General features: G+C 39.3%; 2 protein-coding genes across 4 annotated transcripts; one reads left to right on the top strand and one right to left on the bottom strand.

Annotated features, from left to right (window-relative positions):
• Positions 1-33,029: 33,029 nt before the first annotated feature.
• On the top strand, positions 33,030-101,090 carry STX18 (syntaxin 18). 2 transcript variants are annotated; one of them, XM_082050497.1, is made up of 11 exons: positions 33,030-33,233; positions 68,998-69,065; positions 79,876-79,991; positions 80,921-80,998; positions 81,100-81,166; positions 84,904-85,019; positions 89,360-89,448; positions 96,244-96,302; positions 97,109-97,178; positions 97,736-97,816; positions 99,124-101,090. In XM_082050497.1, the coding sequence occupies exons 1-11, from the start codon at positions 33,072-33,074 to the stop codon at positions 99,217-99,219; spliced, it is 1,002 nt and encodes a 333-aa protein (XP_081906623.1). In that variant the 5' UTR covers positions 33,030-33,071; the 3' UTR covers positions 99,220-101,090. The 2 variants fall into 2 exon arrangements, with proteins under 2 accessions (XP_081906623.1, XP_081906622.1); XM_082050496.1 differs by lacking the exon at positions 33,030-33,233 and adding an exon at positions 54,614-54,731.
• Positions 101,091-101,435: 345 nt separating this feature from the next.
• On the bottom strand, positions 101,436-123,624 carry NSG1 (neuronal vesicle trafficking associated 1). Of its 2 annotated transcripts, XM_082050498.1 has the most exons (5): positions 123,377-123,624; positions 122,632-122,782; positions 119,022-119,138; positions 107,521-107,631; positions 101,436-102,267 (listed from the first exon to the last, which is right to left on the bottom strand). In XM_082050498.1, the coding sequence occupies exons 2-5, from the start codon at positions 122,758-122,760 to the stop codon at positions 102,067-102,069; spliced, it is 558 nt and encodes a 185-aa protein (XP_081906624.1). In that variant the 5' UTR covers positions 122,761-122,782; positions 123,377-123,624; the 3' UTR covers positions 101,436-102,066. The 2 variants fall into 2 exon arrangements, with proteins under 2 accessions (XP_081906624.1, XP_081906625.1); XM_082050499.1 differs by lacking the exon at positions 107,521-107,631.
• Positions 123,625-144,179: the final 20,555 nt, after the last annotated feature.

Here is a 144,179-nt window from a genome sequence, read left to right as displayed (position 1 = left end):
TATAGTTGCATTGGTGCAGCCCTTTTCTAATATAATCTTAGTTTTCATAAACAAGTTGGGAGAGCATGTCTGACATTTCTCAGGCCAGTACAGCTTTTTGCACAGTAAGGGTCTGAATTAGCTGAAGTGTGTGGGCCAGTCTCAGTGTAAACTTGTAATAACTGATGACATCATGGATTTTCAAATGCACGGGTAGCTCTGGATTGCTTAGTTTCCATCAAAAGTCAACAGCAGTCGGATGACTAGTTTCCATGGTGATCCCTTCCTGTGCATTTTATTTTTCCATCGTCATTAGATGTCTAACTCACAAATGTATTTTAAAGCAAAATAAAAGTCATTCTTCTCTCACACACTGCTCATAAACTTACAGCTTGGTTTCTCTCATGGCGAAAGGTGGTCTATGGGGAAAGATAGGGCCTGTGACCAGTGTGCAGTCACTATAGAATTAAGAGTCTTTTCAAATCTAAGTATTTGATAATAACTGAAATATGACAAGTTATGCAGTGCCTTTACACGAAATGCTGCTGGGACAGTATTCTGACACCTAGGAGATATCTTCTAGCCTTACATTTCGTTTTGGGATCCATTTGATGTCAGCATGCCACAGCGCTTCACTAGAGTTAAAAAAAAAAAATTCAGAGATCCTATTCTCCTCTGAATTCAGGGTTCCCTGATGCAGCAAGGTCACCTCTCCCTGCTGGCATCCTGGACAAGGCATTGTAGGAAGTGTCTGACACAGGGCATTCAAGGACATTTATTGGGAATTCAGCCAGTGAAGGAGAATCAGGCTCAATTCATTCATGCCACAATTTCCATGAGGCAACATGGCAGCTGAAAGACACCCTTGGTTGCAGGCCGAGGCCAGGCATTTGGGCACTTATCTGTGAAAATATCCATGCATTAATTTCTTGGCATTAGTGACACTGCATTCCAAAGGAAGGCCTATTTTTTCGGATGTCTGTCCTAAGAAATTAGTTACTTGAAAATAAAATTTCCAATACAATGCTATAGAGAGAACTCCTTAATGTACTATTGAGCCACTCATTTGCTTTGCTTCTTTAACCAGAATGACAGAAAAAGTATCTGTCAGCATTTTCTTAGACACACATTCAGCTTTTCCAAGTGACGTGGTTATCTCATTGCAATATTTGAACTCTGCTAAGAACAGCAGTTTCTTCTAAGAATGGGAGTGAACTTTCCAAACTGTTTTTCCTTTTCTTTGTTTTTCTCCCAAAATATATAGTTTTAGTGAGGGTCCAGTGGGCCGTTAAGGACTGTCTTTATTTTGGTTTTCCTTTTGACTGAGCCCTTTATAAGAAACGATGTGTGGTTTCCCTTTAGAAGAAGAGGAGTTTTGTGAGTAGTTAAGGGCAAAAAATTGAATTTGTTAGTGGTGCATTCCACACTTTTATGACTAAGCCTGTAGCACATGTCTATGTAACCGGTACATAACATGATACTAAATCAGCCCACATAGCTAAACTGCAACATACCATTTATTTTAGTCACTAATAAAACACATACACGTGTTTCAAGTGGTTTTAATTATCTGTTCATTATTAAAGCATGTTTGCTGCATTTCTATAAAGTTTTGATGCACAAAAGAATTTTGCTTCCAAATTTAAGCTTAGCTGTATTACTTGAAACATTTTTGGGCTGGGCAAAGAGCAACAAATGGCCGTTAACCAAATTATTGTTCTTTGACCACTTAGAGGTGCTACAGAAATCATGCGTGAGAGCTGGTATTCAGGGAAAAATAATTAAAGATCTGACTGGTTGCATGCTGGGTCTATGTGGTTAGCTTCGCCGAAATGAACCACTTCTTAAGCTGAGGCCCGAACAGTCTGTAAGCCTGACTAACAATCCCTCAGGAAACCAGCGCTCTGCCTCACGCTCTGTTCCCCTCTTGCTGACCCAATAATTCCTGCCTCTGTGATTCCCTGTCCTCCGCTCTTTGTTTTGTTTTTCTCCCTTCCCTGACAGCAGAACTCTAACTCCAATTGCTCCTTTCCTCTCTCCCTGATCTTGCACAGCACAGTATGACTTGGTGGCTTAGATGCCTTCCTGCACCATAAATGTGTTTTCCTCTACAGTTTTGTCCTTCAGAGTGAATCTACTTAATCTCAGTAACTTTTTCCACATCCCTGACTCACTCCTTAAGCTTTCCACCCTCCTCTATCCACTTCTCTCTCTCCTCAAATGCCATCTCGCCAACACCTTTGGAGGGGAAACCAGCAAAGGCTTCTGCTTTGTCTTGCTTTCTCTTGTCGTCCCCACCTTTCTCCTTTTCTCTTGAGGCAGAGATGCCACAGTTGGTCTCTACCTCTCAGGGGGCTGCTTTCTCTAGCAGCCCCATCCCATCACTTGATAACCCTCTTCCATTTCATCCATTACTCTTCCTATAGGTTTTGCCACTTTCCCCTTTCTATACAATCCTGCCTCAGTCTGTCCCACAGTCATCTCCCCACCCTTGTCTCTCCAGTAATTGCCCTATTTACTTTTTACTTTACAAATTCACTGAACGAAAAATTTGGTTTCTCTCCCCTGGTTCCATTATAGAGTATCTTCCAGACAGCACTTTTTGTATTCTACCAAAGCAATGATTGCCAAAGTCTTTTCAGACCTTTAGACCACGTATTTTCATCCTGCTCAGTATCTTTAATTCCTTTAAAATATTGGCTCACATATTACCAGGAACATAATGATGTTCTCAGCACTTTATACTCATCTAATAAATTTTAAAACAAGCGCTTTAATTCCTTTGCCCACTTTGTCCATTATGGTTGGGAGGAACTATCACAAATATTGATGGAACATGGCTTCTTCACAGTCTTCTCTTTCCTTGATGTCTGAGGATAATCAGACAATTGCTAGATTACTGGCCTGCAGAGACCTTTACTTATCACTACTTTTACTAAATCAATCCAATATCGCCTACTTTCCTCTTACTCATTTGCCTGAACCTGTTCCTTTGTCTTATCCTTAGATGATTTTTCACGCAAAACTGGTTTTTGTCTGCTCTTCATAGAACTCTTCCCACAATGAGGTCGCAGTCAATGACTAAGGCACCACTTCATTTCAAAAATAACAGCCATACCTTAAAGGCTTAACTGAATTTCAACAGTATTTAAATGTACAAAATCGTTAATAAACCAGACTCTTATTTTTATTTAAATTGTTTAAATTTAAGGCCTTTTTTCAGTAATTTACTCTTCTTTGTAATTAACAACAGTGAGAAACATATGGTTATTCTTTCTGATCTGAGCAACTAGCCATATTTTGAGATCTCATAGGTTATTCCCATTGCACGGAGAAATTGATGGGGTAAATTTTCTTTGGTGTTTATTTGTTTATTTCTGAGAAGGTTTATTTCCAAGAAAGAAGTTCCTGCTTTCTTGAAACCATTAGGATTCAAGCTACCAGAAAGAGTATGTCCTCCAGTCAGTATCCAACCAAGAGCGTACTCCTGGGGTATATAACAGCATTGGTCTTTTTTGTCTTCAATCTATTTCTGAGCTTTGCTTCACTTCTCAATTTGAAGAATTCTCCTCTACACACACATAGGTACACATGCATGTACCTGTGCAAACCAAGCTGAACTGCTTCACTGCTTTTATTTCAATTTGTGTTTTGAGTCTAGAGACTGCTGCTTGCCTCCATGGAGGGGTTGAATGACCTCTTATGACTATTATAAACAAACAGCAAATTCATCCTTGTCCCATTAATGCATTTACTAAAGGGAGGTTTCTTTTTAGAACTGTATGCAGATGCATTTGCTATTAATTTTGCAAAATGATCTACAAAATCCCAACATAGTAAACCTACTGTCATGTTTTGGCTTTGTAAACCTCTGGAAAAACTGTTTCCCTTGAAAACATAAAGGATTTTTCACAGAACACTGGAAATGCAAAATTTACATTGAGACATCTCAATTTTGAAGCTGGAAGAAAAATATTTTTTTCACACAATAAGATAGAGAATTTTGTAGGAAGTCCTTTACTAACACTCACTATGGTCTGTTTCAGAACCTGTCAGAAACCCAACCAGAACCTTTGCATGTACTTGTAGGCTTTGCTCTTTATATGCATTTGGAAGACTCAGTTATGGCTGTATGGTTACTTCATGTGATTTTGTGGTGAAATGAACAAAAAGCACATCCCAGACTTTATTACAAACTATAAATAATGCAGTACAGGCCTTGTTAAACCATATGTAAAGAGCCGTGTTAGTTTTACCCACACATTCCATAGCCAGTATTTTGCTGTCACTTTTTATTAGCATATTATAACTACCAGCTATTTTACAAGTGTAATATGTGATGATACATTAAAGAATGCATAATGTATTTTTGTCAGGAAAAATACTTTTCACTTGCCTTATTTTATTCTTTTGCACTGCCAACTGTAAATTTGTTTGTCTATTCCGCTGTACATGTCCTGTATGCAATAACCTGTCTTCCAGAGGCAGCCTTGCTACTGTGGGGGAAAAAACTGATTTGGGATTTTACACTAATACTTAGGGCGCTTTTCCTTGGATCTTAGTTGATGTTGAGATGCCCTTTGCTGCTTTAGTAATCCTGTTGTAGCATTATAATTCTGGCTTTTTTATTCTCCCATAAGTTTTCCAGTTCTGGCAAATTAGAGTCAGTTCTACCAATGCTCAGATTCATTAAGTGAAAGAACATATGAATATACCTTCACAGACACAACAGACATGAGGGTGGCCTACCCTTCTTCTGAGATGGTTGCTTCTGAGCCTGCTCTAGCCAGAAATCTGGGTAGGAGTGTCAGTGGGACATGGTGTCTCAACTAGTCAAATTTGCTGACAGGCAAGTATAGTGTTTTGGGAACAGTGTTCCCTAACGCAGTTGTATGGCTCCTGGATTGCTCATGACTCGAGTCTACCAAGCTCATGACTGTCTGTCTATGCATGATCAAGGTTAACATTTTGTGTTTTTAATACTGTGTTCTTCACTTGACCATGTTCAGATCACTGGTGCATTGTCTTCATTCAGTGTTAGATCAGGGCAGATACAGAAAACTGAGTGTAAGACACCTGCTACAGCTGTATATATGCATCTTCAAATGATACGTGCAAATTTCTGTAGCTCCATGAAAACAAAAGTTCTTTTTCAGTCTCATAATATAGCAAAGTAGTTGCTATAAACTGTAACCTTTCAACACTGACCTTGATGAATATGCAACAAAAAGATAAGGTTTTTGAGAAGAGCAATTGCAATGAACTAACTATAATAATACCTAGCTCTTGTACAGTCCTTTTCATCAACTGATCTCAGAGCACTATAGAAAGGAGATCAGTATCATTACCCCCATTTTGTTCACTGGCTTCGTTTTCTTACAGTGCATTGTCCCGATTTGCAAAATGTATACAAAACTCTTTATATTCCTCTTTCAGATCTAATGTGAAGTGGGAGTTATACTCTCTCTGGCATGAGAGGGTGCTTTTTGCCTTTCACATCCTCCAACCCCTACGCACACAGACCTCTCTATTTTTTTTCTGACTGAGTGGTTTTGCAGAGCAGAGATCAAAAGGAAATTTATCAGTATCTGTCTCCCTTCAGACCATTGAAGCCAGACTTCTGACAACTGTGTAGCAGCCTTAAAGCTGAAAGAGGCATCAAGAACAGGGAAAGAAAAGAGAGAAAAAGTCCCATGGCTACACTGTCATTGTCAGATTACGGAGGAGGAAATTGCAGTGTGAGAGTACCCACAGATGCTTTGAAGGTAGGGTGGCAGAGGCTGCGGACTGTGGCCTCACTCAATTGTTGGTTTGCCCAACCCAAAAGACACCACAAAGAGTCCCCAGTCACTGAAGACCCTTGAGCTCTGAAGTTGAAACAGCATCCTTATGCGTTACACAGTTGTGGTTAAAGGTGACCTAAAATGCTCTAAACACATAAAGCTCCTTACAAAGTTGAATCACTAGAAGAACATACATGTACAACCAGAAATTACAAATATTTCACTGAAAATGCAATTTAAGGTGTGCCATTTAAACACACTCCTTCCTTCATCTAACTGCTAAAATTGGGTCAACAGTGTTCAGAATTTCCTCTGTTACAAAAGCTCTTGTGTATAAATGCTGAAACCTGAAGTAAAAACTTATGAGTTACTGGTCTGAACTTACCCAGACTCTAAGGAATTTGGGCTAGGGATTGTCTGAAGTCCCTTGCTTAAACACTCAGCCAAGACTGCCGAAGTGATATTAGACAGCACAGACTCCGTTCAGCTACACCAGAGGAAAAGAGTCAGTGGATCCTTTCATGTCAGATGATTGCTCAGTGTTCCTTCAACAGTATCCTCTACTTACTGAATTGCAAGTGACTTTACTAAAAGCGCTGGGGAGACCTCTGCTTCTGCATTGCTTTAAATAATCACGTTAGTAATGTGATTCACTGATGAAAGAGGAGTAGATAAGTCCCTGAGCTCTGAACTTGGAAAGCAGAAAGAAATGATGGATGAACCTTCTGCATTGGCAATTCAATTGGGTTCAGATAATGAATCAAATGTTTAGCTCCTTATCCAGACCCTATCCCCCAAAAACTCTCCAAACAGTTATATGTTATACCGGGACGGCATCCAGCTCCCTTTGAAATCAATTAACAGCCTCTCACTGACTTCAACAGGGAGGAGATCAGGCTCTAGGGCTCAGACAGGTTTGGTCTCGAGGTCTCTGTGACTTACAGATTTTTTTTGCATTTTTGCTGAAATGGGAACAAGACTGACATAACACTAGTCTGAAGATAAATCTCCAGTCAGGGAGAAATGGGACAAATGAAAATGCCAAAGACTTTTAAAATCCTCTAAGAAAACCTCTGGTGGCACACCATTATTGTGTATTTATTTTCTTAAGAAAACAGCTGATTCAGTTTGAACTTTGTGGAAGAAGTCAGATTTATTCTTATTTTGACCATTCTGGTTCACCCACGACAGTAAAATCCATTACATTTCATTGTCAGTAGAAAATTATTTTGAATCTGATGACTGAAAGATGCATTTTTTTAACTACTAGGTGCTGAAAGCACCTTTTTGAAAAACATTCATATTTATCTTTGAGTTAAATTATGGCAGCATACATGGCAAATTCTCCACCCATGGTCAGGAAAGAGTTTAGAGATTCCATATGGCAACTGGCACCAAAGAAAAGGAAGATGGTCAAAGAGGTCAATTGACTGGGACACATCCTCTCAAAGTTTTGCACAATGTCATTGCTGCCCAGAGAAATTCAACAGGATGTGGCTATATTTTGTCTTTTTGGCATTTCTGAAATGTATCTGAGACTGCGTTATTGAGCCCTTTTCAGATTTAAGAGCTGTCAGTCCCAATACTTTTCTGTGACAGTGTAAATAAGAAAAGGATTTTGTTTATAGGGAGGTTGTCAACATAGCATTCTTGTATTTATGATGGGGGAAAATCTCTACATCTCTAGTAACTAGAAATAATTTTTGTTCAGGGAACATTAGGTTTGAATTTTTTTTCTGACAGAAAATGTAAACCAATTCTAATTGAAATGTAAAAACCAGATTTTGTGCTGGAATTAAATATATTTTCCTTGTATTTTTCATGTAAACATTTTTGTCTCATTAAAAAAAAACCTGACTGATAAAAAAAAATTACACTTTCGGCTAGGAAGAAAGTTTGTGGTAAGAAAACGAGCCAATTCTATTAATAACTCCTTGGATCTTCATAACTACTTGGGATATATTTCTAGACTCCATGGTTTTCCGTCCAAATTAACCTTGTTAATGTGAAGGGGAGAAAAGAACACAGATGATTCAGTCTCTGTGTAGTAGCTGGGTCACAGTTGCAGACACTTTTTGTTAATCTGTTGGTCCCTAGACACCCAAATAAGAGTAAAAAAAGCTCTGAGGACATGAAGCCACTGCTCTCACTGTGGTGGTGCTATTTTTGGCCATCCCTATCAGAGTACTGGGTTCATCAGGCAGAGCTGACAAGAGCAGCTGTAGGTACAACCATCTACCTACCTGGTGTGGCCATGCACAGGCTCCTTCCCCAAGAGCACAAGTCACTCTAATACAAACAGACTACACAGACCTGTGGCAAATAAGACCATACACACCCTAAAATGTGCATTTCTGATGAAAACTGTTTCATGAGCTTCTGTAGGGTGACTGTGGTCTCCCTGAAGATTCTGGGGAAGGTACAATTTAGCATACGCCCATACAAGAAGGCACAAATGCCAGACAGAATTGAGTCCAAAATGGTTTTTAATCCAGTTTTCTTATTATTACCTTCCACTTGAGTTAAATGCAAATGGAAAACAGAGTAGTCCATGTTATTTCTTTTTATGGATGTTTTCTGGCTAGGTTCAGAGTCTGGTTCTCAGGCCCTCCTAGAGTGTTAGCAGGACTCACAATACTGGAGGGGAATGTTCAAATGCAAAACATTTCCCTTCATAATGAGCACAGATCATCATAACAGTTCCATTCCTACTGTCTTTCAAAAAATGACTTCATGAAACTTAATTTGAGGCCCTAAACCACATGGCACATCCCTTGTAATGGTAAAAAACCCCTCTGAAACAAAATGTTCTTCTACCTACTCAGTTACTATTTCTGAAAGGTGTCACATATTTTTAATTTCCACTCAGCTGAGGGTGGTTGTGGTGAAAGTTGTTTTCTTGAGGAAAAAGGCAGACCTTATATTGTTTCTGCTAAGAACTAATGCATTCACTACATCTGAGGCAAAGAAAAAAAATCAGAACTTGAAGTATGTTTTCTTCTGTAGCCTTTCTTTTGTCTTCTCTGAAAGTAATCTAATATTGGTCTTATCAGTAGCAGGTTACCTCTCATGTCTGGATCTGTTACTTGTGGTACAATGTACATGGTGCTTGAGAAGATAAAGCATGCCTGGCGTGCCACATCAAAACCACAGGAATGTCATAAGGCTTTTTCCTTAGTCTACAATTGTCTGAAGGAATTGGCCATAAATCCCAGTGTATTGAGCGTACCGATCCAAACACCATCCCTGTGAGGTGCAGTTTGGCAGATACTGCATCACACTGGTGGCTGAGGGCTGTTCTGGACACATCTCCCAAAAGTGAGCATAGAGATTAGATGGTTTCTTCAGAGAGCTGGACAATAGGGACTTCAGGTAAAGGAACCATAATCCACAGGAATGACTAATGGAGTTGTTTGTACAAGTCATTAGAACATAAGGCACAGATGATAATCCTGATCGGAACAGTGTATTATCAAAGTCCAAATTCTACAAAAATGACAAAAATTTCCCCATTCCCGGGTGGTGTTTGTCACAACATAGTGAAGCTCTCTGAATTTCAGACTGTTTTGGACAACAGATGCTTGTAGAAAACCACTTTGTATTGTGGGTAAGCTCACAGGAGAATGTATTCTTCTATTTAATTTAAAAAGTATTGGAAACAGTAGCTTTGAATTCACATCAGCATATTGGAGATCAGATACAGCTCATGGGTGGAAAATCTTGCCTGTTTGTGGAGATTATTTGGAAGACTGTGCTGACATTGCAGTTTCAAGCCTGACGTCACCATTCATCAGAAACATCAACTCTTTTTGCCTAATGTGTGAATATGAATCAAAGCCAGTGCAATTTTGCTGATGGAAGATACTGCTTCTGAACAGTTCACACGTACATTTCGGAAGTCAAAATCCAGCACAGAAAATATAAGTTCTCTACAGTAATTAATTAATTTGTTAAAAAACATGTCGTTTCTTAAGATTGTACCTACAACCACTGGGACATTTCTTTGTAATTAAGTGTCTCAGATGATATCATTCTTAATAGTCAGGTCAAACTATACATTTGCAAGCCTAACTGTTCCCTGGAAAGGCATCCTAGAGCACAACCACGACTGAATAACAATTACATTCAAAACTGGAAAGACAAAATCAGCATACTGGATATAAGAATGGCAAAATTCTACACGAGGCCCCTTCATACACTGTCTTCAGCAGGCTGTATCCTGGAGCTGTTATTCAATTCTTACTACCCTTTCAGAGCAAAACCATCATTAGAGTTTAAAAGTAATAATTAAATTATAAATCAACATAGGAGGCAGATTTGAGGATGGGCAGATAAATTATGCTAAGGTTGAAATTTTCAGTATTGGCTACATGAGAATAGCTGTATTTTGCAAGTGCCTAACAAAGCAATTCCATTTTCAGGGAAGTAGAATCTACACAGAGAATGCTCTTTTCTCACATGGAAAATTCCTTTTTTTTTTTGCTTATTCTCTCCAGAAATCCCTCCTCCTTTCTTCTTTTAGCCTTCTTTCCTTATAACTATACTCATCGTAACTGCAATGTGTTTGGAGAAAAAGAATGTGTTGATAAACCTTCTCACTTGGTTATGGACCCAAAATACAATTACAGCAATTACATATAATAGTGGCAATATATTTCTAAAAGCCTCCCTGAGACAGCTGTTTTGAAACAATAATGAACATCCATGGTTTAAATCACTTATGGCTGAGATTAGCTCTTTTGCCTTATTTATGTTCCCCTATTTCCAAGAAACATTTCTGGAAAATCTCTAAAGCAGAACAGCAAAGACTTACCATTGAAGTTTTGTGCCAAAACATGCAAGAAGCAGACTTACAAACAGAGATTACAGTCACCTACTGAATTGCTCGAATTTCTTAATTACTTATTCCCACATGCAGAATTTAGGTCCTTTAGGAAGTATTTTAGGAAGACATGAACTATTTTTCTGCCAAAATAATTGGTTAACCTTCAAGACTTCAGCATCACTTGACAGAAGAAAATCCCTCCCCATAAGCTCTAACCTGAGCTCTGCTGTGTGCCAACCAGTTTTGAAATGTAAATCTCACCTGTCTAGGTGAGTGTTGAGATTTTCTGAAACTCTGGTCCTCTGGTATTCCAGTGATGAATGATCTAGAAAATTGAAAGAGTTACAAATGTCTGTTTCTTGTGGCTTAGACTGCAAAATACTTTCAGGAAAAGATCCAGGTGTTTATCCCCTAAAAATACATTTGTTTATTACTTGAGTTAAAGAACTATATACTGGCTCCTTATAAATGTCTATCAATCAAGTCTGTTTTCTTCATTCTACATCAATTGATGGACAATTTTATCAGACATAGTTTTCTGTGGAGAGGGAACATACAGTCAGCATGTAGCCACAGAGTATCCGCCTTTTCTCTGGTCCCACTATATTTTTATACATCATCATCTCATATTTTTAGACATTTCATAATTAGCACTTTACAGTGACTGGAGACTTCTGGAAAACTTGGATGATACTGACAAACTTTGCAAATCCTTTATTCTGCATAACCAGATGTCACTGCAGTAGGCATGTGCATTAGGTACGTATTTATTTGAGCACGTTTACAATGAGTCCAATATGTGCTGATGGTGTTGTTTTCCCATAAATAGGGACTTAGGCTACTAAAGTGGCACTTAGGTAGAGTCAGAGACTTTCTGTCTCACACATCCTTAACCTGTAATCACCAGTTAATAAACAGCATCTTTCTTCACCTCTCATCGCATTTGTTCTTTTAAACTCCATCAAAATAATATAACTTTTGAATTGTGTGGAAAGTTTTGCAATCTTAAGTTATTCAGCTCATTTCAGAGGACAGATGACAAAATGTCACCTATTTAGCATTATAACTACACAACTTCTGAGATGCAGCTCCTAAAGTATTGTAGATGAAGCCTTCAGAGGAAGAGCAGGTGAAGAAAGAGATAATAAAAACAACAAAAGTGGACAGTAATGTTTAAATAGCAGTAATCACTTCTAGCTCTTTTCTTTCTTAGTCACTTTATTTGTTTCAAGGGGACTCATAGGCCTCTTAAGGCAGTCCCATAATGATACTAATTAATTAATAATTGGTAGCAATCTGGGTGTGTTGAAGAGCTGACCTTGGATAATTCATGCATTGTGACACGATGTACTTTACAGTGCCAGGAGCAGAAACGGCAGGAGTGCCATCCTCCAGCTGCCAGAACTAATTATCAGCAGTTTGTCTTTTCCCTCAATGGCAGATTCTGTTTGTTTCACAACAGCCCATTTAAAAGTCACTTCTAATATCATCATCAACCAAGGAATACCTGGAAAATGTGCGGTCACTTTTGACCAAGAAACTCCAGAATGAGTTGGATTTCCATGGTCACTTTTGTTATTTCAAACAGTGAACAGAAAGCAAAAAGCAGATGGAAACTCTCTCACAGGAAAATATAAAAACCAGTATTGCTTTTGCACAACCAATGTGGTGCTGATGGGTTCATTAATACAGCAATTTAAAATATAAAGTCTCTTCCTGAGGCTCTCATATTCTATGATCAAGCTCATGACAAGTATCACAGGATACATTGTCAATGAAGTATTAGTGGGCTCAAGGCACTGAGAAAGTCATGTAGTCTTATAGAACCATCCCAGTGTTCACTGAAGCAGAAGGTAACTCACTGTTATGAATTCTCATCCTTCCTATTACTCAAAACACTCACACCATTAAAATCCCTTCTTAAAATTTCATTCTTCCTTTATATTAAGGTGAAAAGGTTAATTCCCAAGAGACTAATCCTGTGAGGTGCTGGGCTCTCTCAGCTCTCACTGACTTCAAAGTTAAATATTTGGTTCACATGAAAGCCTCTTTAATTCCCCATTACTGTAAGGTATACTTGTATACAACAGTGGGAGCAGTTGTCATTATAAATCAGACAGTTTATCAGGGGAGCTGTTCTCCAGGACAGAGCAGATTCTAACACACCACGACATACTTTATTTGTTAGCCTCAGTTCCACAGGAATTTTATTCAGGCAGACACCTCGAGGCATGCATCTTTTCAAAGTGTTTAGGCAGGAAGTAAAATTCAAATTAGATACACTTACGATGCAAATGCATTATTATTTAGCTAAAAACGACTGAGGCTCAGGGGTTGTAAATCCTGCCATAAAGAGATCTTTCAATTACCTTCTGTTCAGTGAATCAGAGAAGAGGAACCCTTTCCCTGGCTTTTTCATGCAGAACAAATTTGACTCCCAAACAAATATCAATCACCATAATTCTCTATATTTTGGCCTCTATATAGACCTAACTCCAAGCTGTTTTATATGGGGTTTTCTTTTAAGATGGTGTCAAACCAAAACCTCACATTCAGTGTGACTGAAATCTGAACCCAGTCCTGAATGGCTCCTCCCTTTGTGAGCTGAGCCAAAACTCCAGACTAGAGGATGTTTGAAACCTGGAGCCAGATCTGGATCTGATTTAAGATTTTTTTCTTTCCATTGAAATTTCATTTCTTCCTCAGTTCACCCCCGTCCTTCATTCCAAACATCCAAATTACAGCTAAACTTTATAACTGCTTTCTCCCTAACACTCCTCAGCAAGACTGTTTCCAGTGGCTCACATTCCATTCTTGATGTTTGAGTTTTCTAGCACTCTCCCAGCTGCTTCTCCTTCTTCTCCTTTCCTGACCCCAGCTGTGCCAATCTGTTCTACAAACCATCCACCCATTCAAAACACTCCTGCTGTGGTTGTTTTCCACCATATTGACTACGGTATCAATCACAGGCACCTTGGATCCTTTGATTAGTTACTCTCATTCCACTGCATCAAATGCACACCTTATCCCCCTCAGGATGCCTTGAACTTCTCCTTTCCCTTGCTTCTTTGTTTTTGTGTTATATTGATCAGTTACACCAATCTGCTCCCCAGCAGCCAAATTTTGCATTACCATCCTGGAATACTGTTGCACAAGACATTGGGAAATCTCTGTGTCTGCTTCTGCTCTGATCTTCTGAACAGGTATAAGAACAGAGAAGCACAACATCTCATAGCTCCTTAAAAACTGTCCCAGCAGTTGTGAAGTGTTGGCAGCACAAAGATTCAATCAGTGCAGCTCTTGCCATGTACATCCACACTTTAGATTGCCTGTAGGAAATTTCAGTTTTCTCATCGCACAGTGCTGATTGTATAAGTGGTGGTTTAAAGCTTCTGTATGACACAAATTAAAGGAAAGAAACATCTCCTCAGATACACAAAGCCATCCCAACAAAAATTCACAAAAATCCTGTTTCCCTGACATGGAGAAACTCTACATTCCCGTTCTAATTCGAGTTCTAAGCTCCTTATATTTAAAAAAATTCAAATTTAAATATCATTTGAGTCTGTACTTATAACAATACCGATATTCCAGCAACATTTTATGCAAATATATATTGTATATATGTTCAGCAGAACAACACCTAAATACATCTCCTCAGCAAAACACCTAAATACATCTCCTCAGCAAAACTTGCTAGTAAAATCCACATTCATCAAATCATATATTTGGTTCATTCATCAAGTAAAGTACTTGGTTGTAATTGTACACATGTATTTTCTCACAGAATAAATTAATTGCCATAGTTTTCAGTGTATTCTAAATAGGAGCGTGCTTTTAAAAATGAATGGTGTGACTGCAGTGCTCATGAAGGGTGCCAAGAAAATATCTTAAGAAAATGCAATTTTCTCTGGGTTCCATCTAGGGACCCTTAGAGAAGCAGTGTAGGTTCTGTGGTCAGGGAGCAGAAACGTGTCAAGAGGCCAAGGCGAACGTTCCCCACCCAGCAGACCTGCTGCTTCACCCCAGGCCAGCCACCTGATCACTTTGTAGCTCAGTTTGCCCATCCGTGAGGAGAGTTTAATCTTTCCTACCTGCTCTGCAGGAAAGCTACGAGGCTTATTTTGCTCATGTTCAAAAAGCGCTTTGAAATATCTGGCTTGAAAGCAAAGCGTATCTCCTGTGGTGCTGGTTTTACCCATAGAACTGGTACCACATTTATAGTCATGGTACCCGCTCTCCAACACCACTAATAAAACTAAGCCGTATCGAGAAAGATTGCTCCCATATCATAACTTTCCAATTTTTTTCTTTTACTTTTCCTCTTTTCCTGTTAGTTCAGGTGACTCTTTTCTTTGTTTTTTCCAGACTAAAACCATAAAGGTTCAAAGCAAATAATATACTTTTCAGACTTCCTCCTTCAATTTCAATCAAAAGGAGCGGAAAAAACAACAAAACCAACAACAACAACCACCACCACCACCATTTGATTTGTGTACATTTAAAATTATTTGTAAATAAGGCTTTATAAGTCTGTAAAGCAAATAAATACAATGGAAGCAACCACAGTGTCATGGTTGAAAAGATAGTATCACTGGTCCTTGAGTCTGTGCAGGCCTGCTTAGGTCTTTATCTGTGATTCCACTATCTAAACAAAAGCTTATCTTTCTTTTGCTGTCCTTATCTTGTTCGTCAGTTGATTGTTTGCTAAGTATCTCAGTGAACAAGACCCAAATGAAAATGACTGTTCATGTATAATTTGTTTGGATCAGATTAAATTGGAAAGAAGGTAAAAGTGGGAGACAGAGAAAGTAGAATGGACCTTACAAATGAGTAGTGGAGGTCAAAATGAATTAGCAAACATTATTCTTGAAGACTTGCCTTCCTCTTGTCAGACTTTCCTGTGTACTTTCTTGAAGAGGGTAACTATAACAGCATGTCCAAAGGAAATTCTTTAGATCATGTGAATTGGAAATGTCTCTTATTATTCTAACGTAAGAAAATGTCTTGGGAAGAATAAAAGGATCTAACACAATTGAAGTTAACATAGTTACCTCCCTTTGTCACACTGTTGCCTGCTGACAATTCTTCCCCTGGCTGCTATTACTTTCTGTTCTAACTGTGAATTTCTCATACTGATTCATTTTAACTGTTGTATCAGTGCAAGTCTTTGAAACTGATCCTACATTTCTCACTAGAAGATTCAGAGGCCTGATGGGGATGTGATTTGGAAGAGAGAGGCTAACCATATTAAAGTCCTTTGTTGTTCTGTTTTTGCATTGCAGTAATACCTGTATCTGAGATTTGCACTCCGTTTTGTTCAGAAGCAGCCCTATCTTATGACTTTATTTCAAGTCGATAAGGTAATCAAAGGATGCCTAGGGAATTAAAAACCTTGCAGGACATCATTACTTGCCAAAGGCACAGCAGGCCAGCAGCAGCAGGGCCAGGATTCTGGAGATCTGTTGTGCTTCAGCAGCATCCGCAAGCTGCTAGTATAGGCATCTTTCCCGCTTCTCATTCTCTCTTCAGTTTCTCTTTACTTCACCCTCTTGTAGATATAAATCTAGAGGGAAAAAATACAGTTATCTAGTCAATGTCCCTTCATTCTACAAGCTGGATAATCTTGTTATGGTGTTCTTCTGTTCTTTCTGGCCTGCTTTTTAATTAAGACAGACTTGTTGATTTAAAAACAGAAAGAAAACCACAACACCCCTGTGTAACCTCACGCCCTTGTGTAACCTCTTCCAACAGTTAATGGCTCTCATTTTCTAAAATGTATGATTCATTTTTATTTTGAATTTGTCGAGTTTCAATTTCCAGATGTTGAGCCCTGTTACATATATGTCTGATAGATTAAAATCTCCCAACTAAATGGATGGTTTTGAATGGCCTTAAGCTTCTTTTACATAAACAACATAGAATTTTTTCGTCTCTCACATAGATCTTTATAGCTCTTTTCTCTACTTTTTCTACCTTGTCAGTATTTTCTTTTGGAGAATGAGTATCCAAACTTGGTATAATATTCTGCTTTTGCAACAGTTTCAGAAAGACCACGTAGAGTTGTAATATTTTCCTTGTGTTTGTCTAGTCCTCTGCTGACACATCAGAGATCTTCTAGCTATACCAGATTCAGTTCATTATTTACCAGAATGACTAAAAATACATAACTTGTATGTGCCTCAGACCTCTGTCTACACAGTCTTGCTGGTCTCCCACTGCCACAAGATACAGGTATTTTTTGATCATGCAACCACCCCATTTAACTGAATCTGCTCCTACAACGCCTAACCTCACAGCTCCCTAAGCCACCCTAATTCTTTCCTTCCTTGGGCCTTCACTGAACCCCACAAACTCCAGAGATCATTTTTCATCCCTGTTGTGAGCACATGCAGCAGGATGTGATCAGTTCTAGAAGCAGGGAAATTACTTATGTCAGAGACAGCTCAAAATGAAGAAAAGTCCTAGCTATCATTTCTGTGTGTTCCTGAAGTCCTTCTGTGTTGTATGGAAAAGGTCAATGGGAAGTCAACAGAAGAGGAAAGGAAAACACATAGCAGTATTCTTTCAACAAGCTACCTAGTCTACGTTTATTTGCTGTATATGCATATACTTTTTTAAAATTTGTAGGACTGATATGTTTCCCTTTCTTCACCCATCTCATGGAGACATTCTCAGGCTTATTTAGTCTGCCACATGCTTTGAGCTCCTCCATTCACAAACTTAAAGCATTACTTACTCACTGACAATTCATACAAAATTAAAAAAGAAGACCCAACACTCCCAGGGTGACAAGATCGCAAGTAATATTAAACAGCCCTCAGTCCACAAAATGCCACCCTAAAGACTGTGAAAGGACCTCCTCTGAAACACCACGATAGTTAGCAGCCTGACATTTCCGACAGCACGACCTGATCATCTCTTTCAGACGTCAGTACCTACCAGAAGGCTCATTCCAGTAATAATACTCGTTCTTTGTGAACTTTAAAAGTCAGTAGCTCTCTCCTTAGTGCATTCCAGAAGATGACATAAGTATATCCTTTTCCAAAATAGTATAGTTCACATTTGAACACGAATTTAACTTTTTCTTCCTTGTTTACTGTGATCCTCATGCAGAGGATTTTGAACCGCTGCCCAACAGGCTGTTCCTACAGGGAATATTTCATCGTGGGAGAGTATGTATGGGGAAAGCAGCTTATCGTGTTGTGGTGCAGGACCAGTAAGTGTTGATCGACTTGTTCTGGCAAAAAGCTTGTGTCACTACATAAAAAGAAGTATTTATAACAGTGCTGGAAAAGTGAAGGGTTTGTTAGTGGAACAACATCATACGTAAAAGCTAGTTAGGGTGGATCGAGTTTTGCCAACACATTTCTTCGTGCAGACCAGGCTGGAGACCCTTTATGCAAGTCTGGCTTTCTCAACGGCAGCTTAGTTAATCTAATTTAGGGTCTGTAGCCCCAGCCATGCAGGACCCAGTCCCTGGCCAGCCCCGCTGCCTTGGCCCAGGCAGGCCGGGGAGCTGTGACACCCGCACTGCAAGGCTTCCTCTGGCCCTGAAACCAGCCATTATTCACTTGAAAGCCAGACTTGCACAAACAAATATTTTGTGTAGCTGTTATGATTATTGTCAGTAACTGTCCCCATTGTTCAGGCACAGGAATTCCTTTGGTCTCATAAATACTAAACCAAGTCCTCCCCTCCTCCCTTTAACTGTCAGATAATTACACAGTTGGCTTTAGAGTTTAACTTGTCAAAGGAGTTTCATTACTTTGTTCCTTTTGGGCAGCTTCCACTATTGTGCTTTCTGAACACTAAACAGAACCTATATTAACTGTCAGTTAATTACACACCGTTTTTCTTCAGTATTTACCAGTCAAAGGGGCAGGTAGGCTGCAATCCTATCATCTCAATCACTGTCTCTGCTCACAAAAGAATCAATAAAGATGAGTCACTTAGTGTCACCCAGTGTCTGATACTCAAAGCCACCCATTCCTAATTGCCTTTAGAGATGGATGATAATACAAACTTTGAAGTGATAATCAGCCTAATGAGTGGCCTTGCTGAGAGGGTAGATCATGTGTCAGAACAGTTTGCAGATGCTTACAGGCAAACAAAGCCAGCTTTCCTTTTAGAGCTGAGAGGACCATGGCAAGTCTGGTACCCAGAGCCCAGCACAATGGCAGAGACTGGAGCACAGCAGGACGCTGCAGCCTGCTGATCACAACTGACTCCATCCATCTTGCTCTTTGCCTTTAATCAGCACAGTCAGAACAAGTCTTCCAGATCTCTGCATGTTTATGCTGGATGTTTAGGCAATAACTGCGTAAAAGATAAATTCTCTTGATTCTGAGTTGTTGGACTTAAATAATAGTGATTGGACTTGATAGGTAATGGCCAGAGATCCCAGCTAAAACTACTGAATAAATGTAATTAAATACAATCGGGTGCAGTCAGCCAGGCAAAGGCAGAGACCATAAAAGGCTCATTCAGACAGCAATGAAAACAAACAACGTCAGCAACAAAAACAAAACCAGTGTTTGGATTGCTAATAAGAGCATGATCTGAGGCCTGATCTACACTCAATTTTTGTACCCAACAATTTGACCAAATCAATAATTTGAAAAAAACAGCAACAAACAAACAAACAAAAAGACAAATTAAATTGTTATAAACCCTTAGTTTGGATGCAGTTATATTACCATAAAGACATGTTCTTTTCAAAATAGTTAAGCTGTCATAAATTTAATCAGGTGTGAACAAATAAACTACAACTATGTTTGTGTTAATATGACTGTCTCAATATAAGAGTTGTTTTGATTTTACAATCCTTTACTAATTTAGCTAGATTTTGACAAGAACTGACTGTGGACATGACTTAAAAATCATCTGACACAAAGACTTAAAATCTGTAAGATTACACCAGTTCGATTTCAAAGTATAAATGAAATACATGAATACGTATAAATGGACTGCTTAACACGTTCAGCAATTTGGACATAACAATGTAAAACTATTTTGGGGACAAATGCTAAAACCCGTATTCACTTTCTTAGCACTAGTTTTCAGTGATTCACTGTGAGTCAGGGACACAAATGTGGTGAAAGAGCTGAACAAGTGGGTTCAGGATTTGACACTTTTAATAAGAAGCTATCAGAGGTTTTAATATTTTGTAGTCAACTATTTTGCTTGTAAAACCTTTCATGCAAATAAGGAATTATTGTGATAATCCAACTGAGAAGCAGAAATTGTCATAAAGGCAAACTAACCCTTTGAAAAGATTATTGCTGCCTTAAAAAAACTATGGAGTGAGACCTCTTTCAGATAAAACCAATCACATTTACATATTTTTACCAGCTTTACATGTGCCTCGCTTCCTATCTTCAAGTCAGTGAGAAAAGTGCAATCTTTAGGGTATGAACGGACATAAAAGATAGCTTTTTATCTTTTGTAGTTCATGCATGAATGTAACAGCAGCACCAGAGGAAGGGTTTTAGAGCTGTCTGTATTGAAGTGTCCTCTAATAAGCAATGTCTAGTAACACTTGCTTTGTGTTCATGTGGAAAGCTATATCTTCAAGCTCTCTGTTATAATTAAGATCAATAATTAGCTCAAATTAACACTATCTGAAAACGATTTCAGAGTAAGGATTTAGTTTAGTTCTTTTGGTAAAGAACATAAGAAAGAAGATACCCTACTGAAGTCATAAGTGGGCTCCAGTACACGTGTCCACCAGTAGTCAGAGGCTGCCAGTGGTCACACAGGATACCTCAGGTTCCCTAAATCACAACGCTGAAAACACGTGTGTTCGTCTGCCAGTGCTGTGCACTTGTGGTAACCGAGCTGGCCCAGCTCTGCTGCATTCCCTCAGAGGCAGCTCTGAATGACACCAGAGTTCTTGCTCCCTACAGACCGACTGCCCCTTCGTCTCTGCCCATGAACACCACAGAGTGCTTCTAACTTCTACTCCTTTAGTACTTCTCTAACAGTGCTGCCACAGAACTTTTGGGAAGGTGCTTTGCCTTCCTTCTTACCCGGGGAATCATCTGGGAAAGACCACCTCAGCCATACTGAAGTAATATTCTTCTCCAAGGCAAATTATAACCCACAGTTACATTTCTTCTACAGATAAGATTCCTTTAAAATCTTTGTACACATTTAGAGATCATATGATTCTAGTGAATTTTTAAGTAATAAAGCTAATAAACGTTTTTTTTTAAATCACCAAATAACGCCACATGCAAAAGTATTGGACTATATGCACACCACAGGTTCATGCTAATTTAGTTAAACACAAATATATTCGCAAGCATGCAAGTCTAAAAATGCCCTTTCAAGCATAAAATACTGCTCTCATTATACATCTTATCACTTAGAATCACATTTAAAGTCTCCATCTGAGCTCTAAAGAGTGTTGGAGAAAGGGAAAGCTTACCTGGGGTCAGGCCTATAGAACTGAAGTTGATAATTTGTGATTAGTTAATGGAAATGTGTTGACATATGAATTACCGTTACAAGTTTAAGCATGTGTGTTGCAAGAAACTATGGGTGGAAAATGAAAAGGGACAATGAATTGAATAAATGGGTTTGGTGATGCATGATAGCTGATACCCACTCAAGTTACCTTGATTCAAAATTTGGATTGTAGGTGGAGATGTTAACATCCATGTGATATGATACACTGCAAAGAATGTAGTAACTTTTTAAAAAACAAAATAAATAGGACTTTCAATGTATCTTTGAAATCTACTCAGTTAATACTAACCGTAGGATATGAATTTACTATTATTTGGGTAGCTCCTATTTATATTACTGTACCTCACAGTCATAAAGAAGGGGTTCCTGATTCTTGGTTCTGTACAGATAGCAACCAAATAATCTGTCTGAACTATTTCCCTAGATATAAACCCTAATAAAGGAAATTATAACTATGATATTTGGAAACTATTTTTTGGATGAGCTCAATCTGAGCACCTGGTTATCAATGGATTTTGAATTTCACACATTCTAAAAGTATCTTAAATTAGATATCCGGAAATAGAGGCAGCCATAATCACTAGCGATCTTTAGAAATCACAGGTGTGGTTTCTCCATCCATTTATGCCATTCTTACACCGGGTCATTGCTGGAAAAGGGATTCCTTACCTCCCAGTTGCCCCTGGTTATACACTCTCACTGCATTAAATATGCTGGTACTCATGCTCACGACCAAGCCAATCTGATAGAAATATAAGCCTACAAAAGTGCAAGGTAATCTGGTTGAGTGAGCAGCCACACAAGCGGTACCGACAGCACACGGGCACAGGCTGCCAGGGCTGGCAAAGGCAGGATGGCTCTTTCAGCACCAGCCTGAACCCACATTACCTTAAGAGATGATGTAACTGCACTCTGAGCTTGTGTGGATTTGTTTCTTCTAGTATGTAAGCGATTTGCTGGTGCTTTGCCAATAAGCAGACAAAGAAATAAAAACAATACAATATTAACCCTTAACAAAATAAATCAACTTCATGTTAGAGAGAAGAGCAGAAGATAAAAGGACTGGAAAGATTATAAAAGAGTGTAAACTAAGCATGCCCTTGCTTTAAGCTTTTGATTTACATATTGAGATTTACAGCGATAGCGAGTTTAAATCAGCATCTCTAAGCTATTTCACAAATAAGTAGCTACAAGTTTTTCACAAATACCTATAGAATTCCATAAAACTTTCCATGAGGCAGCAGAAGTATATCAGGAGCTAGTCACATGCCAATGGAGGGCGAGCACATCTTGAGGAAAACACAGCAGGGGCACTAAAATCTGACACTATTCATAATGGAAACCATGGGAAGAAATTAAGGCAGTTAAAAACTGTTCCTGGAGAGGAAATCTGGCCAAGACATGATGGTGTACAGTCCTTTTCCCAATCTCAATCCTATTTAAAAGTGCCATGAAACTAATGACAAACAGGAACTGGAATATCCTTTTGTCTCACATGAGATGTATCTCCAGAGCAAGTAAGAAGCTTGGTTTTTAAATGGTTAGCCCTGTATCTATTCCCACTGAGCCAGTGTAAACTTTACCATGGTTTTAATTGGACCTGATCCTTGGTGTGTTACTGAATAAATTACCAAACCCACTTCCTACTTTTCTTGGAAACGTCTCCATTTCCCACGTTCATCCAGTCCAGCTCTTCTCTGAGCTGCAACTCTCTCAAGTCTTGCAAGCTACTAGGGCAGTGGAGAACTGTAACTGTGGAACTCTGCAGCAAATTTTGAACATTTTCTTTAATGCATGCCACATGGTATTATAATTTTAAGCAGATAAACTATATAGCAAAAGTCACACTCACAAAATTAAATGTGGCTTTTACAAAGTCTCTTCATTTTTTTAAAGAAAACACAGTATACGATCACTGATATGTTAAAATGCAGCCTGATTCAGTACTGGGCTGTATTGCCTTCCCTCCCATTGACTTCAAAATGAATAAACTCAGCCTGGGTATTTGAGAATTCATCGCTGCTAAAACATATTCTGGCAGGTCAACACAAGCATTATTCATAGGCCTCAATTCAGTCTGTCATCTGAAATGAAAGAGGGTCTTTCTGCAAAAAGCTAAAATCCATCTTTAATTTGTTATCCTAGTAACTGTATAAAAACTTTCAAAATAAATATTAAAAATGAGAGCAAGCTGATGAGCAATTGAAACACAGTAAAATAGATCTGGAAGGGAGCGCAGGGCCACCAAGTCCATGCTCCAGCCATTGCAGGAAACCAGATCATATAATCCTTTTCATAAATTTATCAAGCTCTATCTTAAAAGCAACTAGATTTATTTCTTCAGTTACTTCTATTGTGTAGTTATTTGTATTTTTTCCAGTTTCAGTTACAGATTCATAGATTATACGCCAGAGGGGACCACTGTGATCATCAAGTTTGACCTCCTGTATAACATAATCTGTAGGATTGCACTGAATTCATTTAAGAAGTCAGTGATTTTGCATCCATGAGGTTACTGGAGAAAGGGCACAAGACCCATGGTATCAGTGTTAGACTGATGGGATTAATCAGCTCATGTTAACACACTGATTATCATATAGTAAAGGGAAATATTTCAAAAGAATACTCCAGTCTGAAATGTAAAGTGAAATCATTTGGACTTCCAGAGAGGTCATGGTTGAAATATCACAAAACTCTTTTTACTCAAAGCAGATGCTTATTAAGATTAATTTAGTGTGAAAAGTGAACCAGAACACATATAAAAGACAATGCCTCCTCAATTATGTAATAGGACACCTCCTCATTATATTCTGTTCACTGACGATGGTGGTATTTTCCTAGGGGATGTATAACTACAGTTTGCCAAAGTCCCTCTCCCTCATTTTAGATTAAATATCAGACTACGGAGCATGAAGCCAAGTGAACAGAAACAAGAGAACTCAAATAAACATCAATTTAAATGTAAAAGAAAAGGCCTGTTGTGTTTGTTTTCTAAATATTCATGTGCAAAATAGAAAGCTACAATGAGGCCAGGGTACAAATACAAATAAAAATTACTAACATTTGACATAAACAAAAATACTTCTTTATTACATTTATACATGGATTGAAATGGGAGGCAACTACAGGTGTAAATATTAGCATACATTTTCACATAACTGGAATAAGTTCTCTTTCTTGACACCTTTTGTCTTTTCTTCCTGTCTCTTTCTGTGAGCTCCCTCCAGTGTCCTCATGGAAGCATTGAATAATTTCATTTTGGTATATTCCATTTTTATCACATGAAATGCCATCATAAGAAAGACTGCATTCATCTAACCTAAAATCATCTGCCTCAAAACTAGATGCCTAGTCTAAGCTGAAAGTCTAGTCTAAACCAGGTTATGAAAAAAGGTATTGCAAGAAGCTGCATCTCACCCACCACAGATGTCCCTTAAAATGAACAGCACACTTTGCCCAAAGGACTGCTGGCTGTAGAGGTGGCTAGAGAATGAGATGAGATTGTGTGCCAACACTGAGATTATTTGGAGTTAAGGCATGTCAATTCTTTCCTTCTTTTCCCCTCAAGGGCAAACAAGAAGAATTTCTGCTCTAAACTGGAGGTTCATCAGTTGGAAAAGACAGAGGACCAGAAAAGACCAGACACCGACTCTCAGTCATCAACATGAAAAGAACAAGTTGGCTCTAAGACCCCGTCAGGTAAGGTACATTCTGTAGAGCAATAATAATGCCTTTGTACAAATCGAAGCTGAAAGGCTCAGGGGATACGATTACACCCTGGCAGAAAAAATTCCGGGCACTGAATCCCATAGGCTGTGGACATGCCAGCCTGCTTGGAGCCAGCTCAGGGATCTCTATACAGTGCTGCTATATGCAGGCTGCAAGCATGCTCTGACACCCATTAACTCCTGCTTCTACCAAGATCAGCAACAACAGAGTCAGACGCTCTGTTTCCTGTGTCTCTTCCACTGGCTTTGTGGAGTTAGTAAATTGAGCTGATACAAATGAGAAAAAAAATCATTCTCTGTAAGGCTAGTCTGCCTGGTGTATTTCTGCTGGTTTGTTTTTGTTTGTTCACTGACAGAATAAACCAATATAAGCTAAGGCTGTTGCCCTTTTTTCCCCACATAGTTTGTTCCCATCCTTTCCTTTGTACCCACACTAGTGCTTTGTGCAACTGGGCCATGAAAAAGTTCAGGGACCTTAGCTGTAATGAAAATAGGCAAATATTGTGAGAACATATATAAGCTTAATGTCATAAGCAATAGAACTAAAGATAATTTGATTTTGAGTACTGCAATGTCAATTAATTTGGTGTCTTTACTGGTGCTTTATTTATTGTGAAAGCCACTATGACAAGCCACTGTACTGCTAATCTGCATGATATTCAGCAGATAGTGAACCATTGCCTAACCTCAGAAATGTCAGAATGGAGCTATGGATTTACTCCAGTCCTTTGTGGGTTTGGCAAAGACTTTGTAGGATCTCTAGTGACGTATGCTGGGCCTGATTCAAGTCCCAACAATGGAAATGTCTTTGATCTGGTTTATTGTTATTTCTGACCCTATAAATGTGGGGAGCACTCAGGCATTAAGAAAGATATTGTTTCTCTGACATATCAGTTGGTCATTGCAGTCAACATCAAATGAAACAGAATGAAAATCCCAGTTTGATTTCTCCTCATTTACTTTTGAAGCACTCATAATAGCATAAATTCAATGCCTGCCCAGTCATCACTATTTGTTACGTACACACCAGGATTTGAGTTTCTTATGAGAAAATGGAATAAAAATGGTCCATAGTTCACAACTCCCTTTCTTATACCATTGTCTGTAAATAACTTCAGAGCAGTTCTTTCCTTTTACACTCCTTTTCTCCTTTAAAATAATTCTTTAAATAGGTTCCTTTACATTTTATTTTTTCTACCCTTTTTGTATTTTTGTTCTATCCATCTTCTTCCATCACTGCTGAGTGTTGTTAATGTGGAATCAATGGAAGATCACATTTAAATACAGTTGCTCTTTAACACAAGTCATTAACATACTCTGTGCTGTGTTCCATGTCTGAAGTTCATCTTAATATTTTATAACAGATTTTTCCTCTCAATTTTTATTAAGGAGTTGGAATTTTGGAGAGTAACCAAAATCCATCCAACTCCTAAATCCATTAATTTTCAGAAACAAATTGAATGTGGACTATGCTGGGGGAACTGCCAGCTTTGCACTATTTTCAAGTCTTCATAGTAGGATGGTTCCTGAAAAGTGTTTGTTTTCAACTCCTCTCCTAGCCTTTTCACAGTGGGCATATCAACACTATTTTTCTTAGGGAACTTCTAGAGGATCTCTTGCATATATGCTTTCAGCTCTGCTCACTGCCAGTAACTGCCTGTGAGACAATGGGAGCATCCCACATATACAATATTTGTTGCATATATATTTTCAAGCCAAATCCTCTTGCGTCCAACATGGTAGGCAGTTGTGTGCACAATGCAGGCCTGTCTGGTTTGTGCTCATTGTATCCCTTTTCTAAGGCCCCATAGGCTGACAGCCACATATGTAATTGTTGGGGATATTCATTCTCTTCATTACCTATATTAAATTATACTTGTAAGAACTCTGCATTGAAATTCCTTTGTGTCGGCTGCTGCTCAATTTATAAGGGTTCAGCTACCTGGGGAAGCTTGTGAGCAGCAAAATAGGTTGTGAATGGACTTAGGCACAAACTAAGCTCTACTTAAAACATCTGGACACTCCTGTGCTTAACCAAAGCTGCCTCTCAACATTCATCAGTGCCATTTAGAGAGTGTTCAAAGGGCTCACTGTCTCAAGTGGGTTATTGACATATATATTTTCACAATTCTTAAAATTCAGCTACATGAGGTTTCCTGTGCCCTGCTCCAGGACATTCCAGTCCCATGTTCGTTTTACAAGCTCTTAATGTTTTTTGCATTACATTTTGCCTCCCAGCTGGAATTTATTGTAAGATTTGAATTGATATAGACCTTATCTGCATCTCCTACTTTTCATCTTTCCTCTCAGCTCATTATATTTCTTTTCTTTCTTAAATCTTAAATTCTCATTCTTCTAACTGCCATCATTTTTCCAATGAAGAAGTTCTTCAGGTAGCAGTATGTTAAACTATAGAATATGCAAGTCTGCAAACATTTCAGGTCTAGCAGCAAAGATACGTGTAGGATTCTTGTATATACAACATGGAATTTGTTTGATTATATGTTTGCTTATATTTTTCAGGATTTCCAAAATCAGTGGTTTTGAATACATTTTTGATTCATGAAATTTTTTTTCTTAAAAATACATGTAACGTGCATGCTACCCCTAGAGATCAAAATATAATGTTTTCAAGGCACATGAAAAATGACAGCTTGCAGTGGTGAGAATGCAAGCTTTTCTGTACTATCTTGCTAAAATTTTACTGGCTGCTCTCAAAAATTACTTCACTGATGAAAATTATAAGGTAATACAGTTGTTCCATCAACTATCTACTAAGATTATCCAAGCACATGGGAAACAATGCCTGCTGTTATTGTGTGTATATTTTTTTTTGTTGAAAAAATATCTCCATTTTTATTTCTCTTTTTTCCTGGTAGACAATGCATGGCCTTGTTCATATATATATAGGCCAAACTTCTTTTTCAACTTCTCAGACAAATGTTGACTGATGTCGTTGAAGAACTGAAGAACAGAGTTTGACTTTGTGACTCTCTGCGGCTGTGTCACTATAGAATTCAGTAGACTGAACTTCTTTGTGTAACTGCGTGCCAGCTGTGTTCTTTTCCTGCAGAGCTTCAGAGAAGAAATCATCCAGTGTGCAATGGTCTGGGAAGGTATAGGAAGTTCTCAAAGGAGAGAGACTTTGAACGAGCTGAAATCACTTCAGCAAAATTTAAGACAAAGTACACTGGCTGCCATAGGTATTCCTGGCCATATTTGTTCTAATTATGACAGTCATAATGGCAATATTTGTATGCCTAATATCAGGGCAGAGCGAGGACCAGATTGGTCATGGATGGGGAGCTGATTGCACCACCACAGCCAGCAGCACAGGGAGCTGGAGCTTGTCCTGCTGCCCCAGCGTGAGGGGAGCGGGGCAGGCAGGGGCACCCCCAGCCCAGGGCACCGGGCACCTCCCTGGCACCAGCCCACAGGGGCGTCATGAGGGAGGGCCCAGAGGAGGCTGGTCAGGGCCAGTCAGGGCTGTTGGTGAGCCCTGACACCCAAAACTCACTGAAATTGAGTTATATATAAATACTTCAAATGGGATTCTGGTCTCCTTAAGAGTTAGGCTCCTAGCTACCTTTGATTCCAGGCTTTCTCTTAGCTACCATTGCTTTGGATCCACTAGTCAGGTGACATCCAGATTAGATCATAATCTGTTTAAAACACTAGCAGCAGAGTTATTAGTCACACAAATATATTTTCTCTAACTAGTGCTGCTGTTGGATCAGTCAAGAAGCAGTAGTGATAAGGCCAAAAAACCCTAATATACACTGTATCATAAGATTCAAAGCTTAGTAGGATAAGCACAGATATGTAGGTTTACACTTTGAGTTGTGAGCAAAGAACCGAAGATTTTACCCTCTGAAGCCTGATGCTTTGGAAAATAACATTTATTTTGGTGCATAGGTTAGGTGTAAAACCCAAGTAATTCTTTTTTATAAAACCTTGTCTATAAGGTAATTTTTTTTCTGATGAAGACCTACAATTTTCTTCCTCACTTGGAATTTCACATGCTTTTTGGATATAATGTTCAAAGGTAGGGACAGTGTTTCCATTTATGTGAGGAAGAATCAGCAATCCTGAGAATGATTCTTGAACGTTGAAGCTGGATCTTCAACATTTCTATAGCTCAAGCTTCATTGCACGGAACATACACACACACGCACTTCTTTGGTGACATAGTCTGGATAGCATATAGCAGTTAGGAGTTACAAGTAAAGAATGGTTTTATACATAATGTCTCTAAGAATCAAATATGCTTCTGAACAATCAGAATCTAAAGTTATTTTTTTCCCTGAATTTCTAATGTTAGATATCATATCTAAAGATATATATTAAGGCAAAAAATACATTTTACATGAGTAGTTTCTATTTTTTTATTGTTTTGTGGTGTAAATTTTGGTGTGATGATCTAGTTTAAAGAGGAATAACAGAATCTTGATGTTACTTCCAATTGTACTGGTTTCTAGTGGTCAATATTTGTTGCCACAGACAACACAAGTTGCTTAAAGCTATGCAGTTCACATCCATTCTTTCCACAAAACTCTGTTTCATTGTAGACAGTGCCTGAACTTCCTTTGTACAGGTTGTACTGTCTTACAATCCTACTTTTAAACACCAAATATTTATTCACACATCCACAAAGTTGTATTTACTTTCAGTTTAAGTCAACAAGATTGCATGCTATTGGCTTAAAAGCTTAAACAGTCATCAATTACAGCTTCTCCCCTTTTGATTTGCCTTGATTACAAATGTGCACTGTAAGCAAATTGCCTTCACATAAAGAAAGTTACTGGTTTTATGCCAGAAAAACTATTAAATGTATGAAATGGACCACAGATAGTTTTATGTTGTCCATGCCAAATTAGGACCTTTGTATCTGGAGTGCATTGGAAGGGAAGAAGTTCAGGACCTTTATCTCTTTTGATTACCTCTCCCGTGAAAGTAATTTAAAACGTGAGGATCTACCTGTCTGTGAGTCGACATGAACCTCACTGGCTCCTCTTTAATGGGCATATTGGTTGATAATCACAGGAAACACTGACTCCTTTTCACTGGCAGCTTTGCCCAGGATATTTTGCTGGACACATCTGTTAAGCAGGTACACCGAGACCTAATCATCAGCATCCTGACCTCACTCCGCACACAAAACTGGCTTAGTTTGCAAACTCCCAATTCCTCCTCTTCGAGACATACTTCTGCTGAGGCACAACTGAGTGCATAGTGCATGTGTTCTTACAGATTTACCTGCATTGCTTGTGGTGGGACTGTAGTCCTTTGTGTGTGATGTGGAATTTTACCCCAACTTTAAAATCTTAAATTTCAAGGTTAGTCTTTTCAGCAATTACAGGAAGCTCCAGCATGTACTATTGAAACCTATCTGCTCCAAAGTAAGCTTTAAACTTTCAAAACAAGGTGGCTGTGGAAGTGCAAAAAACCTATGGAGCAGATGCAGTTACTGTATACAGGAAGTCAGGATCAAGTTCAAATAAAAGCTCTGGGCACCAGTTCTTAGCAATTGATTTTAAAGCAGTTGTAATCTTCAAAGCTATCTATTTATCTCTACAGCAGAGGCCCTGGGTATTATATACCTAATGAGTTAGACCATTTGAGCAACCTTCTTTCACATTAAAAAGATACTTTAACTTTTCCCTTTGCCAGATTAACTGTCCAGTCCATTTCTGACAGATGAGATCAGTCATGTGGAATTTTAATACTGTGTTTCTTTTAAAATGTGTTTCTGCTTATTTCCTTGTGCCTGAATGGAAGTTTTAAGACTGTTGAGGGTCAAAATGGGTTGTGCAATATTACTATTACTGTTTTGGGGTGTTTTTCAGTAACTACCGGTCACATACACAAAGCACAAATAAATAAGTAAAAGGAGAAATAAAGACACAATCATGTTCCCATTGAATTTCCAGCTAAGTTCCTGATCTGGTAAAAGGGCTCTATGCACAACTGTATGTGCCACATGTGGTTCTGTTGACCTCAATGGGAGTATTCACAGTATTCAAAGTGGTTTAGTCTGCATATAAATCTTTGCAAAATTAGGAGGCAAACTATAGCATGTCTGTTAAAATTTACTTTGCTGTAAGAAACTGTAGTGTGTTTTTTTTAAATCCCCCAAATGTATAGAGTATTCCAGTTATCTTAAAGTACTTTAATTTCATTAGAAAATGAGTAAACTATGACATGGCATAGGCACCAATTAGTTGCTTTTTCTAAAAGCAGGAAGGGAAGGTGAAGTTCAAAATTTCTAAATAACTCTCATATTCCTACTAAATGTGAAAAAGCAGCACTCTAATAGAAAACAAAAGAAAACAAAAGAAACAAACAAACCCACAAAAAAACTATAATTATTATCCAATGTCTACTTAAATGGGAATACTTGAAGGGAGTATAAATGTTAGCTTCGTTAAATGTTGGAACAAGCTATATAGATGAATATGCACAAAACCAGAGGTTAATCCTGTCATCTACATCTTCAGGAGCATTCTACTGTGGGCCAAGCTGTGAATTTCTTATTTCTATAGGCAAGAAGTTACCTGTACAGGTGCCTGCAAAGTGATGTGTTTGTGGAGTGATGAATTAGTTACTGTAAGGTGGGCAGAACCAAAGCATTTGAGAACTATGCTCACATATAGCATTGACAAACATGTCTCAGAATTGTCTTCAGGGAGTTTCAGTCTGAGGGTGTCAGCATGATCAAAACATTCCTGAAATTTTATTAAGTTTGCTTACTTCACTTTTGGTAATGTAAAGAAAATGAAAACAACCCATTTTAGGAAACATACCTTACTATGTGTAAGTTCCACACAGCTTTATTAAATACATCCTTTGCGAAAGTATCTTTATACTGAATTTCTTAATCTTGAAAGAGCAAAGACATTTAGCTCAAGGGTGAATCAAATACTGCTGGCATTCCTGGAACGAAAGGTTTAACCTCCTTCATTGTCTACTTTTTGTCACACCTTACACACATTTCCATGGTAAATCCAGCACTGAGGACAGGGACTTAAAACTGTCTCTTCCTTTAATTATAAGTGCATGTCTGTATCACAATAAAAACACAATTTAAGATAATAACAAAGTATGAATGAGTACTAATCACAATATAACTACAAGGGAACCCCTAATCTACAGCTAAGGCTGAACTGATGAGAATGGAACTGAAAGCAGAGTAGTTTCACAGTAATCAGTGGAAGAAAGCCTGATATTCCAGAGCAGACAGGAAAAGTAGTTGTGGTTGATTTAAGTTCCAGCCCGCTGCAGAGAGGAAGGATTTTGAAATACTGTTCTTTGGAGACTGTCTCAGGGAACGTGCTTCTGGTCAGTGAGACAGCGAGAGCACAGTTAAAAACTACATGGTATCTGCTGGATCCCTGAGCATTATATGGCACATTCTATATATGTATATATATGTACGTAACACCATCACTTATACTGTCAAGTTTTCCCATCTGTGACATGTAATTTCACGTAGCTAGCCTACGGCACAAAACGTGGTAAAAAAGCTGCCTCAATAACGAAGGTTTTTCAAGGACCAGTTACTATTACAAACAGCACTGTAGTGTAGGTGTCTGTGGTACATCTCCCAGGTACCAGCGTCACACTGTCCCGGGGCGGGATGGCAGATCAGAGGAGTTCACAGGCCACTGGAGGACCTGTTGCTGCACGTTACGGGTGTGACGAGGTCGCTCCAACCGTACAGCTCAGGGATAAGTAACCCCGGGACATACACGAGTGACCATTTCCTGGGGGGATCTCACGCCAGCGCTAATCCCAGATGTCGGTGCAGATCTGCTGACGTGTATTAATCAAACCTAATTAACCTGTCTTTCCATTACTAAGTTGCCCAGCTAAAAACTTGGGTGACTGCGCATAACAGCACCACCTGGCGACACCTGCCACGCCGTCATACCGGGGTGCTCCAGACGTCAAAGTTTTATCGGAACGTAACCTTCATTCCGCCGGCGGGCGCAGGGACCCGCGCACGGCCCCGTCCCGGCGCTCCCGCTCGCTGACACGAGCTGAGCGGCGGCGGTAGGAGCCAAGACGCTTCTCCCGTACTCGAGCACCGGCTGCCCGGGCTCGGAGTCGCGCTCCCCGCCGCGGGCTCAGCGGAGGCTGACGAGGAGCGCGGCCCCGCCGCCGCTCGGAGCGCGGAGAACGTGCGGGCGCAGGGCGGAACGCGCCGCGCGGGGCCGCGTTGCGCGGGGAAGGGTGCGCGGCGGCACCGGCCGGCGGCGGAGGGGGCGGGCCGGGCCGGGCGCCATGGCGGTGGACATCACCCTGCTGTTCAAGGCCAGCGTGAAGACGGTGAAGACCCGCAACAAGGCGCTGGGGGTGGCGGCGGGGGACAGCGCCAGGGATGAGCTGCTCAAGCGGAGCGCCGCCCGCTCCAAGAGCGACTTCACCAGCCGGGCCCGGGAGGTGGTGAGTGCGGCACCCAGGGGGGAGGACGAGCGGCAGCCGGGCCCGCCGGCGCTCTGCGCTTGACGGCGCCCCGACAGCTCCGCCCGGGCGCCGCCGCGGGCAGCCCGCCCCCTCACCCCGCCTCGGAGCCGGCCGCCGTGTCCAGCGCTCCCCGGGGGCCCGGGGCGGGCGAGCGGGCCCCGGCGTCGCCCGCAAACAAGCCCGGGGCAGCTCTTTCCCACACGGGTGTGGGCTGGGGGAGTGGGAGCGCAGCGTGAGAGCCGGGACGCGGCGGCTGGGGAAAGCTCCGAGCCCGCCTGTCGCCCGCGTTCCCCCTCCGGGCCGTCCCGTCCCGTCCCGTCCCTGGGGCTCTGCTGGCTGCGGCCCTTCCTGCCAGGGCTGCGGCTTCTGATCGTGCAGACCCGACTTGCCGTCAATCTGTGCCGTGGTCTTGCGTGCGTTCACACGGTGTCGCCTCACGCCACTTGCCACGTCAGAGATCGCTTCCGTGACAGACATGGGCACAAGCGTTTCTAATATTGCACCGTATATGCTGCCTTTAGTATTTTTTTTTTTTTCTGTCACACAGTATGGCAGTAAAGTTCCAGTTCTATACAAATTGCATGTAAAAAAGCAATCAGAACAATTGAAAAGGCAAGCACAGAGGAGTTAAGGAATTACAGAGCTGAAGGCAGACCAGCATTGTTAATAGTTCTCAGTCCACAGTTGTACTGTAAAAACAAATTTGTTGCAGGTTATTTTGCTCCATACTGAGTAAAAGGCAGGGGAAAAAGTCTGATACTGAAGCAGGGTTTGAATAACGTGTTTAATAAGGCACTGGACCGTATTTTGAAAAACTAAAGAACTTCTCAGTACACTCTCTGAGGAGACACTCTTACAGAACGCACATGCAAGTTTAGGACTAAACAAACAATACACAAGTAACCTTGTTCTATCATTTTCTAACTTATGAACAACTTAGTTTTCAAGCACAGTTACTAATGTCACATTTTGGTGCTCATTGTACTCCTTCCCAGTTCAGAAAGCAAGTACTTAAAAACTAATGTTGTTTCTAACACTGACATTCAGTAGCTCAGTGATTGCTTGGAGACCGAAGCAAAGGGTGTCAAGTTGGACACCTGTTAAATGAACATATAATTATTAACCATTACAAAAAGTTGATTTAAGTGACTTGTCAACTGTTAGTTCTATGGTAAGGATCTACCTGCAGTGATCAGACTAGTCCATAAAACTACATTCAGGTTCTTTGCACGAGATCTACCTTTTTTCCCTCTACTGCATCTCCTGATTTTAACTAAAGGTGTTTGATTTTTGCAGTATTAGAGAGAATAGTCTCCTTCAGTCATACCCCAGAACAGGGCAGCCTTTTTAATTTTTAACACTATTTGTGTGCTAAATTCCTAGAATTCTGAAAATGAGTGAAATTTTGTCACAGGGCATCGTGTTGACATTTATCTGTGTCATAAACATGGCTGCAACTTTTAAATATGCCATTCAGAACTCTGGCCTTTGGTCTGATGCTGAGGGCAGGTTGTTACCCTGCAAGGGTTTAGCGTGGGTGTTGTGGTTTAATGCGAGCTAGCAATATAACCACGATAGCTGCTTGCTCACTCCCCCCATCTCCCACCCTGGAAAAGGAGAGAGAATCAAAAGGAAAGGGAGAAACTCATAGACTGAGATAAACACAGTTTGATAATATAACAAAATGGCATGCATACAACTCATATATATAAAACATGGAACTTGAATATAAAATAAAAGATACTCAATGCAATTCCTCACAAACTCCATCTGCAACGAGCAGCCAGTTCCAGGAAGCAGCACCTGTTCCTGAACAGCCGATCCTGGAGAGAGAAGAAAGAAAAAGGCAGAAAGGCCCACAGGCCTCTGCTAATGGCAGGATGGCAAAAGGCCAAACTAAAGAAACTTCCCAATGGAACTCACCCAAACAGGTTTCTGTCCTGGCTCTGAACAAACCTAGCTGGAAGATCCTGAGTCTACTTAAATATGAAGCGTGATGCTAATGGGATGAAATGCTCTTATTAATCAGTCTGAATGTCAGTCAGGCTCTGCCCCATCTATGCTGCCCTTTCCAGCTGCCTCACAGCTGTGGGCAGAGAGCTCAGAACATCCTTGGCTCTCAGACTACAGCAGTCAAAAACATCAACTCTGTCGTGGAATGTTATCTTCTTGTTCTCAAACTAAATTCAAACAATGAAAGGTTTCCCTCTGCATGAAGGAAAATTTAACTCATTTTCAGTCAAACCAGTACAACAAGGTGGTGTTTGGATGCTTTACCAAAGTGTTTCACAGTTATTTGCAGTAGCAGAGGAAGCAAGAAGAAATCTGAGGGTTTAATGTTCCATTGCAGATACTCTTACAGCCACAGACTTCTGTTAATTCCCTCAGAAGCTTTTTACCTTCTGCCCCATTTCCTCCAGTACTGTCTCTGCACTTCGATTCATCCTTCTCAGCTCCAGTATCTGTTTTCCAAATAATTTATAGCCTGGGACTAGGCTCACTCTCACTTTTTCCTTCCTAGTATTTTCTCTCTCTTCCCTTTTTATTATCAATGCTCTCTTGCTTTTGCTGCCTCCTAGTTTTGGTTTTCTTTTGTAAGTTCTATTCATACTCAGGCCTAGCCTCACCTTCATCTTACTGTCATTGCCCAGCCATGGTCCTGTGCAGCAATGGTGTGTTATAGCTGTGTCCTTTTCCTCCTACCTTAGTCCTTTTTGTCCCCCTGTTCACAGCTGTCATTTCCTGCTGGCCCCATTCTTCTCTCTGAGCTCCTTGTCCTTGCTGAGTTTCCTCAAGGCACCGTCCAGGCAACAGAAAGAAGGACAAAGATGTGGATAAAAGTATCTTGTTTAATTACAAGAGCTTCAAGTTAAGTAAATAGCTAATGCCACAGTGGATGAACTGAATGGTCTGAGGGGGAGAGTGTGTTTAATGAATGGTACTTGCATAAATAATGACTTTGGAGGAGAAGCCAAAGCTAAAAATGTGTTGCTGAAGCATGTCTGAACATGATTTCTGTCAACATGCTGATCGATGAGTAGGAATGAGGTGGATTGGCCTTGCTCTGCTGCTGTAACTCAGGTTTGTGACAGTGAGACAACCTGCCAGACCGGAGTCCACCATTTTAATGTAAGGATAAAACACTGCAACTGCAGCTACAAGAATAAGCTCTCTAGTAAAATAATTATTACTTTAATTGCTTGTTTCAGCCAAATACGGTTTGGTTATGTATGTGTCAAACCCTCCTTTAAATACTTTGTTGTAGTCTCACAATTGAAAATTTAGCTGCTTCTGCCAAGACTTTGCAACTTAGCTTGCAAATATAATTTTTGATGGATGCATTAGTTTCTTAACATATGTCTTCTTTAAAAAGCTCCCCAAAAGCTGATGAATTCTTCCATGTCAATGGACAGGGGTTTTGTTTATTGTTTAATCTGAGGAACATATGAAATGGTTAACTAGTGTCATCTTTAAAAATATTTATGAAAAACACTGGTCAGAATCCATATAGGATAACAGTGAAGACCCCGAATAACCTACACTTAGTCACCACTTTCCTTATGCCTTATTTATTTTCAGGATAGAATATTTTCAGTTGGAAGGGAAGGACCTTCAACGACCATCCAGTCCAACTGTCTGAGCATTTCAGGTCTGAGCAAATGTTAAAGAAGTGTTGTGAAGGGCGTTGTCCAAATGCCTCTGAAACACTGACAGGCTCGGGGCATAAACCACCTCTCTAGGAAGCCTGTTCCAGAGTCTGACCACCCTCTTAGTAAAGAAACGCTTCCTAATGTCCAGCCTGAACCTCTCATGGTGCAGCTTTGAACCGTTTCCATTCAACGCCTCCCTCTCCACGTCCTCTCCTCAGGAAGCTGTAGAGAGCAATGAGGTCGCACATCAACCTTGTTTACTTCAAACTAGACAAGCCCAGAGTCCTTAGTTGAAGATCTCCATTTGTCATGCAAATGTGAATATGATGAAGTATGTATGTAGACTCTGTACACAGACCTGCTCCTTTCCATGTTACATTCTGGGTGGGTTTCCCTCACTTGTGGCAGGTAGAACTGTGCCGACTCTGCTTTGTCTGCAGGAGCAGCAGCCAGCCCTAGTCCAGATGTGCAGCAGAGAGGGTCCTCAGCCCCAGCCTGGGGTGGCTGCACAGCTGTAGGGACAGGGTTCTCCTTTCTAACCCATCACAGGGACATTCTGTGTTGCATTATTAATGTGTTTGAGCACTTGGTGGAACTGTGTTAACTGATGTAACTGTTGTACATAGTTAATTTCTTCCTGCTTTTTCCCCCAAAGGACAATGAGTTTTGCTGTAGGATCTGAGGGCTGTCAGAATGTTTACTTTTTTTTCTGGTCTATTTCATAGACAGACTCTAAGTGGTGTTTAAGAGGGAAAACCGAAGATGCTTAGTATCTGGAGAAGTTGGCAAAGTTGTTCCTTATTTTCTTTTGAATTTCATTTTTCTTTCCTAAGAAAGTTAAGTATCTGCACAGTGGGCTTCTGTATTTATTGTAAGGTGTCATTGCACCAGGGGGACATAGTTACAAAGTCCTGTTTTACATTTTCAAACATAACAGGATTTTTTAGGTGGACCGAAGTAGGCACAGAGAATGTGCAGTATTAGAGCTTTGACTTGTACCAATATTGTGTGGGGAAACCAGTGTAGAGATGGGAGGATACTTTTTGTATTCTCTTGGTATTGTTAGTCACAAAAAATACTTCAGCATTCTGTGCTAATTTGTATTTTTTGAAAACTGACTGGTTTATGCTCAGGTATGCTGTCTGTGGGGAGCTGCTGAAGGTTTTTGTGTTTGAGACTAAGTGGGTAACACAAGGATATTCCGAGGTTATCTAAAACCAGCGTAATGTTAGTTGCAGAGGCTGCTGTTCTTGGTGATATTGTTAAACTGTGACAAAACTGATCCATTTGCCTATGGATGCTCTTCTAAATCAAAGGTGACTGTTATGGCCATGAACTTTTGAAAGGGTTTTCTTTGCCCCAGCATTGATCCATTGTTTATTTGGTTTGGTTGTGGGTTTTTTTGTTTGTTTGTTTCATTTGTTCGTTTTGGTTTGGGATTTTTTTGTTTGTTTTGTTTTGATTTTTGTTTGTATGGTTTTTTTAATCTGTCAGCTGTATTGTACAACCATTGGATTGCCTGATATGTAATGAAAGGTAACTAATGCTAATGGTGAATGTTTCTTGTGTCTCTCCACATTTTCACCAGTTACATATTGACTAGAAACAGGTAAGAAATGATTGCTGAGGGATTCCTTACAAGAAAGCTACGATAACAGTGACAGATTTTCCCATTGCTTTCAATTTATAGGAGACTAAGAATTCATTATGTGTATATTAGTGCTTTTTGGTGAACTAAAAACAAAAGCAGCAGTTTGGGTTTGTTTGTTTGTTCAATTTTTTTTTTTTTTGTCCTCATACTTTTACAGTGATGGGCTATTTAAAATTTAATATGCTAGGATATTAAAAGTTTGCATTTAATCATACTTTTACAGGCTTATGTAGTTCCTTGGTATGGTATCAGATTTGAGGTTAAGCTGAGTTAATGTGCTAAGTGATGGGAGAATTTTAAGGATTACAGCAAAAGCATTGAAATTTAAAGAATGGGTTTGAATGAAGTGCTAAGAAACAAACCTAAGCAGTTAAGATATAGCACAGGCCAACTTTATGTGACACTTATTCACAGCTTTAGCATGGCCTTAAGCCTGCAGTTTGGAAAGTTTTGAAAGATTGTCAATTTTGGAAGGTGTTTGGCACTTCTGTTTCAGGACACTCTTAGGAAATGTCACTATTTAAGCCTTTTGTGTTACTTTTGTTCATGGCAAATATGAGCTCTTGGAAATATCTATCAGATAAGCTTTTTTCTTAGTTGTTTGAAAATATGGACAGAATGAGAACTTTTTGACTGTTTGATATGTGTTGGAGAAATGGAATCAGAGCTGATACAGTGTATTAACAGAAATAAAAATAAATTAATGGTCAGGCAGAATTTCATGGTGGGCTTGATTGCAGCCACGAATGAAATTTTGTGTTTTGCTAGGGAGATTCTCTTCTTTAAGGTTTTTGCAGAAAGCTAAAAATAAATGCTGGACCATGAATTCTTCAAAAGCTATACCAGACATATCTGAAAACATATCCTTGAGAATGGAAAATTTGAAAGATTAAATGTTTCTAAGTCTTTAAATGCAAAATTTCAGAATTATCAAATGTCTGTTTGAAGCTGTTGAACGCATAAGGATGCCAGATTCGTGAGGCTACAACATCTGTCACTCATATAACTTCTGTGTATGGATTCTGCAGGATGATTAACTGATTCTTCAAAAAAATTCGTGCGATAGATCAGTATTCACATCAAGAGTATGTTCGGCTGCTCTGTACAAATATGTAATGAGGAGGAAAAAATCCCCACATAAAAGTTGCCTCCAAAGCTAGTTCTTGTGAAAGCCAGAGCAAATGGCATTGAATATAAATTTTGAGATAACCTTTTAGTTACAAGACCACCTGACTTTCATAGTGTACTGCTCTGGCTACACATAGATTAGTGGTGGCTTGTTTAGTTTGTGGTGGGTTTCGTTGGGTTGGTTGGTTTTGGTTTGGGTTGGGTTCTTTTTTTGTGTTTTCTTTTGTTTGTTTTGGTTTTGGCTGTTCGTTAATTTTTTATACTCTGAGTGAAACAGCCTTTTCATGGATACTTGCGTAAGTCTAACATGTCTCATTGTTTGAATGCAGCATTGCTATTAGAAGAGATGGGAAGCTGATGTTTTATCCTTGGTCCCAAACATGGGATCTTCCTGTGCATCTTTGCACACTTTGGTATTCAGAGTGTTCTCATAGAAGAAAAAAGGGGTGGGGTATTTCTATATGGTGCTTACAATGGCTTAATCTTTGCCACTGTCACTGCATTAATAAAGCCTAAAAAAGCACGGGAATGCCCAAACGAGCAGCTGGTTGCCCAGATTGACCATATAGGACCACCTTGAATAGCGGAAGTGTTGACATAGCACAATTAAAAGTGAGTGTTCTTAAACATACAGACTTTCTGATCCCATTCAGACTGTTCAGGATTGTTTGAAGAGGTACCAAGAATAAAATTCAGCGACTGAAATTGTGTCATGGATCTGGTTACAGTACATAATCAGTAGCCAGTACATAGTACTAATAGTGAAAGACAAATCTGCACCCTCAGTGGGTTAGGGGATAAATAGATCTAGATTTCAAACAAAGTTTCCTTGTGCTTAATTGCATTTTAGTATCATAAGAAAAAATATTTGGCTTGCAGACTGGGTGGTCCACAGGCTTTTCCTGCCTGCTTTTGGATGTATAATAGCTTCCGTGGTCAGCAGGTACCAATCTGCTGATGTAGGGAGTAACACCATCTCTGTCCTAAAAGTAAAAAGTATATGAAAATAAAAATGCCACGTATTAAACATTTTAATGAAATATGACAATTATTATGCTGCTAGTTCTGAGTCAAGTTCAGGTTGGTGTCTGCAGTATGTATCAAATTACATCTAAGCCTTTTAAAAGGCTGAGAAGTATCAAAAATAATGAAATAACCAGCTTTCTATATTAACTTTTTGTAGGGTGGGACATGTATTTGCCAGATTTAGAGTAGAACTGAATGGGTCTTAATCCTGAAAACTTCCATATCTGAGAGTGGTCCCATTAAAGTCCCTGGCAGAGCACGGATAGTGCATCACAGACTGCATGGTCACGTAGTGAACGGCTTCTCTGAGGCTGAATGGCTGATACTGACCAGTGCTATGAGGAAGAGGGCCAAAAATGCTTAAAATGCCGTGCTTTAATTGTTTTGGTTTTATACTCAAAAAAATTTCTAACCTGATTTACTAAGGTTAGTTTATGTGATCATGTTGACTCTAATTATTCCATGAGAATGACTCCCATGAGAGAGTATTTGGATACAAAGGAAATATATACTGCTTATGGTATAGCCAATTATGGGCTTTATTAGAAATTAATGACTGTGCCAAATTTTGGACAGCAAGTGATATTTCAGTTCACTTCTTAACTTTTAATGAGAGGTAAATTCTAATAAATTGGACCCATAGCTGAGGTCATTAGAATTAATTCTGACTTCTCCCTTGCACAGTTATGAACAGTCACTTTTTTCCTCAGAGTTCACTGATCATGCTGCATTTTATACTCATTTACGCACACATGGGTTTTCCTCTCCCTTTTTTTAGGCAGGAAAGTATGATTCTGAATTACACTTTTTCAAATGGAGAGTTACAGTGTACTGCTTTCTAATATTTCAGATTTATATCTTCCCATTTGCAAATTATGGTTAATGTTAGGTTTTTATTATGAGCATTTATTGGTTTTACCTCTCATTTCCTTCATCCTTGTTAGAGAAGAAATTTAGCCTGGGAGATGGAAGGGGAAGAAGCTGATAGTTTTAATTAGTAGAGGAGAAACACATAAAAAGCTGGTTAAGGAAATAGCAGAGGAAAGGTTTTTTTAAAAAATTTTAAAAATATTTTTTGGATGAAATGCTGACATTGTTTGATGCAATAGGATTAAATGCCAAATCACTAATGTTCCCCATGTGATGATTCTGGTTTTAGCAAAAGTCAGTTTAGTAACGGTGGTGAGGGTGTAGGTTGGCCTTGGGAAAGAATTATAAACTCTTATATTTTGGGAAATGCGTGTGCAGATGTCTGTCACTGTCCCCCCCTGCTTTGTTTGTTTGTTTCTGAGTACATTCTGAACTTCATGGGAATTTTTTTTTGATATAACTGAACAGTGGGATTGGAAGTTGGCATGGGAGGCAACTTTCCTTAGTTGCATGTTAGTTTTGTTTTGACTAACTGGACCTCACTGGACCTCATATGGTGCTGAGGAGTCCAAAAGTATCTCCGGCTGCAGCTGAGGACATTGTCTTCACCTTCACCTCACCTCCTCCCATGTTGGTTGTGGGAGGTTCTTTCCTGACTTACTGTTGTTGGAGGAATCATTACACCATGCGGCTGGTCACTACAAACCTTTTTCCGCCCGCGGTTGTCCATTTAACTGATACCTCCTCTGAGTTCTTGATTTGTCATCTTGCCACAAATAAGGGTAAAATTTATGGAAGTAGTGCCTATGGAAGTAGTGCCTATGGAAGTAAGCTGAGATTTATCATATGTAGCCTCCTTCTTTTCTCAAACATAGGTAACATTAGCAAGAGGTCTGAAGGAGAAAGGCTGGCCAGGGGCAGGGCAGTGTGTCCTGGGGCATCTGAAAAGCTGGAAAGACACAATGGAAGAAAAAGGCAACAGAAGGCAATCCAGCTTAGCTGAAAGAAAATAGAATGGTGTAGGCTGGAGAACAGACGGCCTAACATGAGGTGCAAATATGGGTACAAAAGAAAAGAAAAGAATGAATACCAGGAAATTATGTGGAGGTTATGGTGGAATACATCTTGATTGGGCTGAAAGGAACGGAAATGGCAGAAGGAAGAGCAAGAATGAAACTTAATACTTACACGTTAGTGAATGTAATTGATGCAGTTATGTTTTTTGCTGTTTCTCTGAGTTTTTTATCAAAGATTTTGGAGCAAGAACAGCTCATTATTTTGAGTATTTTTATACACTGTCATAACTAGAAGCTTTGGGCTCTGTATTTTTATTTTTTAGCTATAATATCTTGTTTGGGACAGAAATGAACTTATAAATAGGCAGGCCCAAAAGAATATTGGTGTGATTCATGAGAAATTTAACTGTTGGGATTTATTTTTCCAGATATTAGCAGTGAGTCTAAAATAAAGCTAATGGCTCTGGAAGTCAGTAACTTCAAGATTCTGATTCCCTTCATCCTCTGTTCAAAAAATGGGATGAATTTTGTGGATAGTAGCCCACAGAAGAACTTACCCATGACTCTTCCTGGCTTCCCGCCGTTCTCATTTTCAGTCTGCAGAAATGCTTGTTGAGTTAGGTAGAGAGAGGTGTTCCTTCTATCTCGGACATTTGAAAAGTACTGCTTTTGTTAAGAGTCTGTTGAATCTAGACTTCTACTAAGGAATTTTCTTCTCTGTGACAATTACAGTGCTAATTGCTTCGAACTCTGAGGTGTATTGAAATATTAACAAAATGGGGAGGTACTGTACTTTAGGATGCTAACTATGCTTCACATGTGTGATCAGCAAAGAAAAAGTTTGAACTCTCTTAATCTCAGCTATTTCAAAACAAAGATTTTGCAACTTCTTACAAAAACCAGTAACAAATCATTACTTCCAAGGAGTAGTAGTGATGCTTGTTTTGCTAGTTTATGCTGGCTTTGGTCATCAATTAGTTATTGCTGTAATGCTGAGCCAATTCCTTATGATTTTTTGGTAATGAGTGCATTACATTTTTGTGTATTCTACCATAGACAAGAGGGTATAAATTTTCGGCGAAAGATTATGTAATTATATGCCCTGTCTTTGAAACTTCCGACCACTATGCTTGAAAATGTTTTTCAGACTGGCAAATATTAAAATCTGGTATGATAGCTTCAGCAGTGAAAGCAATTACAGGGTGAAAATTGGAGGTATGAATAATTTCCAGCAATTTTGGGAAAATGTTCTTTAATGTTGAAAATATTACAGTGTGATGTAATTGCATTGAATTTTAAACGATGGAAACTGCATTGGAAATGTAAGTTTCCTGACTTCAGGGTGGTGTGTTAAAGCTTTCTGTCTGCCAAAAAATGACGTTTTATAGTGATCAGGTATCAGCCTCAAGGTGTTTGTTGTCCCTTTTTACACTTTCATTCTGATGCTGCCTTCCCTTTTAGAGGGAAGGGTGGGAGCAGTAAAAAAGCAGATGTACTGCATCTGCTCAAATTTAAATCTATTTCCATAGGTATTGTCCAGTGTTAGAAAAACAAACAAACAAGACAAAAGCCAGATACAGTCAAATATAATCCAGCTTCCTTTCAGTGTTGCTTTTCCACTATTAATAGATTGCTTGGTGTTTCCCATTGGGTATTTCCTTTTTTGTTTGACTTTTAAATGGTTTTGAATGTGGATGGAATGAAATATCAGTGATTTAAAATGAGTATTTTATTTCTGTGGTACAAGATGCAACTGACTGGTGTTTCCCACCTCTCCTCGTCTCAGCCGAACAGCAAGTGTGAAGTGGGTTTGGAGTGAGTGTCAGCAGGGGTTCTCTGGGACATCCAGCAGCTGTTCAATGTTATGGTTGCAGTTGAGAAGGAGTCTTGGTGACTCATTAAAAAATGAATTTCCAGTAAGTGTACTAGAATATTCTAATTACAATTCTGATATGGTTGTTCACAGATTTTGGTTTGGTTTGTTTATTTGTTTTTAATGGAGAAGAAACTAAGTCCTCACATGTTCAGTACAGGTGAGATGCATAGATATTTTTCTTTAGAAGACCAGAAATGATCCTGCTGCAGGACTTTGGGGGGTTTCTGGGACAAAACATACACCCAAGGCCTGGCAGGTTGGTGAGAAGGGAGCGGGGGTCTGTGGGGGGACTCCTGGCTCTGGGGGGCTCTGTCCTCAGTCCACAGAGGAGGGGACAGTTGATTAAAGGGGCAGGAAGACCAGGGGGTTTGTAAGCAATGTGTTAAAACCAAGGTGTTCTACAGAGCATCGGTATTTTGAGGAGAAAAAGCATACTTTTGGAATTCTGAATGTTTCTAGCAATGTTGTATCATCTGCTGGTTTTCAGATTGACCTGTGTAAAATACAGATGTAATTACATTATGTGATTTTTTTTTTTCTTGCCCATTTTCAGGCATGTTCTTGCAAAGCAGAAAAAATTGCATTCCCAGGCATTTTGAGATTTCTTAAAGAAATTCCAGCTTCCCTTTGAGAGTTTTTGGCCAAGCTAATCATCTCATTTTCAAACATTAGAAGGTTTGGGGTTTTTCTCCTTGTTTTTACTCTTGCTCTTTCCTGGAAAAGAAGCAAAACATTGTATGAACTGCAGAGGAAGATTCTCTGTAGTCTCGTGATACTTTATGTATAACATAAGGCATGTTATGCATTATATCTGTCTTTTTTATAACTAGTTCAGTTTTGTTAAAAATAAATGGTGATAACAAACTGAACATGTGAAAGACAAACATGTAATGGTGATGAAAACCATTTACTGATTAGTAGGGAAGCAAATATTTATTGAAAATAAAACCCATGTCTAAAGGCTCTAATGCAGACTTTTGGAAACACTACCATGTTGTGGTATTTGCATGTCCTGTACAGTAGATATTGCTTAAAATTGCTTGGGAACTGGAGCTTGCAATTGTGAGCTTGGAATGTCCTGCAGATAATTAAGTTGTGGTCAGGCTTTAGAAAAATAAAAGGTTCTCGAACTATGATTTTATAAACATGCTACAATAACATTTCTTTATATTTAACAGTTTCTTATAGAAAGCTGATACTCTCACAAGGCATTGACTAAAGGTAAAACATCAAGAAAGAAAAAATATTAAATTAAAACTTCACTTAGGATGTTGACCGTTGGCTTGTAATATTAAACAGATGTGCATGTTCTTGGGATATTCTTTCACAACCTTGTTTCATACCCATTTTCAAGTGACAGCTACAAATTTTTTATTAATTTAAAATTCTCCTTTCTTCAGTTGTCTTTGTTATATATTATTTATTTAGGGCCGATTCAGGTGGGCAGTGTGATGTATAATGTAATTTCTGCTGTGATATTCAAGGGAAAGGGTTTCTTTATGTAGGCTTAAATTGAGGCATGGGTCATTCAACGATGTAGAAAAATTATGACGTGTGCAAAGATTCTTGGGCGTGATATTACCTTTGCATGTGTAAGCAGGGCATTTGTCGATTCCGTTGTGGATATGGCAGGGCATAATTTGGTCTCTTTGGCTCCTAGTCCGTACGGCACATGGAGTCAATACCAAAATAAGGAAATGTAAGTTTTTAAAAGATGTAAGTTTAGTGAAACATGGAGGGAAATATCAATTAAAGGAGAAGAGTATAGCAGTATATAGAGAGTATAGACGAAATGTTGTGTCCAGTACTGATGTCAGTCTTTTTCAGAAATACGGTGGTGGTGGTGATAGGAGGTTGTTTTGTTTTGGTTTTTACAGAAGGGAGATACAAGAATGATCTGAAGTCTGAAAAATCTACTTTGTGGTGAGAAATTTGCTCATCCTATTTTGTTAGGAGACATGATCATGAGAAGTCTCCCGTGAAAAGGCAAAAATAAGATACAGTGGTGAAAAAAGTGTATGTTATTTGTAGTGCAGTTGAGGGAACCCTTCATTTGGTGGATTCTGCGTCCTTTGAAATCTCAAAGTCAAGTGCACATATTGCAAAATACATACAATAGTCACCAAGTAATGCAGGAGTTAATGCTTGGGGATGGCTCAGGAATTCCTTTTTACACGTGGGACACTGGTTCGTACCAAAGCAAAGAACTGGGTACTGGTTTCCCAAATCTCAGACTACTGCTCCAGTGACCTGTGATTCTGATCAGTCCGACATTAAACTATGCAAATTGTATGAATGTTCTGTCTTCGTTTTTAATAATAAATGAACTTACAGGAAACATCATGTTAAAGTATTTCTAGAGATAAAATAACTATATTAGAGTTAACAGGGTGCTTAATCTAGTTATCTGCTACAGAAGTAACTTACTGCAAATAAGTAGCCTCTTTTTTATGATTATTTTTTTTTCCTGTATGTAGAAAGTTAAATGATTTATTAATTTAAATAATAAAGGAGCATTCACCAGTGTGAAATATTAATGGATTAAAAAATAGTACATTTCTGTAGTTTTCATACCAAATCAGTTTCATGTGTATGAATTGGATATCGTCTTTCTTTTTTTAAAGAATTGTGTAAAGACAGAATGATACACTATAATGTGAGCGAGACTACCTTATTGTAAGAATATACTTTATTTCTCTTAATGATTATGTTTCCAGTTTCTAAGATTTTTAGCTCATTGTGGAATACATCGAAGTATAGATGGCCAATACTTACGAGAGCTCAAATACTGTTTCGTATATTTCATATGGTTTTGAATATGATGTATTGGAGTATACAGCAAATATAGGAAAATACATCTGTGAGGTAATCAAAATGTGAAGGAGAAGAAAAAATATGAAAGAGTTAATTAGTTAGTCTAAAATGTAACTTCTTATATTTATTTTCTTCTGTGTTGTGGCAGAGAGAATACAAGGTGCTGTGGTCTGGCTGTTTATTTACCATGGCTTCAGAATTTATTGTCTGAAAAATTACAGAAGTTTCAGGAGTGGTTTGTGGGTTCATACAATACACTTGAAATACTTATCATAATTTTATTTTGTAGGGAATAAGGCATGTACATTTTTTGTAGGATTTTGTTGTTGTTGTTTACAATGAGTGGAAAGAAGCCTTCTCTATATGACAAAGTTTGAGACTTATTTTATTAAAATAAGTGTATGTACCCTATGAAAATTCCGGTATGACTATTATTCCAGCTTTAAAGAAATACATTGAAAAGCATCCATTAGAGATGGGGGAAGGAGGATAATGCAAATATTACACGGATTTCATCTTCTGAGCCAATTTGCGTGCTTGTTTTTGACACTAATAAGAATCAGAACTTTACTTCAAAGACTTTTTTTGTTTGTTTATATGTGGTTTTTACTGATGCCTTCACGTTTAAAAAAGAGCTACTATTATAGAAACCCATCGTTTGTTTGCAGGCATTTTATGGATAGAACTGTTTTGAATAAACTGATTTGTATCAATCAGTTTTTAAAATACAGGGGAAGAAGTTTCTTCTTTCAGTGAGACATGTAAGTTGTGGGAATTCTGCACAGCCTGATGATGATGGGCGCAATCTTCTCTCTGAGCAGACACACAAATAACTCTGTTATTTTCATGTGTCTTTTCTGCTGGGGCTTTGTAGCGGTTGGTTCTGACTTCAGGTTTTGTCCCTTATGTGGAGGACTTTGAAATAATATGAAGAAAACGTTAATCATAGAAATTACATGAGATAACTTGCTATGCTCTTAAGCCTCTTTCATTAGCACACCTGGAGACAGAAGTAGGATATATTAACATATATGATATATTAACATATTTCCTATTATTCCGTATTACAGGTGCTTAAATACTAAATCTCTGGCAGAACAACTCTGTAGGTGTCTGATCCTACAAAGATAACTGTTTGACTGAGGCTGTTGCCAGTGAGATATTGTTGTTGATTAAACACAAATGTATGTTGTAGCAAAAAATACCACCTTCTTGGAATTTTATAAGCAAGAAGGTTGTTGTAATGCAAATAAACTGAAACTATTGAATAGTAAGTTGTTTGGAATTAAGTTTCCTACCTCTTTTAAAATGAATCGAACTGTTACCTTGCCTTCTGATTGCATGGTGCGTTTTCTGCTTTAAATTGCTATTAGGGTAGCTCTGAGAGTCCCAAACTGACAGCAGAGCTAGTGGAGCTCCTTTGTGGAGCATTTAAACTTGTATCTAAGCAAGACATTTAAAGATGAAAGATTAGAACATGGCTGTACTGAAACAGACTACAGAGTTATGGTTGATTTAATTGAAGAAAATATTTTGCAAAAAGTTCTTGGCAGATTGAAAGGTTAATGCTCATTGTTCCACATTTTATCTTGTGAATGAGAGTGACGATGAAGGCTCAAATAGGAGAGTGCTAAAAACAAAGTCTTCTCGAGCGCTTTTGGAGGTTTTTTATAAAGGTATGTTCTTCACCTTTGTGGTTTGTAAGCAGTGAACTGAATTCGTTTGGACTAGTCATACATTGTTGAATTGGGTCCTAAAAGAGCATTCTCAGAAACTTCTGGCAAATTGGAAGAAATTACAAGTAAGAACATTTCTAACTTGTGATATTTATTTGTATTTCCAAAGATATTCTGTGTGCTAAAGTAAAAAAATTCTACAAATATCTATGCATAACTATTGTTGGGTAAAAATTGCAATTTTTCAGAAAAGTGTAGTTTTGAAAACATGTAAGAGTTGTAGCAATTAACCTACATGCACATTTATAATTCTAGAAAATGGACAGTGTATTACATTCAAAGACTCGATCTGATAGACTCAAATTGCTTAAAACATCAGTTATTGAAGATGTCCCCCTGGGACTTTGAGAAACCATTTAACAGATGAAAGTACATTTTGAAAAGTTTGACCTTACAGCCAATCATAAAATGAATCAAAACAGTTCTTTCCTCCCTGAAATGTACAGGGCCCATCTGTATCTAATCCTGTAATTATAGACTGAGTTCAATTACCTTTTCAAACTTGGAGCAGACTGGAGACTAGGCAGTGAACAAACACAGGGTTTTGTCTAGACCTCAATTGACCACAGTCTAAAACTTGAATTTTTATCTAATTTTATTTTTAGCTTCATTTGATAGTTTTTAAAGGATTTACTTTTGCTCCCTAGTTGCTAGATCACGAAGGTTTTATTTTTTGACCTAGTGTTTATGACTACATTTTTATCCCAGTGAAGTCAATAAAATGACATCAAGTCCTAAGAGTTTACTGGATAAGTAATTTTAAATGTAAGGAAAGTGGGTTAACCAGATGTTCAGATTTGCTCTTTTAGAAAGAGGAACCCCAAACCAACCTGACTACAATATTGCCAGGAGTTGACACACACTAGGAACTGTGCTGAAAATAGATTTTTTACTATTGTGTTAATTTATTTCAGTTAGAGCAAACAGACTATCCATTCAGCCATAGAGACATTGTTAAAGAATACTTACACAGCTACAGGTAGTAGCAGCTAGTACAGGTTATCCCTGTGACTGCCAAGTTGAAGCCCAGGCATCTTTTGATGTTATTCCACAAATGAAACAAACCACATAATATACATCTTGTTGAGAAGTATCCTGTGCTGCATTCACCTTCTGACAAAATAACATTGCCAACATGATGTTCTCATTCCTTAGATGATGGTTCGTGTGCAACCTTCACTTGAAAAGTGTTCTTTGTGATAAAGATGTGTGTGGTTTGTAGGGTGTAAGACTTACATTGTTACAATAGTGTGTTTCCTGTCTCTTGAATAGCAGTGGAGGAGCAATGGTTAAGGACAGAATAAACACTGTATTTTTGACTTCTAATTGTGCCATACTGGCATCTTTTGGCAAGTGAAGGCTGTGGTAATTGGTGCGTTTAGTTTAACGTACTGATTCTTTATAGTAATCAGTATTTTTTAGCAGTTGCTGTAATTAGTTAAGAATGCGGTTCATTATGACTTCCAAGTCAACATGTATTTAGCGAGTAAGTCATACTGTTCCAATGAGTCGTAAATTTGATGTGACAAGCAGGAATCTTTTGATGTATAATTGGTTTTCCTTGTAACACTTGAGAAAAAAAATGATCCAATGGAATGTTGCATAACTCTAACGCTGAGAGGCCCAAGAGATTGCTTTGATTTTTCTGAATGTATTTTGTCTCTATGTTTTATAAGCATGGGAAGAGTCCTCTAATACTTGTCTTCTGATTTGTTTTGTAGTGTATAGTAGTGTTCTGGATGAATGGTAGTATTCTGAAAAGGTAATACGGAAATGTACCAAATTATTTTCGTAATCGTAATTTTAAAGCAAAATTAGTAATAATATATGATGAGGAAATGTGGTAGGTTTTGGTCACATCAGCGTGGCTTTTTTTTTTCTTTCAAAAAAGGACTGTCATGCACTCAGAAGTCAGGAAATCCAGTCTTCAATTTCAGTCCCTCATCAAAATCCTATTTACAAAAACACTGAGAACTTGTTGTTTCCTCCCTTCCTTAACTCCATATCAGGAGCTAAGACGACCTTTCAGCTCTTGCTAATGGTGAATGTCATAATCCGTTGTACAATCACATTTGTGTCAGTAGGTCTATCGCAGAAATAGGACCATACGCTGTCTACAACCAGTGAGCTCTTCCAGTAAGCCCCCTAACACTCTTTTTTCTCTTTAACGTAATAGCCGTAAGAAATAACCAATTCACCTGGAAATTGTGGTAAAGTTTATGCTGCCATTCAACATAGCACCAGGCTTTGTAATTGAAAGTAAGGATGGTTGATGTAAGTTTCTGAATTTTTAATTGATGTAATGAAATTGTGTTATGGCATCATAGGAGTTAGGAAAAGGCTACTACATCCAGGATGCTGAATCTGTTACTTGTGCTCCATTTCATATTATAGGGCTTCAGTGCTGCACAGCATTTCAGAAATGAAAGCGTTTTAGACCAACAGCTAAAATGGGTATGTTCTGAGAGTAAACTGAGGCGATGCCTTTAGTCTGTAGGTTACCCAAAATGAGAAGTCTAGTTTTTACACTGTGTTTAGTCTGCTCTAAATAATTTTAATTCCAAGGTGTAGTGACACTCCTCCTCTCATGCAAAATGCTAAGGCTACTAACACTAATCATTAAGAGAGCAGTGCCTGCTACAACAGACAACAACTGTGTTACAGTAAAAATGGAAAAATGACTGTTTCATATCTCTCTCAAGATTTTTCATGACCTTATCAACTCTCTGTTTGTTCCAAGTGAGGGTTGGTTGATACAGTTCCACCTTGTTTGTTTTGTGACTACAAGAAACTACCGAATATCAGTGAGTCAAATTCAACTAACTCTGTCACGTGCATTGCATGCACTTTATATTTGTAATGTAAGAGAAAAGCAGTACTATTAATTTTTAAAAAACAACTTCTTTTTCAGTTTAATGGAAAGGGAATTATTTTAAAATGAAGGTATTTGTCCCTTGTGCTTCAGTGGTTTTTTTTTTTTTTTGACTATTTTCAAACCAGATTACTTAAGTGAGCTCTTACAATTGCTCGTATGTCCTCTGCCCCGGAGCGCACAGTCTGAAGCGGGCAGAGAGCACGGCAGCTTTTAACTGCCTCTGTTCGACTGAGTGCGTTTAATTTCCTTGTAGGATCATTTTTAAATATAAAGGTATTATTGACTGTATTGTAGTCCCTGAACTTGACTTTGGAAAAAAATAGTGTGTCTTCAGGAGTCAGCCCGTTTTCTCCAGTTTCACTCATTTCAGAGGAGCAGCTTTCTTTTGCCCTCATTTATAACTTCCAACTTTTACTTTCTTGATGATGCGTGCTTGTGCTTCTGGCTCTGTGTGTTGTTTTTTGCCATAGCTCTCTGTTGAAATCTCTCTCACACAATTTTAGTGTCACTGTTTTCTTATTGTTGGTGTTTCCTATTTGTTTGCACTCCAATTGATTTGTTTGTTACTGTGTTTGTTTCCTGATTTTTCTACCAGCACATATTACAGAATTAATAGTTGCTTGTTTATTTAAATGGTAAGAATACTTTAACTGCAGGAAGGATAAACTGGTAGTCCAAAAATATCTGGTTAGTTGTTTTACTTTCTTTCTGCAGCAGAAGGCAGGTCTATTCTTTTTGTTGCTTTCTAATTTGTCTTATAAGACTAAGAAATGAAAAGGAAAAGAGCAGTCTATGTGAAGCTTTAATCTATGTAATTTATTTTTCCTTTTGTCTTTTTTCTCCTCTCTTGTCTAGCTCTTGCTTTTTGGACTTCTTCATTTTCTTGACTCCATATCGTTCATTAGTATTAATAGTGGCTACTAATTAGCCAATAAAAAAAGAGGAATGTAGTCATTAAAGCTATGCTTTTTTATTTTCTGAAGTGCAAATTCCTCAAATCAGTTTAAATAAAAGAAAAATTATGTTGAGTTACTTAAACTTCAGAAAGAATCACAGTTCAGCTGATTTGATACAGTGCAGCTAGATATAACTAAACAAATTTACATCAGTAAAATCTTCTATTTAGATGGAGGGTGTTTGTTTCCCTTCTCAGTTTTTCTATCACTAGTCATTCTTATTTGTCTTTTCCATGCTTATTGATGCTGTAGCGATGTCAGACAGACACTTGAGCTGCTTGTTGCGGAAACATTATTTGAATCATTATGAAGGGGACTGAAGAACATTCTGAACAAAAAAAAATGAAAAATACCTTCAAACTGGTTTAGATATCACGACTTTGAGTATCTGTGCTGCTGCCATGCAGTTATGCAGCTATTTAGTGCATTTAACAATGCGCTTTTTCATTGGTATAATATTATAGCTGCAGGCACTTGAAATTGTTGTGTGTTTCTGTGGGGAAAATTGATAGTTTTGGGATGCTCTGCTTCTAATGCTGATGTGCTGAGGAGTAAAAGCATACTATTAAAAACATGAGGTCACATTAGCCCTCTCTTTGCTAGCTTATATATAGCATACAGTGTTTTGTTTAGGCTATTTCAAACACTTTCAAGGAGAATATGTTACATCTTAATAGATTTAATTATTGGTTTGAGGGGTTTGTTTCTTCCCCCATTACGTGTTTTTTTATGTTTTACTACCCTTAACGTGGACCCCATTCTTCCCAAGTATATTCCAGCTCTTGTGTTTCTGGCATCTGTCTCACATTTGCACTGAAAATATAGTTATTGCATTAGCCAGGTTGTATCTTAAGATAGTTTGGGTTTTTTCATTCTTTACTGGACCATGGTGTTCTGCAGCCATTTTTATTTTCTCTTCCATCCTCAGTCCTTCCCTTCCTTCACTTTTTGTTGTTGCTCTTATTTTTTCACCTCTGTGCCACAGTGAGCTTTACCAGCTCCTGTTCTATCTACTGATACAGTCGATACTTGCTTGACGTTTACCACATAATCTTGACCAGTCTCCTAATGATAAATTCTCTTCCCTTTATTAAGCTTTCATGGTTTAATTCCCATTCATAGCCTTAAAATTTTCATGTTAAAGTTGCTAGTGAGATAGCTCCCCAGTGGGGAGGAATGTCGTGTTTGCCTTTCTCTCTTCCTAAGTACGTCGTGCCTGTGCATGGGCAGAATACTGAAATACTGATGAAATGTATTTCAGTAATACTGACTCATCTGCAGTGCAGAGCTGAACTGTGGAGCAGTGGCATGGCATCGGTAAATCAGGTGTTTGTAACCCAGTTCAAAACTGGAAAACGTAGTATCACCTCCGTCCTTGACACGAGAAACTGTTCACAGAATTCATACCACACCTGTAAAACACTGGTGTGGCAAATTGCAGTAGCATTTTCCTCTAACCTTGAGTTAAAATTGTATACGATCCAGTATCCTTCTTACAATAGATACTTCTATTTCTAGCTTTTTATATCTGCTGGAACACAAATATTTTTCTATCCAGTTGTTTTTGTTATTCTCCTCACCGTCCCCCCCTGCAATGCAGTAGCATTTAGCTACTTCAGCCATATGATGGCAATCTGGTTCTTACGGCAAAAGGCACAGGGGTAACATTGATTTTTTTCACTGTGTACAGGTTGGTGAGACACAATGGAACTGCTTGATGGACACTGAATCTGAACACAGAGCTTCTTAGTAACTTTTATGGCTTCATCTATAAGCACGATCCCTTTCCTCTGACTGGAAGCTAACATGTTCTTATCTTGGTGTACTTAGGTGTTAGATAACGGAAATACAGAAGGTGCTCATGGACATAAATCTGTCAGTGAGTATAAGATGTATCAGTGTGTGTTTCACCATCTTGCTTCCCAAAATTGTCTCACAGCTGCCTGGGTGCTCAGTTGTACTTACAGTCACTCAGTGATTTCAGAATGGAGACTGTTGCTTTCCTGAGCAACCATGAAGATAACTCCATGGTTTACACCCCTGTCTTTTTGGAGGCCCTTGGCATTGAACCTCAGACCCGATGTGGCAGTACACGGTGGTGGTGTGTCTCAGCACAGACACAGTTTCCTTTTGTTTCAGCCAACCCTTTTCTTTCCTCACCTTGTGTGTCTGTGTTAAGTTTTTGCCTTAGTTTTTTTGACTTGTTTATGTGTTCTCTCCCTATTTGCACACTGTGTATTTTCTTTTCTGTCAATGCATACCATCAAAAAGCTACCTACTATGTTACTTGTGGGTTCCTGAGAGTTTGAGGCTTTGTAGAGATAGACCTAATGCTTTCTGAATTGAGTAACACATTGCAAGGAGAGGTTGCCTGTTACAGTAACAGGTGAGTTAGCTAGGAGACAGGAATGGATTGCTGTATTTTCACGTGTCTTGTATGGCCTTGCAAAGTTCACTTCATTGAGTCCGTTCTTTCCCCTTTGTATTACAATCCATTTGTATGTCCGTGTGAACCTTGAGTTTGCCTGAGTCTCCTGTATCATTTTCCAGTACAGACTGGAGTAAGATAAGGAGACCAGAACCATGTTATCATTAGTTAAGATGATGCATATTCATGTGTTTTATGTTGCTTAGCTCACCTCAGTCACATTGAAGTTTCTTTTCTGCTGCTTCATACTAGTGACCTTGCAAGAGCAAGCATCAATTTGGGCCACTGTGCTCCAGGCCCTGAATGTGTGCGATTTTGACATATTTTTGCCATTACTGCTACAGAACATTGCTGAATACAGAGGTTTTCATAAATCTATGTTTGAGGTGCTGTTAAGAGGAACATATGGTATGTTCAGTGTTGTCAGGCTTTGGATGCAGCTGGAAGAAATAGAAATTTTTTCTGGATGGGTGCATGAGTGTGAAGGAGGGAGTCAGGGAAGGGTGATGGGAGCATATGATTTACATTTTCTACAAGACAGGCAGTTTCTTTGCTGGCAAAAGTCGCCTATGTTGTCTGTTCGAGACGTGTGTTTGGAAGGAGCCCATGTTAAAATGCTGTCCGCATGCCATTCCGTTACCTTTGTTTTCTCAATGGTAAACACTGAAGCTGTTGTGAGTAAATCTTTAGTTTCTGTCTGTGAATGAAGAGCCAGGTTCAGGTTTTGCTCAAATAAGGTTTTACAGTTAGATCTACAGACAAAATATTTGGAGTAAACCAGTGACACTGCAGATTGCAGTCTGGTTAGATTGATGGGGCATCCTAGAACTGTCATACATTGGACTAAAGAATGTTGTTATTTTATGTATTGACAATGAAAACCTGCTCTTTGAAATCAGTGCTTTGTAATGGCACTTTCATGTTCAGCTCTTGACTTCCTTCTTTAAAAGACTCTCAGTTGAGGTAAGGGTGATGCCATTCTGGAAACTCATCTTTTTATCACAGGCAGTGAGACACAAAATAAAGTTAGAATAAAGTTTTAAATTATGGTAAACGCTATGCTTTTCAGCTGCAAGTATTGTAACAGCTTGCTCGTTTTCAAATTGCAAAGCTACACATTGAGTTGCCCCATGTAGGGAATTTTGGGGGACTTCAGAGTTGTTACTGTGGCTTGTGAACAGTTATTGTCATTGCAGAAACTTTGGGCTTTTAAACAACTTCCCTTCCCTTCCCTTCCCTTCCCTTCCCTTCCCTTCCCTTCCCTTCCCTTCCCTTCCCTTCCCTTCCCTTCCCTTCCCTTCCCTTCCCTTCCCTTCCCTTCCCTTCCCTTCCCTTCCCTTCCCTTCCCTTCCCTTCCCTTCCCTTCCCTTCCCTTCCCTTCCCTTCCCTTCCCTTCCCTTCCCTTCCCTTCCCTTCCCTTCCCTTTTATAATGCATAGAATAATTTGGTTTAAGATTTAGAGTTTAGCTTTCTAATTGTACATAAGGCTGTTTTTTTCCTGATAATTTTCTGTTGATATGATTTGAGAGAGGCTTAGAAGAAGGCTTTATATACAGGTAATGTAACAACTAGAAGTGTGCATAATAGTTTGTCATAATCCATATAGGAATTAGAGGAATTATCTGTTAGGTTGTATTTCTTCAGATAAAGATTCCTTGTACTGTATACTTGTAAATTTTTTGCAACTTCTGTTAGATTTATGTGGCTGTTATGGGTATTCCCACATGAAACTATTTCAGTCTATTGTGATGTGAAAAACTTTCTGGGTTTGGGGCTATAATTTCATGTTTTGATGTTACATTGTGAAGTGTATCATGTTAGCTCCAAGTTAATTTCCTTGCTTTTTGAAAATACAGCAAATACTAATGCTCTTTTAGCTCTTACTTAATGGGGCTATAAGTATTTAGTATTTATTATTATTAAAATGTATTATTAATATTTATTATTATTCAATATTTAAGTTCTTTATGCATTGTCATTGTTTTTGAGGGCCTGCATGCTGGAATGTTTCGTGCAACTTTTTAAGTACTCTTAGGCTATAGGATACACTGTTTTTTCTGAGCATATCATTTTTTTTTAAGCTATCCTGACATATCAAAATGTTTCCCAGTTTGTGCTTTTTTTTTCTTCTTCTCTGCTATTCCCAAACTTTTTATATGAAAAACTCATAAAAGTTTTTGTGCTGTCTTCTTGATGGCATCATAATGTCATAGCAGTTTCTCATGACTGCTCTTATATTTAAATATGTTTCTTACATTTAATCTTAGCTTCTTTAATCTGAAAAGTCTTCAACTTTTTTTTTTACTGATTGATATCTATCTCATGTAAAATTAAAATGCTCAGAAATCTGAATGCTTTGTTCAAATTTGTTGAGTATGATTAAGTTATAAGAAGTAGCCCATCAAGTAAAATCTTCTGACTGCATACAAAGCTGTCTGAATTAAAAAAACAGAAACCTAACTTTCATTTGTAATAGCAGTGTTCTGATTTTCATTAAATAAATTATGTTTTACTCTATTTTGTTTAAACTCAAGATTAATTTCTATGGTTACAGGGGATATAAATCCCTAGATTGCTTTTAAAAGGGATTGTTTATTCAGAGCAGGGCTGACATTCTCTCCTTAAGAGAAGCTATTACTTAATTTTATTTTTCTAAGTTTAAATGCTTAAAAAATATTTGTAATGATACCCCAAAGGTATCATAAAAAAATAAAAATAATTATACTCTAAAATTACAGGAAATGGACATTTAAAAGAAAAAAATCTTACTGAGATTCATGGCTGAGAACAAGTGAGAAAGGAAGAGTGTCTTACTTCACAACTTGAATTCTTGTCAGTAGTTTCTGCTTTCAGTGATTAAAAATACACTTTTGAATTGTCGGCATTACTGAGGTGCAAGAGAATAGTATTGATTTCCCTTTTAATTACAGCTAAAGATTACTGCTGTCAAATTCTGCAAATGCTTTCCTGGGAGAAATTTCTATGTGACAATCTACTGGAATGTTTTCAAGTAAAAATTATTCTCTCCCATGGTGGGAGTGGGGGAACTATTTTTTCATGGGCCAAACCAGTTGGCAAATATCCTTAGGTAGGTCAAACCCAACATGAATAGCATTTTGTGGTGAACAGATGCAGGGATCCAGGGATGCTATTTCATGCCACATTACAGGTTACTTTGGAAAGCTAAAGGTCATTTGGTAGTTAATTTATATGTCAGAGTGATGCACTCTAAGGGGAGGGATTTTTCTCAGGCATTACAGCTGGACTTCAGTCACATCAGAAGATTCTCAAGCAGGGACAAAGTAAGGTGCCTTCATTCTCAGTGATACTTATAGGCCAGCTTGTGCTCGGATAGTTTTCTAGCCCTTGCTGTAGAGTTGAGAACCTGTCATGGTTTGCCTTAATTACTGTTTTATAAGACACTTTTGTTTCTTAGAAAGGGGCAGGGTGGAGGGAATAGGATAATACTAGCAGACTGTATTTCAGATTGACTCAGTATTCATGTCTGGTTCAAGAGTTATTAAAAGGATTGTCCTTTTATTTTTGGATACTGTTGTTTTCCTCACCTCAGTTTAACCAAAATTTTTGCTGTTATAAGGACTAGTGGAGAGGAGTTATTTTCCCAAGGGATGGAGGAGGGTTTTTTGAGGGTTGGTTGGTTCTTCTTCCTAGGTGTTATAACAGGAATAGTAGCTCACTCAAAAGATGCAGCAAAGCAGTGCATCTGAAGTGGGGCAGAGAAGAGATCTGTGTGCTCGATTGAGAAACTTTGTCTACATTTACCAAATATGTGAATAGCCTCTATTAATGCGTCATTCCGCATCAGCAACGTAAGGACTTAAAGGGACCAGGTGGCCCAGTGAGTTCCTATGGTTTTAGGGCAGATGATCCACATCTTCAGTTTTCTTGTTACATGAGGAGGGAGAAAAGAAAGGGCCCTTTGTCTTAATTTTTCTGCTGATACCATAAAACATTTGGATAAAAATCTTAACATGTACAGAATTAGCTTCTTTCCAGTATATTTATTTATTTGCTTTTGTGCTTGATCTATATGTGTTCTTTAGATATGAAATCATAAGCTTCTCATTTCTGGCAGGGCGTTTCCTTTGTCAAGTCCAATCTTTTTAATGGGGGGGAAAAGCTTGTTATTTGGCATAAACAATAGAGCATCCGTGTTTCATCCGCGTAATACAAATGAAGGTGTTGAAACATAATGATTTTTGCACTAAGAACACTATTGTACTGAAGATGAAAATCCAAAAAAAATACTTGAACGCTGAAACAAAGTGATGCTTGTCTCCCTGAATTGTATTTGACAGAGCAGTAGGATCTTGAGACAGGCTGAGCGCTGTGTCAGATTGTGCTGCATCAGTGTAGAGGTGTATTTAGTGTGAATACACCACAGCTGTAGAACCTGGATGGAAGGGGCTGGCAGGGAGCGTGGGGCTGCGAGGGAGGCCCTGGCCCGGCACAGAGCGGCTGGGGACGGCGGCCTCTGAAGCGGATCGTTTAGTCCCCAAGTGACGCACATGCAACTCTCTCTGAATCACACTGCAAAAACTTGGATTCTCCATTTCATAATCGTGATCAGGCAGAGTAACATTATATTACCGTAAGTCTGTTAAATGAGGCTGGAAGTCTTTTTATGTTGTAAAACATCTTTGAGTCAAGAAGACATAGCACTAAATGAGTTCAGACTGTGAGAACAAGGGACAAGAAAAAATATCTTTTACAAGCAAAGTTGAACAGTTACTGAAAGGCTGTAAATGGAGCATTTTGAACAGCAATGGTAAAGGCCAATTATTGCAAATATGTATTTTGACCGATTTACTTTCATCTCTCAATCAAAACACTCACCACAATTGTTGTGGGGTTTATATTTTAGTCAATGAGGTTTTGGATGATTGTGTAAAAATATAAACGTTAAAGAAAGTACTGATTAGAGTTGGACAACAAACAAGAAAAAGGGAAATAGTAAGTTTTATTCAAATCAGATGTTGCTTTTATTTATTTATTTATTTATTTTTAATTGAAAGTATTTGCTGCCACACAGAGTAAATGAAGACTGCTTACTAAAAACATATAGCATGATGTTATATTTTAGAAAGCCTACTGTTAATTTTTTCTGGAGGTCTCCTCATATTCCGGTTGACCCTCTACAGACCATTTTCAGAATATTTAAGTGTGTTTCTGTATGTTCAGGTATCAAACCAGTGTGTTCCCACAAGACCTAAGAAAACAGTGACAAAATTAACACAGACGTCTTTATCTTAAATTCTACATTTATAGCAGTTTTCTGCTTCCGAATTGAAATTTGGTGTTTATAAGTAATTATCCTTTAAATGAGATTTTTTTTTTCCCCCTGTATTTGTAAATGACTGAAATACAAAGCATTAAAATTATTTTAAGAATATAGAGTGTTCTTTTGGATAATTACCATTATAGAAAAATATTCAGTGGCTTCAAAATAATTTTTCTATACAGTTGGAGTTTGCTGTATATACCATACACATTTTAAAAACATACAGCAACCCCACCTCCAAAGAACACCCCAGTAAACCTAAATCTAGTGATAATACTCGGTACTTTCTGTCTTTATTATGGTCAGTGGGGAACTGCAGCTTTTGAGCTCTTCGGTCTTCATTTTGCTTTACTCTTATTAGAAAAGAGTCTTGAATGAAGAATAGTTTGCAATTGTGTCACAAAGTTCCAAACATAATCTATTCATCATGGACATGACCAAATTTTATACCAACTCTGGATCATTTTTAAGGAAAGCATGGTAAGATGAAATGTGAGGCTCTTAGGCTGATAGTGAGTTATTTACTAACAGATTTTCCACTTTGTATAATAAACAGTTGATAAAAAAATCAAAACAACCAAGTGCAGATCAAAAGTGCACTTTAGAGGCTAAATACTTCAAATCTGAACTGAGAGTAACAAAAATCAATTAGAGGAAATTTTTGAACCATAGGCAGTATTTATAAATATATGCTAAGTAGAGCAGGAATTTTTTAAAAAATTCTTTAGAAGCAAGCTGTTTCTTTCTTTACTGTGCAAGACAGTGCTTTTTTAGTGTTTCCTTTTTGCCAGTTTGGTATTAAGCAAAAGGAAGCATGTTTTGCTCCAGCCCAGATGTTAGGAATTGGGCTTTACTTCTTACTGCAGTTCAGAGGTCTCTTAATCAGTCTATTAATGATAACTGAATGCTGCCTCTGCAAGATTTTATCTTCCAATAACCCACAATGGCTAATGCAAATGTTTGCAGTGATTCCTTGAAATTTCGCTTTGGTTTTACCAAAAAATAGTGTTGTTTTGAATTAAAATACTGATAATATTGCACACTTTATTTTTTAGATATTTTCCAAGGTTTTTTTTACCGCCTTCACCTTGAAGAGTGAAAATACCTCAGTCTGAATTTTCATGCCTTTTAATTCAATCATGAACGTTCTTACCCCAGGTACCACGCATTTTATTAATACAACGCTCCCATTCTTGGTTCCAAATTCACGACTGCTAATAAAATGCAATTAAAATGTTTCCCTGCCCATCGCTGCTGCTGTACCGTGTACGCTGGAACCAACCAAAGCCTCCTGCCGCCCGTGTCCATCACCGGGCCACCCCCACGCCAGTTTAGATATTATTTGCTCTTTTGGGTTTCAGATTACGAGAGCAATTGATCTGCGTGGCCTGTTTGAGAAACTTCCACGTTTGCTGGGGAAACCTAAACCAAATGTGTCCCCTCCAGAGACACGGCAGCTGAAAAGCGGCCGGTTGCCATGCGGAGGCAGCCAGCGCTCCTCCGCCATCAACTGTGGGGGCACAGCACCACCTCATGGCCTCCTGATAAATCACCACCCAAACCCCTTCAAATAACGATTTCACACTATTACATTCGGAGCTGAAGCCTCCGCTCTGAATTTCATCTCTGTTTTAATTGAATTGGTTTAATTTTTGTTGCATGTCACTGTATCAAGGAATGATGTAATTCTGTCTTTTGAACATTCCAGCTTCTGAAATGTAGAATCCGGGTAACAGTATTTGAAAAGCAAAATCTTGTCTGTTCTTAGGCAACATCCTGCAGGAGCCTGTGTGAATTCCATGGGCTCGCAGTGCTTAAAATATAATGTAGAAGGAAGCTGGTCGGACTTGGACTTTCATGTGTTGTATTTTTCAAAAGTTCGTAAGTGTATCTAATCAAAGGTAGTTTGTAGTGGAAAACTTCTCCATAGGAGTACTTTCTTTATAAAAACTTTTCAAACAAGTCTTTTCCAACTGCAATAGTTTAGGTAAGAGCTGAAGCTCCTAATTTTAAAATCTATTTAGTATAAATTTGGTTTCCATTTATCATACCTATTCTGTTTGGGTTCTATTCCAGATTTCTGAAAATGCTTGCCTTCCTTATATGCACTAACTATGGAAAATATGCTCTTTTTTTGTCTTTAATATGGTTTAGACGTATTAAACTTTTTTTGGTAATAAAAACAAGTTTATATTCTTACACCAATTACTGTATCTCCTAGTACTGAGACTGCAATATTTTTTCTGGAAACATGCAGTCCCTGTACATCACCTAATATCTTATTGTAATTCTTAATTTCTTCTGAGATAGGAAATGGTTATGTTTGGGTTGACTGTGTGTTTAGAATCGAAAATATTATTAATCTCTATATATTAATATTTCAACAATCTTAAATTTTCTGCTCTTTGCAGAGGGGATTGTGGAATGTAGTTACCCTTTCATGAATCTGTAGATGGGATCTATTTAAGTAAGAAATTTGAAGATCAGGCTTTTTGGACTTATTGAAAAATTCAGTGTAAAACTTTTTTCTTTTTTTTTTTTTAATTTTTATGACTTAAAAGACACATCAGCAATGCTTGTCAGTGCTGCTGAATCAACAGTAAATGTGGTGTCTCTTGACTTTTGCTAAGAGTCTTTCTATTATGTTTTGGGTTTAAATATTTTTTGTTTCCATTAACAAAGTACATCCTTCAAAAAAATCAGGGCGGCAGTATAATACGAAGTGTAAAAGTCCATTTTATATGGTAGTAAATAGATGCTTATTGTTCTGATGGAAGAGTAACCTTGATAAAATGCTACGTTTGTTCAACGAAAATGACTATTCACCGCTGTTGAGTTCTCTCTACCGCACGTCACGGGAACCTACTCCAATGATTTTAATCGTAAACAATGCTGCTGCTTCGTCCAGTGGGTTAAACGTATGCAAATTGGAACCTACTGCTTCATGAGTGATCAATTCTTTGTTGGGAGTGGAAAGAAATGCTGTATGTATCACTAAGATACCGAAGGAAGTACAACCAGAGTCCTGGTTCTGAAATATCTGTACCTTTTGGAGATGCTGCTGTGGAGGGAGCGCTTTCCTGTTTCTCTTGTTATTTAAAAATATAGCCTGCTCTAAAATCATAAGAAAAACATGTAAATAGAAGAACATCTACCATTTCTAGCGAAGGCCCCAAATTACACAGAGCTGTGCATGCCACCTGTGGTAGCAGATGGCAGCCACTCACAGCTTCCTTTTGTGTTGAACATGCGTTATGTGCAATATTTGCTTTTATGCTTTAATAAGAGTTGTTTAAAAAAATCTACAGTGACAACAAAACACAGATACATGCATGAAAGAGGTGGTTTACAATTAAGTTATATTTTTTAAAGTGCAAACTGAAACCTAAAGTAAGTTTTAAAAAGTTATGTTGCAGGCTTTAATGTGTATTTACAGTGTTTTTTACTTGCATGATGCTGATGCTTTTGTTGCCAACCAGTGGAAAACTGCTGCTGCTTCACTGTAGAGAATCAATTGTTTTTTCATGATCAGAACTACACTTGGGAGTTTTTAAATAACACGGGGAGTCTCCAGCTTTGGTACCTGAGCTTAGGAGGTTATAATTTTAAGATTCTTAAGTTGTTACTAAATATGGCAGAGATGTCTTTTAGGAAGTTCCCGACTGGTGCTCTCTCGCTACTGCTCTCCCTTGTGATACAGGTATTTGTGGAGCTCAAGTGAGATAAACCCATTCTTTATATTTGGTCTTAAGCATTATTACCTCTATTTCCAGAAGAATAATTTAAAAAAGAAGTAATTTCATTGTTTTGATGTGTGGTATTGACCCTCAAGGAAGTGCCAGTGGGAATGGAAAGAGGGAGAGCGTGGAGTTTGATAAGTGGTCTTCATTGTCAGGAGGAACATAACCCTCTGTGTCCTGGTGGTGAACAGAAGCTCGTAAGTGATGTAACTGATGTTGGCAATATTGGGAGGAAATGGGCTTTTTTCCCATGATTCTCATAACAATGTCAGTTATATCTGGAAATTCAGTAGTGCTCTTCCCCATAAAGTAAGTTTAGTATTAACATAGTGCAAGAGTGCTGCAAATATGAAGAGCATTTCTCTGAGCCCTCTTTTCTCTTCAGGGGAAAAAAGGAAATAATTTCATTATTTCGGGGTTGAAGGAAAGGCGTATTTCTCTGCTCCAGACTTTCAGAGAAGAAGAAAGCTAATTTCCAGAGAAAAAGAATGGGAAGCATGACAGGAGGCCAATACTTGGATGTGTTTGTGCTTCGTCTTCAAATTGCTTTCATCTATCCTTTTGACGGCTGTGTCGACTGGTGGTATAATGGTTTTTAAATGGGCATATACAGCAAATAGGAAGTTGCAGTTATGATGAATGGGTAAATGGAGTGGAAAAAAATGGATATGCTGAAATGCAAGTGGGATTTAAAATGGTTCTAGATCTACTTGAAGGATTAATTGGAAAAGATACAAAAAATTAGCCCAGGGACAATATGAAGCAGGGGAGGAGAGACAAAGAGAGACAGACTGGCCAAGAAAACTGTTGCTTTTTATTGATAGAAATAAGGTCACGTTAGGCAAAATTTATGAGTTAACTAATGGTATTAAAACCCCTCAAAGTTAAAACATTCTTTAGCTATGTAAATAAAAAGGAAGTTAGCAAACAAGTGGATTTGTCATGCAGCTGGATTGAAGATTAATAATAGTTTAGGCATGGTATACAGGCTGCATTAATAAGAAGAAAGCCATGGACAAGCAGGGTAAAAGCAAGATATATACTGGGAACCAGAACATGGAATTGGAAATTGTACAGAATCGGAGAGCTTTAATGCAGTCAGATTGTGATTATCAGAATATCTCTGGCTTGAGTTCAGACACAGTGGATTTGAGAAATCCCAGGTTCTGAAGGCAGCTAATTTTAATGACAATGCATTGAAGATGGTATTATTTGATCAGAAGACAACAAATTTAATGCCTATAATTAAATCTGCAGAAGGAAATTAATAATGGCATCAGCAGGGCCTGATCCAGAAGTGGTCCAGGCTTTTAAAGGGGAAAAAGATAAATAGAACGTAAGATACAATGCGGTATATTTGCTATCTTACTAAAAGTAGGATGTCACCAACCAACCTGATGCTTTAAGAAAACCTTCTTTTCCTTCATTAGGAAAAGCTGGTGTCTGATGGTAAAGTGTCTGATAAAGGGCTAATAGGAAGCTTAGAGGAAATTAGCAGAGAAAATAGTGACTGAATAAGATGAATGATTAGAAGCAATGCTTCTGTGTTGAAAGAAGTATTGGGCTGAAGAGAGATTAACAGTAGAATTACTCTGGGACTGATTTTAAAAGTCTTCTTGTTTAGTACTGTTCTTATTTTGGAGGAATGCAAAAACTAAGATGAATAAGTAAAATTTACTGATGAGGGAATGCTGAGAGGGAGGAGGGGAGGAGCACAATATGTTGCAGCAAGTGATGAATTGCTCTGGGGTCTGGAGTTGTGGGGAGAAGAAAGAAGTTCAGCAGTAGAATATGCATTTAGAGACAGAAAAAAAGAATAAGCTAGAAATTAATCAATGAAAACAATGGAAGAAAATATATATCTAGGTGAGTTACAAAGTCACTAACACTAGGGAATGCCCATCTAGTCACCTGCTTTGGAAGAGGATGGATACAAACTGGAGCAAATGCACAGGAAAGTTATGAGCAGCTTCAAAACTGCCCTGTGAGAGGAAGCTGAAATTTTGGGTTTGTTTGTCTGGGGCTACAGAGGTTGGAGGGAGATTGGATTATTGACAGTAAACTCAAACACATGGGCAAGGAAGCAGAGCTTTTAAGGGAGAAGACTGTTTTGAAGCAAGAACAGATGGATAGAAGCTGATAATCATTAAACCTGGAAATTTGATGGTTCTTATTCATAATAAGAGCAGTAGGACTCTAATAAAGCCACTCGGTTGAAATAGGAAGATGCTTTATTACTTTTAGGCTGGAATTCGATGACTTTGTGAAGAGTGTATGGTGTGTGTCTGATAACCCCAGGTTAATTGTAGGTTGATAACCCTGGAGATATTGTCAAGATTTATATTTGTATAATCAGGGATATTTTGTGTCTGCAGATGATTAAGCATTGTACCCTCCATTACAAAAAAAAAAATTAAAAAAAAGTTTTTGGCTAAAACTCACATTCCCTTTAATGCCACTGAGACCTTTTTCATAAAATTGTTTAATTTTCTTGATATGGCAATAAGGAATTAAAAACTCTGCCAGTAGTACATGGTAAGAAAAGGCAAAAGAGAAACAGCAGCAGTGCAGGATCCCAGAAGATGCTGTTAGAATTTGAGGGAAAGCAGAACAAGAAGACTCACTTCTGATGCAAATCTTGGGAACTAAGAACTTGATGCGAGTATGAGCATAATGGTGTCATTCTAAATTCATGAAAATAGCTATACAAATGAAGGAGAGGCAAAGTGGGGTCAGTGCAATTCAAACACACGATGACAATTTTAACCTAAATAGAATGCTCTTTGTGACTAGATGAATTAATTACTGTAAGACAGTGTTCTTGCTTGTCATTCCGATTCTTTCTGCTTGTTAATCACCCCTAATTGTAGCTATTGCAATAATATTAAGATTTATTACTTATAAAATTTTGCTAATCTCTTTTCTACTTTAGTGTTTGTTCGCATATTAATGTAAATGTTTGGAAATCTCTTTCTTATTTTACATTTCTGCTCTTTGTCCTCTGTAGTTCTTTCTTTCTGCCTATTAAGTATTATTGTTCTACTGAAACACTGTAAGGCTGTTTAAAATGTTTTGCTTTCATAGTCAAGCTTAATTTACCTATTCAGCAAATTTCATGACAATACCAAGTCTGAGCTGAGAAAGAGACTGGTATTCAAAAAATAAGTTCCAGTGGCGATGAGAAAGAACATCTGTAGAATGGCTTAGCTCGAGTTCTTTGTCCTTCGTTGATCTTGTAGTGATTTCAGAATTTCCCTTCTTATTGCTTATGATGGGGCTAACACACTTTAGGAAACTTCAGATCTACCAGAGGTACTAACAGAACTCAGTTTGCTGTGGATGGGGTGAAATTTCTGGTGCTGTTAAACACATGGAAAACTTGAAACATGAAAACTGGGAAAATTCTTTTCCAATGCACGATTAGTTGTAGTAAAAAAGAAATGTAGCAAATAATAATAGAGAAGTGTATGCATATTTATTTGCACACTTACTTTTAGTTTTACAAATCACTGTGATCTTAGTAAGTAATTTTTTTTTCCTCTTTTTTCAAAGAGCTGCTGATCTTTTGAAAAAACATAATTGGGGAAATTAATCTTCTATTTATCCAAACTATTCTGTGCTCTTTCTCTGTGGGTTTTTTTGTTTGTTTAATTACAAGGAACATTTGCATGAAAATAGGATTTTAAGACCTGAACAGCTTCTGATGCTTTTTTTCCCAGATAAACGAGTAAACTACACTTATTGTCTTTGTAAACTGAAACAGCTATTGTTTTGTAAAATTCCTTGCATAATTTTTTACACTGAATTATTAATGAACATTTGATAATATGCTTTAGAACGGTCCCCCTGCATCCCCCTTGAAAATATATGCCACTAATGTATATAATTCTCCTCCCTCTCCCTCCCCCCATCATGTCTCCTTCAAGACCTATGAAGGAATGAATTCATATTGGTTGTCATCTCATTTCTATGACCAATTAAACTAGATTTCCCTAGTTGCTCTGATCTCTAAAATAGACAGTATCTTATGCTACACCAAAACTTTAAAATCAGAATAAAGTTTGTAAAAGTTCTTTCAGATTTTCTGGCATTTTTTTCATCTTTTCAATGGATTTTTGTCAAGTCTTTTAATAAAGAAAATCAAGTGGATTTATAACAAGATGTATCCATGGTAAAGTGGAAATCCAGAAATGGAAATCTGATAGGGATGTATCCTCTGGCAGATCTTACTAATGATTGTCAGATGACAGGGATACTACTTCAGTTCAGGCACAAAGTATGTTTTCTGAAATGTACATTAAGGTCTTGATTGCTCGTTTAGATAATGTTTCATGTTAATATTTTCACGTTTGATATTTTCAGTGTTTAATATTGTAGTTATATTTAGTGTTTAGTAATGTTTAGTACTTAGTTTATGTGTTTGGGACAGAAGATGTGTTTTTACTACTAGTCTCTGAGTTCTGCTTTCATAAAAGAGATCTTTTTTAGGTGATTTTAGGTATCTACTGCTTGCAAAATGTGAAAATTCTACTATAAAAGAATAAATTTTATGGTTCTATTTAATTACAGAATAAATAATTTTACTAGTTTATGTTTGAAGTGTGAAATACTGAACTGTTATATTTAAAGTAATCAGTTACTGACTGAAATTCAGTTATGATTTCTGTTCATTTAGATTTCCCATATTGGAAAGCTGAAAGATTTTCTTCTGCAACACAGAAAGGATTACATTAATGCTTACAGGTAAGTGTGCATTGTGTTTAAATAGATTCATTTTTTTTTCAGGTTTTGTAAAGTGAACTGTCTAAAAATCTATAGGCATAATGACTAAAAATAAAAATGTAGGTTCCTTATTTATTGGCTTACTGTAAGCTACTTAAGACAAATAATAGTGCAATCACAAGAAGAAAATGAGACTCAGAATTGTAGGAGACTTTTGGTTCTGTCGAGGGTTTAGATTGCGGGGTGACAGTAAAGCCCTGGCAGATGTATTGTTAACCCCCTCTCCCCCCCACTTCCCCCTTTTGCTCCTCCCTCTCCCCCCTTCCCACTCAGGACAGGTGATCGGGAGGGAAAGAAGGACAGAGAGAAGAGAGTTGGAAAAATTAAAGATGTTTTACTAATGCTACTAATAAGAATAGAGAAAATAATACAAAATATACAAAACCAATCTTGAAAGTCTCAGCAACTGCAGAGCCGACACCCGAAGTCCTGGATTGGACTCTGCAGCCAACCGGAGCTGGATTCAGTCTGTCACTAGGCCTCAGTTCACAGGGATGACTAGCAAGGTCCTCTCCTAATGTCAGCCATAAGCAGAAGGGACGAAGACGGGCAAAGAGAATGAGATCCTCGTGATCTCCCACTTTTATATGAAGTATTCACGTGAATGGAATGTTATACACCGTTGGTCAGTTTCTTGGTCACTTGTTTCTCGTTGCCCCTCTCACGAGATGTGAATCTGTCCTTATCAATAAGTTAGCAGTCCATTGCTATGTTTACCAAAGCATGTATCTGGTTCTCTAGGAGAACGCAGCTAATATGAAGGCTGTAGCTGACAGGCAAAATTCACTAAAAGAGAAACTTGTTTTTTAACAAAACCAGGACAGGTTCTTAGGATTGAGCTCTGAAACAGAACAACCAAGTCCATTGCCTTTTAAGGACCTGCAGAGTAGATTTCTGAAGTGGTTCGGGGACGTCAGGACAGACAAGATTTAGTGATCCATGTTGTCCCTTTCACTCTGTGACACTAAACTCTCACGGAGGATACGGTCAGTAGCATCAGCAGGTGCTGGAGGAGAATGATGTGAACTCTTCAGGCTCTGGAATATGAATCCCAAGTGAGAAAGACTCCATTGAGCACATGGTGGCAGGGGACAGCAGCACAGGGGACAGCAGCTTTTCTGTGACAAAAACTTTAGGTTTCAGTTCTGGTATTTATTTTTGCATGGAGAAATTTCAGATTCTTTTCGGTTGTTAGGGAACATTCAAAACTGCTGTATCTGCTTACTTGCTGATAGCTTCAGTAGGAGGATTTTTAGAAGAGTAAAAAAGTTTACGGGTTGATGTTTGTTAGTAAGAAAAAAGCAGAAGAGTATCTTGTGGTCTGTGGCTGTAACACTCTTAATGAATTACTAAATCAAGTTATCCTAAGATTTAAATCTTACTGCAACTGGTATTTTGGTGAACTGAGTACAAATAATCATATCATTTGAGAAATGGAAAACTTTTTTTTTTTTTTTTAATGAAATTCTTGTTTCATTAATAGTTGTATTATAGGTTGCACAACATTTCATTCTAGAAATAGAAAATACTTAATAGGTATCTCAATTTAACTAACTTTGCCATTGTAAAACAAAGTTAAACAGTTCCAGTTGAACCAACTGCTCCTTTATTTTGTGTTGTAGATGTGGGTTTGTGACACACTTAGGACTGCTGTAAATATTTATTTGAAAAATAAAGTATTCTGTGCATGTCTTGTAGAGCAGATCCCACAACAGCTGATGAATTTCCTTCCTTATCAGTCTATAGCTATGGCTAAGATGAAAAAATGCATTGTAACATAGTCATTGCTGGTTTGGGGGAAATGCATTTGTCTGTGGAAAAATGCTCACCAAAATTGCAATGCCTTTGTCACACCATTATTTAAATCAGGATCATCTGCCACCCTGGTTATGCATAGGGAAGAGATGTTCTCCATGCTTCTGGGACTCCACTTTACTTTGAGATTTGTGGTTCAAACCCAAAACTTTTAACATTCCAACCAGATGTGAAGGTGGAAGAATGTACTGTACATGCAATACAGAATTAACACCTCCAAATTGGGATGCCTTAAAGAACTGGCATGCACCTTCTATAAAGAAACTAATAAATTTCTACCAAGTGCAGTTTCCACATTGTAGGGTGCAAGCTCTTTAAAAGAGTGTCAGCAAGCTGTTCTTGAGGTGACAAAGTGGATCAATGAGTAATGCCCTTCTTGGCAGGGGAAGTGTCACTTAAAACTAGTACATGTGTTCTTTTTTTCACAGTCATCTGAGTTGCGCACAGCCTAGTTGGCTGGAGTTTTTTTGGGAGTGGGTATATCCAAATGAAACAGTGTAGGTGAGCTTGCCCTTTTAAAGGATCTTCTGAAACTTCACCGTTTCCTGTGTTGTATTTCTGTGGTTCCTCAACATAACCACAGTATTGCAGGGGGTGAGCCAGCCCTGTCTGCATTCCGCTTCTGCCACAGCCCCAGCTACAACCCAACCTGGCTGTTGCTGCAAACGAGGTAGAGAAAAATACAGTCTGAAGTCATCTGGGGTTGAAGATACTGCATCCCAAGTCAATTTAATACCTTTCTCAAAAAGGCTTTGTGGGTACCAATAGGAGCATTATCCAGAGAGCTATCTGTCCTGCAGGAGATGACAATAGGAACAGCTGAGCTGTCTGCTGCTCCTCAGGCTCTATCCGTCCTGGAGGAACAGGCTTTCTGAGAAACAACTTCTAGGCCTGAAAGGGTCTGTTGCAGCAATAGCAATACTATACAACCAATGGTATCAAAAGGTTTCCCTAAATAAAGTCCCAGAAGATATCTGGCACCATTTTTTCTCCCCCTGAGATTTCAAAAGCAGTATTCAGTTGTTTCAAAAATGAACAAAAAGGGAAAAAAAATGGCATGTTTTGCAAGTGTAAGGCCATGAGAGTTATTTGTAGTCAGTGCCAGTGAAAAAGCAGCTTTGGGGTTGCGGGTGTCAGTTCTTTGTGCAAGGTGTATGAGTAACTGCTTTTCCAGGCAGAAGTAGCACACAGCTACATGCTCTGACTAGCGCTCTGCTTTTCAATTCCTGTTGGAATAGGTCCTGAACAACACTAGGTGGAGCTACCAATTTAATACTGAAATAGCTGAGTTTACTCTGTGAAAACTCTGTGAATGCGTAAGCTGAGAAACTGCAATTAAATGCAGCAAGAGCAAGAGTCAGTAGTGGTTAAGTTTTGGGTACTATTTGTATTTTATTAACTGTAGTCTGCATAAAATTGCAGTGGTAAGAGGAGTAAAAGTTTGTCCAAGTTATTTTGCTTTCTAACAGTTTTTAATGTTCTTTTTGTAAACTCTCTCTTAACCACTTATCATGGTAATTCTCAGTGATTTTCACCTCACCTTAGGTATTAACTAAGAAGAGGAAAAAGAAGCGTAATTTCCTTTATTAAACCATAAAATAATCCTCCAAATCTCTTCTGTGATTGCAGTTGATCCTGTCCTTAACAGTCAAACTTAATATAGGCAGTACTGTCAAATTCCGTCCTAGGTTGCTTATGCTGCGTTGTGGATGCAAAGCGGACTGTAGCATCCATGCTGCCAGTCCCATAGTCCTAGCAAATGCCTCACTCATTCAAGACAGCAGTTTTCAATACTTAAGCTATAGGGAAAATTTTTAAACAATTTAATACTAAAAGACTGTGATAGAATTTATGTAGGAGGTCTGATTTTGTTAATGAAATTTGACTACCGTGTATTTTGTTAATCCTATTTAGCTTTCAACTATAGCACAATGTGTTGGTGAAATTCAGCTTTTGATTTACCAAGTTGAATTATTGTATGCGCTGTAAAACCTCTTCCTAATGTGTTATATCCAGGTTCTTGGTTGCTTTTTTGACCTTACTTTTGTAGATCATACCTTCTTTAGTAAGAGAGTTTTTATTTTTAGCATTCGTAAAATATCTTGCTACAGAGGAAACGTCTTTAATTCATTTTTAGAGAACAGTTTTTAGCCATGAGGAAGACAACAGGAAGAAGAATTAATTGAAACTAAAGCCCTGATCTATTTTATCAAACTTTGAATATTTAACTGAAATACCTAAACTGAGTCCAAAAAGCTCAAGAATTAGTGACTTTATTTTTTCGTGATTTGACTGTTAGCTATAAAATATGTAAATGGCGAAACACATGAAACTAGTGATGCAGCGACCTAAGCTTGCCGACTTAGAAGCTGTTGTGGCTTTATCCTCTCCTGTTTATCAGGATTCGTCTGCTTTCCCTTACATCTTGGTTTTCAGCTTTTTCTGATAAGGAACTTTTCCGTTTTCACCTTTCGTGTGTTTCTTATCCCATCGGCCATGATTCCCTCCTCTGCATAGAACTTCTGAGAGTTTTAATGGAACCTGAGCTGTGGCTTAAGGTGGGAGGAAACCAGACTGGCCTGTTGGAAGGCTCTGATTTACAGAGAGACGCGTAGAGAAGCTCCTCATTCAAACTTCTCTCTGCATGTATGGATATTTTTTGTCATTTGGCTTAAAAATGGGGCTGTGGCAATAATTTTGAAAACTTGGGCTTTCTCTACAACACACAGTTATAGGAAAAATGACTACTAATGAAAACACTGAATGAGTAGCAAAGACTAGGAGTGACTCATGTTATTATTGGCTACACCTCCTAAGGGAAGGACCAATAACTTCATATGTGCCATTGCTTTTATGTAACATTAGAGCCTCATCTTGAAGAAAAGTAATGAATCATTTGAAATATTTTCTCGTTGGCTTCATATACACAGTTCAAACCTGACAAAAACCCTTTGGGTATCGTACTCATGATCAGTGAACACATTCTGTGGCAGGGTATTGTATAAGAAATGTGTAGCTAAGTCAAGGGATGTTGTGCCATCCCTGTTCCCGCTGACAGTAGCTGTCTCTGAGCTGTCACCTGTGATGTTGGTAACTGCAGTCTCCCTCCAGTAACCTCTAAAAAGAAGATTAATTGTAATTGTCATAAATTATCTTTCTGTCTTTAAAAATTATGTTTGTGCCCAGTAATTATGCCTCTTGCCCAAGCATTTATCTCCCTGGTAAAGCTGAAACAAACAAAAGCAACAAATCAGTTACATGTTTGCCACCCAATAGAAAATCATTGAATGCTTACCCTGTGTTTTGTGGAGAGTGTTCCATTGGGTTAACCAATAAAACGAAAGAAGTAGCCATTGAAGAACTCCAAAAATAGAGTCTTACTGGCTCCCGCACAGTGCCAGACTGCTTTCTTGTCTTAATTGTGTTTTTACAAGTAGCAGGGCTTGGTTTGTTGTACTAAGGTAGTGAAACGTGAAGATTATCTGTAAGGACTTTGTTCATGGAGGAGTATATAGTATTTGCCATTTTCCAGGGAATTACTTTTAAATTATTTCTCTTCTTTTTTGTTGTTTGTACTATATTCTGTACTGTTTCTATTTTAGAAGTAGTAACTTTTTGTAGCAGTATTCTGGAATTTCTCAGCAATATTTTACAAAACTGAAAATGTTAAGTCACATATATCTCTGCTGCCTGTTCTAGTAGCCAAAGCTTCCACACAGAGGTTGGTTGGTTGTTTTTTAAAAAGTTTTAAATATGTTGTGGAATGTTTTGTCGACTGAGTAGACAAGTTTTTACCTTTGATTTATGTCAGGCAGCATTTGGATGGAAAAAAAGCAGTGAAATAAAATGCACCAAACATAGTAAGTAATGTTTAAGTTTAGTAGTTCAATAAGAAAGAAAACAATGTAAAACATACTGGATGCCCAAGGGGAAGAAGTTTAAAAATGTCTTCTGTATGTACAACTAAGGTTATACATACGTGTACATATGTGCATATACCTACACATGTGTGTGTGATCTTCTATGTATATATTTGTAAAGCAATATCTACACATGGTAAATTGGGCGTATTTCTACTAAAACAGAATGTGTCAGTATTTTGGAACTGGTTTATTTTAGCTTCTTACTTCTCTCTCTTTTGTAATACATTGCTGGAGGAAAATCAAGTTTTTCTGCTTGATTTGATGCCTTTATTGAATCAGTAAGCAGAAAATATTTTATACACCCACAGAAAGAGTTACTAATTCCAAAAGCTGGTGTAACGCCTCCATCAGCTCTGGTTCCTTGTGCTTTGCCAGCAAAATGGGATCATGGAAATGACAGGGTCATTTGACCACCCTGTTTTCCTTGCTTTTAAATATGTATTTCAGTGGAGATTCCACATCCTCCCTCTGCTTTTCCCTGTTTCCTCCTCCATGCTACAATTTTAATTTTTTTTTGCACTAACATATTTTGGTTTCTTCTCAGTCTCTTCAAAAATCAACAATTACAATATATTTGGGTTTTCATACCTGTTTTCTTTGAGCTTTCATTGTACGTTTCCATCAACTTTGGACACCGCCCCACTTGGTGTTGCAGTTACGTGTCAAAATGAGACAGAACTCCAGCTGAAGCCTTGCCCAAAACTAAGGGTAGCAGAGAGATTACCTTTCATTTGTAATATTATACTGCATTTATGCATCCCATTTTAATGATGACTTTTTATGCAACAACATGTTGTTGTTATGTTTGGTTTATGATCCACTATGATCCCAGATGACTTTCTGAAGAACTGTGCCCTAATCAGTTGTTCCCCATTCTCTGTGGGTTCAGATAATTGTTCCTGCTGTAACAAAGAGCCTCTGTCCATTCCTTATTCAAATTCTTCATGTTGTTTCTCCAAGTTGGCAGGATTGTTTTGAATTGAAGTCTTGTTCTTTTGGTACAGTTTTAATTTGCTTAGCTTTATGCCTCTGCAAATTTAATAAGTATATAGTCCATTCTGCTGAGTTGTTAATGAAAGTATTAAATTGCAGCGGATGCAGGACAAACCCCTGTGGAACACAGCTTGGTGTGTCCCTCTGTTTTGGTATATAACTACTCCAAGTTCAGCTTTTCAAACAGTTTCACATCCATATGATGTCTGTTTCTTCTAACTCATTTATTGGCTGGTAGCTTATGAGAATGTTGTGTGAGATGGTAACAAAAGCCACACTAAAGAGAAGATAAATAGCCAGGATTGCTTTTCGTCCATCCGTAAGACCTGTTACTGCATCCCAGAAGTAAATTACACTGCATATGACTTACTCTTGATACATCTTCATTACTGGTTGTCTTTTTGTTCTTTCCTAAGTGCCTAAAACTTGTATGACTGTTTGATTCTATATTTTCCTAGGCTGAGTCCTCTGCTTTTTTTCTTTTTTCCTTAAGGCTGTTTTTTAAAGTTAATTGCTGCACTTCATCTTTTCATCAACCTAGCACTCTCTTATTCTCTCCTAGTTCTTGGCACTGAGGATACATCTTTTCATGTGATGCATTTCCTTTTTTAGGTGTTTCTCGTACTAATATTTGCAGACTAATCTCTTGTTGTCATTGGCATCCCTTGTCAATTGTGTCTCATCCTGCACTCGACCTTTTTTGCACTCAACCTTTTTTCTGATCGTGTCCCTACATGCTGTGTTCCTTTAGACTCATCAGTAGCAATCAAACCTAATTTGCACTTTCTGTATTCTGCTTTTTGTGTTGGAGCTCAGTAAGAGCTTGTGGAGTAGCTGAGTTGATCTCTTACTGTATTGCCTGTTCTTAACTTTCATCAAGGGCAGAATTGCAAACTATCATAATGTCATTTCTATATATACATTTCTATACATTCACACAGAATCACAGGAAGTCTTTTCTGTTCCCGTTTAGATTTCCCGTTTTCTGTGCAATTTAACCTACTAATCTTCCTAGACTGTTGAAGTCTGCCTACTTGATGCCCCTGTCTTTATCTTACTCTTCACTCACATTTTTAAAAATCACAAATAACCAAGTTGCCTTCCAGCCCAAGTTTCTCAGGAAGGTTTTTCCTATCGATTAGGATAAAAATCTAGAAGAATTTCTTTTCCCCTTTCCTGCCTTCTTTATCTATATGCATTAGCCAGTGCGTGTCTTGGCTAACTCTTCTGATTGCTTCTCAAAAACCTGGTTCATTTGACTGCTCTTGATTTAATGGTGTATCAGCCCATTGCTGTGGTATTGCCACTGCACTTCTGAGCAAGTATTTGTATCTCTGACATACAGAACACAGCTGGATTCTTGGTTCAGTTGAGTTTTGTGTGTGTGTGTTTGCTTTTCTTTGGCATTTTGTTTTTAAATGATTGTTTATTTTTACAGTAAGGCTAGAGGATGGTGATGAGATGGATTTTTCAGTATAATCTACATGTGTAACTTTACTGGGGAGAGCAATGGGGACTTCAGTACCCTGTTAATAGTGGTGGATGCCGTATGTGTTTTGACAGGATGGGATGTGATTGTGTGACCCCTTCTTGCCTTCCCAAGGAGGCTGGGTTTAGGTGCCCTTGCTTCCCAGTGGCCTGACCAGCTCTTGGTCAAAAGCACTGGTACCAGACACTATGTAAGCTGCAAGCAGTTATATAAGGAAAAGTATTCTATTTCTTTTTTACTGGATCAAGCTGCATTTTGCTACCTTTGAGGCTGTGAAACTGCTTTTTAGGAACTTGATCTACCATACTTTTGTTTTAGCGACTATGAAAAGTAACCAAACAAGTTGTTTCACAATGTTCAAGCTCTTACAATTATCCTCAGAATATCACTGTATTACTACTACCTACAGTGTTAGTAACAAATAAAGAATACCCGAGGGAAATTTTTTCATATGTATTTCTAAGTGTGATTTAAAAGAAATTCTGGTTTGTATTTTGTAATCTTTATTTACCTTGTAATGTTGTAATGTTAAAAAGTGTGTGGAAAGTATAGAACTCTACAAATACCACAAAGCTGCACAGGGTACGAGAACCTATATGTATAAAGGCAAGAACTTCATACTCTGTTCAGCAGTAGAACAAACAGAACTTATTATTGTAATCTGAAATAGAACAGTAGAGATTTTTTTGCTTCATCAAGGGGCCATCGTGAAGCTGTTCCTACGTTCTCATTTTCTGTCTGAATCTGCATACCCTAACGTGCTCAAGTCACTCTCTAGACGGGGTTTGCTGAACAACGTTATGCATTATCCTTAATGGTCCCTTTCTCTTGGGCAGAGCTGCATGCAGAGCTGCATATAAGAATGGATTTTCTGGCTTTATGTTTGCTGAGAACATACTGAGGCCACAGAGTAGTAATAAAAAGCCCTAACTATATAAGCTGTGCAAAGGGAGTGAGGGAGAGGTCTGTCCTAATATGTTTAACAGTGAGTTATCTTATATTGCATATGTAACTATCAGTATGTCATCTTAATCAAGCTGTGGAAAGCTTTTCTATTGTATGTCTCTAAAATCGGACACTTTCAAATCTCTCGTCATTCAGAAGCTGCTTTCTCAGAGAGAGCAAATTGCACTTACGGCGTAGACCACTGATTACAGTAGTGATACGGATTTTGTCACAAGTTTATGAAACCTGTCTGTCCTGACTAAAGGAGAGCAACTCAGATAGTGAAATATAAATGAAAACACCATAGCTGGCTGCTTTTCTGTAAATTGTAACTAATAATTTTATAATATTTAGAATAGTTTTAACAAGAGGGGAAAAAAAGCCCTGATACTTAGATGTCAGATAGATGACAGTGTTGGAAACAAACAAGTAAAATATAGAGTATTACTTCTGCTTAGTTTGCCTTACTCTTTGCTGGCTAATCTGTGCTTGTATAATAGCTGGACAGTAAGCAGAAATTAATTTTCAACCCTGATGAACCATGTGCTGTTTTTTTTCATGTGCAACCAGTCACATGGGATAAGAATGACAACATTTTTATATCATACTCGGGGACATTAGAGGACACTTAAAACTTTAGTTGTATTCCTTCGTTAATGTGGTTGCATTATCCATACCTTAAACAAGTGGGCAAATTTTCACATATGAATAAAAATCTAAATAAAAATGAGGGAATGGGTTATGGTTTTCTTTCCTGTTTTTAAAGGCAGATATAATAGGCTGTGATTACTGCATCATCAGGAAACCCTAGATGATCACAGGATAAGATGCTGTAGTAAAGTTTTATCATCTGATCATCTATGGCTGTGGAAACACTGTTAAATACCACTATGCTTTTCTGGTGCTTATCTACAGTGTGTTAACGTTTTACAGACAGGCCTCCATTTTTATTAATTTAGTAACAAAAATATATATGAATCCTATTGAACTATATTAAATACATAATGTATTATCTAAGATAGAAATAAACAATGGGAACAGTTTTTAATAAGCCTTACAATCAATTTCATATTAAAAATGTGCATTATTTTCCAATATTATTCTTTACTCTGGTTTGAATTCACAGATTTCATAGTATAACTATTTTAAAAATGAAGCTCAGTAATCAGGATAATGAGCATATATTTAAGTAAAATAAGTTCCAATTTCTTGTACTTCTTTCAACATTTGACCTTTTTCTTTATCATACTTTGTTTTCATGTTTTTAGAATTGAAATATACTTCATTGGAATAAGTGCTGGTGATAATGATGTGTTTTCCAGTTGTATTTGCTCCTTATCTGCTCAGTATTTGATTATGTACAAGATGGTAGGATTTATTGCTTTTTCTACATCTTTGACTAGTGAAAAATGGTTTTAAAAACCTCTCAGCTTTATAGAAGTGGCATTTTTATCAGTGATGGTTATTGTACTTTTTACTTTTTCTGTGAGAATCAGTGTCGCAGAAAAGCTTCTGTGGAGATGATGAGTGGGAAGAAGGTCTAAAGCATGTACTTGTAGATATTATGTTGGGGATTTCTTAAGTGACCATTTCTCTTGTTTCTCAGCCATATTATGTCTGAGTATGTGAGGATGACAGATACAGAGCGGGATCAGATAGATCAAGATGCTCAGATATTCATGAGGACGTGTGCCGATGCCATCCATCAGCTGAGAACAGAAGGTAAACTGAGCAACTCCTAAATGTTTTTTCTTACTTATAGGTAAGGGCCAATATAATGCTGACTATTGGATGGTGAACCTGAAATGCTTTTGGAGAGAGATTGGTGAAGTCTCATTGCCTTTTGTTTGCATCTGTGTAATCCCATGGACTGATTAGTACTGTATTTTCTTTAACGTTAGTGGAAGCAGAAGCCAGAGCATCGAATTCTATTTATGTGTTCAAGTACACTAATTAGCAAGTGTAAAAAAGGTCTTAAATAATTATTACTTGAATAGTAATTTAGCACTGTGACACAGAGGCCTGAACCAAAGCTTAGTAAATTCAATGGTTGTCTCTTTGTAGCCTGTTCACCCATCGTGTATTACAAGTATAACATTTCCAAGTTTGAGATAATTCAATAACTTTCACAGAGTACTGGTAAAGTAACAGTGATTTTGACAATCTGAGTATGGTATCATACCTTTACAATGCCGTCTTATGGAAGTTGTAGAGAGAACTTCTGCTTTGGCATTTTTAAGTTGACTTGCTCTTTGTGTTTTCCACGTAGCGTATACACTGGAGAATTTAAAACGTTAGATGAATATTTTAAGCAAGTTAAGTCCTTAGATCTGTTTTGCCAGGCTTGGCTTGGGGACATCTATTCTTGTTTAGAAATTTAATTGACATAATATGACTCAGTGGCGTATATAACAAATCAATAACATAAATATTTTAAGACACTAGTTGTTTTCAGCTTTTGCTTTGTTGTAGTGATTTGCTGTTTTATGGAACCTATATTTAAATATAGCTGTTTCAAATAAATATTAATATGTAACATATTCAGGTGCCTATTAACATTTTATATAACTGCATATCAACTGAATATGCAAATTCTGTGTAATCCAGTAAAAATTTAAAAGGCTGTGTTATGTCTTTCTTTTGTATTTCAGCACACAAGGGTGTCCAGTCTTCTCAGGTAAAGGAGCACAGAACAGCTGTCTTGGACTTCATTGAAGATTACTTAAAAAGTACTTAGTATTTTGAATGGTTAAAAATGAACTATTGTATTTTCCAAGAAAGAAATCATGCTCTTCTAACCTCAGGTTTTGTTTACTGCTGTCTTGAACAGGAGTGTGTAAGTTGTATTCCGAGCAAAGAGCCATCCGAGTTAAGCGAGTGATAGATAAGAAGAGACTGTGAGTAGTGTCAAAAAATAGTTTAACTGTGCCTTTTGTTTGTAGGATATTCAACAAAACTATTATTCATGTTTAGATTCTAAGGAGATTGTTTTTAGTTCTGCTGTCAGCAGATGCATTCCAGGGCTCTTTCACACTGCTGGAATGAGAAGTTAAGTTTATAGATGGCAGAGTGCCAATACAGTGTTGTACTTTACATTTATGCAAATGATTAAGGCACCAAACTGGTAAAATGTGGGTTAATAAATGTACTGGACTTCTACAAATGCAAAAATATATTTTTGTGTGTCCCATTAAGTAATATTGTGCATAAAATAATTTTGAATGAAATCCTGCACATTGGTAATATGTCTCAAAGATACCATTTAGGATACTGTCTCTGTCTAGTTCTCCTTTTTTCTTTTACACACACACATATATATATATATATATACACACACATATTTAAGACACAAGCTTTCTGATAAAGCAAGTGATTTTGTTGTTATTAAATGTTACTTGATATGGTGTGTCTTCATGGCAAGTAGAAACATGATTAAAATAAAAATCTTCCATGTAACTTTTTAATTGAAACAAAAGACTTTCTGCTTCCTATCATGGCAGAAATTCAGGCTGCTAACATAGAGGTGAAAATGTATAGGAGAAGTTAAAGATGATGTGCTTGCAGGCTTTTTTGTCTGTTTTTTGTTTCTTTTTGGTTTTTTTTTCCCAGGTAAGTATAATAAAACCATGCTTTTTCAATTTCTTTTTCTGCCCACTCCCAGGTGTAAGAATGACGGGGAGAATAAACACATTTGCAATTTATTTAGTACCTGAAAGGCTCTCCAAGTCTTCTCAATCTGCATTATTTGAATTCTAACCTAAAGTTCTGTTATGTACATCTTAATTTTAAAATAACAAATTCTAGAACATACACATCAATACATGAATTGAGTGTTTTTTCCAAGATTTGATGCTGCTTTATCAGTTTGGTGTTTGGCTCGATTAGCTGTTTACATTGAAACTAGAGATGTGTTTTCAAAAGTCTGTAAGTACTTTTTATTCAGGGTGATTCAGCATGATTAAGCACAACTGAATTCACTCAAATATACCCACCTGAGACACAAATAGCAGTACAAGTAGAAACCAAGTAAATAAAATACCCGAACCAGTTCTGAAGTTGGTTCAGAAGTAATGAGAGAAAAATAAGGCATTGGTATTTTTGTAACTCCTGTAACTTTTCAGAAAACACAAACAGAAACAAACTGTGTGATATTTCTAGTTTGTAAAAAATAGGTAACCTTATAAGTATTTTTCACACTGCAAAGACAGACAGCGTGGTCCCTGCAGTTATAGAATTGCCTCACAAATACCAGCTCTTCTCTTTGTTGTACTCCAATATTACTGTTTCCATGTCAAATCCCAGGTTCAAGATTTTTTAGAGGACTAAACAAAGAAAATAACTCAATTTGATGGATGCTAAACACGGAGCAATGAAAAAGCTATCTCAGAAGTTAGAATACCACTTAATTAGAGAGCATAAGGCATTTAAAAATAACCCAGGAGATGCAGTCCTGGTATGCGATAGTAGAGGATGCCTTTCTGCCTCTGTTTACAGATGTAAGAACTGTGATAGAAAACAGATGTTGACCAGGTAGAGCCTGTATGCATTGTAGACAGGATGCAATGGCTAATTTGTCATTTAAGATAAAATTCAATTTAAATAAATCAGAGAGCATAAGCCAATTTTTATGATGACTTGAAGAAAAACTGGCTTTTTTTGTATACCTTTAACTCTTTGACTTAGTAATTTCCCTAAGAATTTTGGTAGATGTGATAAGAACCTGTTCCATCACTTAAAAGAACTATGCATGCTTTAAATAGTGCATCCCAGCCATTTTTTCTTTTTTAATTTGAAATCTTTGTACATTAGCGTACTGTGCAAAGTCAGGGCAACACGCAATAAAGGAATACATTTCTTTAAAAGTAAATTAATCTTAGCGCTGATCTTCTTTCCTGCAATTTAGTCAACATAAAATATGTGCGTATCAGACAATACTGAAAGGTTTGCAATAGAATTACACTTCGTGTTTCCTTTTATATTGATAAGCATCCTAAGCTCTTCAACAAATTGCCTGTTATAATTTACTTACATAAGTTGCCTTTATGTATTAGCTCATAATTTTTTCATTCAAAAGTTCTGCCAGTTACATACGACTAGTTCCCGAAATTAAAAGCTGATAAATAAAAACACAAGCAGCTCATTCTGTAAAGATAGTTAGTTGTGATTTTCAGTGTTCATGTTTATTGGTATTCAAAATTATATTTCATTTCATTTTTAAACTTATTTTTCCATTAGAATATCTTGTGAATTATGTATGCAGTTATTCAAATCAAGCTGGAGAACTGGTATTTTATTAGTGTCAGAGTCTTTTTTTTTCCTCAATATTAAGCAAATTTGGGACTTGAGAGGGAGGAGATGAGAGGAGTTTGTTCTTGTAAAATTACCAAAAGCCAAGTACTTGCAGAATTTTTAGAACTAAGAAAAGTTCCCTGTTACTGTTTTTTCTTGTTTAAATAATATAGTCACTAAATAATGGCTAATGCATTATAATCAGTTTTTCTTAGAATTTTCTAATTGTGGGTTAGAATTGAGACAGAATAGAAAAAGGAAAGGAACATGCAGTGCAACACCTTCTGCAATCTTCCCGTGCTGCTTAACAGATCATAATGAGATTAACTGTTGATGGTATTTGGGAGGGGAGGAAGTGATGAAGGTGCCACAGCAGGTGATTCAGCCCATTGCTCTTGGGTTCTTTATTCTTTAAGTCTCTAACAGCATAGTTGCTGAACCTTCAACTGTCTACTATGTAGCAGTTGCAGAATTCATTCTAGTTAGAATAAACCGCAGATTTTTACTGTAAAAAATGGGTTGCCACTAATTTTAATTTTTTTTTTGGTGCCATAGTGAAACGTACTTGACAATTACGCAATATATGGGGTGTTTCAAAATATGGACCCAGTTTCTTCTGAGGGATGTCATCAAATTGGATCCATCTTTTTGAAACACCCTCTATAATCACTGAATACACTTCTTGGTTTTTGCATTGCCTTTATATTAAAATTACATAGCAGGGACATAGATGTAGTATATAACTCTCCGCTCCATACGGGTTTTCTTTGCCTTGCTTCTAAGTGGTCTTTTGTTTCTTTTGGCAAACAAGGTAAGGATCACTTTCATCCCGGTTAAACTGCTCTTTAAAGCTACTTGAATAAAAATATTTGTTTCAGGAAAAAGCTAATTCTGTTTCATTTTCTTACTTTTCCTTTATGATGATTCACAATATAAAATTGTAATTATTACTTGAAAGAAAACAAAGTAGTGGTGTTGACTCTTGCTACAAAAAAGAATTTTCAGTATGGCCAAAATGTTGTTTGTTTGTTTTTAAAATATGTATATTTTAATACAGTGGATTTTTGAAAGGAAGTTTAAGAAAATGCCTCTGTTTTTATGCTATAGCCTTCAAAATTCTCTTCAGCTCTTAACATGTATTTAGTTCAGGAATACTGTTTGTGCTTTCTTTGCTTTTTGGAATAATATTTCAGTGAAAGTTGCTGAGTACATTTTGTATCTTGACTGGGAAATCTTTAATGTGAAGTTGTCAAGAAGTGTCAAATTTACTAATCTGCGGTTGTTCTCTGTTTAGAGAAACTCAGCTGTGTAATATCTTTAAAGTTATAGACTCATGTGTTTCTAGGTCCAGACTCGAACCTGAGCAGAGCAACGTGTCCAAATCACCTCTTTCCCCTGAGAAATCTTCACAGAATCCTTTAGATGATCCTGAAGAAAAGCTTTCTGCTGAGGAAAGCAAAGGTAAGAATAAAACATAGTTATATTTCGCTTTTTGTGGCCAGGCCTGTCTGTTCGCTAATACTTTCTTCACATGACAAGGGCCTGTTCCAATGACTCCAACCTTTTCTATTTTCATCTCCGCTGAGTTGATCAGGGTTTTGTGACGCACATTGGGAGACATGAGGAAGCAAAATCTTAAACTTTTTGACAACCTTTTTCTGACCAGCTAAAGAAAGTCTTATGCCTTGCTGGGTTCCTCATCCTCTCAATAAACTCTGTGTGAACTCTTTCCTTTTTATTTCTTTTCATCAATACCCATCTACTTACGTATCTTCTGAGATCTGTCCGATTTTTCCACTTTCCTTTCACTGATGGCAAGGAATTGGAAAGTAGCTCAGTGCCTTCCTGAGCACACAGACCTTGGGGTGGACACCTCTACAGTAGGAACTCAAAGATGGAATATGCTCATAGTGGGAAGGTTACTGTCTGATCAGGTGCAGTAGTTTTGGGGATGTTCTTCTCCACAACAAAGAATTTCCTTGCTGGAAAGATGACATCTCACCTGTCAGTGGGCAGGAGATAGCCTGAAATCCAAAGCAGTATCTCTGACCCCAGGGTCATTTCAGCTGGTGCTGTTCTTGACAGGGCTTGTGAACATTGCTTCTGATATTTTGGTGGCCTGCTTCTGAGGCCAGGGGATGTAAATCCCTTCTCTCAGCTGTTTTGGTCTGTCTTGGGACATGTACACTGGCAGATCTTCATTGCAGAATGCCTTTTGCAGTAGCTTCGCTATGCAGATAACTTTAGATTTCACACCTGAAGAGAAATCTTGTTTCTGTGATTCTGGAGTTACTTTTCCTGGCTTGAGTTCTCCTGCTTGTGCTGTGCAGAGGAGTCCAAGGTACCCTGTGATTTACAGTGTGAAAATTGTTTTTGGAGAGAAACAGAAACTGTATGAAATGTGCCATTACTTCATCGAGATAGAGGAAATGCACTCAATGGCCATATTATTCTAATAAACAGGTATTGTTTCTTTGGTGATTTTTATTGAAAGAGTAAAGTTCCTCTGGTTGGTGACTTCAGGGCTGTACAAAGGGTGGATTCATATGGAGTGGCTACTCCATTTCTGGATGAAGGCTCTTTTACTGAATTACCACACACTGTGCAAACAGCTTCATTTTCTGATACAGCATTGCTTATCTTCCTAACCAGTTTGTACTTCTGCAGCCCTATCAGTATGCTTCCCTCCCTCCCTGTGCCCCCACACTGCATTTATTGTAAGAAGTGAAGTTTTTGATTATGTGTCATTTCTAGTGCTTACTACATTTTTGTAGTATGTCTGAAGTGATCAGCACACAGGCACATGGATGAGTTTCGCTGTAACACGTTATCAGTGTCTGGCAGGTGTGAGCTGGTGCTGGCAGAGAAGCGGCAGCGCAGCAGCATCTCTGCCCTCTGCTCTTTCCTTGTTGCTGAATGTCTCCACAATCTCTGAAATTGTGCACTCCCTCCCCACAGCGGCATTCAAAATTTTGCTCCAAAAATCTGTGCCACGCTGTGGAAAATGCTGTTCTTTGGTTGCCTTGGACACAGCAAACCACCGTAATAAACAGAAATGAAGCTTTGTTTCTTGCACAGGAACTTTGATTACTCCAATTTTCACTTTTATTAGTTTATGCTTTAGTCTTTTATAAGTAAGTAGGGGTCCTGTCGCATAAGAGATGCTGATGCAGTATTTATTTATTGAGGGATTGCTGACTAGGCTTGGAGAAAACTATGAAACTTGTATCTCAAAATAAATCTGTCTGAAACAGTGTGTAAGTGCAGATAGCCTGTGATTCCTCACATAAGTGTAAGTGTTGGTTGCTGCTGCTTATAGAAATCAGCCTCGTGACTTCGCTAGTAGGTGGTTGTCAAAGCATGGAAATGGCGTGAACAAGATGACGAGGAAATAAGCTCAGTTTAAATTTTACAGTGTTTGATATTTCTTTTTTTTTAATTTAGAAGTGACTTTTCAAATTTTTAAGACATTGGAGAACTTACTGTGTTTAGGAATAAACTGTTTTATCCTCAGCATAAGTGGTTTAGAGAATGGTGATCACTTGTATTTATGAATTACCCATCATCAGCGTGCCTGGGGCCCTTGTGTAAGTATCTCAGCTGTAAAGACAGTTTTTCTGAAGGGAGTTTGTGGCCCTGTCCTAAATTTGAATGTTATGTCCTGCTCGACGTGCTGAAGCACAACTTGGGTTTTGTCTGTTTTTTTTTTGGCAGGAACCAAAGCAAAACGTGCCTACCTTTGTTTTGAGGCAAAGCACCTGTTTACATTAGAATTATACAGGACATGCCTCATGGTAGGAAAATAGTCTCATTGGAGATTGCTTTTATGTGCTGTTTATTTGCGTATTACAAATTTGAGCATTTGTTTATGGCGATAAGTGTAAATAATGAGTAGCTTTCGGACTGGTCCACAAGCTTAGCAGCTGTGTCCTTTCAGCGTGGAAAAGGGTTCAGAGGACTTGATCATTATTTTGTTTCCCTGTCATGCGTTAACTGCTTCTTCCTGCAAAAGAAGCGTGGCTTGGCTTTCGCTGGGTGATCTGTAGGAACGCGTTCCTGTCAGCTCCAGGAAAGCTGCAGCACAACTCTCCCAGTGGCCACGGATGTTCTGCAGTGACAGGAGGAACCCTGGGGAGATGTTTCTTACTTACCGCTCACCATATTTGCTTATTAACAATCACATTGGATACAGGTGCTGTTTTTTTAACAGTGCTGACAGGCCCTGAAAATAATTGGTTCCTCTGGGCTGAAATCAGAATAGATCTTTTTTTTTTTCTTGGCTCCATAAACTAATTATCTTATTTTCTTTGAATCTAGTAAATAATTCATTATAGTTTCGATATAAAGTAAATACATTGATTACCTAAACAAATAAGTTTTGTGTTTCTGTGGAAGATATTAGAAATACTGATGGTACCCCGTGGAAAAGAGTCTTGAAATTTTTCTAAGCAATCTTTAAGATATTCTTGTTTTTATTTCTTATTACTTGTAAGAAAGAACTGATTTTTTGGGGGGGTGGGGTGTTTGGTTTGGGGTTTTTTAATTTACTATATTCCTTATCCACATCTCTAATATGTAACATTGTCATTGTTTGTACATCCTGGTTTGGTTGCTGGGAAGCAAAATATACAGTTATAAAGCAGACGTACACAACAATACACTTTCATAATATTTATTTTTCAAGAGTTTTCACAAATATTATAATGGAGGATAAAAGGGAAAATTTCTGCTTTAAATCCTTTTCATATATATGTTTATAAATAGGGCTACGCCTTTCAGAGGCTTCCCAAGAGAAGTCAGTATCTGAATGATGATGCACTAGTGCTGCTTATGCAACTGGAAAAAAGGCTTGAAGGTTATAACAAAACAAATGAAAATACTTATAAATGCCTGAAAAAGATCACTGGGATAAACAGGAAGTCTGAAATCTATGAAAAAATGTAAACTAACTCTTTCTGTATTTTAATGTGCTCTTGTTGGGTGATTTTAAACACTGCTGCTACAACAGCTGCAGGAACAGTGGGTTCCTGTAGCATAGTTTCTTTTCTCTCCTATTCTAACTTCGCCTATAAATCAGAAATATATAATTTAGCCTAAAAATAAATCTTCCAGAAGGGAATATCCCAGAAATAGCCATCCAATATCTTTCGTGCCCAAGTCCTGTTAAGATTCATGCAGCTGATTAGCTTTAATTGAAGGGGAAGTACTAAAGTACTATTGGAATCCATGAGGCAGCTGTGATGTGTGAGGTAGTTGTGGGATGGGGTCTGATCCTGCCACACGCAGAAAGCCCCTTGCACCGCCTGCTGTAGGGTTTGCACTGTAATACGCACAGCGGGAGGAAATCAAGTTTGTCCTGTGAAATTTGCTTAAAATATCTTTGAGATTCTGTTTTTATTTTTTGGAATGAGGAGCTGGTGGTTCTGTCGAGTCTCATTGGAAGATAATAGCTTTGCATATAGACTGTCATTTTGAAAAATGCGTGTTTTCTTCTGTTAAAAGACAAATGCTGCAGTATTTTGTGCCATAATAAGTCCCAGTGCATTGTGAGTTGATTTACGTCCTTCACTGTCAAGATATTATTGCAGCTCCTTACAGTTGACAAAATTAAAAATACGCATAGACTTTTGTCCCAGTTTAGAAGTTAAATGTTAATGGTGTAATTTTGTGCTTTAGGGTGAATCTTGGTTAACAACAAATGAGATATAACGAGTTCGGGGTTCTGAAGTGGACGAAAAATGCTTTTCAGTTTACTACTTGGTGTCCTGTGTTGTCTGAGGTGTTTGGTGGTTCTTTCACAGACAGGAATCTGCCTGATGCCCAAAGTAACCTGGGATTGTGGGGGGACGGTAAAGGTGAAGATGAGCTGTCACCTGAAGAAATACAAATGGTAAGTATATCTTGCATTTTATTTTCCATTTTATTATATTTTCTGCTGTATTCATATTTATTAAGAAAGTACAGACTCACGCAAATTCACTTTCAACTTTCACGTTATGCAGAATAATGCCATAACAAGATATACCTTTTGCACATGGCTTGCTGGTTCTTCTGGTAGCAGCTAATATTTAAATTGCCACAAAATACTTACAAGGAGCCATGAAATTAGTAAAAACATATTTCAACAGTTGATTTTTTTTTTTTTTAATTATGAATTGGTTTTTTTTAGTCAGGAAGCAATAGAAGTCAAGGCAGCATCAGAAGCAGCATTGTGAAACTTCTGAAAGAATAAAGTCTTGGCCATTTTTTACTTGGACTATTTCTAGAACACACCTTAAATAGTTATACTATTTAAGTATACCTATGGCATTATACTTAATTTTATTCCTTTTTTGGATTGATAGATGAGATTGGATTACTAGAAGGACTAGCTACAAGCTCACTGTTACAGCAGAATCTCATTAATTTTACCTTTCTGCATTTGCCCATTATCAGCACATTTATTATTGTTTGATCCAATTCTGCTTACAGTTGAACTGATACACTACAAAAATTCTAACATAGGTATGATTGCAACCTGTCTGTTAGACTTTTTTGATGTTCCTAAAATTTAGTTTGTCAAAGAGAAGAGGTTCTTCAGGGGCTGCTCGTGATGCTCTCGTGGTGTTGAGTGCCCGTCTGACATCGACAGTCTTACTCCTGCTTCCTGTTTTCTTTTTGAAGAGAATTCTTTACATATTTTCATTCTGTGTTTAGGCACAATATTATTATTCCCCTGTGTGTAAGCTTCCAGAGAATCAGGAGAAAACAAGTTGCAGAGGTGATGGCTCTGACAGGGCTTACTAAAAATTGACCACTAAATGTTGAATTGCCTTTTGTAGGCTTCACACTGTATTAAGTTTTAAACATGCCACTTGCCATGGTACTTTTGGAATGAATACATTTATTTTTCATGAAATCCTTTTATACTTTTTAGATTAAGGCCCCCAGATACCTCATGACTTAGATGAGTTGCCAAAGTCTGTGAGTTTTGTTCTGTTTCTCTTATCAGGAGTGAAGAAAGATAAACATCTTAAAATGCTGATTTTTGCCAATCAAGGATTTTAATTTTTCCCTGGAATAAGTTTTCTTTAATGACTTTTGTGGGGGGGAGTGATTCCAGGTCTAAGTCAGAGAAAAATCTATGTGCATAGTTTAACAGCTGCTTCTTAGGCACTCCGGCAGCTCTTTCTAAGGGAGAACCATTAGATTTATTTAAAAAATCCATTACTATTCTTTGCCCATTCAGAGCTCTCCTGTGCTGTGCGTTTTTAAATTATTATACATTTTTTAAACTTCTACTGGTTGTTTCACAGCGATTTACTTCTGTTGTGGTTTGAGGAGTTGTGCTTCATGTGAAAAGGGATATAAAAATAACACTGATACTCCAAATAAAATAAACTTATAGCTCAGACAGACTGTAGTATGTCCTTATTAGCTTACACCATTCTGCCTGTAGTTTGCAAGAAAATTTATAGTATTTAACGGTGCCTTGATGTCAGTGCCATGATTAAGCCTAGAAAAATGACTTGTGCCAGAAACTTCAGATCTCAGATTTAAGTTTATCCTTCTGCTCAGTGGGAAAAGAGAGACAAATTTACTAGTCTGTTTAGAGAAGCAGAAGATCAAAACGCTACCAAAATAAACATGACATACTCTAATACACTGAAATGTTATTACCGCTCTTGTGCTGTAGTTCATTCTTAAATTTCCATGTATGAATTTACATTTGAAATTTGTTAGGTATTCTTGGTACTTGGCTTCTGGCCCTGCTGTGGAGAAACACTGGCCTGCTGGCTACCTGCTCTAAAACTAACGAGCATCACTTACTTCCACGTTATTCTGTGGAAGGAGTCTACATTTATTATGATTTTAAAGAAAAGTGAGTCAGCATTCATGACAGTGTTAATACAGACTTAAAGTTGTTAAGTAGAGAGCGAGCCGATTATTTCTAGTTAATGCAACCCCCCCCTGCCCCTGCCATGAGGGTCACTTGTTGTCAGGTAATGTTTCTACCGTTGGATTGCGTGTTATTGCCATTGTCAAACTGTAAACAGAGATTTGTATATTTGTGTAATACATTGTATGTTTACAGCAGGGTTTCAAACAGAAATGTTGCCACTAATATGTTGATGCTCAGAGCTGAGCAAGCCATCGCTGTTTTGTGGACCTAACATGGGGGGAGGTTGGTTGTTTTTTTGCTTAGAATTTGGGTCTTTTTTCCTTTTTGTGAACATTATAATTAGGTAAGTTACAACGGCTGGGGATGTATGGGGTGAATATTGCACAGCAAAACTCCTCTTTCAGTTCATTTTTGAGGAATGTATAGCTAAGCATTGGTCTTTATTACTAAACGCTGGATACTGTGTAATTTCATTCCTAACAGGCTTTAGTCACTGGATCCAATATTCTAATTGTCAGGTAAATTTAGGTCCAAGGTGTAACTTGGAAATAATACAAGTGTTTGAATGTGCTTTGCTTTTTTCATTGCTCGCATAAAACCTTCATACTAACTTAGCAATATTTAATGACTTCATTGTGCTTTTAACATAGGAAGGGTCTTTATGAACACGTTACCAACCCGTCACAGCATTGAAGTTACTCAGAAAATCCAGCAGGTCCCAGCAGAGGGTAGGATACAGTGTAGAAACTCCTGTGCTGTGTCAAATCATACTTAACAATACTCAGTCACGATTCCAAGATCCTTCCACTGGGTAAAATAATGATTTAAAGGCCTTTCATATTGCTACAGCAGCAATTTCTGTCATTATTTTACCCACAGGAGAGAGCTTTACATTGTTCGAAATGGTTGCAGGCTTTTGTATGAGTCGGACAATAAATTTCAGTTTATAACTCTGAGTACAGGTTTATTAATGTTTTTATAGTTATTGTGAGCAGATGTCTCGTGGTTGCATTGAGTGGGAAAAAATCTGGCTCTGCTGTTTGAGTTGTGAAAATATCTAATTTTCCCTGACTTGATCTTTTTTGTTTGGTTTTATCTTAAATTCAGGTACAGTACATATAGTGACTCATGGGGTAACAAAACGAGAGCTGTGATTATTTCTTCCATGCATTAGATTTTTTAGACATACCTTAAGCAGTTTGTCACTTTATGCCATACTTTGGTAACAGAATATTTCACTGTCATAAAAGAGGCTACTTTAACAAGCCATAAATCATTGAGCTGTACTGATGGCTATAGTTTGCTTTATGTTCCCATCATGTAAATCCCCTTGAGACACACTGGTATAGGATGTGTTCTGCTCTCTAACCTTTTGTTCATTTGAGTGGCTTAGCATAGCACTGCTGTCTGTGCCAAGTGGTCCATCAGCCATGATTTCAAATTGCAAAGATCATTTAGCAGTTTAAAAGGCAATCCGTGCCAGCAGAGGGTTTTAAATATCAAAGGGACTTTTTAAAGAATACTTTCTCAAGTGGATTTGTGCTCTTCGTAAGGGATTAAAATCATTCACTGTTTCTTTATTGAAAATTCACTTTCTAAATTAGTTATCATCTCAGTTTTACTAAGGCAGCAAAACGGGATTTTTCATGTTGAATATTTGTGCAGAAATAGTTACAGAAGTCAGAAGAAACAATTGCAGCTTGGTGGCTCAGCCACGTCAGGACCATCCAGTTGACTTGGTGCTGAACGTCGTGGCTGTTGCATTGCTCTGTTCCTCGGCTTTGTTCTGGGGTGACTCCACGGGAACCAGGGAGGTGCAGTGGAGCAAAGGCCAGGGGTGCAGGGCTGGGAAGGAAATACCGCTGTATGTCTGCACTGCAGTGATACAGTGATGCACTGATACACTGTACAGTGATATATTCAGCTCTGTAGGAGACACTACAGACAGCAGTGGCAATGACAGGTGAAGATGTTGTAACACTGGTACTCTTTTATTCAACAAAACCACGGGATCTTTAGGGTGGAAATCAGTGGGACCTCAGGGAGCTGTGCAGAATATTCCCCTGTTCCCCCTCGGGCCATGGGGCTGGGCTGCTTCCCTGAGGGCACTGCCCCACAGCGAGGGTGACAGTGCCCCACAGCGAGGGTGACAGTGCCCCACAGCGAGGGTGACAGTGCCCCACAGCGAGGGTGACAGTGCCCCACAGCGAGGGTGACAGTGCCCCACAGCCCGCCGGCTCCTCTGTGATCTTGGACTCTCTGGAGTCCTTTACCCAAGAAGAGAAAGCTGTTCTTGCCAGTCAGGTAGCTAGCGAACATCTAGTACAAAAGTAAATTTGTATTTGAAAAGAAATAAAAAATCATTTTTCATTATTCTTCATGAGATATGTCTGAAGACTGAACCTTTTTCTGAGATTCACTGTTACCCTTCGTTAAACATACCTGTCATTTCACACTGACTTCTGCCAAATTAAACCTACAAATTCCTGATTTTTATCACAGTAACCATTTTCCCCAAAGTCATCCAGGTTGACATTTAATGTGCTGTTGGCAGAGTCAGGTATTTGTTCTCTGAGGTCCTGATGGGCCTGAAGCAAGATGAAAACTGTTAGAGCACAAAGCGTGGGGGACAGTGGCCATGGGGTGGGGTGTGAGAAGGAGGGAGTGCAGGCCGAGGGTATGAAAGGCAGCTTGACTTCACTTGTTTTCTTGCTTTCCTGTGTAGGTCTGTAGCAGTACAGAAGTCTTGCTCAGCTTCTGCTATCCACTCTCCCTTAGGCCAGACCTATCATCTGGTCCTGTGGTGGGATTCAGTTTACTAACCTACCAGAAAACTCAGGGGGAAAAAGTGGTTAGTGAGCTACAGTGTCATCCCATGAAACCAGGGGAGCAGCACCTGCTTAGGACTGTGCATGTGGAGAAGCGCAGGACAAATTCCTCAGTGGCTGCACTGGATCTTTTTTACTGCAGCCTGCATAGCATACACACTTTATTCTTTGTGTTTGGATTATGAAAGTGCTTGATGTGGCAGAGGTTTCCATGGGAATGCTGTGGATCGCTTCAAGGGACGCACACACATCAGCAGCTGAAGCAATGCTCGTGGGACGTTGCACGTGTAAGGTGTGTAAGGAAGATCTTAAGAGACCTGGGACAGAGATGCTGGTGGTGTGATTGGGGCAGGGCGGGAGTCCCGCTGCTGGCAAAGATCATCACCAGGCGTAGCAGTACAATAGTGTTAAATGTACACACTCCTGTAGACCAGCTCCGTGAAAGGAGTTATGGGACGGATGAACTGTATGCCATATTACAGCCACTGATTTTCATGTTGCATCTTAATGATGAACTGTGCTGTTGTTTAAACTGCTTTGAAATATTAAGTGCTTCATTTTCAGCTATTCCAGTGGCACAGCTCTCAAAACAAAATGCCAATTTGCCTTTCACTGATGGAAAGCCCTTGCTGTTATCGTAGTTCTCTGTGATTCAGACCTTTCCTCCTCCTTCCTCCTTTTGCTTTTTGCACAAGATGATAGTTGTTTTCAAATACTGTCTTCTCTGGGCAGCGCTTCCTTTTCTTGCAAACTAAAGCACTGGGCATTTGCTCAGGTAGTGAGCAATTCCTGTTGCGCCGGCTGAAAATCAAGCGTGACCTGTAAGCAGAGCCTTTCATCTTCGACAACACGCTGCTCTGTCTTAAAGAGGATAACAAGACCTCACGAGGTGGCCAAGAGGAATGCTGCGCTTTTACTAATAATTAAATTGTAACATGATTGAATTATGCCAGAATCACAGTGTATTATGTGGGCTGGTTCAAAATGAGGAGATTAACTGAACTAGAACAGGGCTTGGTGTCTTGCGCAGCTCCGGTGTCCAATTCTTTGCATTCTGAATAGTGTTTTCTGGTATCCACGCCGCTGCTTGTATCGCTCAGGTCTGTCAGAGGTGCGTAGCAGGTGATGTTTTCAGCAGAAATGGATGTCCTGTGTGCTATTGCTGTATTACCGTGTTAGACCGGGGTCTTTCCAGATCTGTGAGAAAGCGCCAAGATCCAGTGAGTTGTGTGCCTGCCACAAAGGTCCAGCTCTTACCAAGGCTTTGGCCATGTAGCATTAACAGCCAGAAATCATCAGGATCACTTGTTCTGTAACGAATCTCATGATCCAACAGTCAAGTACATCTAAAATGTCAAAGCCTATTTTACTGTATAAACTCTCCCATTTATGCTTGTGTTTGACAAATGTAGTGCTAAAAGTATATGTAAATGTTTCATTGATGGCTCACGCGTTATAAATGGAAGAGCTCCGCTGGAATAAGTGAAGCCAATGCATTTCTGAAGTATTACACTAGATGTCAAAATATTTCATATTGTAGCAAAATCTAAAAGCTCTTAACTTCATGCCATGGGCAGTACATGAATAATGGCGATGACACTGCAAAGATACCATGAAGAGAATCGCATGCCTTCTCAAGTGTGAAAGCTTTCCCCACTCAAATTTCAAAAATAATAAAAAAGGACAGATTTCATCTACTATATTTTTCCTTACTGCAAAGTAACTTGAGCAAAATCTTCAAGTTATTTCATTAACGGGATGAAAATGACAAGTGCTACAGTGACTGGAACAAATAAGCAAATTCATATTGCTTGTTTAGGACAGTATTGGTAATTTTGAAGGTCTTTTTAGTTGAGACACCTGGTGAATAGATTGCAGGGAAGGGTGGAAGTTGCTTGATTGGGGTGGGGGCTGAAGAAGGTTCCCTGCGTCCAAGCATGTGAACTCATGTGTTTTCTTTCTTCTCTTCTTCCAGTTTGAACAGGAGAACCAGAGGCTTGTTGGTGAAATGAATAATCTCTTTGATGAAGTCAGGTACAATTTCCTGTTATTTGACAAACCGCTGCATGTGCCGGTCCCGTAACCCCAACACCCACTCAGTGAATTTGCAGCAGGACACCCGGCTGTGTGAACTGTAGCGGGGGGACAGAGGAGGGACAAAACAGGAGCACCCAGGGAATGAACTGTACGAGTTTACACAGTGTGGTTGTGTCAAGAATGGGTCTGAGTGACACAGGAACTATGGAAAATAGTATTGGTTAGATTTGGAGGGTTTGTGTTCCATGTCGCTTATTTAAAGTTTTAAAAGATGAAGTTTTCCATTCACACCGCGCTGTCAGCTCGCTCACAGGCAGCAGCGGGGGGTGCAGCCACCGCCCCCCGAGCAGGGACCTGTTTTCAGGGCAGAGCAGCGGTGCCGAAAACCCACCTGCTGTGCAGAAAACCCGAAAGGCCAACTCCAGCTAGAACATGACTTTTGGGCTATCAGTGCTAGGCGAGGTGGATTCCACACTTCAGAGTAGCACATCAAAAAGATCGGTCAAAACTGACTACTTAGGGCCCACAAGGGATCTTTTTTTTTTAATGCATGAGATGAAAGAAGGAAGATGTGTGAAGCCCTCACAGTGAAGCCTGAATTTTGGGCGGTGTCTTTCCCAGAGCTTCACTGTGAGCTGCTCATCCCCCCAGCACTGTCCTCACATCCCGGCTGTGCCTGCACCCCGATGGTGACAAACCCGCCCAGCCCCGGCACAGCCCGCACACGGCGCCGGGAACCGCGGCTGCGGGAGCCGGGAATGCCTGAACTCATTTCTAACCGAGTGTTTCTGTTCTTTGCCAAGACAAATTGAAGGAAAAGTGGTGGAAATCTCCAGACTACAAGAGATATTCACTGAAAAAGTCCTGCAACAGGTTAGTATAATGTAATGCTACAGCAGCAAATAGAGCTTGAAGAATTTCTTGGGGGTATTTTGGTCTTGGTTGCATGCAAGATGTAAATGTAAGATTAATTAGTCTTTGACACAAATATGAAAGAAAATATTTTTTGTTTTTCAAATGCAAAATCACGGCATTTACTGCTGTTACTTAGCAGCACATACTGGGAATGGAAAATGCAACGTGTTAGAATGATCCGTCTGCCTCAGTTGGCATCCTGCTAGATGTGTTATTTAATAGCATCCTTTCTGACAATGGAGGCACCTCTTCCAAAAGAGCTGGCAAAAACTAGACAGGTTAGGCTTGATTCTAGAGAACTGAGAGACTTCTGTTGATCCTGGTGGTCTCCAGTAAGGCTCATAAAATCACACATCAAGAAGTTACAACTTAATTGCCTCTGTACCTTTGCATCATTGAAACTAATATGTTAATAATACCACATTTTATTTTATATTTGGGTTCTGCTTGTTCCCCAAATCCTTACAAGTGTCTTTTCCTAAAATTCATCAATTTTTCTTTTTTTTTCTTAACAGGAAACTGATATTGACAATATCCATCAATTAGTTGTGGGTGCAACAGAGAATATCAAAGAAGGCAATGAAGACATAAGAGAGGTAACGTCTCCAAGTTGTGTTTTAAACCCGTTTCTCTTTGTTCTGCCCAGGTGTAGCTTTACACAGCACGTGTGAGTTCACACACGTGCGCTGGGGTGTAGGACGATTTTGGAAAAATTGTACCCGTTAGCCAAGGTTCACAATCATCACTTTGCTTGTCTTGCTAACCAGAACTGGAACAGCTATACAGGTCTGTAGAAATCTGCTTGGCCTCACCTATTTTTTAAACCTGAAGGTCACCTGGCATGCATTTAATGGCCTGTGAAGTTTGTTTTAAAAAACTAAATAAATAAAAAAGAGGAGGAGAAATTGCAGACTAAGACTAAAAGACAGTGCTGAAATTGTTGAAACTGGAGTTAAATGCTGAACGTTAGCAGAAAAGTCTCCTTACTATGCTGAACACATCTCACGTGCTCCTAGTACATGAATCTATCCCACTGTCTTACTAATTAGAATGAAATGTTGTTTTCTCTCAGGAACTGAGATTTCAATAAAAACAGAGTTCCTGAATTAGGCTGCTCAGTAAATGGCTTCTTTATTTTTCTGTCCTTCCTCAAAGCATGCAGCATATGTAACTCAAGGATGAGTTATTTACTGCTCAACTCTCCTGAAATGCGCATCAAACATACATTAGCAAGCGTAATTTAGGGCCTTAACATTTCTGATTTGGAACTTATTTCCACATTTCTTCAAACAGAGTAGAATATCTGGAATGTCTTCAGTAGCTCTGCAGCAGGCACGGTGGCAGCGCACATGCTGGGGAAGATTTTTGGTATTTTTAAAGACTTAAATCAATAGGTTAAGTACTATTTAGCATGCGGTCACTAGGCCTTTAAATAGGTATTCTTAAGCACTTTAGGCAGGACACTTAGAGGGTGCAGAGCTGTCAGCTGCTTGTCCCTGTGTTGGTAGCTGGAGATCTGTGTTCAACAACATGGCACCAACTGAAGTTATTTTTGCTTCATTTTTTCACATTTGTAGGTAGAACTCAGTTTCCTGAACCACACTGAGAAACAGTAAAGGTGATAAACACAAAACTTTATGACTCACATTAATGTTTGTATCACGTAAAAAAGTCTATGTGTGGTTTTTTTTAACGCCCAATTTTAAGATTTCTGAGAGAAACTTTAATGCGATAAAGAGCTACAGCAAATCTGACTTTTATTCACCTGCACTTACGGGCAAGTTTTGTTTTTCTCCCGTGGGAGGGAAGATTGAAGCCGCTCACAGTCACCCGGGGTTGCCATTGTTGAAGTTCTACTGTATCTTTACTGGTGATGGTAATGGCAATAACCTTTTCCTCACAGGCAATCAAAAACAATGCTGGATTTAGAGTATGGATCCTGTTCTTCCTTGTGATGTGTTCGTTTTCCTTGCTTTTCCTGGACTGGTATGATAATTAATTAAAAATATAATGTTGTCTACACGCTTTCTTTGTAAAACTTCTGACATTTTTTTTCTATGGAGCAGGGTATATGACATACCTATATATTTTATGCATTTTTTTCATACTGCTGTGATGGAAATATTTTCCACTAAACAAGTATGTGTATATACGCATGAGCGCAGAGGCAGATGTCAGCGTTGATTTTAAATCCCTTTATCAAACACAAAACCGCACTTAATCCTGCAAAGAACACAGAAACCTTGGGAAGAGCAGGTCAGAAAGGCCCAAGCTGGAGCACAGGGTCAGAAAAAAACAAGAGGAATGAAGGTTTTCTGAGTCACCCACACAGCTGTGGTAGCTGAAGTCCAGATCAAGAGGAAACTGCAACTATGCAGAAGCATCTACACTGTCTCAGGCTTTTATTTAATCAAACCACTTCAGTACATGGTGATCACTTTGCACATGTATGAGCTCTACTTCTAATCTTTAATTCGAGTCAGATCAGGTTGCTTTAACAGTAATAATGATGATGATGATAAAAAGTCAACTGAAGAGCTTTACTTCTAGGTGAAAAGAGAATTGTGCATTGAAACGGGTGTTCTGGGATGTCAGAACAAAACCAAAGGATAGAAAATATTAAAGCCAAACTCTTCAAAGTACTAAAATTAGGAGCAATTTGTTAACTAAAAAGAAAGAAGTCTCAAAACCAACTACAAGTAAGAATCAATAAACTTCCTTCTATTAAATCAAAGGAAAAAATGGTTTTGACTTCAAGAAGCATAAGCAATCTCTTTCTCCTAGGTTGTAAAGCTTAGTATTTTTTAATGCTTGTTGTTATGAGACAGAGAAATAAGTTGTTTCTCATCAGTATTTACTTGTGCATTAAAGTTTTTATTGTCCTAAATGTAAGGGCAGGAGATGTATCATGAGTCATTACTATGTAGGACAGTCTTGGGGAACAGATCTTTCCATCTTGTAAAATCTGAATGTCCTCTGGAAATGTGTTGGTATGAAATGTGTGGTTTGCTACCTCTCTTCTGAAATATGTATTTCTATACATTATATGCAACAAGCAGCATCATCCTTAGTCATTACTCTGCACAGAGTGAAAATGTCAAAAGTTACATGTGAATTAATTACTCAATAAAGCATCTGCCCATCAGAAAATGCAAACAGGGTGTGTGTTGAGTATCTTAACATAAGCTTGACGTTTCAAAATTTAAAGAAAATTTGGCACATAATTTATTGCTTTTTATGCATTCCACATACCATAATGACTTAATAAAAAGCCTTTTACAGGTACTACTGTGTAATGCATATTTCGTATCAAACCTAGAAAATTAAGGATGGTTATTTTTACTGTATCCTTGATAAAGCAGTTCTACTAGACAAAACAATAAAAGTAGAGCTGACCATGTTTGTTCTACGATAGATCTTGAGAAACAGCCCGTACCGATGTTTTCCCTTCATTTTTCTGGTAGCGACTATACAAAAAAATGGCACTTTTGACATGTCCACTCCACGTTGCCCCACTCAAGTTACATGAAGAAAAAAGGTGACTTGCTTGCCCAGATGCTTCACACTTATTCTGTCTAACTGTTAAATTAATAAGATGTCTGTTTTGTAATATATTTAAGATTTATAATAAAAATGAAAACATGGTTTCACACATAGAGAAGTCTGTAATTACAATGGAACGTTAACGTGCATCCACAATACTATGCTCTTCTACATCTTTTCCCCTCCCACGCCGTACATGAACAGTTCTACTCTTCATTCAGTTTCACATGTAGCTTTGAAACAGCCCGTTGTGTTATCTAATACCCTATTGTTTCACTTGTGATGCTCTGTGTTTTAAAAAGTATTAAACTGCAAACCATACATAAACTGAAAGCTCTTTCTATTTAATAAAAAGGGAAAGTGTTAATGTAGTAAAAGAGAAAAAAATCAGCCATATTACTCCCTCTGCCATATCCAACAAATTACACAGTGGACATCTACTGTGAATATACTTTCTGCCTCTTAAGTATCATCAAGAGATGTCATTTCTCACTAGAACATCCTGAACCGTGTATTTTGCACTCTACCCTCACCATCCATCACTAAAACTGTGTTTTTTCCATAATGTCTATCTAGTTCGTGTTTCAGTGCACATCCTTACCAAGATGCTAAAGCCACGGTGGAAATGCAGTTAAATCCTGTTGACAGCAATAATAAAACATTGAGCATGCCTTGTTGCAGAGAACTTCGTTATCACTTACAAATAAACAACAGTAAAGAAAATGTAAGAAAAATGCTACCTGACAGTTTCTTTCTCCATACAAGTCATTATTACATCATGCCCCTGACATCAATGCTGACTAGCATTCTTGCTTGAGCCAAAAATAAGTATTAAATACAGCTTTCAGCTAAACAAGAGATCACTCTAGTTATGGCTGGGGTGTTTCAGTTTGCAAAATGACAAAAATTTAAAAAATTAATAAATGAAATTTCAGTTCAGACAACAGAACACTTGATCCAAGGTCCAAGCCCTGAATATCCCGCGAAGAAATCTGTCAGTATCCAATAAACTGCAAGAACATACCTAACATCAGATTTTTTTTTTTACATTGAAAATGGTGTCAAAGCTCTAAAGCAATGCTGATATGCACCTTGTTTTATGCCCATGAATGTTCTGCAGCAAGTTTTTGTTTTGGTCTTTTTGGTTTTTTTGTTTGTTTGCAAAGCAGTATCAGCAAACAGAAGCAATTGCACCATAAACATGAGTAACCTCTAAATTATCCAGAATTATATTGAATGAAAATTTCCTTAAAGTCCCTTAGTTACCCTCAAATGACATAGTGTTAATAATTAGCTTATCATACTAAGCTGATTTCTCAGCGGCTTCAGTCTCCTGTTCAGATAGTTTCTCCTCTGACAGTACCGTCATCCACGGGGACACTGAGCGCGTGATGGTTTGTTTGGCCAGGTTGTAGTGGTTTATGACCGTGTAAAATTTCCCTCGAGCGCTGGAGTCTTGTTCAGAGTAGTAGTTTTCCAACCCAGCTGGAATGCATTGATTATTCTGAAAAGAAAATCCATCACATAGATTACAGATACGGTCCCACACACACCAAAAGTGGGTTAGTTTTTTTCCCTTTAGCCTAAGCCAATATTCACTTTGAGTCAAGATGCAACGCACAGCAATTAACTACGGCATTGTCCTACTGCGTTGCAAATGTTCTACCCTGCAAGCCTTAAACTACTCATGTATTTGCCAGGAAGACCAATCTGGGTTCGTGTGCCAGAATAATTAACATACAAGAAACACGCTTGCCAAAAATTATTTTTAAAAGTCCTCAATCTCTAGTTCAAGCCATATTTTGCTGCTTTTTTCTCCCCACCTAGTTCTGACTGTTTGGGCTACTATTACAGATTTCTGCGTTCTACCATTAGAGCTCCAGGCCCTTCAGTACAGTGTTTTCCATCTGAGAAACAAACTAATACCGATCTACTGGTGCCAAGGTACGAACAGTTTTATAGCCCAGCAAATGAGACACACAGGGAAAACATTGTGGGTGGCCAAGCTTGTGCACCAGTGTGCACACACACACAAAATACTTCACTCTTGTTTGTCAGAGAGATGTAGCAAACAGCAGGCTTTTAAAAACCTATCTTTAGCTGTGGGACTACATTATTTAATTTCCCACAGTTTAACAGCACTATGTAGAAAATGCTGGATGCTCAGAGCTTTTCGAAGAGAATTACCTGATTTACAGAGTCAAACACCAAGTAAGATCCCAATTTTGCTGTCATCTTACAAACCAACATGAACATGTCTGTGCAGTGCGTTACCCAGCAGGCGTCCCGTAGCACCCGTTGGGTGCCGATGCAGCAGCAGCCCACGCAGCAGCTGCCTGCGCTCAAGGAAAAATGGTTTAGACAAATCTGTGACCCCCCACACGGGTTTTGTTGCAGAAGGTCAGTGTCTCTGCCACATCTGCCACTCCAGGCAGATCCCTCAGAGTGCTGGGACAGTCATCAGGGCAACTGGATTGACCCTCTAAAATATGAGCAGCTTGAAGAAAAGTAAGTTTAATCATTCTACTCTGTTTTAAGGAAAGTAAGTTTAATCATTTCTACTCTGTTTTAAGAAAGCAATAGGCTGTTCGGCCTTCCTGCTTGCAGCACAGGAAGACTAAAATTTATAATATTACAGCACAGCAACTTTGAACTGCCACTGTTCTCATCAAACTTGGGAAATGAAACTTAATATTGGAAATTTCTGAGCACAGAAACACAAGTAAAAACATCATGCTGGACCAGAGGCTCTCTCACATTTATCTCAGTCTTATCTCACATTTAGTTTTCGGTTGGCTTGTCTTTGTCAAAAAAAAAAAAAAAAAAAGAGGAAAAAAGGGAGGGGAAAAAAAGGAAGAAGGAAAAAAAAAGTGGCATAAGTAAGCACCAGTAACAATAGTTTCAAATGGTTTAAATAATGAGGCAAAAAATGACTGGGGGAAGATCCAACAGGCAGTCCTGGCTTAATACAAATTTTGCATCCTAAAAATGTTAGAGTGAAAAAAAATAAATCACCCAAAGAAAAGAAGAAGAAAAGAAGACTTGTCAAAACAACAGGCCTACAGGTAGCCTGATGAACCCGCCTGCCCCTGACAATGTGATCTCGTGGCAGTTCGCTGAAGGAAGAGTCGCTGTCACAAGACCAACTGTCCTCCCACGGAGTTCCCAGCGCATCGGTCCCCACCTGTTGTGTGACAGAGGCCTCCACGTGTGTCAGACTCACAATAGCGCCCAAAGTTACCACCCCCAGCCAGGTTCAGTTCATTATGTTTTGTGAACTCAGCAGCCAGGACGAATCCTCCCTCGCAGTTTTGCTTGAAGCAGCACTACAGAGCAGATGGGATTTAACCCCAGCTAAGCCGACACTTGTGCCTATTTAAGTGCCTGTTTAAGTCAATGGAGGTTTCCCTGTGGTCATAATCATCATACATGCTGGCTGCAAGACTGGAACCTAGATTTAAAAAAAATAATCCGGGAATATGGGATAGAGTTATTTGATATGCATGTTCAACTATGCCAACCATGCTATCTTCTGGTAGTGTTATCTGTGCTTTATCTGGGATAACTGACACTACTTCTGACGTGGTAAAATGACTAAGAAATACGCAGACATAGCCGTCTTCCTAGTGATTACCCCACTCAGTCACGGGATATAGTCACAATTCTAAATATTTTAAATGGAGAAAGGAACACTATCCATTGATCTTATGAAATCTGCCAAGGAAATTCAAGCAAATATAATTATTAGTGCTGAAGACAAGCCAAGATTACTGCCAGTCCAAAAAAAAGCCACAGAATCTTGTGTTGGTTTTCAAAGCAGTTTGCTTTGTAACAGGCAAAATGACTCAGTAATGTTATTTTTTGTAGTCGCAAACATGCACAACATCTGACAGAAGAGCCTCAAGAAACACACAGCAGAGTTTCCATCTTGACCACGTTTTTGCTCCTGGGGTTTCATCCTTCTAGCAAACACAGGAGAAACCTCCCCTTTGACTCACTGCTCCCGGTGTGCTGCCCAAGGAGAGCCCCTTTGCTCAGCCCCTACCCAAGGCAAGCCATGCAGCACTTGGGAGTGACCGAGCAACGGAAACTGGAGCCAACCCTCATCCTGCCACTTGCCTGAGACCTTCAGCTTACACAGAACATTCCTCTCCATCCTTTTTATTTGTTCCCGTGGTTCCCAGGTGAGAGAAGTCATAAGGAAGGTCACGAGGAAAAACTGGGAAGCTCCTGAGTGAGTTGCCAGTCTCTTGTTTCCTTCACAACCATTCTGTTCCAGAAATTAGTTATAGGTTAAGGCTTTGGATGCCTGAGTAAATCCTGGTTGCCAGTCTATATCTGTATTAAGAGGACTCCTTTTGCTTCTTTGACATAAAGACCCCAGTGGTATTTACTTATAAATAGTATCTTCAGTCACATTAACTTTGCTGGGCCAGTAATTCCAAACTTAATAGATGACAGTGTTGTCTTTAATGCAAGCAAATCACTTTGTTGCACTGTCCATGGGTCTGACAGAGCGCAGGTGCTTTGGCAAGGAAAGCTGAAGAGATGCAGCATGGAGCACACTGAAGCCCTGGAGAAGCTCCTCCAGGATCTAAGTGCACTCTGGTCTTTGAGGAAACTCCAGCACTGGGGCTGTGTCAGAAAGCCTGGGCAAACACACAATTGAGGCTTGAGCAGTTTAAGATTGCTATCCAAAGGCAAATAAGCACCTTTTTAAGCACACCTTCAAGCTCTGGATGTACAAGACAGCAGAAAAGGCTGAAAACACCGAAACCTTTAGAACTGCTCCATGTATGAGAGGATCAAAGGAGAGGAGAGTGAGTGAGAGACACAGCTGCGGGAGCTCAGCCTGTGTGCAGCGATTCTGATGGCACCAGGGCTCCTGGGGCAGGGGACACCTCTGCCCTACACCAGGAAATCACATCAGCATCCAAAGCCAGGGGACATCCAGGCCACAGAACATGGCATGAAGCCAGTCCACGGAGACACTGGTCACAAGGTGACAGACTACTTCATCTCTAGAGACATCTGTGCCAAGCTATGCCATGACGTATTACACATTCTCCCCCCCGTAAAAAAAGAGATGTAAAGGCAACAAATAGAAATTCATGTCAGCCCTGCTAGTTTCAGGCCTTGTGTCATTTGATAACATATTTATCCTGTAAAACTCTCAAGAGTGACATGACCAAAGAAGCTGTGCCTCCTGGCATTATGGCATCAAGCAGTTTGGAAACAGCCTCCCCAAAACCCAGCACGGGGAGAGAGTAACAGAAGCACGGCCCTGTGTGCTGCTGCACCTTAAAAACGAAGTGACAGGACATTCTGCCCGACTTCTTTTTCAAACACAGGGCCCTAAGGAGAAAAACGCAACCTGATCCTGTTCACAGTGAAACTTAAATACAGGTAAGAAACTGTCCTCCCTTTACATGTTTGTGACACTGGGAAGAAAGGATAAAATAATCCAGAAGGCTGCAACTCAAAGGAGGGGACAACATGGTATGAAAGGAAGCAGAAGCAGCAGACTGTCACTAGACTAAAGACAGGAGCACGTTAACTGCCCCGTCCGTATCCCAAATTGCTCAAAGCCAAGAGAGAGCTTATTAAAAAAAAAAAAAAAGATTACTGTCCCATGAGCCATGAGCACAGGGGGGTTTCAGTGCTTGTCTAACACAAAAAAAAAACAAACCAGCAGAACCAAAAGCTGCATCTCCCCAGTTGCAACCAAATGTTCTAACCACAGCATCTTTTGCCCTTGACCCAAGGGAAAGCAGTAACCTAAAACTGAATGCTTGGAGCTAAGAGAATCCAGCAGCGCAGCACTGATTGTAACTTTGGACTAGATTCTTGTGAGATATTTATGTGCCTGAAGTGACAGAGTCAAGAGTCCAGAACAGGAGCGTTAAGAAGTGCTGAGGCAGCCACTCCACCTTCAGTCCTTTTGAAGATCATACCAGGTACTCATTTGATTCATTACACAACTAAATATTCTTTAAAAATTAGAGGGAAGAATGCCATCATCACTGCTACTTTTCTTATCTAATTACAGCCAAGTTCAACTCTGCTAAATTTACAACTGAGAAATCAATGTTACCTTCCTGACTGTGAGCCCAGGTCACGGCCGAGGAGCCAGCAGGACCATCTCGCATGAACGAAGTGAGCCCCGGCCTCCCTTTCGGGGAGCACCACCGTTCTTCCCAATAAATGCGTTTTACCCTTTCTGGCATCACTTTTGGCCTGTGGCAGTAGGGCTTGGAGATCACTGTTCTAGAACACGAAGTTCTTTCTACAAAAATAACCCTAAGGTAACTCTGCTACTCTTAATGAGAACATCACTCTACTGTTTCTTTGACACATATTCAAGAGTATTTTTTTTTCCTCCAGGTTTTATCATTCCCTTCTTTCCTAAGAGACATGAATTTAGAGGAACAAGCCAACATTAAACCGTAAGACCCAATAAAAGAGGGCTTTGTCCAGACAACTGCAGATGCAGTAGGTTTGAAGGACACTGGTGCTGGGACTTCTGCTATATTTTCAATGTTTAAAGCATTAGCAAAACAACAACATTATGAAAACTGTGTAATAGTACAACCTCAATTATAAATTAAGCAGAAAGAAACATAGCAGGAAGCACACTAACCTATGAAAAGAAATACAAATTTCTATGCAATACAGCATGACTTAATCAAGGTTATGCAGAAAAAAACACAGAATATTACAGAGTCTTCTATTTTTCTAGAATATGTATGCAGTTTACCTTGAAAACAAATCCTTCTGGACAGGTATGATCATACTTGTAAACCTTGTAGACTACCAGAAATACAACACATGTTAAGAACGCAAGGGCAAAAAGGACCAGCACAGTTACCTGTAAAGAAAAATAAAACATGCTCATGTTAGTAATGCACTGCTTATTGTATTGCTGTTTGTTACTGTAGGCAGCAGAAGCCAGCAATGAATGCACTCCACAGTAAAATGAGGCAAAGGATAAAACCAGCTTCTTAGTTATTGAGGGAGAATAGAGAAGCAGCACGTCAGTGCTTCTGCCTCCTCTTCCTCGGAGAAGGCGGCAGGTGATCTGGTCAGCAGCCCATTGCCTCTGCCCTGCAAGGCTGGCTTTGGCTGCGCTCCTGTTCAGTGCACATGTGAAGCCAGAAGGACACGCTGAGGTAGTTTGGGTCCCCTGCTTTCTCAGTATTTGGACGATGTAAGTCCAGCTTGTGTCAGCTGATAAGCACACTTGTTCTCCCTGCGCCTGTCCAGGAATGGAGCCAGGTGACAGTAAATTAGCACAGGTGGCATCCAGATTATACCAAGGTGACTCTACAAAAGCAAGGAGAAAGTAATGTCTGCCTGCTCATCAGGATGAAAGTTCATTGCACCTGCTATAAATGTATGGATAGTTATACCAGCAGTCTGCACGCTTGGTTGCTCAATGCTCCTTAATTTATAGGTTGAAACAGTTCATCATCACACAGAGGCTGTACAGGAGCAGCTCACTGGCCAGCCCACGAGGGAATACAGCATGTTCACCAGAGGGCGAGCCGCAAGGAGTTCTGTTCCAACTCCTCCCCCAGCAGCCACAGAGAAGCTGTCACAGATGCACGACAGAGCAGTGACTTTTCACCGTGCCCTGAGGTACCTCTCTGGTCCTGAATTTGGGCTGGAGGAAAACCCAAGACACACCTTCAGCTTGAAATCACTGTCAGGATCAAGCTAACCTGTCCCAGGAATAAACCCTGAGCAGCTGCAGACCAGCAGCCTTTCAGGTGAGACAGGAGACAAGTATCTCTAGAATTACCTCACCCATTCACATGAGGAAACACAGAATTTAGGCCTAGCAGTTACACTGCAAAGGTCCCTAATTCAGAACCATTTTTGTGGAAGGTGTGAACTGAGCAAATAGCATTCACTACTTGGGGGAGTGTGTCAGATGTGTGTTTTTATTATTCTAAAGCTTCTACTGATAGACAAATAAGTAGCTCAAGGAGATTACAGAGTAAGAGTGGTTGAGGGTTTTTTTTGGGCCAGTTAGAAAGAAGCCAGCATGTGCTACAGCATAAGGAACAGTAATAAACAGAAACAAACACAATAATGCAATTAATTAATTTAAACAAAGTATAATATGATGAAAATTTTGAAGGAAGATGACTAAGCCAGCTATATACACCTCCTAAAAAAAGGAACTTAGGCACATCCGTGTCAATTATGCAAACAAGAATAATCGTATTTGAGAAAGCAAAAAAAAAATTGTAGCTTTGCCTCTTGGTAAAAAACCACCACCACACACTCCCCCTTTATCATAAACCCCAGAACTAATAGGATTTGCAACACTGCAAACTATGTGCAGCAGTGAATACACTGAGGACTGAAATGAACTTGCAGGGACTTATACTGGGGAAGCAAACTTGACCATGGGCAGACAACAGTGAGCGCTGAATTTCCTGGCTGAAACAAGGTTGGAGAGTATCAGGTGCTGCTGAAACCAAGGATTTATAAAGATTTTTGTTAGATGGAAAATAAGAAAAAAAAGGAGGGATGAAAGAGAGGCAGGGAGAACCGCAGATCAGAACATAATTTAGCAGAAGAAATGTAGATATTACTGTAAAAATGCCAATACAAATGAGACATGAAGCAAAGGACCTTTCTGGTTAATAGCAACATCTTCAGTTTCTCAGAACAGTCACTGGATTACAACAAAAAAATAATATTCTTAATCACTCTCCAAAAACCTCACACTGACATCAATTTTCAAATCCAATTAGTCTTTTCCCACATTTATTACTCGTTTGCATACACAAAGGTTAACAGGAATAGATTGCTCTTGTCTTGCTAACCTCGTATTTTGTGCTCACATGTCCCATGTCTCAGTATATCCCCCATGAATCCAAGAGATAAAGTACATTTTCCTTTCTGGTCACTCTCTGTGGCTCAGTTTAATAACGAACAACATAACCCTCTCCCATCCTGGCCAAGCCATGCCCCAGCTCAGCCCTTCTCACGTGTTTTCAATGAGGCCTCTCCCTTTTCTGCGGTTCTCTGGGGCCCCTTCCCATATTTTCTCACCTATCCCACCCACACACAAGGCCCTTCATCCCCTCTGGCTTGGCACAAACCTCACGTCCCATCTTCCAGTGTTTTCCCCTTCCCATAACTGTAACAAGCCTCATTCTCTCTTGTCCCATCAAAATTCTCCTTGAACACCAGGCTCTAGAAAAACTGACATTTCTCCCAAAGTCTGCAGTTCCGCCTTGGGGCTCCTTGTCCCACCTCCCTAACCCCTTGCTGACAAGTCCCACACACTGCCAGTCTCACCCTGCACCCATGTGCAGGTGCCCAGGGTCCACCTGCCCCACAGCCCATGCCCATGCCCCTGAGCAGGACACAGCCCTGCAGGCCTGGGGGGCCACGGGCTCGAGGCCTTCTCCTCCAACAGAGCTCCAGCTGCGCTGAGCAATGGCGGAGGATGAGGAACCAGAAAGGAGCGAGCACTCCTCAGCCTGCCCAGCAGCTCTGCAACACACACACGGCCCTGTCCAAGTTGCAGGTTTTGGGTCATTCACTTCTCACAGACTCATAGTGTATGTTATCCCGTTCCTTCTGCTCTGGCAGTCACTGCTCTCTCCCTGAGAGAAGAAACAGACAAGAGAGCCTAGGAAGTGGGGACAGAAAAAGATAAAATCCAGATGGAGTTATTGCTGAGGCTTCCCACACCCTACAAGATATATTCTACACAGCCTTGCAGAAGAGCTGCTCTCTCTAGGAGTACAGGCTTGTGACATGGGACACAGACACCAAGCAAACAATTGCTATGGTACAGATCGACTCAGCTCACATCTGTCTCCTCCACAAATAGGTGTAGCAGTTTAAAATGCTTTAAAATGCTTTGAGACTTGAGAATATTTTTGAACCATATTCCCTGGCCATCATACTAGCAGGGAATAGTAGAATTATAACATTATTTCCCAGTCATAACCATTTTGACATACAAATGGGGCCTCAGGAACATACTGCAAAGCTGACAAGCTATTTTGTAGCTGAAGCCAATTAGACAATAGAAAAATATTTGCATTTCCACAATCACTGCAGGATCACTCCCTCCAAGGCTCTGAAACTGTTTCGGAAAGTAATTATTTTCTTAAAGAGGTCAAAAGCCCAGTGTTGTGCAGATTGCTGGAGCCTGGCAAGTTGCAGAGCCATAGCCTCAGGGCAGACTTGCTGCGACACGGAGCATTTACCTGTTTCAGTGACCTGCATGGAGCTGTGACTTCTCACTGCTCGTTCAAGTCATGTCCAGCATGGTTCTTCCATTGCCACACAGTAAAACACTGGGAAATGCTGTCAGGGCTCCTTCTTCATCATTCTCATGGAATCTTTTTTTCTCCCTGTATTTCCTAATGTTATTAATTTCAGTATTAACATGTAAATTTTTATTCTCATTATCTCCAATAATTTGCAATCACACTCCATTTGCAAATCCCTAATCAAGTAAGCTCTTGTCTCCTTCCTATTAGAAGAAAAGCTCCCTTCTCTTACCATACTTCAGGATACAAGTAACTTCTACTCAGATAAAGGACAGTTGCACATGAAAATGACACAGAGGAAATAAATCCATCACTGGATTCCAATGTGATCCCAATCACCTGTTAATTCAACCCACTTCTCCTTTATAAGCTCAAAATCGTTCTCTTCCTTCTAACAGCCTTTTTCCTCCACTCTCATAATAACCCACTGATGGTGCACAATTGTCAGATCCCCAGGTTCACTCTTGACCCTGAAGCAGTCAGATTCCCCTGCCAGTAACACAGCACAGCCCTACCTCCCTGCCTCACCTTGAGCCCTCTCCTCCCAGATGCCTTTCAGAAATAAAACCACGGAAAGAGTGAGAGCAACAAGCTGCTCTAGACCACAAGCGCTACTTGTTACTGTATTGCTTTCTCTGAGGGCAACTTTGCACACTCACTATAAACAAAAGTTCTTCTCTTCCCTGTACTGGGGCACTGGCAGCAGCTTGCCCTCCTCATTCAAGGTAGGAGAGGATGCAATGCACACACAAGCAGCACTCTCCATCCTTCTAGAAGAAAATCTTGAATGTCTTCTCGTGGCAGCCAGCTGGCTGAGCGCAGGACCACACACAGTGGGAGCAGGAGTCTTCTGAATTACTATGATCATTCACAGCCATCTGCATCCTGCAGAATTCCAAGGTGCCTGTCACACCACAGGAGTGATGGGCTTTTAAAATACTTGTTATGAGCTAACTACAAGATAACACAAACAACCGTTTCTTTTAACTAGGAAGTCAAAGTCTAGTTTTGTTTTCATCTTGAGAGTGTCCTTTCAAGCTAGTTTTAAGGGGATCTGGCAGCAAAACTATATGAACAGAAAAGATGACAAGATATTATGTATGTGGCAGATTTTTTAATAGATTGAAAGTGAAGAGCAGAAGAAGGACAATGTCTAGCCAGAAGCCATTACAGTAATCAAAATGAGAGATGACTAATGAATGAACTAAGTGTACTCACAGCAAAAACACCTGTCTTCAGACGGTAAGCATTTAGCCGAAACTCACCAGATCTGACAACTACACTAACATGTAAACAGCTCATGATAAAGCCTTACCATCACAACCTGTTACATCTTCCCAATCAATCCATCCCGCTTTGCTACAGCTGCAGAACACTGCAAGCTGTTTTTCCTCTGCCTTGCTACTGCAGTCTCCTCCCTCCTCACTTCGTTAACATTTATTATGCTCCCCTTTTAATCAAGCCAGAATATTACAGCAGAATTATCAATTGCACCAACCGTGCCTACTTCTCTTCAAATCCCTTTCTGGCTCCTGTCCCTTTCTGAGCAAATTACAAGCCCTGTTTTTCAAGGCATCCACAAGTCTACCCATTTTGCTCCTCTTGGCTCCATCTTCTTCCATTTTGCCTGTATCCCACTGTCCCACTAAAGCCCAGATGCCATCTGTTTTCCCTCTGCCTTCAATCTCCACCTTTCCCATCCTGCCTCCTCCTCTTGATGGAAATTATTTTATTAGCCCACTCTCAGTGTGCTGGTTTGCACCACCTTCCTTCATGCTCTTCCTTCCATCACGCACCTTTCAGCACACAAACCCACCGAGGAACATTCCTGTTATGATGAGAAGTGGAACTAAAGTGGAACTAACAAGACATGCAGTAATTTTCCCTACTCAATCACTGACACTTGGTCACATCTCATCTCTGCTCTACATCTGTGCATTAGCTATTTGAATTGCAGCTTCTTGGGAACACAACTTTCATTTCTGATTTGCCTGTGAAATGCTGGGCACAGACTTGGTGCTAGCACCAAACAAAAAGAGCAAAGACATACATTTACAGAGCACCTTTCATCTGAAATGATTTACAACCAATTTATGCTTTGCTCACCAGTATGAAATGCAAAGCCCTCTGGGATGAAATACAGCAACTCTGCACAACCATTTAGGACAGGAAATTAAGATTACTGCGATCCAGTTTAAACTCCAAGAGAATTTTAGGCAAGCAGACTGTAATTACAATAGATTGAGTCTGGCTACATCTCACAGACTAGAATTTGTAAAACATCACACTGACTTCCCTGCAAATGGCCGTGACCTCCATTTCACCTCTCTCCACTAAAATCCTGCATCTCCAGCTACACAATGCCCTCTGCCAGTGTGTTAGAGAACACTGAAATCAGCTCCCCACTTCCCCTAACATTCCTGCTTTTCAAAAATTATTTCTGGACCTGTCCCTAGAAGTTTACATGAAAGATACATGTGAAACGGTGAACTGAAGGAATATGAAACGTTCGATTTGAAGTAAATGGCAACATGAAAGAAAAAAAAGGAACATTCCCATCTATAGATGCAACATTTGACTCCTTCATTCACAGAGCAATCCGAATTGCACAGAACAACTTGGTAAATTTCCCACGCACACTATGGGAACATACATACACATACAAGATGACGAGTGACTCAAAAGACAACCAGGTGCCTCATTTCAGGACAGTATTTCTAGCATTACATGCCATGTTTAGCTATATGACTGGTATCTATCTATTAAACTCATCTTCTTCATCAGGACATTCCCATCAAACCTCTGTGCTCAATGATGATAGTTTTGGGGTAGACTGTACAGAAAAAACAGCAGAAATCAGAAGACTGTGTCCTTCTCAGAGATAACAAAGAGGAAAGGAGAACTGGCTTGGATGCTTACCTGGAGATGACTGGCAGGAGCAGCTAGAAAGGCAGACAGATTCATGAAAGACAGTAAGTAAAAAGAAGCTACAGACCCAGTGCTTATTAACAGCAACAGTGCAAGAGAAAAGAACCAGCCTGCAAGGGAGTCAATTAATGAAACCTGAGGGAGATACTGTTAGACAAAAACAGGTTAACAAGGCAGTGGCCTTGAGAGTCTAGCACTGTGGCTTAACACAGCTGTTCACGACAGTGTTCCCATCTTCCACCACACAGCACCATATATTAGTTTTTTTTAACTACAGAGATGTAAGGAAGAAGTTCAAGAAACCCCGTGGCCCTAAGAAATTGTTACCTTCCCATACGAACCCAGACGATATTACTGAGGCCAAGAGAAAGGCTGGAAAGGTTACTACAGAAGAGGAAAGGCTATGTGTTACATCTGGAGAGACCCAAAACATGTTCCGTGTCACTAGTGTCCCTGGTTCTGCTCCAAGAAAAGGATTTTGGACGGATACAATGGCAGAGGACACCTAAAGCAGAGCAGGGGAGCTGCTGTTAGCCATCCACTTTACTTAAATCTTCCAGCTCCAACTGTAAAATAATTCCTTTTAGCCGAAAATTTAGCAGGAGGACTGACAATGTCGTATCAGGGAATTATCAAACTTTTTTTAAAAATGGAAAAACGACAGTTGCCATGCAGAGCTTTCACTTACATCAACTGTTTTAAAATAGCAGTTATATTGAAAGAAGAATCTCTTTTATTTTTTCTTGAAGTAATAAAGGAAGAAATCAAAGCCAGGCAAACGCTTATACTTGTGAGCAACTTTAATCCTGTGAGTAGTTCTACTGAAGAAAACAGGACTACTCATGGCAGTAAGTACCTGTCAGCACTACATGACAGACACAGAATATACTGAAAGAAGCCATATCCTGCGCAGGAATCAGCTGACATCTCACGCACCTAACAGACTCTGTAAGGGGGAGCAAAGAGGTACTCAACCCACAGAGTAATCACATAGAACCTGACAAGTATTTTCCTTGTCTCTGATTATTTTTACAGCAATAATAATCATTGACATTACCAAGAACAACAGGCAAACAAGTCTTGAGGCAGAAACACGTTTTAAAGGATACCTCTTTAAGACAGACCAAAAATGGAATATTTAAATGTAAGCTGCATACATTTTTTTTCAGCCTTAAAATGGCCAGGTAAAACTGCAAGAACTGATTTTGAAAGGAAGTCTCGCTTCCTTTTCCATAACCTCATGGAGACATTTCAACAACTGCTTGCTACTTTGATAGCACATGGCTTGCAACATATGGTCTTACACAGAAATAAGCTTGAGGCTTTGGCACTGCACTTCAACATATATAGAAATGTCAAGGATAAAGTCTGAAGAACTGAATTGCCTTTGAATAGAACCAAAGGGTTTAAGGCATACCACAGCCTGGGTTTATTTAAGGGCTTGAAATTTATTTGGAAACACAGGTGTTTGTTTTCAAAATACTTCTGAATGTTCTTTATTCAGGTTTCCCCAAAGACAGAAAAATACCTCATGCTTTGATACTGCAAACATTTTTTAAACGGCTGTGTTTGTGCACAACTGTCAACCGTAGCCCAGTTCAATGGGTGTCAGAACAGACATCCACTACAAAATCCCACTACTCTGCCAATGGTGGAGGCAAAGGTTTGGCCTTGGGTAACTGATACCATCAATTTTCTCCCACAATAGCTTCCTATGTCCTGATTCATTAGACTGCTTTGAAATGACACGTACAGCCACGTTTTGTTGTTCTGTACAGTGGACAGAAGGAGAGACAAAGCTGCCTCGTTCAAAGTTGCTTTCCAGATGTGAAGGACCAACTCCACCCATTAGCTTATACTGTTCAAAGAACAAAAGCACAACTTCTATTTCTCAAGGAAAAATAATCTTCAGTGAAAAAATCACATCTTCTTTGGAGTGGTTAGTGCTATACAAATAAATTAAGACAACAGGGTTCTCAGAATCAGGAAGTCTTCACGTTCTTCTGACATATTCTGATTTGAATTCAGAATGTGGCTTCATACAGGGAAATTATACTTGCAGTTTTCTTTGTAAACATACTCAGCTCTGTTGTAATAACTGTGGTAATGTGGATTGAATGCAGAAAATATGTTTTATAATTTCTTATTCAGCCAGCTGCTAAAACACCAAATGATCTACATGACATACGCACATGCTGGAGCTGCTTCATTTGTTATAATGTATAATTTCGCAGGAAGAACAGCTTTAGATGATCTGCACTGCTGAATCCCAAAAATGCAATCTGCTTTGTCCTTACTTAAGAAGCACATCTTAGAATACACACGTGAATTATTTGTAAATATGACTGACTGACTTTTTTTATTTTTAGTACAACATTTGGGCTGTGTCTTGTGGCAAGCTTATGCATCGGTGATGTACATTATTAAAGTCATTAAAATGGCATCTGAAGCTTTTTTCATGAACACGAGCCAAAGTCAATATCTCACCAGTTAAATAATGCATTTCATAATTACAGCAAGTATTTAATTTTCAAACAAATATCCTTTTACTCTCTCAGAATCAACAGCAGCAGTTAACATGATGGTTCACAATTAATAAGGACCCACGAGAAAACCTCACAATATCAGTACTTTTCATCTACATATTTATGAAATTTCATCAATTATTAATGCAATATTTACTACTGGAAGTGGTGAATATGACAATCATCCCTTCTGGAAAACCAGTCAGTTCTCTTTAAAATGTTGCAAGCAGCATAATTCAATTCTAAAATTGTTATATAGAGATTAAGGGACATTTTTAGGACCTGGATGTTCTGCATTAAACTATTGTTTTCAATTAACTGAACCACGATTTTCCTGATTGATCAACCCCCACACTCTTCTTCAGAAGCCTAGACTTAAAGCCAGCGTGAATCACTCTGCAATTCCCAAGAGATACCAAATCTTACTGAAACCTCTCTCTGATGCAGTAGTTACCTAGCAGCAAAACCTAGCAACCCTGTAGTATGAGATTAATCCCAGAGCGATCATCATAAAGTAATATCTAAAAGACATTTTGTTTAAGTATGCCATCCAAAGGTACATAAAAACGCAACGCAAAAATGCTCAGGCTTCTAACTGTTCAGCTACACAAATTAGAAAAGAGTACCCAACAGCACGAGCTGTGTATTTGTTGTTCAGCAAGGTCTCATTTGCTCAGCTCTTCCAAAAAAGACAGAAAGAACCCAGATCTACAAAGAGATGTGCAAAACATTCAGATGCGTGTTCAAAACCCTTCCTCATCTACAATTTGATGTTCAAGCAATCAAATCCCCTAGTACCTACAGCTGGTAGATAAGTGCAGAATTGTTCAGGTATGGGTTCTGCTCAGTTGCTTGGAACTGAAGTCCTAGCACGATACTCAAACTAACCACTTTCTCCCCTTGCTGTTCTACTATGTAATAAGCATTTTTGGACCACCTTAGTGTGGCCAGGACACACATAAAAGACAGAGCTAAGACCTCCTTTTTCTGAGCTGTCCATCTGCACCTTACACAACACTATAATATTGCACAAGCCTCACCTGAGAAGAAGGGGATTACTCTCAAGGACTGGTACCATGGTGCCAGGAGGAGAAAGACAGAACATCAGTCGGAATGTAGCATCCAAGGATGGGATGTCCTTGCTCCAAATCAGGGAATAGAAAAACTGGAACTGGCTTTCTTATGTCCTTAGTAAACCCCTGCCAGACTCCATCACGTCCCTTACTAGCATCTGGGGTGCTTCCCCACACAGCTTACTAGGGAACCACATGCTCCACTGTATGGCTGAAGACTCCACCAGGTGACCCGCACTTAAAACATTTGTCCTGGCAACAATTTGAAAAGTTCCTTTGCAAATGTAGCCTAAAGCATCTAACCATCCTAGAGCCTTCACATTGTTTGTTCAGCATGCTTCAATTCCACAGAGAGCTGTACACAGTCTTACAAAGGTAGCCTTGGGCCTGGGCAGCTTTTAGAACAGGTACAACAGAACTAGAAGCTTTGGGTATGCCCTAAAACTCCTACCACAAAGCAGAGGTTATAAGTGCGCAATATAAAGAGACTCCACATATTTACCGTAACTCTGTATTTTTCCCTCATGCTAAACGTTAGGCTTTCCAAATGTCTTTGTACCTGTGCACTGAACAGTGTGGTTTCCTGCTGTTTAAAAATGCTTTGGCATCCTTAGGTAAGATGCCAAATTAGCTGCACTGAAGAGCTGTAGTCTTCCTTTGTTAGGAGAACAGGTAGGAAAGCATGAGCTGAAGTATCGACCTCCCTGCTTTGTTTTACTTACAGAGCAAGAAAACCTACCCTTCAGTGAGAAGGGGGAAAGGAATTAAATCCTTGGACTAGTTAAGCTCTCAGCTTTCCTCTGGGACTACTGAAGGGAGTAACAGGGGTCTAGAAATTAAAGAGTAAATGTAAGTCAGATTCTTGCTGAACTGCCATCTGCCATTAACAGTCGTCACCAAGCTGTAAGATACAACTGGACCATGAACACTGATAGCAAAAAGCTCTGGTATACATTCCTGAGCTGCCAAGTCATACATTTAACTATAAAAAAATATATAATCAACCATGACAGTGCTTTTAAGAGAATGGTTTGGCCATGAGGAAAAATAAAAAGCCAACAAGAAAACAAATACTCCTGTGGTTTGAGTCCTTAAAACCCTAACGGGAGCTTTATCCATGCCTTGAGAGCTACCTGTGTGCAGCCCACAGACCCCGGCCAGCCACATTCTGAAACCCACACGCTGACAGAAGTGCCTTCTGAATTCATCTGCCAGTGAGAGGTTACAGCAATAACGCTGCGATATTTGCTTTTGCTTCTAATTGCCAAATACTGAACTACTGCAAGGTTGAATTTTTTTTCATGTCCATATATATCCCCAACAGCCACTCTGTTAGTTATAGCCACTTTTGACTCCCATCAGCAACTGATTTTAAGCACTTCTGTGAGCACAACCAAGTCATTAATGTCTTCAGATAGCACTGCTTACCTTAAATCTTTCTGAAACCCCTTCAGTGATGCTGATTGTGAATTCAGCTATTTTAGGAGTACGGAACTTTCCTTTCTTGCGATCAGGTTCATATTCTGTTTTCGTTTTGACCACAACCTTTAAAAAAATTTAAAAAAAAAAAAAAAAAGCTGTCAGCTGAAACTAACCACAGGAATCTTATTTATTCAATAACTCTTATTTTACCTGCTTACAAGTGCATCTAGCACAGCCTTCTTTTTCCCCCACTCTGTCTGATCCTTCTTTGGAAGCTGTAAGCTGTTAGTTGTTTTTCCTGCACAGTAATCATCAACAAAATTATCCCTCAAAGTGGCTTTGATGGAACTACGGGAATACTTGTTCATCTTTTTCAGCTGCGGTGGTCCTGTGCTGCTATACTAAGCAAGCATCTACTTAGTTCAAATCCAAACCATGAAGCTTCCCACTTTGTTTGAAAATAGCCACCTCCATTTGCTTCAGGAGATCCCACTAATGGGATTTCCAACTGGAGACCAATAGGATGAGACTGTTATCAAAGAGTGTCCATAGAAATCCAGCAGATGATGATGCCACCAGCAGCCATGTTCTCTGACAGCAGGATTTTGAGTTTAAAAGTCACATGACCTGCCCAGGTGCTATGCACTATGTGCTAGACTAAAGCTCTTGGCACTCTTATTTTTAACATCTAATTTACGAATTATCAGCTGCAAACAGCAAGACGCAGACAAATGCTTGTGTTAATGAGATTTCTTGAAACACCCAAGGCTCTTTAACTTGATTTTATTCCTTGGTATGAGCTATTGCCCCCAGCTACACTATTTAGCATCTTACCTGTATTCCTAAAATATTCATGATGTCAATCATATTGCTAGTGCTCTCCTAGGCATTCTAACTGCACAACATCTTCACATACCTAACCTATTTGCCTCATTTTTGTCTTCTAAATTTTTTCATCATGTTTATCAAAGTATCCCTCTCAAGGTAGGGTGCAGTTTATCGTACTGACAGTGCTATTAAGATTTGCTCAAATTTCTCTGTTGTTCCAAAGAATAAATATCTAGACCGTTTTAAAATTTTAGAAACAGATTCTATCTTTAGAGCAACCCATGGTATCAATAGCAACTACATTATTCTGAAATTAAGATTGTGATATTCACAGGTAGCCAGGTACTGAAATTAAAGCTTTGGGTTCCCCTCACTTCCCTGTGAAGGGGTATCTAGAATGTGTAACTGTACCCAGACTCAGTACAACAAAGCTTATTAGACACTTTTACAGTATTATACACATACATGCAGGACATAGTCTCTAAACTTATTTCAGCTAGAATTAATAAGGTAACGATTATAACTATATAACTTCATGATTGCTAAATAGCAGCATGGAAATAAGCTGTCTGAAGATTCTGGAATGGTTTTTAATATTTTACTTCCCCTCTTCCCCCTTTATGTTGCATAATCTCAAATCACATTCAGCTAACACTGAACATACAGTTCTAACTGCGTGGTTATGTAATGTCGTCTTTTGTTTAACATACCTAAATGGGAATTTAAATCAGTTCATCCCTCTAATTTAGAAGCTGTCAAAATCATCAAATTCTCAGTGCTGCAGTCACTACTGTTCAAGAAGTTATGCTTCACTGCCATGCTGGAGCCTTGTAAGTGAATAATAAGCATAGATATATGAAGTATGTACTCCTTATTCATTATACATGAGTGTCTTCCTACTTCACAATTTGATCTGTGTGTCAGTCCTGACTTGATACTGTTTCTTTTCCTCAGATCAGTTGCTCTACTATTGCCTTTGAGTCTGCAGCAACCAGTGAAGACACACTGACATGACTAACCAGGCAGTTACAGAAAGAAGCCAATAGGACCAATAAATACATGATGGTTCTTTTCCCCTCTATGTCTGCAAAAGGAAATGAAAGCTAATATAAAAACAGATAGTGGAAAGAGTAGAAGAGCCAAGCAAATATTCTTTCATTTAAGCTCCTCGTCTAGTTGTACTTTCATTCTGGTTGAACTTCCATTCGAAGCAAATGTTGTGAAGGTGGGAGGAGTTCTGCCCCACTCCAGCAGGAGCAATCAGGCTGGCACAGAACCGCCTGGGTTCATTACAGAGGCTCTGCTCCAATTAAACCCATTACTACACAGGTCCCTTGTTCAGACTTTTGCTCAGCAGTGCAGTAACAAATTCCTTTGGACCTTAGGCCCTGGTAATCGGTTATATCCAGTCACCAGTTGGCAGGCATATCAGACACAGTAAGACTTTACTTGTTTGAAAGCCTCTGGGTACAATTTTGCCCTCAGTTACAACATTTACACCCATGTAACCGAGGGCAGAAAATGGACCCTCAGGCTCTCTAACAGCTGTTATGGCTTATTGCATTTATGCCTGCCAACTGGCCACCGCACACAGCACAGAATGATGTTGATAGCAATTAAAATGGAGGTCACAAATTTACTTGCATTGCCTACAAGCAACACTCTACTGAGGCAAATTTAACAAGCTAAAATTCTTTACCCCAAGATAAGATTATGCAAATTATTTTGAGCTGTCAGTTTATCTAGAAGTAGAATTGAGCTCATGAGAGACACAATGCCAAAAATAAAAATCAGCATGAAGATACTACTGACCATTTTCCAGTTAAATTTTGTGTGTTCCAAAGACTGCAAAGCTTGTTTGCCAGATGTGTATGTGAGAAATGTGCAAGTAAACATCCTACTACAATAGGATACTGAAAAAACAGGGTACTGAAATATCTGAAAAAATATCCTACTACCTTACCTGTATCCTTACCTGTAATATCACTTACTGAATTCTATATTGTGAGAATAAACATATTTACAGGCTATCACATCACCTTCCTAAACCCTTAAAATTAAATCCTTAGTAATCAAGCCACGTAATGAAGAATGCAGGATGCACATTTCCCTTCCAACCTGTAAGCAGCACGTTGAACTGTCCCCTTCCAGCTACAGAGCATTTGAATCATCTATTTGCTGGGTTTTGAACCAAGTAAATTGCCAAGGAGAAAACTCAGTGGCCTGTTTTAATCTCATTATTTCAGCTTGTCTGGGGCTAGCATTCATTTCCTACTGAAGCACACAGAAATCATGGAAGTTCTTTCTCTCTGTGGCCAGTCCGCACACATACATCTTGCAGAGAAGTAAAGCAGTGCTTTATTCCCCCATTAGGGATGCATTTGCTGGACAAGGAAAATTCACGTCCTTCATGGAAAATACACAGTGCCTTCCAGATACAAAAAAAGAAAGATACAGAATAGGAAGGGCTATGACAATAGAGCCTAGAGAAGCCTCTTGCTTGCATCTGTATCCTTATATATTTCATACAGCAGCAATGAAATCTATATATGCTTATACGCAATGTAGCTTATTGCTAACGTTTCCCACTACTTTATAATGCAAATCACTACTACTGGGTTTTCATCAGCTTAACTGTTAATTTTTTCCCCAGAGGGAACCAGCATGCCCTGAAACACCCCATATTTCTTGCCATTTCTAAGCCGCTCATTACACATAACCTATTCTTTTGTTGTTTGCCTGAGATTTGGGTGTGATTCTCCAGGGTGGAAACTAAAGCCTACTGTACCTTATCAGGAGGTGGGAACTGGAGCTGATTGACATCCAGGGGTGTGATCAGGGGGATGGTGTCAAATCCATCCTCCAAAAGGGGCTGCTTTGTGCTCTTCTCGCTGAAATTATTCCCCAGTTTCACCATTCTTCCAGGATAGAGGGATTTTCTGCAGGCACGCACAGCCACACACGCACAGAAATGCAAAACGTCAGAAACTCGGGATGCACCAGACCTTTCCCCAGCACCCCAGGAACCCGAAATATCTTATGAAACGGGGAAAAAAAAAAAAAAAAAAAAAAGGCGTTTGTCTCTGTGGCTCGGTTACATGTTGGCGTTTTGGGAATAAGAACGATGACCAGCGCTTTTATTATCAAAGTTAAAAAGAAACAAAAAAAGGCAAGAGAAAAAAAAAAAAAACACACAAACCACCAATAAACCAAAAGCACCCCAAATTCCGACACGTTAGCCTGACCGGAGCGATGACTTCCCGCACGGCCCCGGTGCGGCATCGCCCCTCAGCCCCGCAGCGGGAGGGCGCCGGTACCGCTCCCCGCCCCGGCCCCTCGCCGCCCGCCCAGCCCCGCCGCCCCCGCAGCAGGGTCGCGGCCGGGGGACCCTCCGCGCCTCCCTCCCGTCGCGCCCCACCATGGCTCTCCCCTCACAGGGGCAAATGCCCCCGCGTCCGGCGGCCGCCGCCGCCACGGCTCGCAGCCGTTCCGCAAGGGCCGGCGAGGTGTGAGGCAGCGGCCCCACCACTCACCGCCGCGGCTCCCGGCCCTTCCTCAGGGGGCGGTGAGGCGTCGTTCGGCCGCGGCCCGCGCAGCAATGGCGGAGCGGGGAGCGAGGTGGCGGCTCTGCCTCCGCGGGGTGACTCTGGGCGGCCGCAGCGCCTGGGCCGTGACGCAGCCACCGCCTGGCTGAGGGCAGCTCTGGAGCAGCAGCACAAAGGGGCCCCGCGGGGATGAGGCGGGCGGCTCCCCCCAGCCGGCTACTGGCGCAGCGGCAGCAGGTGGTGGAGGAGGAGGAGGAGGAGGAGGAGGCGGCGGGGGGGGGGACGGGACGCACCGCCCTCCGCGCCCCTCCCCTGGCGGAGGCCGGGTACGGTGCCGGCGGTTGTCCGTGCCCTGAGCTACCGGCGGGGGGCCGCCGCCCTGCCGCTCACGGCAGCCCCTTCGCCCTGAGGTGGGGCTTCCCGGCCGGGCTGCCCGCGCCCCAAGGGAGCCCCGGCGGAGTCAGTCTCGGTACCTCAGGCGGGGAAGCCGCGATGGAGAGCCGGCCCCGGCCTCACCCCCCTGGCCGACGGGGAGCCGGGGGTTCAGCACCGGTCGTTTGGCTTCGTCCTTAGCGCGTCTCCTTGTTTCCCTCAGTCGTTCCTGCAGGGAGAGAACGAGCGTGCTCGTCAGGACAGCGAGACCGAGTCTCCTCTCTGTAAAACGGGGTGGGGGGAAGCGAACATTGGAGCCGGTGCTCGCGTCACTTGAAGGTAAATGCGTATTGCAGGGCTTTGCGGCCCGGGTGGGAGAGGACATCTTATGATCTCTGTCTTGGGGAAAAATAAAGAATGATTCATATTCACTGTGCTGTCTCCTATAACCCAAGGCGACCAACATGCTTTTTTGTAATCTGCAGGTGCATCGCTTTCCAGCGTGTGGAAGGAGAACCGCTGTGGGCGATGCAACAAGTGACTTGGATGGCAGGCAGACCTGGAGAGGAGAGGAGATGGGATGGGTGCTCAGCCTTGTGCCAGTTCTGTGCTTCAACACTAACCAGCCTCCTCATGGATGGCAGCGTGAGCAGCCCCTCTTTTCCCGTCTGTGCTCTGAGTGAGCACAAATTACTGGCAAAATGGTGTAAAGTATTAACAATTAGAATAAAGAACTTGAAAGCAACTGCAATTCTTATTTCGAATTATCTTGCTCTCAGATCAGGTTCGTTTATTCTGCCATTCCAACAAGATTTTTCTTGGTTCCACAAGGGGCAGGGACTAAAGGTTTGGTCGTGCTCGGGATTCACCTGTCAGTCCACAGAAATATTTAACCATCCTGATGCAAATGTGAACTGCAGATAAAAGTCAAACCATCCTGATCACAGCTGCTCTTATTCTAAGAACTGCTATGTTACAGACACGGCTTTCCTGCTTTGCGTTTAAAACCACCAGACACTGGTAATCGGTGGCTGAATTTGTGCTAATTCTAAAATAGGCAAGATCATAATGCCTGTAGATAGAGAATACCAGAGATATTTCAGCAGTGAGCCCTTCCACCTACAAGTCAGAAGTTTGTGTCTTTAATGGAAATTTAGTCTTTTCTATGCAGAGCATAGCAAAACTGAAGTGGGATTGTTTTATTTTGTTTTTTCAAATCTCAACCCATTATTTTTGTGAATACTGTTTTTAATCTAAGAATTTTATTTTATCTGAAAATGTTAGCCATCTACTTTTTTTTGGCTCTCATGCAAGCCCTTCAATGGGTGTTAAGAGTGCAAATAAAACCTGAGTTCAATTACAGTCACTAGAGAAACTCCTGTTGACTTCATAGGAGTCATGATTTCACCCACTTCACATAGGAGAATCTCAGCAAATCTGGTACAGAGTTAATGAAAAAAATGTACTCAAGACTCTTTAACATCCTGTGGCTATAAAAATAAATGTTAATCTCACAGTTTAAAATGATAATTTGATTTTTTGGTTGGTCTCTTTAAGAAAGATGCTCTGTTTCCTGTCATCTCTTTTCTGTTTTTGTCTTTGGCAAAAAATTGATTTTTCCCCCTCCCCCCTCCTTTCTCAGAGGGCACAGAACAATGGATTTTCCTTCATTGGCTTTGTTTTTTTGTCATAAACATCATTGATAATGCTAGTGTCATCAGCACAGTTCTGGGACATACGCCTTCAATTAGTTAAACTGCTGGCCAGATAACTACCTGTGCAGCAGCCAAGTAAACATACTGGAAGATGAGAGTGATGGGCTGTAAGTAAACATACGGGAAGATGAAAATGGTGAGCTAATACTTATTTTTAAAACATTCTCACAATGGAATAGCTTACTTCAAATATAGAATACTCCCAAATCAACACAAAACATTTTCAAGGTAGAAATTGATTGATGTGCCTCTCAATTACTGAGCAAGCAGCTCTGATTTTGTTGTTGAAGATCTTAACTAATAGAGAAGAGGTGGAGTGTGAAATAGTGAATTTACCTCTGAGTATTGTAAGGGCAGCAGCATTTTTATACCTCCCAATGCCTTATTTTTGCGGCCTTACATATTCAGAGCATTTGACCCCCGTGTCTGGCAGAAAGGGCTGGCACTCAGTCATTAGCTCCCCATACATACTGATTTCATATGTGTTGTCCAATCCAAAATGCATTCCATCTCTTTTCCTGAGGTCAGTGGTCTGTGGTGCAAGAGGCCCAGAATCCCTTCCTGGCTGTGGCATAAAACAAGTCATGTCTCTGACTATGGATCATCTTGGCTGTCTCATTTATTTCTCCTGTCAGTGTTCTGTTCCAAGTAAATAAAGTGTAAAATAAGCTTGTCTTCCTTGAGTAGCATTTCATAAATCATACTTGGGTGTGTTAAGTAGAAAAAATATGTTATTCATTTTCTACAGAAAATTGGACCCGTAAGTGGAAACGAGGGGGTTTCTCAAAAACACAAGAAGCACTTTAATTATTTAATTTTGGCAATACTCTTGTCTTGCAAGCAAGTGTTCTTGAACTGAACAGATGAATAACGCACGGATGGATGAGTGTAATCCATTCATTTGTGTGTGAAGCCAAAGTCACTCAGAATCCGAATGACATCAAAAGTCCAAGTGATGATCAGAAGTATATTTGACAGTATACTATAGGGAGCCAAAATAACACAGCACATGGTTTAACAAATTGACTGACTAGGTCCTTTCATCTACAGCTTCTGTGATTTTACATTTGAGTCCTTTTGTTGGCTGAAGATGGTCAAAAGCAATAGGCAATTGTGTATTAAGTGTGTGCCTAAGGAAGTATCAGATTAAGATGCATGGAGGTGAATTCCCCAGCTGGCTGGTGAGGCTTTTATTTTTTCAGTTATTTGAGCATATTCACAGGGTACTCTGTTTTAATGTCCCTTGTAGACAAAAGGAGAATTTTGGATAGCCTTTCAATGGTGTAGGTTATTCTTCTCTGTCACTGTGCATTGCTTTAATTGTAATCTGCATTTTACGAACACGGGGAAACTAGTCATAGTCTTATCCAGTTCTCTGGTTTTACAGAAAAATCCTTACATGACATTTTGTCAAGCACTGTTGCCACTCTGTACTACTACAAATACTTGGCTTAGTGGGTTTCATTTTAAGTGTGTTTCCCCTCACATACTATAACAGAAAAAACTTGTGTGTGTGCATGTATGTGCATACACATACGCACACACAAATACCTGTGAGTAACATGCGTCCATTTGCCAGGTATGTGAAATGAGCAGCTAAGAGGATTTAATTTCTGATATCAAATAACCAACTATAGTTTGCTGCTGATGGTTTTAGAAGCAAGAATGAAGTAACTGACTAAGAAAACTGGCGTGCTTCCTAGTCACGAGTTGCTACCTTGAGGATGCAAAAAGGTATATATCAATGTAAAAAATGTTTTAAAAGAAATGTGTCTTCAGGACTAGCACACCTCTTTCCTCCAGGCCTTCTGCTGTAGGTCACTTTGCTTTGGTTATTCAGGGCATTGTAAATTTTGGGAAGGACCATCCTCCTCTGTACCTTCTACAGACTAACTCAGCAGGTTCCAGGTGCTTAACAAATAATGCACATCCTTGCTGAGGCACTTAAGTGTCATGGCCAGCAATCTTTATGTAATGTTAGTGATCTCTGAGGTAACACAATGGCTCCTCATGGGTTTTGACTGGTATGTGGGCAACAGGAAAAGCAGGCAGTGCAAAGAACTGCTGACCTAGCAGCTAGTCTCATTAAGTCAGATTGTACCCTGATTTCCTTACTCCAAAACCTTAATGGTCCCAGTGAGGTTAGAATTCACTGTGTGTACCATCAGCCTAACTGTGAAAGCAGAAAATCTGCACTTCCATCAAGCAGATGTAGATCTTCCTAATGAACTAACTAATGGAGAAAAAATAGGAAGCAATGCTAAGCTTGTGTCTGCTGGCACTTGGTCCGGGAAATGATGCAGAAATCTTCCTTAAATAATAGTAGGCCTATGTCTCACAGAAGCTGGAGAAAGACCAATTGCATGGGACAGCCTGTTTTTTGACCTGAACTGATAATACATGCCAAGTCCTCATTTTGAAGCGGAAGTATGAAGAATGAAGTCACACATGTTCTACACATGGAAATGAAGGAAATACTGTAAACGGTAAGTGCCATTGGGCTGGATTCATCACAGGCAAAAGCTGTAGAAATTACAGGGTTTTTTTTTTCCTGTAAAAATACTTTTTCTAAAAAGAAGGACAAAAATTGTGACCATTAACCTATTATCTGTGATTTGAGGATGCTTTGTTCAGGTTGGCCACATGCCTTTTTCTTTGTGGGTTGTAGTTTATTGACACAATCAACTGAAATGGCTCTTCTGGAGCCATTACAATTTGTTGTGTTGGTGCAGCTGAAAACACTTGAACATACCATGTGTCATGCTTTGTCAAGTTAACAGTTGATGTTTCCAAATCAGGATTAGGAACAGTGCTGATGCAGTGCAACGCAGCAATTGCTTGTGCAACATAAGCATTCATGAAAAGGGACAAACTTGGCTGAAGTAAAGCAGCACTACCTATTGTTGCTTGTCAGGTGTCCCAGCAGTTTTTTTACCCTAAAGCATCAAGCGGTCCATCTCTTCGGTGTCTGAGGTTACTTATAAATACCAAAGAAAGAACAGCATTCTTTCAGCTGGCTGAACATGAGCCAGCAGTGTGTCCACATGGCCAAAAAGGCCAACAGCATCCAGGGTTGTATCAGGAATAGTGTGGCCAGCAGGACTAGGGAAGAGAATGTGCCACTGTACTTGACACTGTAGAGGCACCACCTTGAATCCTGTGTTCAGCTTTGGGACCCTCATCATAAGAAGGACACTGAGGTACTAGAGAGAGTGCAGAGGAGGTGACGAAGCTGGTGAGGGGCCTGGATCACGATGTGATGAGGAGCGGCTGAGGGAACTGGGGCTGTTTGGCCTGGAGAAAAGGAGGCTGAGGGGAGACCTTATCGCTGTCCGCAACTACCTGAAAGGAGGTTGGAGCATGGGGGGTGTTGGTCTCTTCTCCCAAGTAGCAACTGGTAGGACAAGAGGAAATGTCCTCAAGTTGTGCCAGGGGAGGTTTAGATTGGATATTAGGAAAAAATTCTTCATGGAAAGGGTTGTCAGGCATTGGAACAGGCTGCCCAGGGAAGTGGTGGAGTCACCATCCCTGGGGGTGTGTAGAAGGCATTTAGATGAGGTTCTTAGGAACATGGTTTAGTACTAGAGCTAGGTTATGGTTGGACTCGATCCTGAGGGTGTCTTCTAACTGAAATGATTCTATTCTTCTACATAAATGCTCATGAACCACTAGTCCATTTTAACAAGCCAATAATCTTAGTCAGCAACAGGGAAACACAGATTAAGGGATGTACCAAAGGAGATGCAAAAAATGCACGGCAAAGTCAGACAGGTGGAGACAGCTGCGTGGCTACTAGCGCAGGATAAAACCACGAGTTCACCTCACCAGACATCATAAAGGTTTATGATGCGCCTTTAGTCCCTCTCTCTGACCCAGTAAATCCACAGCAATTAAGGTAAAACTGAACTTCCTCTAGGATTTTATTCTCTGATTTGAATATGTGATAGGCTCATGTGGGAACAACTCCGGAATTGTTACATTCATGCTGAAATGGATAACAGATAAATGGGTAGTGAACCTGTGCACAAACAAAACAGATACCTTGTTGATGACAGAGAACAGCGATATGAAAAAAACTGTGATTTTTAGTTACTGTCAGATTTGTAGGATTGCTGAATGGAAATAAAGGTATTAATACTGAAGAATGCATATCTTATTTCAAAATCACTGAAAAGGAGGAGATTTAATTCTTCTTTGTCAGGGGAAAATTGAGAAATGTTCACTGGAAAGCTCTGAAATTCTTTAAAACATCAAACAATTAATCAAGCCTGGGTTCCTAATGTTAATCATCGTGAATTCATATGTAGACATCTAAGTAAGATTTTTCAGAAGGAAAAGAGTCCACACATTGGAATAACACCAAGACAGAGGAAGTTCTAAGCACTCAGATTCTCAAGAGGAGCATTTCTCAAACAGTGAAGCAAACATCCATGATATACCCGCATAAAACACAGCACAGCAAAAGCCAGGAGGATTGCTCCCTCCGACAGTCAGCACTCTGGGCTCGCAGGTGCAGCAGGAGGGAGAAATTGTGCTGCAAGGCAGGTTATGTACCTTTCCTCCTCACACCAGCTGTAGACCTGCAGGTTCATCTCTTGAAGATAAGGTGCCAAACTAGAGCCAGGGAGATAAGAGGGCCTGGGGGAGAAGGGGAAAAGCAGTGCTGACAGAAGAGTTGTGCTCCAGGCCTCTTGCTAGTCCTGGAACCAGAACCACCGCTTCCTAAGCTGGGCAGAAAGGTGCCAGCCCTGAGGAGGCAGAGCTCTGGCAGATGGACTGGGCGAGACAGCAGTGATGGGATACACTCTACAGCAAGGAGGCACTGCTTTGCGGGTAAAGTGAGGTTGATCGTTTACTCATCTCTCCCCAGGTTAATACTGCTGATGATTTAAACAGTCATTTGAATGGCTAAAGTTATCTGATTTTGGAAAGCACAATAATGTTTTGGCTATTAGACAAATGGATTTTAAACAGCATCTAAGTAACACAAGGTCATGCAGATATCCAAACGATTCTCTATTAATTTAGAGCATTACATGAATTTAAGGGATAAGATCAATTTCAACAGAAGATTGACTTAACCCCTGAGCCATTTATTTAAAACAAAAAGTGCATAAACAAACCTTTCACCGGGAATGCTAGGATGAGATCCTAGATTTCTCTTTGGCCTTGAACCACTTCACATTAATTGGTTTGGAGCCAAAAGAGGTGCATAATATAACATCACAATTTATATTTAGGAAAACTCATTAGAAATGAAAGAGTTATGTAACTCCTCAGAGAAAGCAAAAGAAATGTAGGACAAATTATACTCAAACACTGCAGTTAAATTATTTTAACAGCAGGGTAAGCTTCACAAAAAACCTGTTAGGACAAAATCCTACATAACATGGGGGAAAAAAGCTTTTACATCTTACTGTAATTAGAAACTCATCAGGTTAATGGGACAATTTTTCAAAGCTGCCATTTAAGTTTTTGCACATGGCATTGATCTTGCTGTATTTCAGTTTGCAAATAGAACTTATCCAGAGGACAAAAAAAGCGCAATCAGGCATCTTCTGATATACACGTAAATGCAAACCTCTGTATCTTTGTGTCTATGCTTTTTCATTCAATTTGTACTTGTGATAGAATTCTAAGAAGACTTCACTTTCACTCCAATATCCACTGACCAAAATTGCCAAAAGCAGCAAGTGATTTTGGGATATCCCAGTCTTCAATGGGGAAACTGAGAGGCTTCAAGAAAGCCAAGTGAAGGGAGCCAGCTAGTCAAGATCCACTCTTAATTTGAGCATTTAAAATCTGAGGCATGGGAAATTAATGATCACTTTTGATAAATTAGATCAGCACTTTAAAAAGTTTTTCAATATTTAAATATATGATGAGAAGAAAAGCTGAAATGAATGGAAAGGGATGCAGCATAATAGGAAAAGTTTTCTGAAACCGCCAAATGACAGAGGAGTCTAAATCTGTAGGAATTTCATTTGTGGCAGTTTTCATACATGTTGTTTTATGGCTCCTAAGTATGATTCTTATTTACAAAGATATCTAAATGTTGAAAGACAGAGAGGGATGTGAAAAACATCTGCTCGCTCCAGATGACTAACAAGTGAAAAATAAGAGGGAGTCTGCAAAGCAAGTCATGGGTGATTCAGCAACATTTACCAAAAGGATTAATTTTTCCTTTTAGGAACTAACAAGTTATTCGAATTTGGTGCCTAGACTGCAGCAGCTCTCCACTGTTTTGTTGTTGTTGTTGTTGTTTTAATAAAGCTTTAAATACAATACACTGAAAAACAGAGAACTGCAAACAGCAAGGTGCTGTGCTTACTATTATATTCGTATTTTTCAGGGTGGGTGGAGCAAGGAAATTAATATTTTCAGATGGAAGGGACCTACAACGATCATCCAGTCCAACTGGCTGACCACTTCAGGGCTGAGCAAAAGTTACAGCATGTTATTAAGGGCATTGTCCAAATACATCTGAAACACTGACTGGCTTTGGCCACTGATCACCTCTCTGGGAAGCCTGTTCCAGGGTCTGACCACCCTCTTGGTAGAGAAATGCTTATTAATGTCCAGTCTGAACCTCCTCTGGCACAGCTTTGGACCATTCCCCCATGAACTAGTATAACTCAATGAATGAAGTAAAACCATGTAACTAATTAACTAGTAGCAGAAGGGTACACTTGGCTTAAAAATGTATTGCTATTAACATAATAATATTATTAGTCTTATATCCTGAATGGAAAGGGTTTTACACATGCAAGTGTTGCATGTTATTAAGAACTGTAAAAGCAAAATCTCATTCATTCACAGCTCATGCACTCTGCATATCAACACTCATTTGTAAGATCAGAGCTTTATCACAGCTTTAAAACAGCAGAGTTTTTCCTATCCTGGTAACCCATTTTGTGTTGCTTTAAACTGACAATCCATGCAAGAGAATATACTTTGAAAAATGATGACAAAAAGCTGTAGCAAGCAATATCAGTAGGAACTTCAAAGAAATAGTATTAACCCTGCAGGATCTGGTTGCCACAGGAATAATTCCTTCTCTGCTAGCTGAAAAAAAGAAACCCCAGATAAGCTACATCCAGACAGCACAGATGTTGATTAGCACAGCATTACTGATACATCACAGCAAGAGATCTAAGAACTTAAAAAAAACTACTTGTATTCTGTAAAAGATGCAGCATTGCCACCACTATATTTGAATTACTTATTTACTTTAGGAAACTACCGCTGAGAGCATTAAGCACTCTGGATGCTAAGAAATCTAAACCCAGTACTTACAAATTTTAAATCAATCAAATCTCTGAACATGCACATTTGAAAAATAATTAGTCAAAATGAAAATTCGGTGAAAAATAGAAAATAAAAATGACAAGCAAGAAACAATTCCAGAAAGACAGAGTTCCCACTGAGCATTAACGTACAGCAGCTGAGGAAATCTGCCAAACACATTCAGGACTCTCCATAAATCGGGTTCTTGAATCAGTGTCTTCAATCAGAACTGGCAGCAAAGGCTGCCTTGTGGGAACAGAAGAGGACGAGAGCTCCTTGCGTGCTTGGCTAAGAGTAGGCTGTGGACAGCAAATGTTAGATTCCTTGCCTGAGGAGGATACAAACAACTGTACCAAGCAGCTTCCAAAAATACTTCACATCCTGAAAGCACTGCTCCATTTCCCATTATAGACAAAGCTGAATTCCAAAAGAAAAGCAAATCAGGCCTGAGGCTTGAGAGACAGAAAAGCACAATTTTTCAAGTGTTAGGATGGCCAAGCTAATTCACAGTAGTAGGTTAGTGACAATCTCCAGGTTATAATCCTGACAAAGAAGTCCAGAAGTCCAGAAGTTTAGCACCTTCCCAACTGCCTAACTGTATTTTGCTCAGCTGAACTTAAACCAACTGGCTCTTAACAAAAAAAAAGAATGTGCAGGTAGACAGTCATGAGATCATAAAGCAACAGCTCACCGGACACAGAGAGGAGCAGATGGATATTTTTGTCATTTCCCAGTAGTCTGTTCTTAGAATCATAGAATGTCCTGAGTTGGAAAGAACCCACAAGGATCTTCAAGTCCAACAAAGGCTTGGTCAACAGGTGGGTAAACTTGTTATAGAAAGAAATTAAATTGGTAAAGATCCTAGGAGCAGCAGCAGCAGGGACTGGTTGCCTTCTCCCCACTGCAGGGGATAACTTTTAATCTGTATAGACATTAGACAGTAAGTCTAAGTCTTTAATGTTTGCTTTTCAGGAAAAGTTGTGATCTTCACTTGTAGAGGCTTTTAATTACTTTCTTACTCCATACAATTTTCTAGAGGATCCATGTATTAAACTCATGGAATTTCAGAGAAAGTTTAAGCCTGTTCAAAACACGGTTTTTGCTGAGGCTACAACTAAATCAGTTTCAAACATGACTTTTTTTTAAAACCAGCATCATCATGGCCACAGAACACCATAGTGCAATGGCAATTCTGTTTGTATAAAGACATCTCATCCTGATCAAGCTTGCTCTTCCTCTTATTTGGGAAAACGTACATGTATGTCAAGCATAAATAATGATATGAACTACAAATATATGGCAAATATGCTTCACATTTTCCTTCAGTAGCCTAACCAACTCAACACACTATATACGCAAACTCTAGAGAACATCAGTGTTTCTCTGCTGGAAACTGAAAGACAACCTTTAAAGACATTTTTCCATATGTCTATGGATACCTGTACACGGGTAGGTACAGAAGGGTGTATTTTTGAGACATCTAAGAGCTTTTACAAACCTAATAAAGAGCTTGAATATCCTTAACATCTGTGTCCAGTGTACATAACTCAGTAAGATTACTTAAAGAAAACCCAGTTACCAAGACACTACTAGTACCAAAATATTAAAAATATTTGGAAAGTAATTGTTTTCTACAAAATAATTGACTGAAGTTGTTTTGGAATGTTTTCGGGGAACAGTGTTTTAACAGATCTCTATTACAAAACTGCCTGTTAGTAAAGCAATTAACAGTTCAGGTAGAGCTGAGTATTGAAAATATTTACGGTAAACAAGCATAGTAGTTGTGGTTATCAGCTGCTGTGCACTTAGGAAGCAAGGGAAGCAATACGCTTTCAAAAAGTAACTACCACAAAAATAAACACATTTACACTTAGTTAAGATTCTTTTGTAAAAATATTGCTGAAAAGAGTTGAAAATGCTATAGCAGCAACATGCCTGTTAAAGCAAGAGGGGGGTGCACCTCCTGGTTCAGATGAGGCAATCTGCTGGTTTCCAGCAGTGGCACAGGTAGTAACACCAAGGCAACACCAGGTATAGTGATAACAACCCTCACCACAAATGGTAAAGCAATGAAATATATTTGGGTAGTAAAGCTAAAGTAGTGACAAAGTCATCCTCTTTGACTCATAACACTTTATAGATGCCCTTATTGCTGCCAGACCTGTAAAGTGTTTAAAATCAATCACAGTGTTTGATCCGCATCTACCTGTACAGCCAAAGCCGCAGAGCCAAATATTGCAGCTTCATATCAAGACATCCTTGGAAATTACATATAAGGACCAAAATCCATACTTTTCATTTAATTTTTAGATTTTAGGGTTTGTACATTTTTTTAAAGAGGATATTTGCTTATTCTTAAAGGAACCACTTTCGGATTCTTTTTTCTTGATTATTGACCTATTTTCCTCCCATTTTGAGGAAGGTACATCTAAGCAACTTCGATCCCGCAATTTCCAAACACTCTTACTTTAACTTTTCTGATACTTTAATTGTTCTAACAGACACCTTATCAATGGTTATGTTTCGACTGGTTTCTCTGATCCCTGCCCTTTCAGTTTGAATACATGTAGCTGTGCAATACTTTCAGATCCTTGCCTGAAGTCGAAGCCAAGGCTTTTGTTCTGCATGAGGAATGACTTCTTAAGTTAGCAGGTGAGTTGGCAGGTGGGCATCACATAACCAAAGGATGGCAAAAGGTGGTTCCCAGTAAGTTCAAAATCGTGCTAAAACTACTTAGTGTGCTGAGCATCCTTTCAGGTTAAGTGAAAGAAGTAACCAAGGGTTTCTTTAGTAAAGAAAACTGTGGTGCCCAATGGTAGGATGAGGGGCAACAGGCACAGACTGAAGCACAGGAGGTTCTATCTGAATATGAGAAACTTCTTTACTTTGAGGTGCCAGAGCACTGGAACAGGCTGCCCAGATTGATTGTGGAGTCTCCTTCTCTGGAGACATTCAAACCCTGCCTGGACACGTTCCTGTGTGATCTGCTCTGGTGAACCTGCTTTAGCAGGTGGGTTGGACTAGATGATCTCCAGAGGTCCCTTCCAACCCCAACCATTCTCCTATTCTGTGAAATAGCATCAGGAAAAGATGAGGTCCCTGAAGCCCATGGAGCTTTGCTGTGGGGTCAGAGGATTTCCCAAAGCACCACTGCAACAGTGCCAGGGAACTGCCTTACTTTGTGTGACAATGTGCAGCAAGAGGAACAGTTGTAAAGTATTAAGGCATAAGGTAGGAGCACATGTTCATGAAATACACGGCTATAAAGCACCTTATAAAACTAATGATATGTCTATCACACATCACAACACCCACAAGACTGAAGCACAGACATTCCGGCTGTTGTTGGCAGCGCTATCTCCAGCTCTGTTTGGAAGGTACGCCTAAGGGTAAGAAATTATTTCCTTACAGTTTGTTAAAGATGTCTACAGCAAACCAGTTATCACAGTATCGCTTCCCAGCACAAAGGAGCGAGGTTTGTCCCGCCGCTGGCGCCGCGGCTGCCGGCCGGGCTGTGCAGCGGGAAGATGCGCTCAGCGGCCGCCCCGCAGGAGCCGCCCGGAGCATCCCCTGTGTAACCCGGGCTCTCACTGCCACCCGGTGGGCAAACGGCTTTACACCGCGGAGTTACGCTGCCTCCAGCCTACTGGTGATGCTCCGTCAGAGAGGCACTTCAATCAGTGGATCCATAGGGGAAATAAATTGCTTAACCTAAATTCATAGAGGAATAAGATAAAGGAACTATTACTTCATAGAAATCACACATTCAAAACCCATGTGGGTATACCCAAAGCATCACAAATGTGACTTACAAATAATGGCTACAAGTATTTTGAAATTCTTTTTGACTTCTGATTTCTAGGCACGTGCAGTACGTCAGGCTTTTCCTGCAGTACCAAGAGCAAGCCTCTTCAAATAGTAGGTTTTACCTAATCATGTCTTCAGAGGGAAGAACTTCTGACAACAGCAAATAGCACAAATCTTATTATTAAGCTGCTGAATAGTGGCAGTATTGATGGTGGTTCCTTTTTGAAAACAAAACTTTTGGAGGTGATAAATATTTGATGATTCCAGTACAGCTAGGTTACTAACAAAGACAAGTGATATATGCAGGACAGAGACCTCAAGATGCTCATCTATATTGCAGTCTATGTATGAGAGCACGCCTTATCAGAAATACATTAAACAATGTCCTTTTATTTCCAACTTTGATTATTATTTAGTATTTTGTCACACTAGGGCTCTTCTAAGCACTTAAAAAATACAAAGGCACGTGACACCAAAGCAATGAGAAGGAAAAACACAAGTTCCAGATGCAAACACAAAGCGTAAGTGTGTGGCTCACAAATACTCTTTGTATAACACTTGCATTAGGACTTCCATCAAAAGCATCTGTTAGGGTTATCACTCCTAGGCTTTGGAAAAATCAAAACTGACTTGGTCCTAGGTGTTTAAAAAACACATTTTATGTGGAAAGAGAGATTTCTTTCCAGATGGGCACAATCAGGATTCTGTTTCCACATGTGCCAGTGTAACAATTTGGATATGGAGTTCAACTACTTGTATTCCTGAGAAATATTCAAATTAGCAGAAATGTTGCTTACTTAGCCAGTGGGAGAAGAAAAAAAAATACACTTTTCTTCCTATTTGACTTGTTACTGGATGATTCCAAAGGCCTTGCAGGCACCTAGTGGAGATTCTTGGGTCCCAAAGCCCCAGTGAGCATCTTTCTGCCATAGAAGAGATGAAAAAAGCAGAAAAGCTTTTAAGATCAAAACCTTTTTGGTCAATGTCCTTTTTTGTGTAGCTCTGAAACTCATCATTACAAGACAAATAATTCATCAGGCTCCATGATTATGTTCTCCATTTCAGGCTGTAAAATAACTGCTCTGAAGCAAACATGTTGTGATCTAATCTACTTTACCGTAACAGCAGCTGAACTAAGCTTTGACACTGATTTTCTTTTTGTATGCTCAATTCCTAAACTCAAACTGAAGTTTGAGCTCAAGAGGGTGCAGACTACAATGAGTGAAACCAAAGGCAACATTCATATGAATCTTAATGAAGTGAAATTCTCAAGCCTCAGGCAACTTCAAGTCTTCTGCGAGTCAGACAGAAGATCTGCATTACATAGGTACTTGATGTAACATTATGATACTTTCACAAATACAAAATGTTGTATTTTCCAGTACCTGGTTCCCCTGTGACCCAGCTTTTAAAATCATGATTATGAAAGGTTCGGGGAAGTGAAGAGAGTATATGGAAAAAGAGTGCAAATTATTTGCTTAACAGCATTTGCTTTTAGAGCACGTCCAGAAGTGTTAAAAATATGCTTCAGATGACAGGAATGATTCATGACTAGACAGCTGCTGAGAGAGACATCACTGACAGGAGAGAGAGGGAGAGAGTGCGTGTGAGAGAGGGAGAGAGATTTGACATGCAAATTACTTGGAGAAAAAAGAAATTAAATACCTTTTCTTCTGAGCTTTAGAATTTAGGAATTATTTTAATGACTTTTGAATTGAAACGAAGTTGTTGCAGCTCCTGAAGCTGTCAGAACTTCAGTGCCCCTCAGACCTGTTTCACAGGCTGCAGTCACTACTCAGCTGATGTGATGACATCTACCGTCACTTTCTGGGTAGGAAAAGGCAGTATTCTTTTGTCCATTTGGTGTTTTGCAATATTAAGAGACTGACTGCTGAATTTCCTGTCAGGCCTATCTCCATAAATAATGCAGTTCTTACATAGGTGTCAATCTTTAGACAAAATGTTGGTTGGAAGTTCCTGCTCAACAAGTAAAGGGATAATTTCCCCATTCTGGATCCATGGAACGAATTAAGAAAGTGATTGCTTGAAACCCAAATCTTAAAGTAATGGCTAAACCATTTGAGTTTGAACTTTGCGACCCCATCTAAAAAACTATCATGGCAGAAGGGCTCACCTGTGGTCTATACCTATAGTCCCTCTGCTTCTCCCTGTCCGCTTAGCCTGGATCTGGCAGCACAGCCCTCAGCCTGTGGACACGGGACTTTACTGTAACAGCCTACCTCTAAACAGCCATCTTCATTGATCTTGTACCTTGATGTTGCTAATTTGGTATATACTTACAGTGATATGATGTTCCCTGGAAACCCAAGCATAAGTTTTGGTGTTTTTCAAAACTAGTCAACGTTAATCTTGGCCTTTTCATCACTCCACATGTGCATGCCTCCTGGATGATTTCATGCTTATGGTTGTTCTGTGTATTTTTTCCCTGAAATATTGTGTCCTGCTTTTTGTGTATGGCAAGTTAAAATGCAGAGAGGCCTTTATTCTGAAATGAAAGTAAAACACAGTAAAATCAGCTAGAACTCTCTGTACCTAATTTTACAATTTTTCAGCCACTTCTAAAATAAGCATGTCATACATTCATAAATTTGCATTGAAAAAGCTAAGCTGATTTTAGAAAACCAATATGATTAAATCATAGGCAAATTTGTGTCGACCACCCCCTTTTGAGAAGGGGCTTTTTTAGCTTCCTTTGTTTCACTAGAATACAGATTACCTATTTGAAATACACAAACTGAATGGACTTCCCATTGAGGTTAGTGTATTCTAGCATTGCAATAAAGGTTATGAAAAGATGTCCGAGCACCAGCTGGCCTTCCTTTGATCCTCTCCATTCTTGTGATGATACATTTTCACACTTAAGATTATTCCCTTCTACCTCAAAGGCTGAGAGCTGCTTTGGTCCTTACAAATATTAACTGCAATCACAATGACCTATCTTTCTGGTTCCAGTCATCTGTTTAATATAGAGTGGAAGGTCAGAACTACATTAAAAGGGCCTGAAAGGCTTTTTTTCAGTATACTGTCCCCTGCAGAGCTTCACAAAAAGCTGGCAGACTTGTAGTTCATGCATGCACGCTCCTCAGCCCTGTATTGTGTGCTTGTATTAATGGGCTTTTGTAACCTTCCAGGAAAAATTCCCTCACCAAGAGAACAAAACTGTTGTCAGATCTAAACACACATGTGAATATCAACTAAAAAAAATATATATGTATATATATTTAAACAGTAGGGGTACTGTCTTTAGAAAACAAGAATGTCTGAGTCACTAGTGTGTGTCTTCACCAGCCTGTGTTATAAAGCGAATTTTCATCTATTTGCTAGGATGGAGATTTAATAACAGAGATGGAAGTCAACTGTTTAGAGAAGGAAAATTCAATAATAGACGTCAGTAAGGATTAATGAATAAGGCTAGGGACCAGAAAGCACAAGCCTGTGTGTACAAATACAAAGAAATCTATTTGCAGCAGAGTGGAGCACAGGTCACTTCGAAGTCATTAGCACACTGAATTACAAAACAGCTGCATCTAAGGCCCTTCCGTTGTTGCTAGAAAACATTTCCCAGGCCATCGCATTTTCCTCCTTCAAATCTGCTGATAAAGCTCACATTTGCTTGCTAAATATTAAGTCTTCTGTACAAGCAGGACCATCTACATTTCTTGTCCTGTTTATGTATCGCTTCTCAAACAAGTTTAGCAAGAAAGCTAAAGAAAGTACATACTCCAAAACATGGGGACTGGAGATTTTTATGGAGTTTTACAGCTACGAGGGCCTCTGTTTACCTATGTGCCTCTACATTTTTCCTCACGAAGCCTGAATATGTTAACCTCTGGTCTGGATTATGAGGGGTGGGTAAGTGGCATGAAGTGAGCAGCAAGAACTGAATGCAGCTGTCCACATATGAATGGAGCTACCCACGGCGGGGAAGACAATGGAAGGAAAGAAAAAAGTGGATTCCAGAAGCAAATGGCCTATGGGGCCAGTTCCACTTGCTTCACGCTGATTTTGTCTTAAATTTGGCTTGCTCTTGTATATGCCACTTAGATGCTTTGGGAAGACTTCATGTGTAGCAATTACTTCCCTATAAAATTATCGACAGGAGTTTAAGCCTGTTTGGACTTGCTGAAGAAGCCTTGGAAACAAAGCACAAGGGCTCTGTTCTAAAGCCCAATCTGAATTCAAGAAACTGCAAAACATTGAGTAGACCAGGTTTGAAAAGAGTATGAGAACACAGATAAAGTCTCAGACCTCGAGAAAGCTGTACGTGCTCAAAGGCAAGAACAGCTAATAAACAAGTGGTAAGTCCTTCCTAGTGAAGTTCTTCCTTACATAACTTTTTTAGTTCTAACTAAACTAGATAGTAAGTCTCAAGATAAGCAGAGGACTTTTTTTTTGGAGGGAGAGTTATTTGAACTTAAACTCGATGATATATGACATTTTCCTATGTACTTATAGAAAACCTACTCACATAAAAATGGCAGGTTAAAATTTTTATAGGTTTAGTGCACTTAAATCATCCCCCAAAACACAAAGTAATGCCTTCACAAGTTTAAACACTACTATCGTTTCATTTTTTTTCATACAGTGCTAGAGTCAATGACAGAGATGTCTCTGCACTAAACAAACCCAAACTAAGCCCTGAGCAGTTACCTGCATCTTCTGGAAACAAAAGTGATTCAGGTTTGCAAGACAAACTGAACAGCACCACTGAACTGCAGGATAGTTATTCTAATAAATAACTAGCAGTCCTTCAATTTTGCTATGCCAGGTTGGTTAATAAGTTTTCTTTTTAAATAGTATGACACCTACATCGGTTATAACAGCACTTCAGCATTGCCTGCTACTCGCCAATTGGCTGATGCTTATTCACACCCCTCAGCACACTGAGCAATAGCTATGGCTGGGCATCTGCTGCTTGTTAAATACTATTGGTTCAATAATTATGTCACGGTTTCCACCTGTTCTTCAGAGTCACAGGGTAGCTGCTGTTATCTGTGCCAGCTTTATAGCAGCATTAGGACTATTCGACCGTATTTGTTATTCCCACTCAAACATCCTCTTCATTATGGAGCTACTGGTTGCCATTGGAAATTCTTAGGACACAGAAAATGATCCTCTTTCAAAGTAATTTTCTACAGAGGTCTCACTGAGAAAAGCTCAGACAATACTAAGTTGACATGACATACTCGATCTGATTTTGAAAACACAAAAGCAAGCTACATCTTCTCGGAGTCAGGCAGTCATATTCTCGCTGCAAAGTGGCTGGAGGGATGGGGCTTCTTAATGCAAAACTTCTTACTCCATACATAAGAACTCATTCTCTTCCATCTGACTCCATACATCTACTCATCTTTTGAGTTTTCTCTCTTGCTCAGCTTTTCCCTCAAGTCAGATAGAAATAACAGTGCTTCAGTGCTCCTGCCCAATGCTGCCACTCTTGCTTTTTCTGGTTCCAGCTGCATAAGCTCAGATGGAGCCGGCTTTGTCCTGTCAGTGTTTTCTCTACTTCCTTCTCAAAGATGCCACATTGCAGCATGGTGTTTTATCAAGCTCCCCAAATGGCAAACAATATTCACAATCTGGTAGCAGGTTTGAGAACCTTCATGTTTTTGGTGTGAAACATTCGCACAGAAAGAAATACTGCCAAGCAAGAGAAATCATCCTTCATGCAACGTGGCTGTCCTCTCGGCACAAAGCACTTGATACCCAGCAATCTCACCTGTATGCTTACAAACACCTCAAAATGCCATTTTCACTTTAAGGCAGACCTCAGCAACAACACATTCCTCCAAAACAAAGTGTACAGACCTCCAATATTCTGCCAGAAGAGAACAAAGGTTGCAACATGGTCTGTTTTAAATCTATCCTGTACTGACTCCACCAAAATACAACAGAGAAACCAAAACCATTGCAGAAACAGGGACAACTAACAAGTGAGGAGGTTCACAAGTTGCAGTTTTGATCTTTGCAAACAACAGAATCCTCGTGGAAACAGAATCAAATTTCTATTTTCTCTTGGGATAGGTAAATCTAAAAATAGCTTTTGACAAGGGGAAAGCTGCAGAGCTGGTGACTGCCAGACACATTTTGCCTTAGGCACTAGTGCAAGGAAAGCAGAGGTGAGAGCAAGCGTGAGCACACATGGTCAGGGACAGAACCGTGATACGTGGATTGTTGAATAGCATGTGGATGATTTCCACAAAGATCTGCAGTCCTCAGCAGCAAATAATGTAAAAGAAAATTAATGAGAGAAGAGCTAATGGTTCAAATATACAAAGTGTTCCCTGCTTAATCCTATCTGAGACTCTGTTCTGCTGGCCTACCTGCTACTCTTAGAATTAGGCAAGGCAAAAGCTTGTTTTGACTTAATTGGCTGGAAAAATATTGACATTTTAGTTTCCTTGTACATGTACAACAAAAGAACATGAAAAAACCTCCCAATTTGCCCTTCGGTGCATCTGGATTTTTTCAACTGCTCCGTCAATGTAGTGAAAAAAAGTTTTCATAACATTAAATGAGAATTGAGGAAAATGTTTATCTTTCAAGACCTACATAGACGGTGTAGTGTTCTGCCCCTTTTGCTTTAAGGAGTGCTATGATCTGGCCAGCAATTTATCTTTCTCATTGTGGGTTGAAACAGGTTAAAAGCAGGGAAGTACAGTGCCCAAGTAAAGGAAGGGAAGCCACAAATTGCAATGTATTGTGTTGACACAATAAGAAACTGAACAGCTAGTTTTGAATTCTGGGGCAGGGGGGTAGTGGTGAGCACTTAAAAAATGTGAAAAATACTACATTTTCCAGCCTCTGAACTTCCCCAGAATGCAAGCACTGGACTGTAAGTCACCTGTGGTCTACATTTCTGTTCTGGCAAAACTAAGTCTTGCTCTACCAAGAACTAGCCAGTTATAATATATTTGATTTTTTGTGCTTTATAGTGGGATACAAGTGAAAATATACTTTCTAATACCAGGAAAATGTGACAGGACATATAAATTACAAGAGTTCCAGCTACTAGTTTCACACAAACACTATTTTTTTCAGGAGAGGAACTGCAGTGTTATTAAAATAGCAGTGATACCAGGTCTTGTTAGCTGTTGCAAATCACTGACATCTACTTCTCAGCCTACAAAACTGCTTCTTCGCACAACTACAATTTTTATATAACCAGATGCTTGGGGGTTTTATGCGATAGTGTCAAATAAATGGACTATTTTTCATGCCAGTGCGACCCTGAAGTCTTGCAGTCTTATCCTATAAGACTAGAGATACCGGTACTCACAGCTGTCCTGCTAGTGGTGAACACTGAGATTCCTTATAGGAAATAAGAAGTATGTACTTCAAACATACTTTCCAGCCTGTGAATGAATTTCAGAAAAGGTTAGCACAGAGATATTTTCTTTTCAGGAGCTACAGTATCTAAGGAATGTTTTAGCATAAAGCTTGACAACACACTGCTAAGACATTTTGATAGGCTGGAAAATGTTAGGCCAGTAAAACACGTGACTGTAGCGAGCAGTCTGAAATGCAGCAACGGATCTATACTGAAAATGAACACAATTATTCAAAGCACCAAAGCAGAAAAAGGCCTC

This window comes from Streptopelia decaocto (assembly GCF_964273445.1).
Source record: "Streptopelia decaocto genome assembly, chromosome: 4".
In the NCBI taxonomy this organism is placed as follows: domain Eukaryota; kingdom Metazoa; phylum Chordata; class Aves; order Columbiformes; family Columbidae; genus Streptopelia; species Streptopelia decaocto.
This window is presented reverse-complemented; position numbering and strand designations above follow the sequence as displayed.

What these genes read in the sequence shown, in the direction of transcription:
- NSG1 (XM_082050498.1), bottom strand. Translation starts at nt 122,760, where the DNA reads ATGGTGAAACTGGGGAATAATTTCAGCGAGAAGAGCACAAAGCAGCCC. An exon ending in AGTTCCCACCTCCTGATAAG is followed by an intron (nt 119,139 to 122,631) that starts GTACAGTAGGCT and finishes ATTTTTTTAAAG; the next exon opens with GTTGTGGTCAAAACGAAAAC. An exon ending in CAGAAGGATTTGTTTTCAAG is followed by an intron (nt 102,268 to 107,520) that starts GTAAACTGCATA and finishes TTTTCTTTTCAG; the next exon opens with AATAATCAATGCATTCCAGC.
- STX18 (XM_082050497.1), top strand. Translation starts at nt 33,072, where the DNA reads ATGGCGGTGGACATCACCCTGCTGTTCAAGGCCAGCGTGAAGACGGTG. An exon ending in GATTACATTAATGCTTACAG is followed by an intron (nt 69,066 to 79,875) that starts GTAAGTGTGCAT and finishes CTTGTTTCTCAG; the next exon opens with CCATATTATGTCTGAGTATG. An exon ending in TTCTGCTGAGGAAAGCAAAG is followed by an intron (nt 85,020 to 89,359) that starts GTAAGAATAAAA and finishes GTTCTTTCACAG; the next exon opens with ACAGGAATCTGCCTGATGCC.